Source organism: Parambassis ranga, chromosome 2 (assembly GCF_900634625.1).
Source record: "Parambassis ranga chromosome 2, fParRan2.1, whole genome shotgun sequence".
Taxonomy (NCBI): domain Eukaryota; kingdom Metazoa; phylum Chordata; class Actinopteri; family Ambassidae; genus Parambassis; species Parambassis ranga.
In genome coordinates, this window is record NC_041023.1 from 42,608,514 (window position 1) to 42,729,510 (window position 120,997).

Genomic DNA, 120,997 nt, shown 5'->3' on the forward strand with positions numbered 1-120,997 from the left:
TTGGTTAAACTTTCTCTAACTTGCAGCTTGATCAGAGACAAACGTGTATGTATTTCTGTATAACATCCTTTGGTGCATATCAATACTATTCATTATTCTATATTTACATATTTATATAGTTTACCCTGATGTAACTGCAGAGATGTAATCTTGTAAACACTAAAACGAGATACCGGTTTCTTCCTCTCGTCATTGAAATTACAGGCTGGACAAACTCGACAGACCTGTGTACGTACAGACCGCTTGGCGCCATGACGTGCAGCACGTGACAAGGAAAATAAAAATGAAAAAAAAAGTGCAACCCTCTGCTCTGACGTCTCCCAGCGAAATAAAAGGTGAAATAAAAGAATATAATACTGCTGCCTCTACGCTCCAAAACTTATTAGTAAGTCCAATCATCATCATCATCATCCTCACTGTAACCTCTTTTTTCTGTCCATGCTGTGCATGTGTGTGTGTGTGTGTGTGTGTGAGAGAGAGAGAGAGAGAGATGTCTGAGAGTTAGATGAGCAGATCAACAGCACTCACGTGTTTGTGCATCCACTTTGAAAGTACGACCAGCGGGTGATTAGCATAGCTTAGCATAAAGACTAGAAGTGAAGGGAACTCGTAGCCGCTTTTTTGTGGCTTTGCTGACATATTACAGTGTGCATGACGATTTGTACACAAAGACCAGCGCTGATACAACGCCTGTCAGCTTCCCTGGTAGTGACATTTTGATGCACTTTTTTAAGCTGGACTTGTCACCAGGGCAACAGGAAAAACTGAGGGGAAGCTTGTTGCAGATGGGGGATGTTTGTGGTCAGAATTGTGAATAGCATCAGGACAAAAACAACAATGTTCTCACTGCTGGTGTCCAGTCTTTATGCTTCATGCTGTGAGTGTTAATGATCCTGTGATCTCACTCTCATACGGCGGTGTTTGCTCCTCCCTCTACTGCTATCTTCATCCCTCTTCATCCCTGTCTCTCTTCCTGCCTTTCTGAGATTAAACTGCGTGTTCACATGGAAATTGCTTATGTCAGCTCCTTGTGTTTGTGCGTGCATGTGTGAGTGTGCGAGTGTGTAATAGCTACACTGCCAGGTCATCTGGTCGAGCTCGGACGCCACTCTTGCTGGCCCGACTTGGCTTCCGGATGTCTGTAGCAGCTGGAGGCCGATGCATCTCCGCCCTGGTTACCACGGTGAAGTCATCACGTGGGACCGTACAAGGTGCTCTTTCCTCCTCTGCTGCCATCTCCTCCGGTATGAGGGGGGAAAGAGGGGTATTGCGAGGGAGTGTGGGGAACGAGGAGTGCTCATACTCATATGGCAGGGGCGGGTTCGTCTCCTCCTGAGGATAGGAGGAGGTGGAGCTGGGGGGAGAAGGAAGAGGAGGAGGATAGGAGGAGGAGGAGTTCAGATTGTGGAGCTCCAGCGCCATGTTGCTCCAGTTCTGCTCCATCGCCGCCAGATGTCCGTGACTTCCAACGCTCATTTTCTCACTGTTGCCGTAAAAAGAAACGGGCAGGGCCTCCAGCAGGAAGTCGTCTGGTTGGAGCGCTGCGCCGTCCATCTTGAGTCCTGAAGGCAACGGGGCGGTGGCCATGTTAGGGTTTAAGGAGATTACCGTGGGGGTGGACTCATTTGGCGTGTAGACTCCTCCCTCTGCTGCTCCGCCCCCCACCATACTCATGCTGGCATAAGCTGGAATACAGCCACGCACTGATGGAGACGTCTGCTCGGGGATGGTCTCTGCGTCTCCTCCGGGCTCTTCAGCGCTGAGCAGCAGTGAATCGCTGTCAGGTACAAACTCATTAGTGACGCCATGTTTGACCTTCTTCCAGCCCAGGTGGTAGATCTCTAGCAGGTTGAGGACCAGAGAAACACAGGCGACCACCAGCATGAAGATGATGAAGATGGTCTTCTCAGTTGGCCTGGGAATGCATCGAATATTCGATATTTAATCAGAAAATGAAACAAATCACACCACGAGAATGATCAATTACCTCCTACATAACTTGTTCACCTTAGTATGAATAATAGTGTAACCAACCTGAACAGCCTAATATTGCTAATCAGCCTCACAAACGCCTGGACTAATATGAACAGAGAACCTAATGTGATTTTGTGTCTCTGACCTGGAGATGAAGCAGTCCACCGTGTTGGGGCAGGGCCAGCGGGCACATTTATAGAGCGGCCTCAGGTGGAAACCATACAGGAAGTACTGTCCCAGGATGAAGCCCACCTCAAACAGCGTCTTGAAGATGATGTTGAAGATGTAGGTCCTCAGTAACGCCCCCCGGATCCTGATCTTCCCGTGCTCATCCCGGATCGGGGGCTTCTCCTTTTTCCCTCCTCCTCCTCCTCCTCCATCACCAACTCCGTTGTGATAGAGAGGATCGTGGTCCTCCTGGTGCCGCCCGGCTTTCCTGAGTTCTTCCTCCCTCTCCCTCCTCTTCTCCTCCATGCGGACTATGTGAAGCACATGGCCCAGGTAGATGAGGGTGGGCGTGGAGACGAAGATGATCTGCAGCACCCAGAAGCGAATGTGGGAGATGGGGAAGGCCTCATCGTAGCAAACATTCTCACAGCCGGGCTGCTGTGTGTTACAGGTGAAGTCTGACTGCTCGTCGCCCCAAACTTCTTCGGCGGCCGCGCCCAGCACCAATATGCGGAAGATGAAGAGGACAGTCAGCCAAACCTGGAGAGGAGGAAGAGGAGGAGGATTAGGAGGCAGAGAGGAGACAGAGACACATATCTGATGTGGGAGGAGAGTCGATCACCTTTCCGATTACAGTGGAGTGTTCTTGAGCATTCTCCAGCAGACGCCCTAGAAAGCTCCAGTCGCCCATGCTTCACTCAATGTTCTAACCTTGAGACACAAGTTTGTGGTGAAAGACACACAAAGTGATGGAGGACACACACACAGAGGAGCAGAGGAATAAACTTACTAAAGTATTGTTGTGTTGTCAGTGACAAATCCAGAACAAAACATATATCTGGAAAAAAACACAATGGTTCCCGTGAGCTCACAACTCACACACAGCCAGTGCAGGTAGGATGTTTAAAGTGTCTTTGCAGGTGGGCTCACACTGACTCCATGATGTGACATCACATTTTTCGGTGAACAATTTCATGTCATCTGTGTGTCTGCACTGAAATTTGTGTGTGTGTGTGTGTCTGCGTGTGTCGCCGTGCTGGTTGGATAGTGGACAATAGCCGGGCCATCTGTGGGAAGTGAATGAGTGGATAACAGGTTGTGCCTGTCGAATGCTGGACTCATCACATCCCAGGAATGCTGAGGGGGGCAAATGTTTGCCTGGGATTCACTGATATGAACACACACAGACACTCACACACACACTCACAGTTAGTGTGGTATTCACCCATGTTGTACATCATACATCATATGACCAGAATAAGGTGTGAGGCGTGCACTTTTATAAGATTTACGTTGATTAAAAGCAAAGAAACGGGCTGGAAAAATAGCTTCTTATATGCTGCATTTCAAAAGACATCTGTCAGAAATCCCACCGAGCAAATCACCAAGTGACTGTCAGCGCTGATCTAACAGCAGCGTGTGTAAATGTACATGATGTGTTGACGTGATGAAATACCATCTGTCACAGTGGACAATGGAGAAGCTGCCAGATGGACATTGTCCTGGCCGGTGTGTGCTTTTGATGGATCAGAGGTCTTTGTGCTAAAACAGCCCAAACAGTTAACTCTTGGCCTGCTGTTTGCACCCTGAAATAAAACCATAATAAATGAGAATAATAAAAAAAAAGGTATGGTGACAGTCTGAACACAGGCTGCATGCGAAGCAGTGATGGAGTTCTACTCCACAGATGAGTTGTAACTTTGCACAGAGCTACAACATGTGTGTAATCACAGCAAAAGGATGCACATGCTGGGATACAGAGCACTAATTAGCCCAGCAATAATCAATCCTAATCTGGAATAAGCAAGATTCTTTCACTGTGATAACAAAATAAAACATGAATACTGCATGAAAGCAGGATTTGCAGAACACACCTCTAACTAAACAGTCCGGATTTAGTTGTAACTTCACCAATTTAGCTCTGACATCGAATCTAAATCTGACTTTAAACACAGCAGGACACTGTTTAAAGCATTTGATATCTGATATCTGATGACACCAGCTAAAGTTCGGATTAAAGATTTAAGTTGTGTTCGTGGCTTTCTGTCTTCTGCCTGGGAAGTGAACGCAGCACCAGAGGTGCTGCAGATAATCCAGCAGGTGGAAGGATGATAATCCCTCCTCTTCCCTCCCACCTCATCCACCCTCACCATCACTCACTGCCTCCACCTGCTTACCGCTCTCCTCTGGAACGCGTCTCCCTCCCGGCGGCGCGCTTCTTCTTCTCCCTTCTTCCCGTCTTCTTTTTTCTTTTTCCACTCCCACTGATGGGCTTCGAGGCAGAGGTGAGATTGGGTGGGGGGGGCAGGGGGAGGGGGAGGGAGGGAGGGGGAGAGAGAAAGAGAGAGAGCGAGAGAGACAGAGAGAGGGAGACAGTTAAAGAGAGAAAGAGAGAGAGATGAGAGCTTAGTCTAGTGTAGAAAAAGACCGTGTGGAACCTGTCCCGCGAAGGCGAAGCGCAGCGGCTGCGTCCCGCATGGCCAAGGCCATCCGCCACTGTCACACACACACACACACTGCTGTTCCCCGTGCATGGGGCACACGAGGGGGGTGATGGGGGGGTGGAGGTGAGGGTGGGGGGGTACAGGTGCCTGTGTGAGTGCGCCATTCCAGAGACCTAGAAATAAATAATGAAAGAATTAGGTTTGTAAAAAAACAAACATTTTTGAAGGAAAAACATTTAATTAAAAATGTGTAACAGTCATCTCAGATAATGAATTAGCTGTACAATTATTAAAGAGTCCAAACTTATTTAATGGCTTAAATAATTCATGTTTATAGATAATAGCTGCAAGTTAAATGTTTTTTGTTGTTTTCTGTCCCAGTGAGGGACAGGGGGAGCGTGGTTGCAGTTCCTGCTGCTCACCAGCAGAGGTCAGCAGAGAGTTTATTTGGCAATATTTTTGTTTGATTAGTTTTTCAACACAAGTATATTATCAGGATTATAAAATGAATCTTTAAGACAAGCAGAGAAATTCAGAAGACACTTTATTTGTGGTGGTAAGTGCATTCATATTAAAAAAAAAAAAAGCTGTTGACATCCTCTCCACCCAGTTCAGCAGTCAGGGTATCACAGAAAATGTCCACAGTTTGTACAGTATTTACACATGTGCTCATCATGCATGTGCTTTAAAGCTGATAAGAGTAATTACACCTAAAGAGACTCACCTCTGATTGGCCACACAGCATGTTGTGATGCTGTTAATGTCTGCACAGATTTAGACAGAGAGACGTTTACCTGCTGCTGACAAGCCTGAAAGCATATTTCTATCTAAAAGTCCTGCACTGCAGCTTTAAGTCTTCGTCCTCAGGTTTCCTCAGGTTAAGACAACTGACTTGTGGTTTGTCTTATCCCGCATTTTCTCCCTGCTGGACCTCCTCTCCTTCTGACCACAAATACTCCTGGAAAAACAACGTTCATGTAATCACACGTTCACCTCCCGTTTATGAAGCACGCATGTCATTATTACCTGACTGATTAATGCCTCTACCTAGTGATAGCCTTGGCAACAAGATATGCCAGCTCGGCCATGTTAAGGACCATGCAGATAGAAGAGGCCGTGGCCATGAAGACAGTGAAGATGGTCTTCTCTGTGGGCCGCGAGATGAAGCAGTCCACCAGGTTAGGACACGGCCACTGGTCACACTGAACCAGCCGCGGCATCTGGAAGCCGTCGTACACCGTGTACAGGGCGTACCTGTGTGGAAGAGGTGAAAACACGTGTTGTGTGGACACACCAACTAAAGCAGCATCTGAATCACCGGGCTTACATGAACCCTCCTTCAAACAGCAGCCTGAACAGCAGGCTGCAGGCATACGTCCACCAGAGGGCGCCAGCTATGGGGAGTTTGCGCTTCTTCAGGGTGTCCAACTCTTCCTCTTGGCTCTTGTTGCTGAGGAAACTCACTCTGCCTGAAGTCTGTCATCAAAACACATGACAAATAAGATGACACATGACATAGAAAAACATGCGCTGACGTCATTTAAACACACACACACCTGCAGGAGCCTCTTCTTGTCCCTGTGGTTACAATAGGCTACATACATGGCGACTAACAGTGTTGGTGTGGAGACGAAGACGAGCTGAAGACACCAGAGACGGATGTGAGAGATGGGAAAGAATTGATCGTAGCAGACGTTCTCACAGCCGGGCTAAAAAAAAAAAAAAAAAAAAAGTCCATTCTGCTCCAATAAGGTCAAAGGTCAAGAGAAGTGTTTCATATTTCTGCCTCCAAAATGGAGCCAAACTTTCACCTGTACTGAATCTGAGGTCAACGTGTGTAAACAGCAGTAATCAGTGGGACGGGCCTACCTGCAGCGTGTTACAGGTGAAGTCGGACTGCTCGTCCCCCCAGACACTCTCTGCGGCCACAACCAGCACCATGACCCGGAAAATAAACAGCACAGAGAGCCAGACTTTCCCCAGGCTGGTGGAGTGACGGTTCGCCCCGACCAGCTGAGCATACAGAGCAGGCCAAGACACCCTGCAGAGAACAGAGAGAAACACTCAAAAAGACACTCAGATCCTTTAACCGGAGGAAAGTTCTTCTCTTTACATTGTCAGCTTTGTCCGCTCCTTTCAGCTGCACATCTGACGGCAACACGGATTTCAGACATTTGGAGGGAAGTCAGCGGCAGGAGATGAAAGCAGAAACAAAAGAAGAGTCTGAAAGAGGAAGGGGATGAAAAGGAATGAAAGTGAGAGGAGGAGGAGAGAAGGCCCAGCGCCAGCATTCATATGAACTGATGAACCTCTCTGCCCACCGTGGACTCCACTGAACCGAGCCCACTCTAAAAGCACACTGAACTCACTGTACAAACCCACACTGAGCAGCCACACTCATTCATTCGTGGGTATTTTCAATGATTTACTGCAGAAACAAATAAAAAAATAAAAGAACATTAAAAAAGTTTTCTCACCTTGCATCCTGGCTGTCAGTGTGTTTGCTAGAAAATATCCCACATGGTCCTTCAAAGAATAAAAAAACAAAATCACATGTATAACGTTTTTAAAGATTTAAAATAAAATGAATCTCGGACACTGCAGAAAACCTGCAGCTTTCAAAGATGCTCCTTTAAGTTGGGAGATAGATGTGATCACTTCCTGTGAGGAGCTTTCAAAATAAAACCAGGAAGTCAAACAGAAAGAACAAAGTTGCATTGTCAAACAAGTGTGTGTATGAGTGTGTGTGTGTGTGTGGCTGTAACCAGACACAGGTAGAGCCAGAGTGACTTTTTTTTTTTAGTTCTCAAACATCAGCTGGCAGCAGTCAGCCTGCAGGACAGGGCGGCTCTGTGTGCTGCTAATGACTGTGACCAAGCAGCTCTCCCCTCTGTTTATCCAAGTGTGGGAGCGAAACCAAACTGAGCACGCTCACAAAACCGAAGACTTTTGAGGAAGCAGTGGGAGGATAGAAACCCTTGTGTAAAGATTTGCAGACAAAGTGAAAGGTTGTGATTGAGTTTTAACAGCTGTGCATAACATGACTTTACAAAATGAGCCACAATGAGATTGCAAGAAAACATCCAGGAGAGACAGGGGGGGGCGTCTGTGATTCTAATGGAGTCATTAGGGAAATAACAGTGACACTTACTGCTGATCCATATCAATGAATGGGTATCAGTGTCAGGGCCTGACTCAAAGGGCCACTGTTTGATCTCTCTCTTCAGTCAGGACAGAGCCTGGTGGATTGTGCTTCCAGTCTGATGACAAAGTGAATGAGTGGGGAGACACAGAGAGAGAGGCAGAGGTAAAATAGAGCTGATTGTTAGGGTGGCTCCTGATCAGCCAGCCAGCAGCAGAACACAGAGGGTCACTGTCAGATACTGTACAAACACACACATACAGTACAAACACTCACATATATGTCACAGTAGAGAAAACTACACACACTCACCCACACACAATGTAATGAGCAGCATGTGACTGGATGGCAGATTTCAGTTCTGTAGGTGGATTTGGCGGACTGGGCTTCAGAACTGTGTGATGCTGTTGTGTTTTTGTATTTACTGATTTGCCATTTTTAAAATCAGGTTAAAGTGTGTTTCAGACAAACCTGCAAATAAGAAACATTCAGAGGATATTATAGCGACGAATCCTGACTTTGTCCAGAAGATGGCAGTAGCACCATTAAAACCAAAGAAGAAGAAAAAGACACCGGAAGCGGAAACACTCTCAGTTCCGGTCTCGCTTGTTGCTGCAGATACGGTTAAATAATCAAGTAAGGGACTGTAGTTACCGTCTTACTATCTTACCATCGTTACTAGGAAATAAAAATGGCCCTTGAGTCGCGGGTCACACAGGAGGAAATTAAGAAGGAGCCAGAGAAGCCGATCGATCGGGAAAAGGTACGTTCAGAGCCCGCTTTAGCTTGTAAGAGCTCCAAACTAGCATGGTTCTGCTAGCCCCCGATGCTATCCGAAAAATGCAGAGTGGCTAATTTTTTGAATTTAGGCCAACTAATTAAAAATGAAAAATAACTAATAACATAGTTAAAAACATACACGATATTCGTGTATGTTTATTTATGAAGGAGTGTTAAAAGGAATTAGCAAAGACGACGAGCTAGTGCTAGCATGCTAGCTAATTCATCAATTCAGTTTCACCCAACCTACGAAAATGTTTTGTTGTTGTTATTACTCACCTGGAACTTAAGTAGGCCCCGAACTAACCGCTTGAAATACCAAGTATTATGTTGATATACTTCACAATGCTAACGTGTTGTGAGTTTCTGGTCCATTTCGAAGTCCTAACGTGTGTGTCCGTTAGGTGCATAAACACATTTACAAATTAAAGACGTTTTCGATGTATTTTACTTATCTTGCGCAGCTCCGTTGTACACCGTGGTCTGTCTGCTCCCAATATGTTCAACGGTCAATTCGTGGCTTCTTCCAGTGTTGTTTCTTAATATAGATTAAGTTTGTGTGAAACGGTAATGGCGAAGGTCCATTACGTTTGTGTCCGTTACAATGATGTACTCGAATTCTTACTATTAATCAACACCATCAATTTAGTGTTAAATTAATGTAAAAAGCATCTACTTTATCTTTTCACGTTGGAAACTAACGCGTAATTAGTCGTCGCGGCCACTAGATGGCAGTGGATGAGGTAAAGTGTGACGCGGTATCGCGTGTCATCTGATCACAATTTTCAAAATAAAACAAGTGTATGATGTGGTCTCTGTTCTGGATCAGGTTGTGTTGTGTGGAAATCCATGTTGATCATTTAAACATTTAATGTAAAACAGTAAATTGAATCATAGTATTTGTTTTGTTTCAGACCTGCCCTCTTCTGCTGCGAGTATTCACCACCAACAGCGGCCGACACCACAGAATAGATGAGTTTTCTCGAGGAAATGTTCCCTCCAGTGAACTGCAAATATACACATGGTACCATCATCATCAGCTTTGCTTTTCAGTAGTGTTTTAGGCATTAAATGACTGTGTTGCTCATGCTTTGATATTCTGTGTTTCAGGATGGATGCTACTTTGAAGGAACTAACCAGCTTGGTGAAGGAGGTGTATCCAGAGGCCAGGAAAAAGGGGACACATTTCCACTTTGCCATTGTCTACCCGGATCCTAGAGGAAAAATGTACAAGTAGGTATCCTTACAAGAGGAGAACACGATGGTTTGGTGCACTCTGCATCCTTAATAATTCCTTTTCTCCTGCTTTCTTCAGGTTGAAGGATATTGGCAGCACTGTGTCCGGCCGAAAGGGTGCAGACGATTCTATGACGCTGCAGTCTCAGCGCTTCCAGATTGGAGATTATCTGGATATTGCCATCACACCACCCAACAGAGCTCCACCTCTCAGCGCCCGCATGAGGCCATTCTAAACACACTTACACACATTAACCCATATGTGTAAAGCTGTTCTTTTTTGTTTTATTTGTCATCATCTTGGGTGGTTTTGCCTCATTTTATAAAACATGTGTAATAAACTTGTTTTTTTTTCCAAAGATGTCTCTGCCTCTTTCTGTCTTCGGTGTAACAAAAATGCATTTACATTGTCAATGTTTAAAAGTATTAACAAGGATTGCAACTTAAGCTGTAAACCACTGACAGCAGGACGTCAAATTTGACGGGTCTAATAACGCTGCCATCGAGGAGACTTTTATTTTGATAGGTACAGGAGGAAGTTGTAAGCCGACTGTTTGCGCACGCGTAGTGCCACATACTGACAGCTAGCAATAGAAACAGGCAAGGTAGCAGCCTGTTAGCACAAAAAACTGCAGGGATTCCCACAGAAAACTCGATAAAATGTTCCGGAGAAAACTGAGCGCTTTGGATTATCACAACCCCGAGGCATTCGACTGCTCAGGTGAGGAAAGAAAACCCACGCAAGAGCTCATTATCGGGGAAGTTTAAAGTAACGTGGAACCGGCTAACGTGCACGCAGTGTCCTGTCACTGGACTGCAGACTCTGCTAATGAAAGCGGAGTTTTTAAACTGTTTGTGGTTGAGACACATTGATACTTGTTGAAACATCAACTAACATATTTTACAGCTTTCCGATTTATCACTCTTTCATTCGGCATATCTGGAGTTAATACTGATTCAATGAATTTCCAACAAAGTACGTAATGTTAGACTTCATAGCATTGAAATTTACAGTTTAGTGGTCTATATATAAAAAACTAAATAAAAGCGTATTTTGAGCTTTGGGGTTCTTTGCTGGACGTTAAAGATCAGTTTACCAGAGTCACGGCTAAGAATGAATCTACTTCTCAGCCCTAATGCTAAAATAAACAGTGGACGCGCTGTATTATGGATCCAGTGATTCAGCAGATGTTTTCAGGCGTAGCTGACATGTTATTCTGCAGCTCCTTATCTCATGTCTACACCCGAGGCTGGTATTTATGTGTGCAGCAGCTGAAGTGTGTCCTTTCCCTTTCTGCCCAGATGACACACAGTTCAGGAACTGCATTGTGTGGCTGGAGGACCAGAAAATCCGGCATTATAAGATAGAGGACAGAGGAAACCTGAGGAACATCCCCAGTTCGGACTGGCCCAAAGCCTACCAGAAGGTCAGACTGATGCACAGCCTTAGATTTAAATACAAGAAACAGTGTTGTTGTTATTGCTGATGAGCGAGCTGTGTGTGAGCTTCCTTTACCTTTGTGCTCTGCAGTACCTGCAGGATGTGAATTGTCCATTTGGAGTTCAGGACAGGCCGGAGGCCGTGGACTGGTTACTGGGCCTAGCTGTGCGATACGAATATGGAGACAATGGTAAGACATGATGTGGTTGTGTTATTTGGGATGATGATGATGATGACAGAATAACCATGGCAACAGCACCAAGCTTATGAGTGTGTTGTGCAGGTATGTAGCAGCTGAAGTATTGATAATGACCACTAGATGGGGGTATAATGCAACATTGAAAGTGTGTGTGTGTGTGTTTCACCTCAGTGGAGAAGTACAAGAACTGTCAGCCGCTGGCCGCCTCCAGTAACAGTGACAGAGCTGCTGACCCCCTCATCAACCTTGACAGTGAGTCAGAATGTTTCCTCTTTTATTTGAGGATCATTTTCTGACAGCCACTCTCCCTGCTGCAGGTAATTCTCCAGACTTCAAAGCAGGAGTTACAGCTCTGGCCAACATTCTCAAGATACAACGACATGATGACTACCTAGTCATGCTGAAGGTGAGCTCCGCTGGCCTCAGAGCAGACACTATAAAAGCCACTTGTTCTGATTCTGAAGGATGTGCTAATTATCCTGTCTGTGACCTGCCAGGCCATCCGTATTCTGATCCAAGAAAGACTTTCCCCAGAAGCCATTGCTAAAGCCAACCAGAACAGTGAGGTAAGCTGAGGCAGAAATGTGCTTCTGATGTAGTTATTGATAATGCCTCTTGGCTAGGCTTCAGTCTGAGTTGTGTATATTTTCATTTTTCCTCCAGGGTGTTCCAGTAGCTTTAGACAAGCACATCTTGGGTTTCGACACTGGAGGTGAGTGACATCAAGTACAGAAAGGGCATCTTAGTGTTAGTTTGGATTCTGTGACACAGGGGCACTTATGTAATCAGAAATCTCCATCCATGAGTGAACACCTGTGTTCAATAAGACTTCACCATCTGCAGCAAAGTTTAAATGTAAATTTTTGCCCTCCCCTCAGATGCGACTCTGAACGAAGCAGCACAGATCCTACGCCTGCTGCACATCGAGGAGCTGAGGGAGCTGCAGACCAAGATCAACGAGGCAATCGTGGCCGTTCAGGCCATCATAGCCGACCCCAAGACGGACCACAGGCTGGGCAAGGTCGGCAGATGAGAGGGAGGAAGTGACGGCCAAAACCAGGAGTTTTTAATTTTCCGAGTTCTTTTCTGTTGTTTGAATGGACACAAATGAGTTTTTTTTTTCTGTTGTTGCATGAGACCGGGTTGCCTGACCCATTCTTCATGTGCAGAGAAGTCGATAAAAGACTCTCAATGATGAATTTCTTCAGAGACTGAGGTTGATAATCTCCTGAAAATATTCAGACTGAAGGTGTTTTTTTTTTTCTGTTGTTTCCGGAGACATCAGTGTTTATTTTGACGTGGTTTCTTTCGATGCTGTGCAGTAAAATGTAGAAATACAGCTCGACTCTTGGACTCCTGTGCTTTTTGTACATTTGGCAGTGAACCTCCAAAAAAATCTGTCAAGTACCAAATCACATTTTATTGTTATAAATATCACATCTTATAAAAAAGATTTGAAAAGTAGTAGCAGTAAAAATATAAACGGTAATGTTTCATCGTGTGTGAAATACAGATTAGTAGTGCAGAGAAGGATGTTCAGGACTGGAGCTGCTGTTATCTGAGCTTGGCACACACATGACCTGGAGGGAAATCTGATCAGAGTAATCTGATTACAGTGACAGTCTCACAGGTTTACAAGTATTCCTGTAAACATTGACACAGCTGCATATTAAATTTGAATTAAGCGTCAAAGCAAAGAAACAATGACATTAGCTTTGCATGAATGAAAGAAGGGGAAACCGATGACAACTAGCCATGTTAGCTAGCAAAAATAGTAGCAGATTAACCTGTCAAGAAGTTAACTGTGCACTTTAAGAGTTGCTGTTATCAAAAGACACAGTTGCACTAAGTAAATGCTGTCAATAATGGACTTACTTACTTACTGATGAGCATTTCTCAGCCTAAATTGGCGCCAAGTTGCAAAGAAGCTGCAGCTGTTGCAGTGGAAACGAAGGCCACATTATGCAACGTCCATTTTTCACAAAGTCTTAAAAAAATATCGACTAGCATTGACTTGGTAGGTTAACCAGTTAAATATTGCTACTAACTGAGGTTTTACATGCCAGCTTGCCCATATGCTTCTAAGCTAACTCTTTAAATTGAACATACAGATGAAGCAAACAAATGTTGATGTTTGCGGCTGATCAATGATCTTTGGCTTTAAAGAACAGGACTCCTACACTCGCACACATTTCATAAACTGATTTCATTGGCCTGTAGATTTAATCAATAGAAAAAAAAACCACAATTCACAAAATACAAAAATACAGTAGAAAAAACAAAAACTAAAAATGAGGTATAAAACAAATTTACAAAACTTTGGGTTATATCTTTAAGGTGAGATAATGGGGAAGGGGATGGGTGGAGGTGTACATTTTGCTCTGATGTCTAATCTGGCCCACAGTCATCTGGCTCCCTTCTGAGTGTCCTTCCTTGTTGAGGGAGGGTGAGGGTCGGCCCTCTGTCCAGTAATCACATCAGAACTTTAGCACCAAAGGACGCTGCTGCGGCTGCCCGGTCGCGTCGTTAGTGGCTCCCTGTGAAACAAAACAAACTGCTTTATCACTTTGACACATCGGTGTCCTTTCTTGAAAGCTTCCAGGTGGAAATGAGATGCTAAAAGTTTGGTTTTTGCCTTCCTGTGTGAATCCAAATGAAAGCTTTCAGTGTAATGACAGAACAAACAGAGCTGCACTTCTGTGTGTGTTCATGTATTCAACAATAACAGCCTTTAAGCCTCTTACAAGCAGCTCACAAACCCTTAACAAGTGCGTTTTAGAGCTGTCATCAGGCTCAGAATTACACCACACAGGCCTCACGAGGTGACGGCGGCGGCCGTGACAGTGACCGCTCTAAGACGCACAAAATGAACCGTGCGCACAGATGTGTGCAGCTTCTACAACGACATCTGCCAAGGTACCACTTTAGGGATTATCCTGTGTTTGAAGGACTACTTTGTACTTTGAAGATGTTTTAACGCGAGGCTTTGAAAGGACTGGAAGACATCTGCAGACATCAACACATCAAACATGATGCACGCAAAACACAGGTAGATGGTCGCACACAGCTGTGTAATCATTGTTCTTTGGTCTTGTGTGCGCACACGGGGTGCAAGTAGAGGGTCATTGACAGCTGTGTAATCATTGTTCCTGTCTTCTCCGTGGGTGTATCTGAAGTCACACACACACACACACATATAGGTGTAGAGAAGATGGTGTAAGCCAGCTGTGTGATGACTGCTTTGTGGGTGTGGGGTGATGAAACACAAGCTGCTTTTACATCATCCGAGGAAATCTGGTTTATGAACCTTTTACTTTGTCCGTTGATGTTGCCAAAACATGGCTGACCTACTCACACAAATGTCCCTGAATGCAGCATTAGGATTGTTATATTGCACCTAAACGCATCACAGGGTTGTTTTTCTGTGTGACATCTGGGTGACTGATGTGACGACAACAAATAATGACCTCGGGGTCTAACACCTTTAAGTCAGAGGGAGTGTGTGTGTGTGTGTGTGTGAGTTGTACTGAAATGTTTAAACAGTATGTGTGTCACACACATATCTCACCTGGTAGACAGTGGGTGGATGCTATGGCGATGCCGTACAAGTGAGAGCGCTGGTCTGGCAGGTATTCATCAGTGATCTGACTGCTGTCTTTGCTCACAGTTATCACTCCGTCCCTATGAGGCAGAGCACAGGGGAATCAGAGCAGCTCATTGGTCAGTTATTAAAACAGACAAAAGTAAACGATGTGTGAAGATGGCTACCTCCTCCAGTCAGTGTAGTAGAAGTGGTTCCTGTAGTAGACCATGCTGAATGGGTAGTTGAGGGTGGGGTGGATCACTCTGCGACCTGAGCCGTCTGGTGACACACACTCTAAACGCTTTGTGCCTGAAGAAAAAAAAATTATTGTTTGGAAGCTAAATACAAAGCATTCGCCTGAGAAAACATTGAGCTAAGCTAACAGCTAAGGTACCTGATGTCCAATCCTAGTATAAACATATGTGTTACAATTATGTTGTGTTTAGTCTAAGAGGCAAAATTCAGGGGGAAAGAAAGACACACTGTTTTGACAATTCAGCCTCCTCCAAGACTGATGAGGAGTTCCCAGAGATGATGGAGGAGCTCAGAGGTCACAGAGAAATCATGTTACCTGCATCAGCCCAGCAGATTTGTCCAGAGGAAGAGTCGTACGTCAATGCATTTGGCAATCCGATACCATCAGACACCACCACTCTGCGGTTCTGACCATCCACAGACGAACTCTCGATTTTAGGAGCCTCTCGGTTCCAATCTGACCAGTACAGAGTGCTGCAGGGAGACACACACACAGGACAGGCGTGATGCTGGTGACCACTTCACAGCACATCATGTCTGCAGTTCGACTTGTTTTGGTGCTAAGTGCTTGGATCTGGCTAACATAATGAGACAAGAAGGAAACCACACACACAATGGCACATAAAGGTTTAAGAGCATAGGTCTCAGGGGACCATCTGTCTCATGCTGATGAGGTCATGGTCAGGTTTCTCTGAGCAACAAGCAACCTTTGACCTCTGGTTTTGTCACATCTGGACTCACATAACTTCATATCTCCAGTGTTTTTGTGTTTTGGTGATGATTGATATTTTTATTGTTTCCAACTTTTAACTAGAAACTGTGTGTGGATACTATGTGTGTATGTGTGCGCTGCGCATGACGTCACACTGCTTTTCATCTGTAGATGATGGTGTACATGTGGGCAGTCCACTGGGAACTACAGGTAATACACACCACATGAGCAATCAGCTTACACACACACACACACACGCTATGTGCTTATGAATTTGACGATGGTATGAAGGTATGGAGCAGCAGATGTTCCAGACATTCATACATGTGAACATGCTTTTATAAAATTTCAGTGTGTGTGTGCGCGTGTGTGCACATTTAGAAGTTTGGTGTGTCTGGCCCACTGTGTGTGGTTGCACATTTGTGTGTGTGTGTGTCTAAGAGGAACATGTGCAGGCTCAGAAATCACAGAGCACATGCTTAATCACATGTGTATGCGTCTGAAGCCATAATTACCTTTAGGACTTTTGGCTCTCTGTCAGCACACACACACACACACACACACACACACATTTGGCCTTGAGTTAGAAAATAAACTGTCAAAGTAATAATGTGAAACAAACATTTGAAGTTTTATGATTTGAGCTATTGTGATATTTGATCACATGTATCAACCACATTAACACACACACACACACACACAGAACTGTTGATTGTGTGATTGGCTGTGGTGATGAAAAGCAGATGTTATTCCTGGAGAGCTGACCAGTGAAGGCCTCATGCTGTCATTGTGTGTGTGCAGGATTAATAGCATAAGTGCCGTTTTCTTGGCTCTGTTTGCTGCAACACCCACAGAGAAAAGTACTAAAAATCACCTCTATGACAGAGTTATCAAACATGCGTTACTAAAGGGACACTCCACCCTAAAAACCCAGATCCCATCAATTTTCCTGCAATTGCCGTTTCACACTGATGAAGTCATGTTTGGGTCACAGTCTGGAGTCCAGAAAGCAGACTCAACAAGTTTTCTTGCTGTGCTTTAGAAGCACAATTTGCACTGTACTAATGAATGCAGAGCCTGTTGTGTTTAATTTCATGGCCGTGGTAATGGACTGAAAACCATCTGTGCCCTTCTCTGATATAAAATCACTTTGGATCCAGCGAGCGCTCATTCTTTCACAGTGGAGCACCTCCAGGATGTTACACTCAATCGTGAAGACAGTGTGTGGGCGCTTGTTTGTTTCTTGCTCAGGGGAGAGATTTGTACATGTTTGCAAATCCAGTGTAAAATGTTTCAGAAGTGTTTTTTTTTTTTGTCCGGGTCTTACCCAGTGGAAGAGACCACTATGATGGCCCGGGGGTTCACCAGGTCTGTGTCAAACAGGGTCCGTCTCCCGCTGCCATCTAGGTTGGCGGTTTCTATCAGATCCTGGTTTGAGTCGACCCAGAACATTTGCCTGCGTTTGGCGTCCACTGCCAAACCCTCCGGACTGACCAGGTCTGCAGGGAGCAGAGAGGTCATTACAACATCACGCGGTGATTTGTTATAGACACAACAGACAGCTAAACTTACTTGTGTTAATGAGTAACTCGGGCTCAGCTCCAGGGGACATCGATGCTCTGTTGATTGTCCTTGCAGACAAATCTGTCCAATAGACGTGGTTTTCTTTGCAGTCATAGGCGATACCAACGACTATCGAACCCTGGATCAGCACATAGAGCACACAAATTATCACTGACACAAAACTGACATCAGAACTCCTGCTGACAAGAACTCGAGTACAAAAATGTTGAAGAAATGCTGCCTGGTGCAGTTCACCTAATGGCCACAGGTGTCACCGTTAACCAGGAGTTTCTGAATAAAGTTGAAGAAAGTTCAAGACCAGATCTTTTCTAAAATGTAGCTGTGGACATATTCTTCTGGTAACAGCAAGATGAAGACAAAATGGCGTTGTAGCACCTTTTTCTTTATGATTAGAATTAAATAGGGGTAAAAATGTGTCTTACGTGTAGTGTCAGGAGTGTTTTGGAACGGGATCCTTCCAGTCTGGTCCCGTTGAGAGGCAGCGCTCCTATTTTCTGCCCCTGAGCGTACAGTAGTATGATGTCAGAGTTTGTGGGAGGCGTCACGTCTGGGCGCGGCAGTGGACGTATGGTGGGGGGAGCCACTGTACCGATGCCTGCGTCGAGATTTGACAAATGTAAACAAAAAAGTTTCACCAACAGTAACAAAAAAAAAAAAAGTAGAAGAATACTTACAAGCAGGTTTGACCACATCATTGGACCGGGTCCCAGGAACCTCCCGTCCATCCTGGTCCACACACCAACAATAAGTGGTCTCACCGTAACACTGGACTGGACTGAAAGAGCACAAGAGTTAGAAGATTTCTGGAACACTTTGTTGAGAAACTTCAGCTTTCGTGTGAGTACCTGAAGTGTCCGTCTGGTTCACACTGAGGCACGTATTGCTGAGGTTCTGGTTTGCCGCCGTAGTGCTCGATCAAACTGGCCCTCCATCGCTCGCACACACTCTCAGGGCGATGAGTAGGCAGCACCGGGACTGTGAAGGGGACGCAGATATTTTTAATCACTCGTGTGTTTTCTACGATATCCTCAGGATGTTTTCTGGCTGGGTTTATACTGCAGTTGATGGGTGGAGTGTTTGATTAATGGTGCAGCGTTTAAAGAGGCACACACGTTTGTCAAAACTGTTTACTGTGTAAAATCCCTTTAATAACTCACTTTATAAAGAGAGCTTTAAAACTAAATCTGAAACCACTTTAGGCTGCTGCTAATGTTTACACTGGCTGCTCTCTGTGTAAATGTCTAATGTGAGGCCCTACAGTTTTTGGACTAAGAAGAAAATTAGAATAATATATTGAGAAGAGCAGCTCCCCAGTCAGACCAACAAAACAGTTCAGCAGTTTTTCCAGCAGCAGTTTTATGAATCACTCACTTCTATTTATTGATCAACCACATGAACAAGACAGATTTACACATAAATACAGAGTAAAAGTGGGACACTTATGAGAGTCTAATGTGGGTGTGAATGAGGGGAGCTAAATACAACAAAGTGTGCAAATATGTGTGTCTGTGCAGCATGTGTATGGGTGGGTGTAACGCCATGTTGCTGCTCTGCTGGTCAGGCAGCCTGCCTTGTTTTGGTTTGGTTGTTAGGCAACCGTCAGCAGCTGAAAGTGCCACAAAGTGACCACTTCAGATGTCATAAATGGAATATATAGTACGGCCTGTGCATGTGCTGTTCATGCGTTGAAGGGCAAGATAGGAGTGTTACAGAGCGGTGCCTTAAAGGGACATACGCTTTTTTTGTTGTGATACGGTGCAACATCTCACCTGGTCTGTTACAGTCCACGCGAGGAGATCCAGGTCCAGTCCTGGTTCCCGTTCTCTCCTGTCCACTCCTGTCCACACACCAACATTGTCCAGTGGAGCCATGACACTAAGACAAAAATCAAAGTTGATTTAGGTAACAGAGAGCTGATCATAGTGATATAAATCAAAGTAAATGACAGATACCTGCTGAGAGGAGTACTGTCCTTCAGCATCACACTGAGGCACGTAAGCTCCGACTATGGGGTATCCCTCTGGGCTGGTGGTCTGAACACTGTCTCTGTGGTGCTCACAGTGAGTTTTAGGACGTTGAGGTTCATCTTGGGGAAGATCAAGAAATGTATTTCAGTAATTAGGAAACATACAGCTGGAGCTGAGTTATTAAAGGAAACAAAAACCAGCAGCTGACTTACCTGGTTTGTCACAGTCCACAGAAGGAGTTCCAGGTCCAGTCCTGGTTCCTGCTCTCTCCTGTCCAGTCCTGTCCACACACCAACAGTGTCCAGTGGATCCATGACACTGAAAATCATAGCAATGAATTACTATTAAAAAAAGGGCAAAGAACAACACAACAGCATGTTTGTGTGTAAATGACAGATAAATACCTGCTGAGAGGAGTACTGTCCTTCAGCATCACACTGAGGCACATAAGCCCCGACTATGGGGTATCCCTCTGGGCTGGTGGTCTGAACACTGTCTCTGTGGTGCTCACAGTGAGTTTTAGGACGCTGAGGTTCATCTGGAAAACAGTTACAAGTTGACATGAGGATTTAATAAATGTTTCACAAACCCCCGGCTAGGCTTCAGCACACCCAGAACACTGCAGCATATCTGACTCTCACCTGGTCTGTCACAGTCCACAGGTGAAGTCCCAGGTGGAGTCCTGGTTCCTGGTCTCTCCTGCCCGGTTCTGTCCACACACCAACAGTGACCAGTGGAGCCGTGACACTAGAATATTCAGATTAAATGCATTAACAGCTGGATAACAATGCGCAGAATATCTACATTTACCACAGTGCTACCTGTTGAGATGCGTACTGTCCGTTTGCATCACACTGAGGCACAAACACTCCTTCTATGGTGTATCCCTCTGGAGTGGTGGTCTGAATGCTGTCTCTGTGCTGCTCGCAGTGAGTTTTTGGATGCCCTGGTTCCTCTGTGGATTCAAATACAAACATATGAGTAAACAGACAGAAAGCTAACTGGACCTGGCAGCAAGGATTTCTGACAAGACAGATGTACTGAGTTCTCACCTGGTCTATCACAATCTCTGGGTGGTGTTCCAGGTGGAGTCCTGGTTCCTGGTCTCTCCTGCCCGGTTCTGTCCACACACCAACAGTGACCAGTGGAGCCGTGACACTAGAATATTCAGATTAAATGCATTAACCCACCATGGACCGCCACCTTACTGTGGTGGAGGGGTTTGAGTGCCCAGATGATCCTAGGAGCTATGTTGTCGGGGGCTTAATGTCCCCAGCAGGGTCTCCCAAGGCAAACAGGTCCTGGGTGATGGGCCAGACTAAGAGCGGTCCAAAAACCCCCTTATGAAGCAAAGAAAATCAAGGACCGTGACGTCGCCCGGTATGGCGCAGCCGGGGCCCCACCCTGGAGCCAGGCCCGGGGTTGGGGCTCGAATGCGAGTGCCTGGTGGCCGGGCCTTTCCCCACGGGGCCCGGCCGGGCTTAGCCCGAAGGAGCGACGTGGGGCCGACCTCCCATGGGCCCACCACCGGTGGGAGGAATTGGGTGGCAGTCGAAGGCGGGGGCCTCGGCGACCTGATCACTGGACACAGAAACTGGCTCTGGGGACATGGAATGTCACCTCGCTGGGGGGGAAGGAGCCTGAGCTTGTGCGGGAGGCCGAGCGGTACCGACTAGATATAGTCGGGCTCGCCTCCACGCACAGCTCGGGTTCTGGAACCCAACTCCTTGAGAGGGGTTGGACTCTCTTCTATTCTGGAGTTGCCCATGGTGAGAGGCGGCGGGCTGGTGTGGGCTTGCTTATAGCCCCACAGCTTAGCTGCCATGTGTTGGAGTTTTCCCCAGTATGTGAGAGGGTCGCCTCCCTGCGCCTTCGGGTTGGGGAGAGGTCTCTCACTGTGGTTTCGGCGTATGCGCCGAACAGCAGTGTAGAGTACTTGACCTTCTTACAGTCTCTGGGAGGGGTGCTGGATGGCACCCCAACCGGGGACTCTGTCATCTTGCTGGGAGACTTCAACGCCCACGTGGGCAGTGACAGTAACACCTGGAGAGGCGTGATTGGGAGGAACGGCCTCCCCGATCTGAACCCGAGTGGTGTTTTGTTATTGGACTTCTGTGCTGGGCATGGTTTGTCCATAACGAACACCATGTTCGAGCACAAGGTTGTCCATCGGTGCACCTGGCACCAGGACACCCTAGGCCGGAGGTCAATGATCGATTTTGTAATTGTGTCAGCTGACCTTCGACCTTGTGTTTTGGACACTCGGGTGAAGAGAGGGGCTGAGCTGTCAACTGGGGCCGAAATGAGTTTCCTTCGAAGGGTGGCTGGGCGCTCCCTTAGAGATAGGGTGAGAAGCTCAGTCACCCGAGAGGAGCTCGGAGTAGAGCCGCTGCTCCTCCACATCGAGAGGAGCCAGCTGAGGTGGCTCGGGCATCTGGTTCGGATGCCTCCTGGACGCCTCCCTGGGGAGGTGTTCCGGGCATGTCGCACTGGGAGGAGGCCCCGGGGAAGACCCAGGACGCGGTGGAGAGACTATGTCTCTCGGCTGGCCTGGGAACGCCTCGGGATTCCCCCAGAGGAGCTGGAGGAAGTGTCTGGTGAGAGGGAAGTCTGGGTGTCCCTGCTTTGACTGCTGCCCCCGCGACCCGGCCCCGGATAAGCGGTGGAAGATGGATGGATGGATGCATTAACAGCTGGATAACAATGCACAGAATATCTACATTTACCACAGTGCTACCTGTTGAGATGCGTACTGTCCGTTTGCATCACACTGAGGCACAAACACTCCTTCTATGGTGTATCCCTCTGGAGTGGTGGTCTGAATGCTGTCTCTGTGCTGCTCACAGTGAGTTTTTGGATGCCCTGGTTCCTCTGTGGATTCAAATACAAACATATTAGTAAACAGACAGAAAGCTAACTGGACCTGGCAGCAAGGATTTCTGACAAGACAGATGTACTGAGTTCTCACCTGGTCTATCACAATCTCTGGGTGGTGTTCCAGGTGGAGTCCTGGTTCCTGGCCTTTCCTGCCCGGTGCTGTCTACACACCAGCAATGTCCGCTGGAACTGTGGCACTGAAACAATCATGTAGATATCATGACAACCATTTTAATCAAATGACAATAATAAAAAGTGAAATAAGGTGGACAACAGATGCCAACCTGCAGCAGTATGTAATGTCCATTTTCATCACACTGAGGCACATAGGCTCCAACTACAGGGTGTCCCTCTGGGCTGGTGGTCTGAACGCTGTCTCTGCGGTGCTCACAGTGAGTTTTAGGACGCTGAGGTTCATCTAGGTAAGAAGCAACACAGTATATTAGGAAACACAAGTGCACCCCCTTCATGGTTGGTAGGAACAGCAGCCTCACCTGGTCTGTTACAGTCCACACGTGGTGTTCCAGGTAGAGTCCTGGTTCCTGGTCTTTCCTGTCCAGTCCTGTCCACACACCAACAATAGCCAATGGAGCCATGGCACTGAAATAACAAGTGGATGTTACTAAAAGTTACTTTATTTTTAGGATCTATTATTTGCTAATCACAGAATTCTGACCTGCTGAGTTGTGTACTGTCCTTCTGTGTCACACTGGGGCACAAACACTCCTGGTATGGGGTATCCCTCTGGACTAGTGGTCTGAACACTGTCTCTGTGCTGCTCGCAGTGAGTCTTAGGACGCTGTGGCTCATCTGAGGAAGAAAAAAAAACAATTTTCATCTGTTCTGTCGTCCTAAAACTGGTGATTTGAGTGAGAATAAAGCTGCAATGCTGCACGGAGTAATTCTGTTTAACAAGCTATCTACCATGCTGATCTGCAGTCAGATAGTTTTAAGAACTTTATTCCCTTTAATTATCTGCAACTTAACGTACAGCCTCTGGCGAGGGTTAGAAAACCTGTTTTTTCTATAATGAAAATGAGTTTAAGTTTGGTGTGCGGTTGGCAAGGGGCCATTATAATCCTTACAGTCATCTGAGAATATGCCAGGTATTAGTTCATTAACCTCCATTCAGCTGTTACAAATATAAAGCTATAATAAACTCTCCCTGTTTCCCGCCTCGCAGTGACATCACCTGTTCTTCCAGGCATTCCAAGGCTGTGACCTAATGACCCCAGTGGAGCACCACTTACAAGGTTAGACACACACATGCTGTCTGGCTGGCTTGTCAGTGAGGTGAGGAATTAGGGGTTCACAGGTCAATGTTTAACTAGAAAGCCTTGGAGAGCTTCCTGACATAATACACCTGCTGTCAGATAAAAAAAACAGTTTGAAGCACTTGTGGGAAGCTGCGTTTTCTTCCTTACCTGACTTGTCACAGTCTTTGGGTGGAGCACCAGGCAGGGTCCTGGTTCCTGGTCTCTCTTGTCCAGTGCTGTCCACACACCAACAATGTCCAGTGGAGCCGTGACACTAAAACATATTTTATTCCGTCAGATTTGTTTTTAATCAAGACTCTCTGTCAATTAGGTGATGACAAGGTGCTGACCTGCAGCAGTATGTACTGTCCATTAGCATCACACTGAGGCACATAGGCTCCAACTACAGGGTATCCCTCGGGGCTGGAGGTCTGAACGCTGTCTCTGTGGTGCTCACAGTGAGTTTTAGGATGCTGAGGTTCATCTGCAGACAAATTTGAGAGCATAAAATGTAACAAATCCTTTCACTAAAGACCACACTTTGTGTAAAGCGTTCATACTGGGTCTGCCACAGTCTGTGGGTGTTGTTCCAGGTGGAGTCCTGGTTCCCGCTCTCTCCTGGCCTCTGCTGTCCACGCACCAACAATGTCCAGTAGATCCGTGGCACTGCAGCGCATCATTAAAAAAATCAGTACAACAGTTAAACTCAGGCAGTGGTGCACTTCACCAACTTGTCAGTCAGGTCCCACCTGCAGCGCTCGATACTGTCCATCAGAGTCACACTGGGGAACGAAGGCTCCGAGACTTGGGCGCCCATCACGGTCCGCTCCACTCTGCAGACTGTCTCTGTGCTGCTCGCACTGGCTCTTTGGATGAACTGTGTGTCCTGTAGCAAGCAAATGTTTTATAATCAGCAGAAGCAAATCTTACTTTGTCACCATCATAACAATGTTGCTGACCTTCATGGTGCGAACAGTAGAAACCGTCACCATAGAAACCAGGCTGGCACTGACACTTGAAGGATCCGAGTTCATTGATGCATCTGGCATTAATGTGGCACGGAGAGGTGCTGCACTCGTCTACATCTGAGAAAACACATGCAGAAAGGTGGAAATCAGCAACTTCCAAGTGTCATATGAGTAGGAAGGAGGTGGGAGGGTTCATAAAAAGTTCACACAAATGGGTGAAAGGAGGACACACACTCTGGCTCCTCCACACATTCCAAGGAAAAAAAAAACAAATTGTGCCATTGCTCCATTTGTCTTACACCCCATCCCCCAGCCTGGCCCACCTTATCTCACCCTCTGGTTCTCACATTTGTCATCTATCCTCCCCTCTCTGTGTTTCTAGCTGTTGCAGCTGTGTGTTACTGTTGGAGAAGCAATGATGTGCCTGCTGGACTCTGACAAATAAGTTCCATGGAGGAATAATGGAGGACTATTTTCTCCAAAACAGTTCACTCTCAGTTCACTATGTTCAAAATATTTCAATTGTAACCCACCAACGCAGGAGCGCCCGTCGTAGTCAAACTCATATCCACTCTGGCACTGGCAGCGGTGGCTTCCCGGCAGGTTCACACACTGAGCATGATCACCACATGTGCTTAAACCCTCGTCGCACTCGTTTATGTCTGCAAGAAGAGAGAAAGTGAGTTTTTCTGTAAAGTCTGTAAACCAGGAATATCTTGTATAACAACACATGTGAAAAATCAACCTGTTATTATGTGTTATTATTGCTGCATGCTTGTTATGTTACTATACTACATACACCCAACACATGGGTTCTTGAGTGCAATGTGCATATGGACAAAGACCTGCTGCTGGGCTAATGACAGGCCACACACCTGCATAAAGTTGCTTTTAAGTAGAGAACTGCTCACAGAAAGAAACAGAAAAGGGAGAAGAAGAAGAAGAAGAAGGGCTGACAGTACAGATGATTCCATCCATCTAGCCTGTTCTTGACCCTTTTACACTGGATGGACAGATGATGAAACGCAGACACACTGCCTTGACCTGTCTTTACCTCTGTGTGAGTGTGTGAGGCACCATTACACTAAGCAAAGGCAGGACAGCACCATAAAGCACTCTGCAATGTTATAAACCCTGTTAACAAAACACCCTAAGCAGCGTATATGCATGTCCATAGATAGACAAAGGGTACCGTAACAGTTGCGACCGTCTCCTCTGTAACCAGTAGCACACTGGCACTGGAAGGCCTGGCCCTCCAGTGGGATACACTGGGCCGTCGTGTCACAGTCATGGTTTCCAGCGTAGCAGGGGTTCACCAGCTCAGGTCCTGAAGTCTCAACTACAGAGCACATGAGCGATGGAAAAGAAAGAGGGTTATATTTTAGTCACCCTGTCCCTGAACAATTGTCACATGACAAGAAAACTCAATTTAAACCGCTGCACAGACTCCAAATGTCCTGAATTGAGATTAATTAAGATCTGGATTGTTCACCAGTAAAAGTCGAATGATGATTAGAGCAATGATTACAGGACAGCTTAACCAAACACACATGTAAAATCTCCCCAGACAAATTCCCATAGGACAGTTTCCTCTTAGGAAGTGACTCCCCTCGTGTTCTCCACATTCAACATATGGACAAGTTTAGACACACATGTACATGAGAGAGAGAGAGGGGACGATGTACAGACAGAGGGATGAGTGAGCAGATGTGATTTTTTTCCTCTGAACAGAAAAGCAAACCTCAAACTAATTTGTCCAAAATTTAGAAATAAAAAACAACACAATAAACCCTGGGAATTTGTAAGAGAGGAATGAAAAAGATCTGCTCCACCACCCAACCGCGGGAATGCTGTCAAGTCTTATTCAGCTTTAATGCAGTTACATGGAAAGCATTATTATGGCATTTGTATCTTTAAACTTTGCATCATAATACAGTGATATCTGTTTTTAATGATGTTTTTTCTTTACAGTCAGGGGCATCACCATCCACCATGAACAACAACTAACACATAAACAAAATCAAACACAGCTTGGTTTCATCTCCTAAGGCCAGAGAGCAATTTTGGCTCATTATCAGAGAGAGGGGGAGAAAGAGGGAGAGAGAAGAGAGAGAGAGAGAGAGAGGGAGAGACTCCTTCAAAGTCTGAGTGTGGCTGGGAAGAAGGGGAGATGAGAGGGTGAGATACACATGGATCGGAGAAAAGACTGAGGGATAATTAGAGAGAGAGGGTGAGTGGGTGAGAGCACTACACAGCATCAAAGTGATGCCTGCAGTTTCCCACCTGTTGCTTTTTACAAAACTCCTCTACACACCCGCAGACATACACACAGGCACACACTGACACACGGGGAAGACGCTGAAGGTGCACTGGCTACTCAGAAAATTCCACCGTGAAGAAATGTATGATTATCTCTGTCATCGCTAACTTTTGCTGATGCACTGAAAAGGCCTGAAACGTGGGACAGTGTGGTGTTTAAGGCAATGAAAGCTGCAGAGACCGACCAGGCTGCAGGGGACTCGGAGTGTCCAGTCTGAGTAATATACCTGTGAGTCTGAAGCATCTGGTTAAAGCAGAATGTCAGTTCATATTCAAACATTTAAAACAAAAACTGATCACATGTTCCTAGAATTTCACTTTGGAGTCTGGCATATGTCAGGATGCATCTATATAAAGCAATGCAATGCGCTCTGGTACCATTGCATTGCATTTTAAGAGGTGTGGCACTCCTCTTTTGAGGGCAAATGAGCAAGCGCGCACCACAACTCATGTAATAAACCTCAGAAACTGACAGAATGAAGGTGGATTCAGAAACTGCATGGCTTTTTTTCTTGGCTGAAATTTTATTTAACACAGTTAAAGAATTTTCTAGGAGAGATATCAGAAAAAGTTTCAGTTTTGAGGCTGCAGATTCCTTTGTTGGTCTGTCAGTCATAAATTGTGAGGCTGAGAATAAAAATCATTTTAACAGTGAAATCTTACATTAACACAACAGCTGTTCACAATTACAAACCTAAGTCAATGTGTTGTTTCTGTCTCTTTTCTATCTAAGCTCTTCTGAAATCTCGAATTCTCATGACATCACTGGGCAGCTATTCTGCCCGGCAACCCCCCTCCCCACTAGAAAATCTGTCATTGGCTGGGATATTATTTCCCAGAAAAGTGTAAGACCCTTGAACACACACACCCTCTCTTTTATACACACACACACACCACTTAACCCGTGTTTACAAAACCCCTGATCCCTGAAAGCTCTTCCAGCTGTGCTCTTGGGGCATTATTGTGTGTGAGCATGTGTGAGATGTGTCATCACAACCTTTTTAATCAGCATGTTGATGTACAAACGACAGAAACTTGGTCTGGTTCCAACAGCTCTCTCTTTCTGTCTCGAACTGCGTCTTTTCCTCTTCATCTTTAGAGGTCTGCCTCTGTCACTGTCTGGTATTCATCAGACAGAGTGGGCCGCAGTGTGCTGATAGAAAAAGAACATGACACGTGTCCAGTGCCGTGTACTACCATTTCTCCCAGTGCTGCACTGACCATGGATTGTGCAGTCTGTGACTCTCAGGTTGATTCACTCGGGCACAGTAAAGACTGTAGAACCATAAAAACCTTAATAGTACCGGATATATCCAGACCGCCTGACCGTGCACACACATATTTTCTCTCCACACTGATTATATTTCAGCCTCCACTCACATGTCAGTGCTTCACCATAACAATCACCTGTATGAAAAACTTGTCAGCTGTGACGCACACTGCGGTTACAATCCTTCTAAAAGTGGTCGAGTGGGTCTGCAGCCTTTGGTCGACAATGAACCCAGAAACAGCACAGCTAATGCACACACTCTGACATTGTTTTCTATGGTTTCTAATTATCCTCAGCCAGCAGCATGCATGCTTAAATCTGAGCTCCATCCAACTCTGCGCTGCGGTTTCTGTGGCAATTACAAGGCGGTCTGGTTGCTGGCTGGAGCTCTGGGAGAGAAAACCTCTTGTTTTTCACACTGAAACCTGACAGGGACGGTCTGGGACAGATTCTGTTGCCAGTGCCATCACCTGAGGGATATTGTTGTGGTTTCTGCTGTCACCCTGCTTCAAAGATGACATTTTGTTGTTGTTTGTTTTATTTATTTTGTAGAACATGCAGAATTTCTCAAATTAGATCCACACTGTGGTAATAAGGACTTCTTTCAAGTCATACTGGGCGCTGCGTCCTCGACTGTTTTACCTTATGTTTCTGTCTGTTGTTCATGTTGTTAACAACCTCTTGGCTAAAACTAATTCTTGACAATCATAACCCTACTTTGCCTAGTGCCTACTTTTTAGTAATCGAACATTCCTGCACACTGATATCGACACAAAGGAATCACGATTCTTCTATAAAAAAAAAACATTAGCACCTTGCTGCTAACTTTAGGATAGTTGTCACTGCATTCACGTACATTATTTGAGCAAAGCCAAATATCTGTTAATGATGTTTGACTCACCTCCGACCGGGCTGATCTTGTTGGTGATGGCGTATCTCAGGATCCGCTCCTCCTTCACGTACATCACAAACACCCTCTCCATGGTGACCTGCAACGTCTCTGTGGCAGCAGCACGGTTGTCATGTCGACAGTCGCGGTAGGTGATGTTTTGCTTCAGCTGGAAGGAGAAGGACTCTGAGCCTCGTTCCGCTGAAACGACGGAATACTCCCTGACAGAGGTGGAGGTGACGACTGCAGGAAGACAGAGCAAACAGTTTAGAGCTAGCCAGATGGTACACAGCATCAGTCTGTGTGGCGCTTTGTGGTTATAATTACCAGAGGGGTAGTACTGGTACGTCTCCTTGAAGGGATCAATGGTAACTTCGGCTCCAGGTGGCAGGAAGGGCATGCTGCCGCTGATTACGGTATCCACGGTGAGGAGGTTGTGGTCGTCAAGTCCCCGGCCCGTCTGAGTGATTGACAAGCGCTGGCCGCCAGGGTAAAACAGCACATCTGCATGACGAGTGAACTCGGCACCTGGCAATACAATCAATTGATCAATATTCAATCTTTTGGTTGTCTATTACACAATCTTGCAGCAAAAAAAATAAAGAAATGTCTGTAATGGTTACACATACGCACACAGAAACACACACACGCAGCTGTTCCCTATTAGAGAGGGGAGGTGGAAGCCTGATATCACATCACATCCCTGGAGACAATACAGCTGGCTGGGAGAACGCAAACACACACACAGACACACAATGTCCTCACCATAAAGGAGTTCCTTCAACTTTCCAAGACGTGCTGTTGAGACATGCGGTGTTTACCTGTGATTTTGAAGCCTGCCTGGCTGTTGGGAAGCTCCAGAGCAAACAGCCACCCAAACAGCTCTCCTATTGGAGCCGCTGGCATCAGAGCCCAGCCCACCGGCTCAGGTACCTGCACAGAGTTTAAAAAAGTCAGGCCAATGACATCACAGGATGATCTAATATTTTCATTGGCACTGGGTCATGTTTCTACCTCGCTGATGGCAGTGTATGCTCTCCCATCTCCCACCACGATGTAAGCGTGAAGATCGATGCTGTTCAGCTCCACTGGAGTCGACCCCACCGTCACAGTGCCGCTCACCTTACCGCTGACGCGCTGCGGAGCACCTGGAGGACGAGCAGCAGTGAATTCACCTTCACCAATTTGTTCACTACGTTTGAATATATTAAAGTAATCCAAAGACAAACCATCAGGAAGGCAGTGGCGTCCATTTCCATAGAATCCAGGCCGGCAGTGACAGCAGAAGCCCGTGGCATAGTCGGAGCAAAATGCATTCTGGGAGCACTGCTGCTGGAATCTAGAAGAGAGAAAATGCATGTCTAATGCTGCTGGTATCTTCAATGTGTACCCTAGTACCCTAAATTACCCACAATGCAACTCTGGTCAGAGAGTGTGTACATACCGGGCACATGTTTCTTTATTCTCAGTGGTGTATCGAATCACTAAGAGAGAGTGAAGAAAACATTTTACGATTACATGATATATAAATACAAAAGGTTAATCCTAATGTATCCTCTTCAAGGCACACATATATGTGAAGGCACTACTTGGACAGAAACCAGCTGCTACACTCCTGCAGGCTCCCACACCCACTGAAGCACTTAAACACATCTTTCCATCTCTGGTAGGAGAGGAGGACAGAGAGAGATGTCTACAACTACAATTCTAAACAAAGAGGGGGGATTATTTGTTAAAAATTCCCCCATGACAGACAGGAAGTGAGGCACTCAGCTCTGTATTTATTTAGAAAATAAGTAGCTCTAAAATTAATCAGAGTGTGTGTGTGAAAGCAAAACTAAAGAAGTGACTCAAAACATCACATTGAACATAAATTCCATGTGAGTGCGTCACTCGCTCTCGCTACCTTCTCTGCTTCTGTCCCAAATGGCTGATTTGGGATCCAACTACAGCATTCTATCATCCTACAGGGGCACACACAGCATTGTGTTCTATGTTTAAAAAATGTTTTCCTAAAAGGAAGGAGGGAGATCTGGTTGATGGAGCACAAACACACTTGTTGACCAATTGCTGCTTCTTCTAATAAAATCCATGCTCCAAACTTTTTTCATTCAAACTTCTTTACCCTTATGTAACTTGGCAAGTTGACTGAGAACGCATTCTTATTTACGGCAAAATCCTGTGGGAGCAGTTGCAGGGGAGGGAATGCTGAACACACACACACCTGGGAGCTGCCCAGCACAACGGCAGTATTGTACTGCCAGCTGCTGAGCAGCTCTGCAGCAGAGTCTGAGGTAGAGTTACCCTTCTTGTTTCAATGACCATCCTTTCATCCTTCACAAGTTTATATATATATGTGTATTGTGCTGTTTGGCCTTTTATGTATCAAGACACGTCAGTCTTGAAATTATTACACACAGAACTACACATCATGGAATCACCACTGTGACTTCTCACCTTCTGTGTTAAAGTCAACATCGTCTTCATCCACGCTGACTACGTGACCTCCAGGGGACAGAGGCGGCTGGCTCCTCTGAGGGGGGTACACGTCCACCACCTCCAGGGGAAGCTACAGAGGGAGACACAAGAGAACTAAGCTGAGCCTAACTCACACCAGATACTGTAAACCAGACAGACATACTTTACATACTGTATACAACATGCAGCATCTGTCGTGTCCACAGAATTTACACAAATGCAATTTCACATGAACTACAACACTGTACTAGCTTTAATAGTGCAGTTTTAGTGTTACCTGTGGTGGCTGATTGCGCCCCTCTGGGACTGTCTGTGGAGGATAAGGGGGGGCGTACTGCCTCTCTGCTGCCTCTGAACCATACCGAGGCTCAGGGGGCAGCGGCACGTTTTCATTGCTGTACGACGTCTGACGATCAGAATCCTCTGCAGGAGCAGAAGGAGGTTCCGGCTGTTGGGAATCTGAGTGGTCGCCACCGGCTGCAGGGGGTGGCTGGAATTCAGGATCCCCGCCTGTCAGAGGGAAATCATCATCTTCTTCCTGTGTCTCGGGGTCAAAAGCACTGTCAGGGTACTCTCCAAACTCCACGTACTCAGGGGTGGTGGTGTCCTGGGAGAAGAAACCAGTGAGTACGGTAAGCTTTGTTTTCTGGAATATTTCACAAAAATATCTGCACACAAAATTACCAAAGAGAGGCTATGTCCTACAGTAAGCGGAGTAGCGAGGAGACCGCCAGTGGATGCAGGAACAATGTTGTCAAAAGAGTAACGGTTTCCAGTGTGGAAAAGCCAGACGCCAGGGATTCCAGTGTTACCAACCCTAGAACGGAAGAAAACAGTCACATCTAACCCTGCGAAAAGAAGATGTACTTGCTTTTTCACTTACTGGTAAAGATTTTTGACACTCTGTTCATTGGAGGTAACACTGTAGTATGGTCCTTCTGTGCGGGAGAAGATTAAATATGAAATTTCTCCTCTGCTGAATCCGACTCTGGCAGGAAGCTCTATCTCAACATTATATGACTCCTAGAAAAAGAAGAAACACATGAATGAAACAGTCATATTAAACTTCACCGCTGTACAAAAATCAAACTAGCTTACCTTGGGGCGCGTCCCAAAGAAGTTCAGACCGCCTTCAGGGTACAGGAAGAGAACGTAGGAGTCTGACTCATCATAACCGATCACTGCCTGGAATGTGTTGACCTGGAGGGACAAAAGACAGACAGTGTCAACCTAAAATAAATGCAGGTCAGCAATATTAAAAGACACCTCCTGTGTATTCCTCATGTTTAAACTTCATAGATCTCCTTACACCTCCTCTTCCACTCGTAGGATTTAGCCTTCTCACCCTCCCAACCTAAGTCCTACATACTCATGGTCATTTCTTTATCTGGGTTTAAATGAGGACGAATTAAATGCATTGTATGTGTACGTGTGGGAGGTTAGGCCCACTCTCCCAAGAACCACAGTTAAAAAAAAACACACATTTAGTGAATGAAGAGAAGACTGATGTTTTCTTTTGGGACACAATCTGATTATCTGTACACACACACACACACACACACACACACATCTCATCTTCTTCAGCCCTCAGCCCAGATGTTGACTTCCACAGCTGTCTTCCTGTGTGTCTGAACATCTTTCATGATATTACAACATGCAAACCAGACATCATTACAATATGAGCCACGGGCGCACGCAAACACAGATGTCCCTCCGCCTATATGCTAGTGAATGTATGTGTGTGTTCCTAATTGTTTACATCAACATCTTTAAACTATCTTGTTGTTTGTGGGCGGGGAGGACTTTGTAGCCTCCGGGCTCTTTCTAATTAGTGAGGAGGGGGCCTTGGTTTTTTTTTTTTTTTGTCTTCGGGGAAGGAGGAGATGGAGCTGGAGCAACAGGAGGCTTTTCCTTTGTCCTAATACCCCTGTTAAATATCTGTATTTCCCCCCTCCTTCTTCCTGGGAGGAGGAGGAGAATGGAGGGAGAAGATGAGAAGCAAAAGGCGGAGGGGATAGAGAGATGAAAGGATGTGGGGGTTGGCAGAGAGGCCATAGGTCTGGTGGGGAGACAAAAAAGAGGACATAAGTCTGTTAAGAAAATGTGAGTTTACGCGAAGGTATTTATTTATTTTTCCACATGACATATAGTGTGAATGCTGCTCAGTTATTTAGACTGAACTATATCAACAAATACCAGACAGATATTTATGTTATCTAAGGCATGAATCCAATCCTGAAACACTTTTGATCTGTTTACGTTATTTGTAATAATAACCTAATTTGCAATAAGGAAGTCTCAGGCTTAAGCTGCGCTAAACTAACGCCATAAATCATCTGATCCCACTCTCAACGTCACCACTGTCTGTGTGGTCATTTGCCGTGTGTGTTTCCGTCTGGCCTTGTGCATAAAGCAGTCCTGGTGCTCTTTACAGACTCACAGCTGGAAGACAACAATTTGCAGTCAACACACATCAAAGACAGTGCAGCTCTGTACCCCACCTCCACCTCACACAACACTCAGCCTCCCTACAGGCACTCTGTCACACTCTCTTTACACTGACCAGACACAGACATTAATTGTCTCAGGGACCAACAAATGTTTGTTTTCAGGGTCATCCTGACTGCTTTAAGGTTTAGGTGGTAAGAGCAGCCGTCTGCAGGGTCTGTCTGGTGCACAGCAAGGGGTCGTGGAGGCAGGGAATAACAATGAGATGAGATAAAAACTGTTTTTTTTTTGTTTGTTTTGTTTGTCCTCAGTCACTTAGCAATTAAAAGTGACACGAGTAAATATAAAGCTTGGTAAAGCAGACGCTTAGCTTAGCATACAGCTAACAACATGGTGTTTAGTGAGTATTTATAGCTGCATTAGGATGGAGATGTGACAGGATTGAATGCAGATTGTACCCTTTCCCACCAGATATTAGTAGGTGTAGTGTGATTTGCTTGACTCCTCAGACTGTTGTTGTGTGTCTGATCTTGTTTAGTCGTAATTTATTAGTAGACCAGTCCTCTAGATACAGTTTAGTCTACTCGGCCTCACAAAATTTAAACTGAAACATTTCCAACTGGTCTTGGCTTTGAATAAATGACTCAACACACCATCACCGACACTCTGAATCATGTTGCAGTTATCTAAAGCTGGAACCCACTCTGGTGAGTCCTGGAACATCCAGAGGAAAAGAGGTCAGGATGAATGTACTACACTTGTTTGTTGGTTGTTGGTGGGCCGCAGCACAGCTGCAAACGGGTAGAATGAGACAGACAGCAGCTGCAGTCCAGTTGCCAGCCTCACCAGAGTGCTACAAACGGAACTGCCTGCAGCGTGGGAACTGGCATACACACACACACACACACACACAGATACATGCACTCTTCAGCCCAGGCCTGTGGCCAGGAGCAGTCCAGTCAGTATTTCACTGTTGTCATATGAAAATCTTTCCTCCACTCTCTACAACTGTCCTGTTATGACTTCAGCCGAACTCAAAAGGATCCTTTGCTTGTCCAAAGCTGGAGGAAATTGTACAACTTGAGGGCTTATGAAACTTTTTTGATCAGCTCAAGAGCACATGGTGGGTAAAACCATAGCTGCTTTTCTTAGATCCTGAAACGTATCCAGACTGCATGACTGTATACTTGTAATTAGTTTCCCTTTTTTGCCCACTAATAAACAGAATCTGTCCCGTTGCACAGGCGGAGAGTACAATAACATGTTATGAAAGCTGAACTTCGGTTAGAGTCTGCTTTGAACCAGGATGAACATATTTTCAAGGGATGGCCTCTGTGTCACTGTAAGGGGGCCCCAGAAACAACAAATATCACTAATGGTAACAGCAGTTCCTATTGTGCTACACAGAGAAGAAAGACATGCAACACTTTCCCTTTTTCCACATGTACATTCAGAGTGAGAACAAGAGGTTTACTGTGTCCAAGCCAAATCCACTGCAGTTACTCTCAGGAAGTGAGCTGAAGAATGCTCATTGTGTCATTTTGTGACATTACTCATAAAGCCAGCTTAGCTCGGTGCAGTAACTTGGAAGCAGGTGTGAACAGCAAGCATAGCTCCATGTTTTGAAGACATTTAGTTTTCTGGAGCCACATAAAGTGTCTATATTTTGGATTCAAGCGTGCATTATAATCCATACCATAAATAAGCAAATAAACATTTTTGCAGTACTAAAACTAATAATTCATCAAATAAGAAGTGGAGCTATTTTTTTCTAGAATATATATCTACAATACTACACAATTTATAATTGACTGGCAACTATAATACTCACAAATCAAACTCCTACACTTGGCTTCTGATACAAACAAGTTATAACATGAGCTTTAGAGGTGCTGTGCTCCAGTTTATGCTAAGCTAAGATAACCATCTGCTGGTTTAATCTTCAGACTGGGATCTCTTCTTCACATTACAGGTATTTTTCTGAAAATGCTTTGTAAGATAAACTGCATGTCAGGTGTCCTCATGTGAGGCAAGATTAGCAATAAAAGCCAGACCCTTTAAAAAACATCAGCTCACTGAGAGCCGCTCTCCACCCAAATGAATCTGGTCATTAGCAAATTGAGCTACATGGTAGCTGTGATAATAGCATGTGTGTTTTAGGTTTAAAGTTCAGTAATTACCTTCCAATTATGATAATAGCATCTTTAACACTAATTTCATAGAAAACACAACCCTGTTTATTCAGAATGTGAACTCCACTCTCCTGTCTCCACATCTAACACCCGCCCTCAGACAACACACAGTCCGCTTCCTTCGGAGCTTGAAGCGAGGGAACTGGACTTGTAGAGTTTGCATGTTTTTGAGTGGATCTGTGTAAAACTCACATGACAAAAGCTCTAAATGTCTCAGTATTTACCTGTGTGTCTGCTGAAGCTCAGGTGTGTCTAATGACCGCAGGGGACCCCACCCCCTACCACCACCACCACCACCCTATTAACCCTAATACACATCCCCACAAACATTTCACACAATTTCACACACACATACCACTCTACCACCCCCCAACTCTCCCCACCCAGCACCTCTGGCTAATCTTCTTCAAAGAAAGATGCTATCAGTCCAAAGAGGGACCCACTGAGGCAAATCCCGGCCCAGACTCCGTTTAAATAACACAGCTTCAAGAGTTTCATCCACACATTTTGATTATTTGCCCATTTGGCAGCGCTGCAACTGAATCAGCCCGAGGTCAGTGTAACAGGCTTAATGCTGCATACTCCTACTGCTATTTCAGTGCAGCTTTTGATCAATCAGGAAAAAGATAAGTCTAAAACAAAGCAGATGTTAGAGGGAGATCCCCTTAGGTTTCTGTTCTTACATCTCCACGCCCTTCATCACAGATGCTCCAAACCAGGAGCAAAAAACAAACTTTGTTTGATCAATAACTTTAATAAACAACTATAAAACGATGGAGGGAAATCTGAGAGAATGATCGCTGCCTGGAAGACAAGGAGAGGAGTTTGTGTCTACCTGTGTGTGAACTGGAAGAGGGGATAACGAATCAGCGGGGGCACTTTGATGACCCTTAAAGATGACCCCTGACCCTTTAAAAAGGTTAAGAGGCAGCTTATGAGGGAAGGGGGGATTACAAATGGACCCCCACCCCAGGCTGATTACAAGTGATGCACAACCTACAGGAATTTGGGAGTGTGTGTCTCACGAGAACCAAAACACACTAAAGAGGGAGATGGGGGCTGTTTACACGGAAGAACACGGAGGCCTCGGTGCATCTTACCTTGTTTGAAGGACCAGAGATTCGAGTTTGTTCCTCATAGGCTGCGACGTTCTCCCATGTTGCCACTACAGCGTGTGTGGGTGTGAACTTTGCGTCTGGGAAACCACGGTGTACTTCCTGGGTGAGCAGATGAATGAATGAATAAATGAAGGGAGGGGAAAACAGGGAGAAAGGGAGGAGGGCAATGGATTTAACTAATGGATGAGAAAAGGAAGAATCCAAATCTGGGTAAATCAGGCACATTATTGGACAGCAGCTCATAATAATATAGCTGTAAATATAATCTACCTGGGCCACTCTGTTGAGCACGCTGGGAGTTTCGGTCACCCGGTAATAAATATGTCCTCGTCCTTCGCTGGTGTCTATGTCAGCCAGGAACGGAGCCACCACGGGGAAATCTGTGGGGAAGCCATCATCCACATATTGCTTTTCCATCGGCAAGTCCTGTGCCGATATGATGCCGTTGGTGGCCACCTAAAACAAAAGAGAGCAAGCTTTGGATCTTGAACCCAAGAACCCTCTTTATGAACCCAGTACACCTTCTTCTATGAACCACTGGAACCCCCTCACCACAAAATGAACCACTGCATTCCCCTCAACAACCACAGGACCCTGATTATGCTGGAGAAACCACATCCATTCTGCAGCATGATGGAGCATGATGCCTGGGTATACTCAGTATATTCTCAGTCATTCTTTGTGGTTTATATCAGGTCCAAAAGACCGTGGAGAGCATAAATACAAATAGGATTTTCAGAGAAGTGGTGGAGATGAGCATACTCCATCTCTTCATCTACAAAAAAAGTCATTGATTTGGAAAAATGCGTTCTCAAGGCTAACAATGAGAGGGACTATACAGCTTGTGATCAATGTATTTTGAATGGATTAAAGCCACATTTACTCTAGCAACTGAGACTGCTTTACAGCAGCCATGCAAGCATATGTTTATATTTGTACACACTTAAACAAGTTTATGCAAGTATAAATAAAAACATTCTGTTAAGTTCTAATAAACATAGTGAAGCAGAAACAGAGCTGGATATATTAATGATTCATAATAATCTGCATCTGCTAACTTTCTCCCCTCTACTGGAAGTGTTTGTGATGACGCACAGACCTTTTGAAATGTTACGCACACAAAATAATTCACAGAAGAAGGAGAAAAAAAACAACAAATGACCCTGAACCCAATGCCTGAAGTTTCCCATTCAAACACAAAGTCAGCGCTTCATTCATCTGCGAACATCACCTGTGAGTCCTGACCGCAGGAAAGTAGTGCGTGCAGACTGCGGTTATACTTACATACAGCTGGGAGAAGTGGGTGTCGTAGAAGTATAAGGGTTTGGGCAGGGACAGCACTTTGGACGTCTCATCGTCGCCCTCAGCCAGAATTAAATCTCCACTTAACGTGCCATAAGGAAACATGTCAGCCCTCTGGATGGCTGTTACCACACACACGCTGCAGCTCCAGCACAGCACACACACGGCCAACATCGCCCCTCGCTCCATGGCAGGGGCTGCGATACGAGAGGAAGCAGAGAGACGGACAGAGGTCCAGCTGGACTCAGACAGGGGAGCAGAAAGAAGGAGTACTCACTCCTCCTCACCACCGAGCCCCTGATACTCCAGCAGGGAAGGGAGGGCGGAGTTTAGGCGCGCTCTGATTGGTCGGAGGCGGGATGAGTGACAGCAGGCCAGTGCTAAAGGTAACATCTGGCTCAGATTAAGAGAGAAAAAGATAAATAGAACTTTTTTAATCCGGATGTAACTGTATCAGTTTCACAACGCTGAACAAGACACATGGTGTCACTTTGTTACTTACTAACTCACTCTGACACACACACAGACACACGTGAGAATAAATAATCGCAAAAAGTCAGTATTTTAAAATTATATTATATATATTTGTTTATATTGTAAATCAATTACTCAAATAACAGCAACGAAACGTAAGTAACCTTTTACGCCCTCTAGTGTCGGCTGCTGTAAAATGCAGCCTGTGTAAAAACTCCCAGGGCTCAAGACTCAGCAGTCCACCTCCACTTCAAAGAAAAAGGACACGCTTTAGACAGAGACGACAGGTGGTTTGAGAGGGGAGTCAAGGAAGCATCTATGTGAAGGTGGAAAAACCTTCCCCTAACAGAGGTGGTGTACTCAAACATCATCTTTCTGGGTTAACGAATACCATTAGGGTCAATGACCTGCACTTACCTGAGTGAACCTGCAGGTGGAGCCAAAAGGCAAGGCTGAGATCAGCTACCACACGTGATGACCACATCCTTAGAGGTTTTAAAACCCTCATGCTTATTGTGTAATGCTGAAACGGCCGTGTGAAACCTGATTACATGTTTACATTACAGATTCAATTTCACAAATCGGATCAGCCGATCTGACTGTGTTTTGGGGATTTTTCTATTCCAGTATATATTTACAGAAAGCTGACATCCGATATTCACCGAAAAAAAAATCAATGAACTCATCAATGATTCAGGCTGTCACCATTAGCAGTGGAGACACATTCTGTTGACAGCAGTGGTTGTGTGTGACAGAGAGTGAACACGAGAACAATATGTACAGCACCTGCACACACTTTGATGGATGCAAGCCTTCAACAAAAGAGTGTTTAAAGAACTGATCACTGCACGCAGATATTTTATATATAATTTAGTGGGTTCTATATTAAGACACAGTGTGAATGCCCTTTTATTAACCCATAAAGTGGATCAATATCAGAGGGGAAAAACAAAGGAAAGGAAAGGAGAGAAAAAGCATGTCAGTGGCAGTCAGGGCAGAGGACAAGGTAAAAGAGGCCCCTGCACTACAAGAGGAAACAAATATAGATCAAGGGTAAATGGAGGGAGCTGACAGAAAGAGACAAGAAGGAAATACAAAGTTCAAAAACAGCTTTGTGCAACAGGGGTGGGCGGATGGAGGACAGAGAAGTGGCGGCATAATGACAATATGTCATGATTAAGAACTCTTTAATGGGCCTCTGTAAAAGCACTAAAGTGCTCATTTCAGGGCTTTCAGCGTACATTACAGATCCTGTCTGGCATGTATCCTACTGTGAAATAATGTCATTTGGTAATAAATGTTTCATATCAACTTGAAGAGCAAAAATGGACAAGTACTAGTCACTTGGTTCATCCTGTACTGTCTCTTCGGGTCAAAGAGGATGGAGACGGGCCACTGAGACAAACATTCATCCCCATGGGAAATCTGAGCATCAGATCCAACAGAACAACAAGAGCTCTCCCTGAACCTGCAGCAGCCAAAACACAATCCTCGAAGGTTTCATGTACACACACTGCAGTGTTGCACGATTTCCTTTAAATGATCTCATTGCATACAGAAAGAGTACCTGTGCCTTGTTATTTTTGGAGACCTGGTGTCTGCACGTCATGTTTGAGAGTGAAGTATGGAGCTTAAAAAGCACTGGAGAGGCTTCTTTCACTCCCACAGCACGTGCTACACCATCCAAACCAGGGTGAGCTTTATCTTTCACTTTTTAAATGCCTCTCTTCAAAGCCACCAACACAAATTTCACCACATTTCAACACACAAAAGCAACACAATAAAACATACAAACTAACCAATAAAGGCTGCTGCAGACCAGTAACTGACTACACTCTGCTTCTGTGCCGGGAAATCCTCCCAAAACTGGAGGCGTCCTGACCACCATGCGTCATAAAAGCCCAGCGCACAGCAGCCAGACTTCCCTCTTAACCTGCAGACATGTGATGCATGATGACAGACTTGTAGTTTGTAGCTAAGACAGTGGGCGTCCACTTGCCGTGTGACGTCACCACACCGTTCCCTCCTCCTCTCGGGTCCATTCATGCCTGCCTCCCCACGGTGCCGCGCGCGCCTCGCCCTCTCCACGCCTCACCTTTAAAGCGCTGCGCAACGAGGGAAAAACTAAGATATCTGGGAATATATTTCTCTGCACCCCGGACACTGAACAGTGAAGAGAGAGGACAGTGAACGTCCACACACACACAGGAGGGAAGTTACCGCCGAAAACAGGTGAGAGCGTCATTATCTGGATGCGCTTTTGTGGCGCGGGTGTGACAGAAACAGTGTGTGTTCAGAAAGTTTGTAGAAAATCCCTAATAACGATGGACTAAATTTGATTTGTACACTTACATTCGGCACAAATTGTAGCCCGTTTATTGTTAAACTGAAACTTGGAATCGTGTTACCTAAATGTTGGCGCATTCTTTTACAGGGGAGCGCACAGGAAAAAAACACTATAGATCCTCACTGCGTACAAGTAAGTATTCGTCTGTCTACATTGTAATGGTAATCTCATATCGTGTGTCTGCAAACAACTTGAACGAGAACCACCCAGCAGCAGGACACATCTGTCAGCGCTGCATCCTGTGATTCTGGACTAACTTTTTTTTTGTTTATTTATGCCTGCTCATCAGGGACATCTGATGATCTGAACTCCAGCAGGCACCACTGGAGAGGACAGAGCAAGTGTGAGTGAGTCACCCTGTGAAAGTAAAGGCACACACAGAGAGAGAGAGAGAGAGAGAGAGAGAGACTCATACATGTGGATTAGATGTGTAATATTGTGTGTGGGAAAGTTTTCTCCTTTTGCTGTGTGGATTTTGTTTGGATGCAGTGAAGGGTTTGCAAACATTTAGACTGATGTGTCTAAATTAGAGAGCTGTGTCTGGTCAGCATTGTTGATCAAAACATCCTGAAAGTAACTGAGGATAGTAAACATCCTTCACTAATGACACGGCATCTTCTTGGGCCAAAGAGTGTGAGGTAAACAAATCAAAGCTAGCATGGAAGTTTTACATATAACCAATCCTTCTGTGTTTTGCAGTTTTAAATCTGGTGTCTGTTGCGACAGACATACTAGCTCTGAATGTTTTCCCTTCTTTTGGTTTAACAGGATGGCTGCAGACGATGACCTGATGACACAGTTTTGACCGGTTTTGAGGCAGACAAACGCATTGTCAATGGATACAGATAAAAATACATCCATGAACTCAGAAAATGATACCTGCCATCAGAGGCAGTTCATCGATCCCAACGAGAGCCCACTGATTAGCGCCATCATGTTTGCCGCAGGAATCCTTGGAAACGGAGCTGCCCTGGTGATCCTACAGATCCGGCGCCGAAGGCAACTGAGAAGCGGAGGCAAAGTTCGAAGTTCGATGTTTCACATCCTGATCACGTCGCTTGTGGTCACGGACCTGGCTGGGACCTGCCTTGTCAGCCCACTTGTGCAGCTGTCATATTCAAGCAACACAACCTTGGTTGGGATGTCGGGGGACTCAATAAGTGTGTGTTCATACTTTGGTCTGAGCATGACCTTCTTCAGCCTGGCCACCATGTCGCTGCTCTTCATCACAGCTCTAGAGAGATGCTTTGCTATTGGCTACCCTTACCTGTACAGCCGGCACATCACCAAGAAGTGTGCTTACATCACCATCCCGCTGGTGTTTTTGTTATGTACGTTGTTCTGTCTGGTCCCATTTGCAGGATTTGGTAAATATGTACAATACTGCCCCGGCACATGGTGCTTCATTGACATGAATCCGTCAGAAAAGGAGGACCGGGCGTACGCCATGCTGTATGCCACACTCATGCTGGTGCTGGTGCTGGTCATTGTGACATGCAACGGTTTTGTGGTGTACCAGCTGTTCAGGATGTACCAGCGGAGGGTGAGATACGGCTCCATGATGGCAAACTCGAGATCCGCGAACACCGATCGCAGGGTGATGTCCATGGCCGAGGAGGTGGAGCACCTGGTCCTGCTGGTGGTTATGACCATCATCTTCATCATCTGCACACTGCCCCTGGTGGTAAGATGACAGCAGATAACACACGCTTTAGCCTGGTTTAGTTTCAACATACTAGCATTAATACATCAAATTGCACAGAATTAGCAGTCAGATTATACTGATGCCTCTGCTCTGGCAGCATTACATACAGATGCTGCAATAACAGTGAGTGACAGGCATTTAAGTATACAAACTGAGACACAGCACATCTGATTGTGAGACCTGTAATGTAAGCTGAGATAACGCAGATGTTAACATGATAACATCAAAACAGATGTCAGAATGTCACAGGCGGTTGACTCCAGATATGTATCTGTGTGTTCACGTCTGTGTCTCTGTGCGCTGGTTGCATTTTGTGAAGACGCAGCTATTCATAAATAGTACAAAGGACTATGGGTTTCCTTGATGACTAAAAGTGATAAAAGGCTGTACATTTTGTAATCGGGTTTAAAGGAAAATTACCACTTCACAAATAACTCCTGTCATTGATAGATATGAATAAGGTATTTGTGTGGGGTTTTCCATTCCGCTAGAGAAGGAAAATACTGAGAGAAAAATGAATTTCAATTGAAAGTCCTCCTTACAAACACTATAACTGAGTGACCAGAGGAGATTCCAGGATTTGATCAGTAATGTCATCAGGATGCAATAAAGTCCATAATAAGAAATCAGGAGCATCTGGCTCTGTAACTGTAATTAACCATTTCACTTTCAATGACAACACAAATATAACATCTATGACTGATGGCAGCTGTGTTAGATGGACTTGATAATCATTTACAGAGGGGCACAAATGATGTCCCACTCACATCAGATTAGACGACGATGAGTTACTGATAAATAAAACAAAACAGACTGTAAATATGACCAATATTTACAAGCTGGACAAACCGTTTGGATTGTGACAACCTATGAGAAAGTCGATTCACGTAGTCGAGTCCGAGTGACCGTATAGTTTAAACCCACAAATGACTCATGGAATGATTAGCCATTATGCCATCTCAGTAAGACTCCTGGGCCATCTGCTTATGACCACATCGCTTCTGTAAGTGTCACTCTGGACTTCAAATAGGAAATCAATAACTTTGCCTGCACATTATTAGAATGCTCGTTGCAGAAAGTGGTAATGGGCCGTCTTTGTGGCTTTAAATGCAAAGTCACAACCTTCATGTCTGAAATGATGGCCAAACTCTGCACTAAACATAATTACATAATAACATCCAGAATATCACAGACAGAAGACATAAACACATTCTGAGCTGTGTATGCAGAAATATTAACACAACCTATTATTGTGTTGAGGAGGACATACTTTAGGTGCACTGTAGGCAGGTGAAGGACACAGAGATCAGCTTTCTTCACTGCCTCATCAGGAGGCTTAATAAATTTGATGACTTGGGTACAGTGAGGTCAAACAAGGACAAACATAAGGCAGGCAAAAGGAGGACTACACCTCATAATCCCAGTTTATCTTCTGATATCATATACAGCCGCAGTCACCAGACCTTTTAGCGCAGCAGACACACATGGCTGTCACTGTCATGTCTCCACTCCTGTCCTCATATTTCCACAGAATGGCCACACTAACCTATTTGAGACATTTCCATGTGTGGCCCTGCAGGAAGATGTAGGAAACCTTTTACCATATTTCACTCCACGCTCACAGTAAGCCATTATGGCCAGCCTCAAGTAGAATTCCTTTATCCATTTATGATCTACATCCTAAAGGATCACCAGTTGCTATATTAAACAATACATTGGAGAATATTAAACAATACATTTACAGGTTTCGATTTGCTTCCTGCTTGCAATCTTCCCTACTTCTATGTATTCAGACATGTGACTGCCTTCACTTCACTTAACTTAAATGGAAAAGGCCATTTAAGTGAAGGAGACTGGACAGGTTTAGTGATAGAATTACTACCTGGATGTCAACCCAGGACAATAAAATAACATGGGATAATGAATACATCGTCACCTCTGACTGAAGTGTTTGTTCTCTACACACAATAGTGAGGAGTTAAAAATGAAACTCAAACAGATGTTCACTCCTCGCACAGCCTCTTCACATTAACACTTTTATTACACTTCCTGAGCGGTTTTACAGTGTGAGTCAGATTTCAATACACACACATGATCTTTGGCCTGTCATGTCTTTGTCTCTCTCACACGTGGCAAAGCCTGTCATGGATTAAAATGTCACTGGGATTAGATTGCAGCATGTAAACAATATATGCAGATTTTGTTTTTTAAAATATTTTTTCCGAAAATTGAGGAAAACTGCTGGTCTGCAGTTGTGGATGGTGGAGTTGTGACCACCAAATTGTTGCAATTAGGCTAACTCAACCTCAGCAAATCCAACAAGAAAGTGTTCAGGAAAAAAACGCTACTGAAGGTGATGAGACATTTTAAGAAATGTGAGAGAAAAAAGGGGTGGGTGGAGGACAGGAAGTGAATAAGAGAAGCAGTGTCAGGGAATAGTCTGACTAAGGTCACATTTGACAGTTGTAAATGGATATTGTTCCCCTGTTGTTCCATAACAGCAGCCATTTTGTAAACCTGCAACTAGTCATGGCTTCCATGGATTGTATTAATATGCTGGTTCCCGACCTTGAGACCATCAGCCAGGGGAATTTACTGCTTCTCATTCCAGGCAATAACTGCAACAGCTAATTTCACACAACATTTTACAGCCACAGAGGAGCAACTAATCAGCTGCTCATTCTCGGCCTCAGGGGTGCAAATAAAAAAAACTCTTAAAAAGGTCAAAGACTTATTAATACAGCAGTTATTAATCAATCAAGATTAGCAGGAACACACATCTTAATGCGTGAGTGTGAGAACAGTGAAAACAGTTTAATGAGCTAATCAAAGGCAGAAATGGCATTTCTCAGGCTTGACTCAACTTGTATTGGTGCTTCGGGAGCAGGCTTGTGTGGTCTTGCAAAAGTGAAGTATCCCAGAGTGCATTTCATGCCAAACAGTGGTGATGATGCTTTGGTCAAACTCAAATTATTTCAAAATAATCTGAAAGATTTCAAAATGTTCTATTTAACAAAATTAAAATCTCAGCTGAATACCAGCATGGGAATCTCACTCTTTCAGCGTTCAACATACCACAAAACACATGATCCCAGTGATGTGGTTGCCTCATTAGCCCGCCTCCAAAGCAAACACAATAATGCTGACAGTAATTCAAGAATCCTTTTAGATTTAGGACATTCTCTATAAACATCCTGTTTGTGAATTACTAGGCTCAATCACAATGTCCACACTCACACATTAACAGCCTGTGATGGCTTCTGGCCATCCTGCTGTCTCACAGATGTTATGATCCGAGAACAAAGTATAAAGTGGGAGTCACACTATTAGCAAGTCCTATTATTCCTCTGTCACAGCTGCTATTAAAGTCCTTCAAGTGGGATTTATAACCAGGATGTTAGCTAGGAGGTACCTGTCACTGAGGTCATGGTTTATACTTTAATTTAATGCACAGTTTTTTTCTTACTCTTCCATATTTCAGATCCGAGTTTACATAAACTCCATAGAATCCAAATCGGAATCTCACTCCTTGGACCTGATTGCCCTCCGCTTCATCTCCATCAACTCCATCATTGACCCCTGGGTCTTCATCCTCCTCGCCCCCAGTGTGCTGCACTTTTTCTGGGCCTCGGCCTGCCGGACTCCCCTGGGAGCCTCCAGGGCTTCTGTGTGTAAGTCAGCACTGGGTAAAGAAAACTCTCCTCCTAACATGGAGCTGTGTCAGTCGATGCAGTACACAGAGCCTTTTCATTCTGTGGCGAATATATGACTGCAGCAGTGCTTTGTTATATTTATTGGACACAGATTGGAAAGTGTTCTCCAAGCGTGAGCTGTCGAAGTTTGTTAGGTAACGGTCCCAGCACTCCAACTGATAAGCACCTCTGAGCAGCTCTATCAGCTGGGCCTTTCCAAGTGACTCTGTATTTTTAGTTCGTGCATAGTGAATGCAAACCACCTTCCAAAGAGCTCTGTTTTTAGAAACTCAAGGGTTTGGTGTTTAGTCTTCAAAATGAGGGCACAGATGACAACAAAGAGGATCCTTAAATATTTACATGGAGTCTAGACATGCTTTGAGAATTTCACATATCATCATGAGAACATCAGCTTAGAACCACTGAGCTTCTTAACCCCCTGACTTTAACCTCTGGTCTGCTTTGGTAACCTCTCTCCTGCAACCAGATTCCTGTTGGAGAGGTCAAATTCACTCAGGGAAACTCACGTCATTTCACTTACATGTACAATTACAGTATGCACTACACAGGATATAATATATATAACAGAATCTACAGGAAGGTCTTTATGAGATTACATGAGATTTTGACTTGAAAACTACTACTTCATCCTGGCTATACTCGTAATACTGTGATGGGCTTAAAAAAAAAAGGATGTTACTTTTTAAAGAGTCTAAAATAACACACAGATAAATATTATTTATAAAGCTGGATGTTAATTTACTTCTAAACATCCTGGAATAGCATGGCACCATTATAGTGTACAATACAAACAACACGCTTAAGAAATACTTTTATAAAGTGCTACAAAGCCTGTGCAGATAAAACAGACATGCATGTAACAAAACTGTAACCTGATGCGCTCAAGCTAAATGCTTGCTAACTCCTCAAACAATGCCATACTGCCTGAAAGCACCACAGTCTCTTTTATAAATCACTTTACATTGCTTAAAGATCCCCTGTTCCGACAGACTGCGTTGAAAATTCTTTGAAAAAAGTATGATAACACTGATTTTAAGTAATTTTAGGTGTCTTTAAATAGGCACTTCTAGCGCAGATAAAAAACAATTGCGACTCCTAGAAGCTCTACTGAACCAATAAACATCTGCATTGCAGTGATTAGCCACCCACCTCTGTAACTGACACCACTGCATAGCAATGATGTCAGTTACTAAAATCAACCGCCGACTGCTGGAAAAAGCAGGAGGTTGTCTCCACATGCTGGTAAAAAAAATGTTTAATGCAGTGGATTCTTGCTAGGTAAAATTACATTATGGGGAACTGTTACCATGACAGCACCTCTTCCTTTAAACTGAATTTCAACAGGGATCGAACGTCTGGCAACAAAATAAGCTACTACAAAACGTTTGCAGGCTCTTCCATTATAAACCTCTGGAAACAGCCTGGGTTACACAAAAGCCAGTTTAAATTGAAACAGTTCTCACGATAGAAAACGTGTGTGTGCAACTGTTGAACTTTTGTGTGTGACAGAGGAAAAGTGCTGGATGTTCACTGTTGTGGGAGCTGCAAGTTTATTGCCTCTATTGTTAGTTTTGAGCTCAGCATCAAAGTGTTTACGACAGTGACCTACAGCTTCCTGTCTATGCGATGTGTTTGTCTGTGTGTGCCCATGCGTTTTCCTGTATGTGTATGTGTGTGTGTTTGTGTGTGTGTGTATGCTTTGTGATGTGAGTGTGTGTTTGTCTGACAGCAAATGAAATGATGTCAAAGAAGAATGCTCCTACCTGTATATCTCTGTAACTGCTGAGTACTGTACATGACACTGAATGCACTGAGCACACAAGTATGTGTGTGTTTTATTGTGTAAATAAACATCTCATGTTTCTATCCAAACTTGCTTTGTAAATCTTTTCCTCCACATTCACACACAGCGTTGGTGGATAGATTTCAGGTGTGTAGTTGAAGTTAGTTTTCTCCATGTATATTAAGACAAGCTGCTATTTCAGAGGTTTAATCCTGGGCTTTTTGAACATGAGAGCTGACTTCTGACATTATGCAAATGTGTCTTTGTTGGTTACACTTTGATGGTTATAAAACTTGAGCCATAGAAGTTTCACCACCTCATCACCAAGATGAAGTAGGAGCTCTGTAGTCATTTGTGGAGATCTAAGGCATTGGCTTTCACAATGAGGATAGGTATCCTCTAAAATAAATGTTCAAGGTGTTCTAAAGTTAGATAGATACTTTATTGATCCCCGAGGGGAAATTCCGATTCACAGAAAAATACAAAGGGCTGATAGAAACCTCAGTCACATGGCACTATAACAACTCCCTAAAGCTCAGATTAGCAAAAACCAACCAGCTGTTGGTGAACTACTAAGAAAACAGGAGGCTCTCTGTCCTCATTCAGAGAATTACTGAAGAGAGTGGAAATCTATTAGACATGTGTCATAATTATCACAGCGTGAAGCTGAAGAAATTCTCTCTAGGCCATTATAAAATACTGTTATTAGCATCAACTAACTAATAGCATATCATTTGTAAAAATGATAAAGCACATGTGTAAATGGCTAAAATTACATTTGAACAAAAACATTCAGCAATTTTTAAACACAAGCTGAAACCACAGAGCTTTACAGCAGAGCTGTGGAAAAAGATGGACAGATGTTGCGCTCATGTTACGTCTCAGGTTCTGATATTGAAGCCTTTTGTCTTTTCTGATGTCTTTTCTGATGTCTACTTGTATTCATCTAGTGCCAGGATGCAAATAAACACAAATGTTGCTTCTAAAAACCTTTTCGCTACAACTTCTTACTAAACTCCAAATTGGTTCCTGCTACAATTACACATAATTCACTCTGTTTCCTGTTGCATTTCGGCAATTATTGTCCTACCGATAAATAATTAGCATCCAACAGACTGTCCAGACATCAGGAACACATCAGCCTAACTCAGTTTATTCCAGGTAATTGATTCGTTGATTAATTAACCATGTCTGGTTAATTGGATAACCTCCTGTCTTACACTGCGATTAGGTCAGTGGGAGGAAGGAAAGGGTGAGTGTGTGTGTTGAGTTTCTAGTTGAGAGATTCCAGATAGAGGCAATACAGTAACTGGGAATCTATTAAAATTCTTCATGTGTCAGCAGCAAAGTGGAAAAATGACAGTTCAGTTCAGATGAAATTTGATGCATGAGCTTTTCCATATCGGACAGTCACAAAGGCCATGCTCTCCAAGAGCTTAAAATCAAACTGATTTCTAGAAAAAACTATTTCCTCATTAGTCATACAGACATGCTGTTATGAGTCATTTGCGCCCCGACTTAAGCTGCCCACTCACAGACAAGTTGCAGACGCATTAAAAAAAACTTCCATGTATCAGTTCTCTTTATTTCTATAAAGTTCTATGTATATATATATTTCTATGAAGTTATGACTGTGAACAAGTTTCTGCAAGTAAAGAAATTAGATGATCCTTTCTAAACCTCAATACTTGTTAGCCCCTTTTTGTTAGTGTGACTTCAGAATTCCAATAGAAAACCAGCACTTCTCTCCTTCATCCTCACCATAATGAGGGAACATTCTTCTGCTAATAGCTTTTAAACGTGCTTCATTTGTCTGCTGGGTTTTTCTCATGGAAAGCACATGGCATCCCACCGTGAGCATGGTTTAAAAGCACAAAAGCTTGCAGATGTCTCTGCTTTATTAAAAAGAACAAATAATGCCAAAGTCAATAGCGTGATTGAGTTTCACCCCTCAACTCCTTTAAACATAAACAGGCTTGGCTGTAAGATATTAATCAAGTGAAAAGAATCCAAAATATTAGAACACATTCTGTGGAATTCTTATTCAATTCTGAACATCTATGTATTGAGGAATTGGGAAGAAATATCACAATCCACAGCTTGCAGGACTCAGGGCTCAGGAAGGTGATGGATGATACTGAAGCCCCAGGGTAAACTGTTTTCATATGCCTCGGAATTGAAGCCCTGGAGCTGGAAGCAATCAGTGACTTGCTGAAGGACACTTGAGTCTTTAACTTAGGGTCATCATGCTGCTTTGGTATCAGCAGGAATGCTGTTATTCCTTTGTTTTCACAGAGTGTTTATTCCCACTGGAGGAGAGTAAACAGAGGTTAGCTGCTTTGCTAGTAGATATTACATGTACTGCCATAAGAAAATACAATTCTGTTTTCCAGTTTAACACGCCAGAGAAGTGCCTCCTGCTGCAATTTCTCCCTCCATTATCTGAAACCATTGAGGTAGAAACAAAGATCAGATGAAGGTAGAGAAGTGAGCCAGGTTCTCCGGATTGACCTGGAACTCTGCAAAATATTGCAGGCTGGTGACCCACTGCTACAGACTCTTAATGTCCTTACTTAATGGTGCCTTCAGCATTCCTTGTTTTCCACAGTCTGTTTTGGCTTCTTTCACACTTCTGTCAGCAAGCAAAGATTTAAAATCATATGTGGCCTGAAAAAAATGACACCACAAACACTGAGAGTAGTTTAGGTGCAGCCTGTTTCATCCATCCAGTGTGTTATAAAACTCCAGGGTTTGTCTTAGAATAATGTTTTTATCCTCCCACTCTGTCCATAAATGTCCCTGCTCATTATCATTTTTGCACTCTCCCTCTTAGGAAATAACTGCAGAAAACTTTGCTCAGAAGCTGAGATAATTGAGTCACTTGCGACCAGCAGTCAAATGACAAACAATGTGACTTTTCATCTGGTTGGCTGCTCTGTTTACATAAAGTAGAGAGGAGATGACAAGAGCAATAAAGTGGGAAGTAAAATAAACACAGCCTGGCACAAAAACAGAACAGTTTGCAGAAGGTGTTGTTTGCCATGATACAATAAAAATCAACAAAGTAATACTGAACATGTCTGAGTTCCGTCTGTATCCAGCCATGATTGCACTGTTTCCACAGAGGCACAGGAATTTATACTGCAGTGACAAATTCCCAGAAACCTGTTACTGCTAAGCAGACCGTTGACAGACGTCTCTCTTCTTCTTCTTCTTCTTCATCTCCTTTGCCCCTCTTAGTATGAAACCACTTCCTCTGTAAACCACAACGGCTCCTCTCTTCACTGTCACTGTCACTCACTAAACAAAATTCGTGGCTCATTTTACAGGAATACTGACGAGGAAAGACGGATAAACAAGCGGTGAGGTGAGGGGTACAGAAGAGACTGGGAAAGGATACAGAGGGATTTTCCCTTTGGTCAGAGAAAACTGAGGGAGGATTGCTTAACTCATGAATGTCCATGATTACACACACAGCACTGACAAACAGTCTCCAAGAACCTAGTAAATATAGAAATGCACAGACTTTCACCACGAAACATGTGTGTGAAACCTCGTCCCTCTTCGAACACAAAGCCAAGATGAAAACGTTACAACTCTGAACATTTTTTTTAAACGATAATGGGGAAATGGCAGACACAAGGAATTTCAATCAAGTGTCACATGTTTGAAACAAACTGGAGCCATGTCTTAGTCAGTGTACAGTTGCGGGAGAGGGAAAACTTCTCAGTAAAAGATAGTAGAGGGGGATTTAAGGGTGCCCCCGACAATAAAGCTAGATGAAATCCCGAACTTCTGATACAGTAACACTGATTAGTTTGACAGGTTACATGGCAGGTATTTATATTTCTAATGCTAATAACAGCATTATATTATTAGTTATAAAAATGCTACGGTGTGACGAGGAGAAACAACAACTTTGAAACAGTAACTGTGTTGACTCTTAACTCTCTTAATTGCTGCTGTGATGGCTGTGAATGCACTACATGAATTCCTCACCTTCTCTGTATCTGTTGCAGGTCTGAACACATTTAGTTTCACTCTCGTGTTGACGCAACTCTCCTCCCCTGCCCTAACCTGCTCTGCTTCACCAGCTGAAAAATGCCAAATGGCTTTTGTGTTTGTATCTAGCTTCATTATTTCTCTTCTATTCTAACGCTGCAGCTAACTCAAGTCATACGTTTTCTTTGAACTGAACCTGGTGACATTTCCTCCATTTGTGAGGCCAACTTCAAGGGTGAAGACAAACCATTTCCTGAATCTTTAAAATACTAGCTGTGATCGGAGTCATCAGTTTGTTGCAAAATAGCTGTTATGTTAGGAGCCATCTCAGGTAGGTGTGTCCTAAGCCCCAGTTTCTTTCTATAAGGAAGTGAATTACGACATTCCTTTTCCTCATTTGTCACATTCTCTTGTCTATAAACCAGCAATCCTTAAAGATCCTCCAGCAGGCCATGTGGCTTATTATAAATAGTCATTTGGAGCACAACCTTGCGGTCATGGGTGGAATCTTGTGTAAGGAAGTGTGTTGATATTGTCTGTTGAGCCCTGTCTGGACCTGTTTCTCTGACAGTTAAATCCTCTTATCAGTGTTCTGAAATAAATTCCAGGATCAATCTGGGGCTGATGGTTTTGTGCATAGGCTTGGTGGTTGTTAATGATTACAGACCAAACCAAACCACCAACATAATAAAGGCTGCATGACGCCACAAAAGATGGGACAAGATTTCGCTTTCATACAGGATTTTTTCCATGTATTCTGGTCTATATACTGGAATGATGTTTTAAACCACAAAGGGCTGGGGATTTTCATCACAGACAATCTCCCTGATAGCATGAACACAATTCGCTCAGTATTCCCACGCTCCGTTCATCCTGTCTGAATAAAAAAAAACACATCTTTAGACTTTACTCAGAACAGCAGACTGTTTTCAAGGTGATGTCCTAGTGTGTGACAAAAAAAATGTGGCGCGTGTTAATGTAGTTCTGTAATGTCTTGCAAAGATGTGTTTGTGCTTTAAATGATAAATTCCACAGTGAAGTGCATTTTTAAGACAAACTTCACTTCATCCAGAGCAAAAAAAAAATTTAAAAATCATATTTACAAGGGCAACCTTGATCTTATTGTTGGCCATTTGCTGAAGTGCACCTTGCCATATTACTGTAGTGAGACAATGGATCAATAAACTGAAGGTTGATGAGCCCTTCAAGGGTTCAGTCTGAAGTGAATAACCACTGTATTTCTTCTTGTGACCTCAGCCAGACCTCAGAATTAAAATGTTAAACTTAAAAGGAAATGAGCGCACTGACACAAAAGACAGTTTAAAAATGGAAGTGCTCAAGCAATATACATCTAAATAAAAAATTTTATATTTAACACCCCTCATAAATGTTGACATATCTCTACTAGTCGCTGTTTATCCACTCCCCTTAGTTTTCCTTGTCTCCATGTCTAACTTCCTTTCCTTTGCCTCTTTCTCCTTCCTACCCCTTGACGTCCATAAATATTGATGGAACTCTCCTTATCTCTCCTCCACTGCCATGCCTATACTCCCATGTGCATCCTGGATTATTGCCGTAACCACACTGCTATTAGCAGGCACAGTCTGTGGATGGGGAGATATTGACGTCTCTGTCGTTGCTGCAGCAACCCATGCAGACATGTTGACCATGTTGGGGCACATGAGTCTTATCACTTACAAACAACAAGGCATTTATCTGATTTGTGTAAATTTGCCAAAGCCTTACAGCACCTGCAGATTGAGGGATTAACATGTTGGCAGCACTCACGCTGAAGTGGTCACTACTTGATTAATAAATAAAGCAGGGACAGACGCTGCTGTAGGCTGTCATAAAAGATCAAAACATCTCAAAGGGGTGATTGAAAGTGTACAGCAAACAACCACACTGTGAAAAGAGCAGAATGTGAAAGAGGAAGTAAAACCACAGCCTTTATTTCAAAAACATTGTGGCTGTCAAAGACCACGCAGATCACAGATGAAGTGTTTTTTCATGGGGTCTGACCCAATTTTCTGCTGTGTGAAAAGGAGGAATTACACCTTTTACTAGGTAGCATCAGCAGAGAAACACTTCAGTGCTCCTGATCCAAATGATGGTGTTACACAGGTTGTTCTTACTCTAATGATGCTATTTGTTTTCACAGAAGAATGTGTGTTACACACTTAAATAAAGCCTCAAAATGTTCCTAGATCATCCTTGACTAGAACAGAGACATGAACTGATCACTTATACCTCCAGTCATCATTCATAATGCTGCACTGCACATAGAGGTGACCCAAGCCACCACACAGAGTTTGAGGTTGCCATCACTACAGTGATTGTTTGTTACAGATTCTAAATTGCATTTGGACCAATCAACACATATATTGATTTGCTGACTCCACCACAATCAGTCTCTGTCTCAGCTGATTTTTTTTCTGTACTTCAGGGGGATGGAGGTGACAACAGACTAATGATATATGAGATATTTATATGTCAATGGGAGTTCAGCTCAATGAAATGACTTTCCCTGAGGGGAGGTCAGGAGATCAGGCAGCTGGAAAGAAACTAGAAAATATTTTGTCAGATGTGTTTTGGATGACATGTGGCACAAATTGACTGATTGAGCAGGTTTCCAATCAAATTCCAAACAATTTTTAACCTCCAGAAGAAATTAAAAGAAGCATGAGACGGCTGCAAACCAGTAAAACCACAAACAACGTTAATAAATTTAGAAAACATTATGGAAATTAAAATATGAGAGTGCACTTTTCACACAATCCTTTCACACATTTTGGGATGATTTAGACAAAATTATGAGCTATTCTGATGTCAAGAAATGTTAATCACAGCAAAAAAAATAGAAAAAATAGAAAATAGAAACGAATTTGAATGATACGGTATCTGTTGCCGATTCAAGGTTCTGTCACACAACACCTTCACGTAGAAACAAAGTGCTATATCAATAGACCATCTAAGTGTATGAGGTTGAACAGAAATGTTCAACCTCATACACTGAAGCCTTCACTGAAGCCTAAAGCCTTAAACACACAGGGATGGCACACACACACACACACACACACTTTCTAATCAAGAACATAAAGGCTGTAGGACATTCCTGAGGAACAGAGACAGAGGAGGATGTTTACCAGGTTGTACATGTGGAGACAGAGAGGCACATAGAGGAGGATGTTTTCTTTGCAGTAGGTTCATATATGAAGGGGAGTGTAAATCAGATGGCCTAAACACATACATACATGCACTGCGCACCCTGTAATGGCCCCTTTGTCACTAGAAGCATTCTAACAATAGTCCACTGATCCAACTAAAGCTAAAACCCCTATTTTATTCTATTTTATTCTATTTAACTCTTGCTCTGACTGCCGGTGTTGTTGCTGCTGGTACCCAAATTTCCCTGAGGGACCTTCCCAAAGGGATTAATAAAGTATATTCTATTCTATTCTATTCTATTCTATTCTATTCTATTCTATTCTATTCTATTCTATCCTTAATGGCAGCAGAGTTGAGTAAAAGGATGGCTAGGGAGTCCTGTAGATCATTGCAATCATAGAACATGATATATAGAAACAAGCCTTCATTAATAAATCAAATTCGATCACCTAAAAAAAATTCCCTCCCTCACTATGGTTTGGTTATGGGTCAAGTTGCCATTCTCTATTAGAATAGATATAATATATTATATTCTCAGTCGAGCATTCATGCTATTGTATGGATGTGTGTTATTACAACATCTTGTGACACACTTCTGTGTCCATCTTAGAAATTGTGGATGAATCTGTGCAGTGAACTAGCCTCTGGCCGAGCTACCAGGACACCCTGTACTTTCTCCTTCTGTCTGCAGAGTCTCAGAGGACTCGAGGAATGCTGACCTTTGCTCCTCCTCATTCTACATCGTCTCTTCTCCACTTTCCAATTAGTTTCAAATAAAAACATGTGCCTTTTAATCCTTGCTGAGTTTAGGAAGCTCCGAGTAAGAGAGATCTTAATCTGTCACTGTCTTTTTGCTGTTATTGTAGTTAAGGGGTATTAATAAATACCTCAAAATTATCCTGCTAATAAAATAAAACAGCTGCCACATCCCATCAACTTGTTTTTATCTGGGGCCGTCAGTTTTAGGGCTGCTGGTTGATGATGTGCCCTGATAGAACTAAAAGAAAATACTGCACACAGACTGCTGAATATTCCTTTCTGAGACAGTGAAGAAAAAAATCCTCAAGCATCCTGTGTTTGGCTGCGCACAGTTTAGTTTCCAGCCAGACTTCTATCTCCTACTCTGTGTTGCTGTCACACATTGCCTTTGTCTGTTCCTTCAAAATCTGTACACACACACACACACAGCAGAGCGTTTGTTAACCATTCCAATGGGTGCTAACAGATATTTGATTGTACTTCTGCCAGGGACTAGATGTGGGAAAGCTTCTTTGTCATGTGATAAGTTAACACCGAGTATTGTCTCCTTTTCAGGGATTCAAAAAGTTTGGGCTATGATGCATCCTGGGACTTCGATGTGTGACACCGCTGAATAAATCAACCTAGCATTGACATGAGCCAGAATGAAAAGCATCATCTCCAGGAAAACTGAGAGTGGATCTATCCTAAGCTGTGTTACTGTCTTCAGTACTCTCTTTCTTGCTACACTGATACAGAAACACCAAATTTCCTGACATCTACTCCTCTGTGGTGGCTATTGTGTTTCTCTTCCCAGAACTGTGTAACAAACCCAATAAAAGCTTCTTAAAAGGCCTATACTCTCTCACTATATCTCCTACTTATGGTGCAAATGAGGTTGTACAATTACCACATTCATTTTGCAATTATGTTTTAGTTTTATTAAGATCTACATTGTTTCACAACAAATCTACTTGATTTCTGAGTCTTCTGGGTCTGTAATGCATTGTTGCATTAGCACCAAGAAGCTGAGAAAGAGCTTAAGATAATGCTGTCTGATATGAAGCGGCTGTCAAAGATCACTGGGACACTTGGAAAGAAGACAGCCGTGTTCCCTCTGTAGCACCTGTGTTGGAAAAGGCTTATCAAAAAGGTACATCGCCTTAACAGGTGTGGCAAAATTTACAGAGTGATGACAGTGTGTACTCAGAAGTCTAACCAGAAAAGACAACACCTGGACATTATCTTTCTCACGGGAGAAACTGTTTGCATGAGTACTTCACAACTGAGAAAAGATAATGGGTGGATGGATACTTTATTGATCCTGAGGGAAATTCAATATCTGTCAGTGAAATGAAGTATCAAAAGAAAATCTAACATTGACTTTGCACTGTTTTCTTGCGTCTAATTATTAGACGGGTAACAAATGACTCAGTTGTCTAAAGACATGATATTAATATTTATCTGACATGGGAGACTTTTCCCATTTTGACTCATCAGGGTCCCCATGCCCCTCATGGTTCACTATCTTGTTTTCCTTTTTCCCTGATGGCACACAGACAGGAAATGGCGTGGAGTGGTTCCAATGGTAACACAACAAATACAAGAAATGACCTCCAGAGCTGATACAATTATTAAACATATTAATAATAAGAATGTACCGAGCTGATTCATTAGTCATAATGGCTTGCAGACTTCCTGATGACCACAATGATGACTGATTTTCCCATGAGAGGGAAAGTAACTTTGATTAGAATAAAGTCTGTGCATTATGAGCTCATTGCAGATAGCTCATGCTTGTAATTTAGTTAGTTTATGGTATACTAAATATATTGGACAATGCACAAGAAAACATGGAGGAAGGGAGGAGAACCTGGTGACTAGCACAAAATTCTGTAGATATTCTGACATGTCACAGTCACAGCATTTATGCACCTTGTGCTGCCATTCGAGGTTATAAGAGTACTGTAAAATCTGTACAGGTGTAGACTAGTTTGATATTCATCTAGCTTACTGTGCAGTCCTTTCTTAAAATCTCTCTGACCAGATCCAAAAACAACATTAACTGATTTGATTTTCTTCTCTGCGTCATCTCTGGCAGGACTCAGATTACCAGACAAAGCTGCCAACAGCAGTGTTGGCACTAAGACATTCATCACTATTGCTGCCGTAAATCGAGATCAGATTGTCGTTTTAGCTCAGACCTTTGGAAAAAAAACACCTTTAAATCTAGTAACATTTTGTTAGACAGACAGGCTAACTGAGGCAGCAAATTCAGGATTTAATCCTGTTCTAATCTCTGGAAAAACCCAAACATACACTCTATGGTGAAATCATCTGCAGATGATGTGTAAACATACACCGAACTACATCATCTTTGACTTTTTGTGCCTTTGCTCAGCTCAAAACAACTTTGATGCTAATAGATTTGAGCAGCTCAGAATAAACTGAACACAGACTTGATGAAGTCACACTCCAAAATAGGAATCAGTTACTCTATGACAGTTATTTTGACTGCAACTGCAAAGAATTCTTTAAAAAGTGAAATGAAGTCAAAATTGGTAGAGGTTCGCACTTGGTTTGTCCATAGACTATTGTAGAAACATGGTGGAACCAGCGGCAAAACTTGGCGATCGACCCTAGTTATGAAGGGTTCTTTTTCAGCTAATAAAAAGTACACAAACTGTCGGACCAATACAGTGAAGCTAGGAATATGTGGGCAAAATTAATAACAAAACATCTCTAGTGCATGCTTCATAATATAAATGCTAATAAAGTAAGCAAAATAAGCATTTAGCTGACAAAACTAGCTTTAGCCAATAGCAGCTAGCAAGCTACAAACCGACAGAAATGAGTGTGTTTTTGTGTGTGTACGTGGTATTTGACTCACGCTATTTGACCCCCATTAAAAATCATTTAAAAAATCGTAACATATTGTTAATACTGGTTTTACATTCCGAGCATAACGGGCTTCGTACCTGAGACATGTCAGTATATTTTAACAGTGGCGTATTTTTATTTTTTATTGTTACGTCAGTCAACAGATGTAATACCGTACGTGACCACATACACTAAATAGCGTTTAATGCAATGACAGTCAAGAGGGGCGCTGTTTCACAGTTTTTTTTTTTTTAAATATGAAAATGAGTAATTGAAGTAAACACATAAAAAAATAAAAGCTATGATAGGCAGACAGAGGATCCTTTGCTTTGTCTAAGACACTAAATTATCCAAACAAGTCAAGGTCACAGAAACCACATTTCAGACCATTTCACACCACGAAGAATGTGAGGGTCGCACACATTCTTCACACAGGTGGCTCAAATGCAGCTTAATTAACGAAGTAATATGTCAGCCTAAGCACAGGAACTGTCAACGGCCCAGAGAAAACACACACCAAATCATATTAAAGGTAAAATTTATAATATAAAAAAGATTGCGCAGATCAATCAGTTGTGTCAACCTGTCATAGTTCAGAGTGAGCATTAAAATTATTTTCTGGGTTGTGATCTTTTGTCTCCTCCACCACCAAATGTTCTTCAACAGCAACCTCCTCCTCCTCCTCGTCTTCTTCTTCTTCTTCAGAAATGTGCTTCTTGATGGAGTCCTGCATGTCCATGAGTTTCAGGAAGTCGTAGAACTCGACAGCAGGAGGCCAGCTATCCTCGCCCAGCATCCCTGCAGAGACAGATCAACACAAAGATCTCTGATTTTACTCACTTTGCATGCCTATTTCTAAATGTAAATCTTTAAAAGCAGAAGCCAGTGAAAGGCTTCACTGTTTCTTCCAGCAGAAAACACCTTGTATGAAAACACTCTGTCAGGAAGTAAAAACTGGGACCTTAAAGGCCCCCTCTGCATGTGTAAAATGGTTGCTGTCTCCAGTGTCTGTGCAGGGAATGAAAGGAATATTCTGGATGATATTTACGATGACAGTCCAGTACTTCAGATAGACAGAGACGTGTCACATCGAGACCGGCATCTTATCTCAGCTGTCATCAGTGTTCAGAGACTTACTGGCACCAGAGAGCTGAGGTGTATAGACAGTCTCTCGCATTCCTCACAAACTCAACTCTGCTGCTAAATTAACATTCACTGCAAATTTCCCCTTGTGCAACAATGAAAAAAAAAGTCAAAATTGAATGCTGCCAGCTGACTAAGAGTGTGCTGACTGCAGTGATCCAGGTGGAAATGTAAACCATGCTGGGTGATGGAAAGTCAATACCTGATCACAGCAGGCAGAGGGTCACAGCTGCAGTTAAAAATGGTCAGACAGGATGACCTCTTAATTGCGGACACACATACAGCTCCATAAATCCAGACCATCCAGGTTGTTACATCCTCACACAAGCTGCCTGTGACCATTAAAACATGATGCAGATATACAACTGCAATAACAGATGTTCAAGTGTGATCAGCTCGTGTGCTAAAAGAGCCTTAATGCTGCAAGTAAAACCAGGAGGTGAGCAGAGGTTAACCATTCACTCTGCTTCAGAGGTGCGAGGTTCATAATAAATGGTAACATTAGGACTGCACAGACAGGCTTTAGCCAACAGTGTCCCTCATGTGGATGTCCACACAAACATTGAGTCTTTTTTTAACCGTCCTTCTCACCTGCTGGTGTCTCTGCCCCGTCCTCCACCTTCTGCAGCCACTGCAGCACAGAAGAGGCCACTACAGGGCTGTTGGTGGGGTACTGGTAGATTTCACTTCCAGAGGGCAAATGTGTGAGGACCAGTGCAGGAAGGGGGGGCATGGAGCCCAGATATGACCCCAGGACGGACATACCGGCCGGAGTGTGACCACTGAAACACACACACAGACATAATGAGAACAACAAGGGTGGTGCTGTTTGATAACACTGGTTACTGCACTTACAGGTGGATCCAGCAGGCCAGATATTGCTCCATCCTCCGCCCTCCCCGCTCTACCACCACCCTCATCTCCTCCACCAATGCCTGGTTCTGCCTCCGCCCGATGTCGTCCTCTTCTTCTCCCACAAAGAGGATAAGGAGGGCTTTACCCAGTGAGATGAAGGACGGCAGGTTTTCCACAGTCAGCTCCGGCTACAGGGGACAAAAAAGTGCAAATGAATGCAATTATCTCAAATTACAAGCACAAAGGCGAGGTTCTGCTAATTATGTGGGATTACACGTCAGTGATTTTTGCTGTTTAGCACAGCTGCTACATGTAGCCATAAAAACTGCTTCAGCAAAGGCAGCAAATATTTCACTGAGGGAAGCAAAATGTAAAGAAAACCACTGTAGCAAAGAGAAGCTAAACCTCCCATAAGTAAATGCAGCATAAAAGAAGTGTTAAAATAAAACACTTCAAAGTATTCTTTTGCCTTGTTATAATGGCTTGATGTGCACCAGGATAGATTATCATGAGGAGAACAGCGGCGTCACATGATGTTAATTATCACTAACTGGATTTCTGGTCATCAGTGAACCGTGTGAACCAATGATGAAATTCAGCTCTTCACATTCCCTGTGCCAGAAGATAGTCTGGATCAGTGGCAGCAGAGTAAAAGATTGTTTACTCAGTCATATGTAAACACTGATGTGATGCATTACTCAAATAAATTGAGACAACCGCATCCAATCAGCAGGGTTCATATGTGGATCCGCATATGAAGCTTGTTAAGTGTGACATACTCTTAACAGTTCCATCCTGTTCTTATGCAAGTTCCAGGAAGTCCTACACACTAATTGTTTACAGCTATTTCATTTTATGAGATTTACAGATTACTGTGATTTTGGAATTTTGGCTGTCAGTCATGAGTCCCAGTTGCATAAGTGTACAACAACTTACTGTGTATATATATCTTAATGGAAACTTAACTGCATCATCTGCACAGTGTGAGTTACCATAGGGTGGAGCAGCACAGCGTTGATGTGTGTGAGCAACTCTTCAGCAGTGGAGGGCACAGGCAGGGTGGAGGGAAGAGTGTGTGTCCTCCAAGATGGAAACACTAACACAGCAGGAAGGTCCACAGTCAGGTCTGAAGCCCTGCGCAGCAAACAGAACCCACACATCTCACACAGAGCAATAAACGTGTCTTTCCAATACCAGACTGTGACATCTCACAATTCCACTAAACGATGTTGACAATCCTACGATCCAATGAGCATTGTTCGTCATACAGAAGCACAAACTCTGAGAAGCAATCACGGATGACCTTGAGGCAGCCACAGTCATTAGTGAAAATAGAGATGGTACCATTTCTCTGCCAGCACATCTGTCAGCAGTCCAGTCAGCACTTCTCCTCTCAGGGACTCTGCTGCTTCAGTAAACACCTGCAAACCTGCAGAGAAAAGTACAACCTTAATTCCAGAGATGTGTAAAATCTAGACAGCTCAACAATGCACTGAGTTCCCACCTGTTTGTTTGTGTGTCTCAAACACTCCCAGCACTCTGTCAGGCACCTCCTGAAGGAATGATGTCACTTCCTCCTGCGTGGACAGTAGCACAGGAGAAGCTGTGCGACTCCTGGTTATCAAAAAGACATAAGTATCTAGATTAAACACATTTAGAAGATGGCACACACTGAATGAAAGGAAAATGATGCAGTGCATTAATTGTTGTTTCTGGAGACTAGAAAGCCTCACCACTCTGGAATGAATGGAGCTTTAAAGTCTCCAAAATAAAGCCAGTACATTAAATGTGAAATAAATGCTTGGATCAAAAACCTCCTCTAATGTGATTAGGGGATGGAAGGTTTGCTTGTAGAAAATCTCTTGACAGAAAACATGACCATGCATCAGTACAGGCAATATCTCCAATGTTTCCTGCAAATCTTTTACAAAATGTCCCTTCAGATGGATGGAGTCTGTTGTTGCTGTTTTACGTAAAACAGCAAGGATAGAATTCCTCTTCTGTTTGAGCAGCAGCACAATGTTTCTTTCAATATAAACATCTGTTAACTTGTTTTAAACAGCTAAATTTGTGAGTTTACATGAGGCCAAGCTCATACTTGAACAGAAGGTTTGTTGTGAACATGAAGTGGTTCCTAGGAACAAAAAAACAACTATACATCACGATAATATCAGACTGATGCAAACAACATAAGAGGAAATGACACATAGAGATGACAAGTGGAAAAAAACTCACATCATAATAAAGTGATATAGCTCCTCACTAGACAGCATGCCTCTGTAGTGCTTGGCTGCCTCCTGACGACGGACAAGCAAAACAGTAGGGAAGGCTGTGATTGGCTGAAACTGGACAGTGCCGCCTGGCTGAGAGGCACATAGGTCAGTCCATTCTCCACAGTCAACTACACTCATCTGAACGTCGTCCACTTCATGATCTGAGGAGATTTATTCAATTATTATTTTAATAATTCTGTGTCATATATTTGCCCCACTGCTGTTTACCTGCCAGTCTTTCTGCAACTTCAATGAAGGATCTGAGGAAAGCCATTGAAACAGCATCCCCTGGTGGTCAAAAGCAGAAACTGCAACTGATTTCATCTACAACTTCAATTCACAATATTTTGTACAGCAGGGGTGTTAGTGTCTTACATTTGAGGTAGAAGAGTGCCACTGTCAGGCTGCTCTCTGCTACTGCAACATGGAAGTTCTCAGAGGTTAGTTGTGTGACCGAGTCCATGTCAAGCAGGTTGCCCCGGTTCTCAAAGACCGATGCCGCAATTTCGTCATCCAGCTTCCCTGGAGAGAAACAGAACCACAAATATTTATTTCTTAGGTTTGATTACAGCCTTTTGCTTTTCCTCTTGTGTTTCTCACCAAAATCTGAATCATCCTCCTCATCTTCCAGCCCCTCATCTTCCCCTTCATCCTCCTCCTCTTTCTCCTGATGCGTGAAGAGCTCCAACACCTCATCGAGGCTGTGTAAGGTCAAATACTTCACTTCAGAGCTCTGAGAGTGGATGCACAAACACACGCCGGCATAAGAATAACAACTAATCTTTGTATGTGTGTGTGTGTGTGTGTGAGCGAGAGAGAGAGAGAGAGAGAGAGAGAGAGAGAGAGAGAGAGACCATCATACCTTCTCAGGCAGCCTGTAAGCAGCATTATATTCATCTGGGGTTTTCACAGCAGGACTCCTGTTAACACACAAAACACAGGCAATCAGTGATGGCAGATGTGAACTCTCAACAATCAGACCTGTGCTCATGCATCTTCCTGTCATAGTCACACACCTGTGTACAAGCAGCAGCAGGGCGAGGCCACGCAGCCTCCATGCCAAAGTGGTGGCTGTGCCCAGGTCCAGGTGCTTGGTTGCAGGGGAAGAGAAGAGGAAGACCTGGGGGGTCTGCTGGTATGGGAACTGAGGGGGCTGGATGGAGGAGGGGTCGTTGTACACCTCAGACTGTCAGGAGAGAGAAAGAAAAGTTAAACACAAGGTTCGATCATATTTATTTTCTTTACATATTGGTCATCCTGTTTACCACTAGAGGAGCCTCCATGAGCTGCAGGAAGGAGTGGAGGCTAAGGGTGGACAGAGGTTTCCTCATGCGGGTAAAAGGGCAGCGCTCAGAGGTCATGAAGCCACTGTGAACTCTGCAGTGGAGGAACCACACGCTGGACGAGTGAGACGATTCATTTACACTGAAAAAGACAAGAGGACCATGATTATCGACCATTTTAGTGTTAATAAAATAATAACTTCATCCATCAGAGAACAAGAGGAAGAACTTACCCTAGGTGCTTCAACACTGGGCCTCCTGTGATGAGGATGAACTGATATTTGGATCCATACACATACGCTGTCTCCATCATTGATCTGTGCTCTTGAGTAATACAATCAGCAGAGTCCATGTGATAAATTGCTGAGTCAATAAATTGAGTCAATCAGCCAGTCGATGCCTTCTATCACTCCTTCTTTCTCCGTCTGTCTTTTCTTCTTACCTTGTGTTCCCAGACTGCGCACATAACCCAGCACCATATCTTTCTTCCTTCTGGCTGCCTTTTCCATGGCCAGCAGGTCAGCATCTGTGTGCACGTACTTGACCTCATCTCGCAGGATGGCGCTTAAAAGGAAAGGAAGACAAAAAAAATGAAGTTCAAGCCTCACACAGGCAAAAATAACTGAGAAGAGGTGTTGCTTACTTACAACAGGACTTCAGAGACGATCGAGTTGACGTCAAAGACAGTGTCCAAGTCAAAATTCAAGAACTCCTTGCCACCTCTGTCCCAGATGGACACAGCCACAGTTAGACATAAAGATTTACACAGTACAGCTGCAACTTACAATTTATACCTGAACAAGAAAGCTGTGTGCAGCGCCCTTTCATCTGTGCAGTATGTGTGAACCAGCTCTTTATTACAGTTGACCTAAAAAGACAAATTACCTAGTAAACACCTGTAGGTTTAAGAGCATTAATGAGAGAGGGAAGGATAGTTACCTTTCCAACAAGTACACTGTAATCCTGCAGTGTTTCAGCAGACTTCTCCAACTCCACCAAGAACAGAGAGATGGTTGGAGAGACTGGAAACAGAGTAATGAAGCATAAAATAATTTATTCCCAGATACTATGATTAGAGGCCGTTATTAGTCATAACATCACTGGGTCAGTCACCCACCTTGTTGCTCAAAATAGATGAACATCAACTTCCCAGAGTGGAGTTTTTCATAGAAATCTGCAGCTGTGTATTGGATTAGATTTGACATATTGACCTTTTCTGAGCATCCTCCGGCCCTCACACACAGCAGCAAAATAGCCACACAAATCCACATCATGGGGAGCACACCTTGGCCTGTGCTCTGGAAGAAATGTGGAAATATCACTAAGCTAACAACTATTACTTGTATGAGAAGAATAAACAGCAGAAATAGTAGAGAGGCTTAATAGTCGCTCTCAAGTCTCATTTACCTGAGAAAGCTGAGATGGACATTTAACTTTTGCCTTTCCAGGTGCGAAACACCTTAGACATCACTGCTGCATCAGGCGTGATGCATTGTTACGTTGATTAAAGGTCAAATATTATCCCAGAAGAGTAAAGAATCCAAAAAATGTCGGCATTCGTTTTAAACATTAAGTGATGCTACTTCGTTAGCTAGCTTTTGAGGCTAGCTGTTCATCCCTAGCTAATGCTAACAACTGAAGTAGTAGAATATGCATATCGGTTAATGCCCATGGCTTATAGAGGGCACAGATTAAAAAAAAAGTTTGTATGGTTATTTTGGCAAAGTAATTTTCAGAGTTGTGTCTTGCAGAAATGATACGCCAGCTTCACGAAACGCTGTTAAACTAGCGAAGTTACTGAAGCACTTCCGGTTACCGTTTTACAATACAATCCCTAAATATTATTGTTATTTACATTCCAAGCTGCTTTAGAAGATCGAGTTGTGCTCTGCTCGATGAACAAATAATGCTCCACTCATTTATTTTGTCTATATATGTTGCTGTTCCGTGTTTTCACTTTATTATACCCTTATTTTGAAAGTTAGTGCTCACTAACTTGACGCACGTTTCCGCAAGTTGTTTTGATGCCCTCTTTCTCTGAGGGACGCCCACGTGCTTCCTACAACCAATGGAATCAGGGAACGCATTCGACTTGAACAAAATAACCAATCAGAGAAGCACAGGGGGCGGGCGCCTCCGTAGCTGACATCATCGTAAACCAATGGACAGCGGAAGTCTTGGAGGTTGGGTGGCGCGAGTAACCAGTTACACTGAGTCGCGGGGAAGTGGGCGTGGTCTTTTTTGTTGACTTGGGAGAATTAGCACGGAAACTGGCTGGAATCTGTGGCTCTACAGTCAGCTGTTTTCCACGGAATGAGCTGCATTTGAGCCAAGATGGCGACATGCGAAGCGATGGTTTTCTTTTTTAGTTGAGAGAAGGGGGCGGATCTAAAACTGCATCACAGCTGATCTGGAGGTTTTTCCCCTCTCAAGTTGTTTTTTGCAGAGACCAGCTTTGCAGAGAATCACAGGGGGGGACCTCTGTCTCTCTCTTGTGATCTGTTTTTTGTTCAACATTTTTTTTTTAAACCAGATCCGTTTTTTCTTTGGCTTTAACCCCATCGCAGATTCACAATGCCACTTCTTTTCAGAATAAACTTGCTTTTATTGCATTTTTTCACTCGCCTTTTTGTCATCCAGGGCAAATTTAGCCCTGGTCTGACCCAGTTTTAGTGTGTTTTCCTTTCACAGCATCCCATGTGTTAGAACAAGTCGCCAGTGGAGATGTTTTCGGCAGGAGAGGAGGCTGATTCCCGTTTGTTTACCTCGCTGAAGGAGCCCTCCGGAGCTGCAATCTCCCCAACACTGGAGCTCAGTCTAACTACCATCTACACCGTCCTCTACTCCTTCCTGTTTGTCTTCGTCTACCTGCAGCTATGGCTCATTTTGCACTACGGACACAAGCGTTTCAGCTACCAGAGTGTGTTCCTATTCCTGTGTTTGCTGTGGGCAGCGCTGCGGACCACCCTCTTCTCTTTCTACTTTAAAAATGTCGTGCAGGCCAACCAGCTGCAGCCTTTGGCCTACTGGCTGCTCTACTGCTGCCCCGTCTGCCTGCAGTTCTTCACACTGTGTCTGCTCAACCTCTACTTCACACAGGTAAGCCTTTGTGTGTGTGTGTGTGTGAGAAGGAGGATGTGCAGTGTTAGTGTGACCTGATTTCATCAGCTGACTCTGCATTTCACATCCTAGCTTCCATATACTGATATTGAGGATTTTGTATATTAAATTATACAAACCACCCACCAGTTATCTTTTTAAATTCATTCTTGAGGCTTGAGGTGTGTTTATCTGGAAGTAGCACATACACTACTGTTGTGGCCCCTATTTGTGAGGTTAGTGCACTGTAACCTCAACGTGGAGCCCAAATCTAGCACTTCTGAGTCCCTTGTTTGGATTAGAGCCCTGTCCAGACTGTACCCCACCTCTTGCTCCAGCCCAGCCTACACAGGATAAAATAAGTTAAGAAGATGGATGATAGTTGGAATTGCAAACACATACCACTGCCACCTGCTCAATTAGAGAGCTATTATCGTGTTGGCGGTCCTCTCGCATAGGTGCAGACCTGCATGCTAGCTGGCCTTGGCTGTAGACTGTGTTCAAGTGCAAGTTTTTGGCCCTGGTGTGCACCATTTGTTTGGGCCTTTAAAGGACCCTGGTGACTTGCTGTTTTGGGAAGAGACAAGCTACATTGCTTTGAAATCTCTGCAAACAAACTTGAGGTCTCTTCACCAAGTGGCCTGCTCTCAAGCTAATGTGTGTAAAAGATAGAGGGGCGTCACAGTTGGTCACCACAGTTGTTCAACACCTGCCAGCTCCAAATGTCAAAGACCTGTTTGTTCAGCAGCACCTACACACACTTCAGCTGGTAACACAGCATAGAGGTGTGTCTCATTTACACCCTCAAAGCAGCGGTGTCAGCTAATCTGTGACCAGTTGTACATGTATGGTAGCACTGACGGTATGTCTGTATGTGCTGAAGCTGTCATTACAGGTTTAGGACATGTGCTGGGAAAACCATGTGATGTGGAACATTTCCTGTTTGTGGTGTCATGTCTGGCCTGTTCACATCTGAGTAATATATCAGTCATATTTTCTTCCACAGCTCAAATGGAAAGCTCTCAATAAACATCCTGTTCTTCTTTTAAAACAATGTTTTTTAAATCAGAGTCAAATTGTATCAGCCTGCAGTTTTAATATCATCACCCATAGTCAGACAAGAGTGAAAATGAAGTGGTGTGATCCTAAAAGACAAGATCAAGCCACTGCATGCATGTGTGGAAATAGTTGGTTTTGTGATGAGTCAGGCATGACCCGTGATTTACTTCTTCTTATTACACTAGTAAGGATCAGGGTAAAAGCTAACAAATCACTGTGTGTGCTAAAACAAATGTTGGTTTATAATTTTGAATATGCAAACATAAGGAGCACATAAAGTATACAGTCCAGCGTGAGAGCTCTGTCGGCAAGTTACAAATTACCTCCCTGTGGCCTACATTCTTACACAAAGGGCTGAGTGAGTGTGTGTTGACAGCACCGATCGCCGTTTGTGGGCATTTATAACAGCATTTAAAAATGAATACTTTTTAACAGTGTAGTAAACGTGTGCATGCTCAGCTACATTTGTGGTAAACATCTTTGGAGTGAACTGATAGAAAGAGGCCAGTGTCCCGGCGTCCGTACACTTGAGCTGGACTTGTGTACAGTTTGATGTTTTTTATTTTAAAGGTCGTCACTGATAACACGTCGGTAAACAGGAGATAATAGGCAGGATTCAGATCGTTTTCATGCCACGCGATGCAGTCGGGTTGTGGAGTGTAGCTGTAATGTTATGGCTGTGATTTGTGTCAGAGCACATTCGGAATACACAGAAACGGATTTAAAAAGCACACAAGTGTCCAGGCGAAATGACTTTTGCTGTTTTCAGAACAAACAGCATATGGAGCTCATATATATCTGCACATAAAACTTCCTGTGAAAGGGTTCAGTCATCAGTCAGCTCCTGTTTACTTCTATTGGACTAATAAAGTCATTTGAAGTACTCAGCAGCAGTTCATCTCATCCTTCCTTCTTCATATGCTACATATTTTTCAGTCTGCTTTGTTTACTTCAGTGACACACAGGAATCTCTCGCACTCTGTCAACTTCACACTCGCCTACTAAAGAAACCCACAGGCCCCCCTCCTTCTTTCTCATATTTTGCATTCTCTGTATTTTCCTCAGGTGATGTTTAAAGCTAAAGCCAAGTATTCACCAGAGCTCACCAAATACAAGTAAGTCAAGTTGTAACCTTCAGTGGATTTTATTGTATATATTAGATTTTTTTATGAATAAATTGTCTGTATTGCCTCCTCCTTTTGCTTGCAGGGTTCCTCTGCGTTTGTTCTTCCTGTGTCTCAGTATATTTTTCCTGGTGGTGAATTTAACGTGTGCCTTGTTAGTGCAAGGAGCTCTGGAGCGCTCTGAATCACCGAGGTAAACACCAATAAAAAAAAAAAAAAAACCGCCTATCCTTACATAATGAAGTGATAAAATAGAACAACATTTAAATGGTGTGTTTTCAGTGAGGGGGGGATCAGGCACGCGGTCCTGGCCCGGGTCCTCATCAACGACAGCCTGTTTGTTCTGTGTGCCATTTCATTGGCCGTCTGCATATTCAAGATCGCCAAGATGTCGTCTGCCAACGTTTATCTCGAGTCCAAGGTAGAAAACATGCACATTTAAGCATTTAAATGTATGTCTCCAAATTCAATCCAGAGCCGATAATCTGTCATTTTGGTCAAACACACGCTAGCTGTGTTCCAGCTCTGCCCTTGAATTACAGCTTGTAATAAGCCCAATATCTCTTCCTCCAGGGTACATCAGTGTGTCAGGCGACAGCCATCGGAGCCGTGGTGATTCTGCTCTACACATCCAGAGCCTGCTACAACCTGGTGGTGGTGGCCCTGTCACCACAGGACAGACCCAGTCCCTTTAATTATGGCTGGTACAGCGTTTCTGATCAGGTAAAATTTAGTAAAACTCAGAGAGTGTGTGTAGACAATCCATTTTAGGAGATTTGGAAAAGAAATGCTGAGTGGGGTAAAGGGCTTTGTTTGGCTATAAATAACCACAAGTGTGTGTGTGTTTGTATGTGTCCTCCTGACCTATATCTAGGCCTTGAGACAGACAGCCCATTTCAAAGGGTATAAGTGTGTGTGTGTGTGTGTTTGTGTGAACACAAACAAAGATCTGATATGGACATAATCTGAAATGATTCCTGTAATCTGACTATAGGCCAGCTGTCAGCATAAGAACTAGGCACCTTACATGTGTGTATGTTTTGTTAACAGGCAGACGTGCAGGAGATCAGCGGTGAAGCCTACATTGTGTTTGGGATCATTCTGTTCTTCTGGGAGCTGCTGCCCACCAGTTTAGTTGTGGTTTTCTTCAGAGTCCAGAGGCCCAACCAAAACCTGGTAAACTTCTCACACACAACCTGTTGTGAATTTTCTTTGTTGCTGTTTTTTTCATCAGTTTTTCTTTTTCTCCACCTCTCCACAGACTCCAGGCGGCATGATCAACAGCCGCAGCTTTAGCTCCAGAGCTTACTTCTTTGACAACCCGAGGCGCTACGACAGTGATGACGACCTGTCTAGGAGCATTAACAGCAGGGCTGATCGGGCCAGGTGGGCAAACACACACACACACACCTCAGTTTTCCCACTTACTTCCACCTCTTTAATACCGCCTTGTCTTCTCTCTCAGCCTCCTCTCCACCACACCTCAGCTGGCAACGTCCAGCTGGTACGGCTCCATCCAGCGTAATGGGACTTTGGCGGCAGGGCTGGCGTCTGCCCAGGAGCCACCATCTTCCACGGCCCCCCTTCTCTTCGCCTATGGGAACATCCAGAACCACAGTCACCACCATCACAACTATTATTCCACCCCACAGAACACCAACTACCATCACCATCTTCACAGTAACTACTACTCCACCCCACAGAACTATTACTGTGGATCGCAGACGTATTTCTGTACACCACAGAATTAAGCATCGCAAAGCTTAGCATCTGTGTTTCTTCTGACCATTTAGCCTTTTCAAAGGAACTTATGAGCAACTGAAGAGGCCAACTTGGAGACATGTGGTGATGCAAGTAACCAGAAGGAGGACACAAACATGGACAAGTTTCAGCCTAAGAACTGAAAAAAGCTGGCATCATTGGTGATAATCATTCCCATCATCCCATAGGAGCTAGCAATATCAGCTAACATGGCTAAACTGTCAAACTGTTGCGTGTTTTAATGGAAAGTAATAATAAAAATAATAATAATTAAAGTTAAAATTGCCAAAAAAACTGATACAGCCTGCTAGCTTGTTACTCTCTCCTACAACACATGACAGAAATTAGCCATTTGCTAATTTGCCACAGCTAGCTAGCTATCTAACGCTAACAGTTAGCTAAACCTAGAAAACAAAATCAAACCACGCAAAGCCAAAATTACATGGCGGCGGTGAATATATTGCTGTTATTTTTTGTAACTGTGATTGTATATTTTGGTTCCACACAAACAGAGCAAGCTAGGCTAAATGCTCTTTAACATGTTGTACAGTTTGACATGTAAAATAAGCTTACAGTTCTCATAAACCGGTACGTTCATTTCAGTGTCGTATTATGAATAAAAACTGCTTACCGCCCAGAAATACAGGTGACATTTAAATGTAGCTGCCGCTTCGTAAATTCAGAAAAAAAATCGCGCTATTTACATCAAACTACGGAAGTCTGGAGCGTCCAAAAATGTCACACTGCAACTGCAAACACTGTCAGGTGGTGGAATGTTGGGTTTTAAACATATCATAGCTTTATTGTACCATGCCCAGGGCGGAAAGATGTCTGTGACCAAAACCTCTCCATGTAATCTGATCCTGTGTGAGCTGTGAGGCAACGATTTGCACTTAGAAAAAGTCAAAAAAAAAATACTGAATGTAGGTTTGTTCCTTTCCTATCTTCCTCGGTAATCGTCTATATTTTACTTTATCCTTGGAGAAAGGAAACATCAGCGTGCCATCATGTGTTGTCATAGTTTCATTCCATTAGGAACATATTTTTGCACAGAAAATAGTTGATTGATTGAATTGTTTGAGGCTAATCAAGTTCTAATCTATGTGTGTGATGGTAGATGTTTGTTTTTATACATTATTTTACATGAATTATTACTGTCTAACGGATTTTATATTTTTTTTTCCATCTGCCAGCCTGTAAGCAATACTTCAATTTAAAGATAATTTGTTTGTTTATCTGTGCTACAAGCTGCCCAAACTCCACCTGTAAATGACCATGCTGTCGACATGGTGTAAGGTTGTCGCTGTGCACGTTTCCTTTGCAGGGTGGTAGTTTTTGTGGAATATGTTACTTTACCAAAAGGCAGTAATATTTGTTTTATGTTTGTTTTATTGTGGCCATACTGAATGTACCCTGTCAGATCACTAATGATGTATGCAAGAAAAAGCACTACCCTGTTTAAATAAAGGCCTACTGCACTGTTTCCAAGTCAAGCCCCGACCGCTATGTAGATCAAACTGAAACTAAACACACACAATGTCCCTCTTTGTGTGTGCTACTGTGGGTCTGACTGGTTCTGATTCTTCCCACCAGCAGGTCATGTGTCTGAATTTACAGGTTAACAAGGTTAGGAGGATGAGACTGCAGCTGGCTGGCTCATTTCTCTGAGACACACACATGGATCATGATGGCAGCAGGAAATCTTATGTCATTTATTTTTGCAAAAAAAAAAAAAATATTTAGACAATCTCAAAGAGCAGGAGCCACACAATACTGACAGATTTCCATGTTTGTGCTGAGTCTTTTCCATTATTTTGCAAATGAAGACAATAGATGTTTTAGCAATGTGCAAATTCCACAGTCTAAATCCTGAACATTAAAAACACATAAAACCTTTCCAGTGTTTCCTTGATTAAAAAACATATATATATATATTCTGGAAGCAGACATGATCTGTGTCAGGCTGGTGTTTGAGTGTCTTCCTGCTGCTCCTCTTTTATAAATTTAAACCCAGCATTTCAAAGTAAAAGCTTGAAAAAGAAATCCTCATTATTAAAAATATTTTAAGGCAGCTCAGCCATTAGGCCACACACACACATGCATATTCATCGGTGCATCTGTGCACACACATGAATATGTGAAAAGAATTATAAAGAGACAGCATAAAAGAAGTGAAGGTACATGGATTAAAAGATGGCAGGTTCCTTAAACTCCAGAGTTCATTTTCAAATTATGGTCCCATTTAGAGAAAAAACAGCGGCCAAGTCCACTTATTTTAAAACAGTCTGTCCGGAAAACATCCTGCACTGAGACTCCAGGATGAATTCCATCTTTCATGTAGTCTTGATTAAATTTTTTTTTCCTTTTTTCAAACATCGGCGAGTGCGCTGACATTTAAAGTCCGTCGTCATCACTGCTGTCCAGAGATGTAAACCTTGTAGATCTCTGAGGCAGGAGTTTGTGCTTCTGTCAGGAATCCTCTCCCACTTCCTGGTTGATCACATGCTGGTATCCCCGGGTGGCAGTTGGCTCCTTTTGCCAACAAATAATGCCGAGGAGTAGGGCAATGAGGAGGAGGAGCACTAAGCCAGAGATGGCCAGACTGAAGACGACCACTGTAAAAAAAACAGGAAAAGAAACAGGTGTAAGAGCAGCACAAACTATCATCTTCATTCAGAGAGTGTTCACAGCTCACCTGTGTCACTTCCTTCTGAGGGCAGCTTACACTCTTTGTCCCTGTCCTCTGACACAGAGAGCTTTGTTATGCTTACAAAGTCCTCTAGGGGGCAGTCAAGGGAGCAGCCTGGCAGCTGCACAGGGTACGGCGCTTTGCTGCTGTCGTTCCGGTAAAACATTGACACTGAGGCAGACCTGGGTGGACACAAAGACAAGTAAAGGTCTCATTCATTCCTGACAGCCCCGCACATCTCACAGAGTCTGCATCTGTGTGTGTAATTTACCCGTTGTCTTCTCTGTACAGCTCAAACATGTGACAGGACGCGTACGGCGGCTGCATCCCATTGAACACATTCAAGCTTGCTTGCAGAGCCACCACCGTGGTGTCATGCTGCAGACAGCAGATTCAAAGAGTCATCACAGCTAGCAGCCACTTAGCATAGCTTAGCACAATGACTGGAAATATTAGTTTACCGCTGAGAGCATCATCAGTTTGAGCTGCTGTTTTGGGTTAGGGACGGCCATCTTGGAAAGGTTCTTCACTATTTCACCCAGCAGGATACCTGACAGACAAAAATCCACTTTTATTTCCTCATTTAAGATATTGGACAACAGGTGTGCAACAGAGAATGGAAAGAGGAAGAGAGGCATTAAACGTACCTCCCTGCAGGCGGCTCTTCTCCTGTTGTTTATAGACTCCAAATATGACCTGTGGACATTTGGCATGATTGTTCTTTATTAATGTCACAGTCTTAAAAGTAAATATCAACGTTTTCAGGCTGATTTTACCCTAATTCCAAAGTCTTTGAGCACTCTAAGCCTCTCCATGACGTCAGGAGTCACCCAGTCTGGAGCCGTCATGTTGTGACGGGACTGCACACACATGACAGAACACATGATACACACACACTTATTTGAAACGATGACTTGACACATTTTCTCCTTTAGTCAGCAGATTGTCTTATCTTCACACATTGTTGCTTAACAACTAAACACAGGATGATTTTGGGGGGGGGGGGGGGGGGGGGGGGGGTTCTAGTTTTTATGTGTGTGTTCTCACCTCACAGAAGAGTGTGTCGTACACGCTCCACACTGACTCCACATTGGTCTTGTTCAGTCCTGTTTTAGCCCTCACCAGATCAATGATGTCCTTATATGTTGATGTGACGTTAAGAAACTCCTCTGTGTGTTCAGTTTCATTCATCAGCTGTTTGTATCGAGGACAGTCTCCCAGAGGATATGACAGGAGCTAAAAAAAAAAACAGACAAAGTTCCAACCATCCATCTGTTTAAGGAGACCTGAACAGTCCCTGTAAATACAAACCCTCTCTTCACTTAGTGGTACAGTGTGGACGGGTATCGGCTGCCATTTGAGCTCAGGGTTAAACACCTGCTGACCACTGGGCGGGTAGAGGCCTGCATGACAGCAAGATAAAGATAATTAAAGATGGAAGATTTATGGGTAAAAGTAGGAAGCTGAGAGGCAGTGTTCAGACCTGCGAGGTTAGCCTCAGCACTCATCAGGGTGCGATCGTAGTCTGTGCTGCGCACTGAGATCTAAAAGAAAGACAGCAATACCCGTTAATGATACTAAGAAGCTGCAGCTCAGAGAAAAGACCTCTCATCATCATCTAAGAATTGCAGCACCAGTGTGTGACACCTATGTGGCCAGAGGCCCCTTCTCCGCTCTCTGTGAGGTGTCATGTGACCTTACCTCATGGCGGTCGTAGGATTCTTTGAGAAATGTTTTATAGCGATTCCTCAGAAACTGACCCAGCTCAAAGTGCTGCCTCATCCCCACCTACAGAACACAAGAATGTTAAGAGTCAAGCCAAACAAACACACTGGCTTCCAGCCACAATTAAACCTGTACCTGCGACAGCTGTCCAAAGCCCTGCGGCCAGTCTTTCTCTTGGTAGGGGTCGGTGGGATAGGCTCTGACTGGTGATCTGTCACCATGGCGAAACAGCTGGAGGGGAGAAAAGATGTTGTGTGATGCAAACTCCAACATGAAAAATCCAGCAAGTCTTTTATGTATGCTAATGTCAATAAATATAGAAACATCCTTCAAAAGGAGCCTCTCTGGTTAACACCTAAAGCCATTAAGACAAACAGGTTTAACACCACACAAGTGCTCATGAATGTAATAGAAGCTGTGGTCTTAAATATAGACCTGATTAAGTGAAACTGGTCCAGGCCTTAAGTTATACAGACAAGTTTCAAAACAACTGTAAAAAAAAAGTGTGGAAACTTTATTTAAAGGTGGATTATCCTGGAGCTAATCTTATCTGCCCCAAGATCCATTTGTGGCTCTGCAGCAGGTAACAGTTTCTAAGAATGAGTGCAATAATTAGAACAGGTCACTAAAATCATTGTCGACCCTCTTCTCTGGGTCATATTTGGGGTCACACTGTGACATGCAAGACTCTCTCTGTCAGCACTTTAACACAATAAAAGCATGACTAGTCTCAAAGCTGTTTGAATTCTCACATCCCTGTCAGAATCTCTGAGACACTGACAAAAACAGAACAAAGATCACCTGACCAGCCTGGAGCCAGCAGTGCTATTTTCACTTTTTTTTTTTTGCATACCTCAGCAGAGACAATGCAAACTTCTAGCACATGATTCCTTCTATAGTTGGATAAGCAGATAGAAACTCTATCCTCTTGCTGCAACACTAACAGCTGGCTTTGCATGACCACAATTATTATCATCAACACACAGCCTCGGAGATCAGACAAACCCGGACACAACACAACTAATATGAATCATTCAAATGCACTTTGGTGCGTGTGTGTGTGTGTGGTCACCCGACAGGTTCAGTGAGTCTGAATTCAATACATACCAGTGTCTGAAGACAATATACTATTTGATAATAACACTTCAAAGTTTAATTCCGTTAATACATCATTAATTATGGTTTAGCCTGCCAAGAGTCTAACGCAATACCCTGCAAGCTAGCAGTGCTAAAATACTCTTGTTTAAAGAAATACAGACTCCGAACTGTATTATTAGTTTGCCGAATTTACTACAAGACTACAACTGTTTGTGCTAGACTTTATTCGTACGCAGACAACGATCAACTTTTACAGCTAAACTAAGAAAAAAACAAAACATCCCCCATTTTTAATGCATCTCCGCAAGCGTCTGTGTGTTGAACAGTAGCGCAGCGGACAGCTGCTGAGTTTAAACACCGCTTTATTAGATATTTTCAATACTCACCACAGTCACATAAACTAGTTTTCTCTCTGCTGCAGCGTTTCCACACACGCAGACTACCGTAAGAAGAAAAAGCACCGAAGAGGACTCCATGTTTCCGTCTGCTCAGCTAACCTGTGTTTGCACAGAGCCGACCGTCAGTTTCCTAGATGTCCTGTGTCACGCCGCCCATATTTACTCCAGACCGGAAATGAAAGTATAAAATGGCGCTGATAATTTTGAGAAAACTGCCACAAAAAGGGCGATACGTATTGACCAATGTATGTTCTATATTCTTTTCTTGTTTGACTGTGTATTAATATTTAACACAAATTTTCCTTTTTTGTTGGTGAAAGAGACATATGATGTTTAGAGCGTATTTTATTTTGAAACAGGCGGAAATTGGAAAAACGGAAGTGACCAATCCGTGTCCGTGTTGACAACAGCCGCGGTGCAAAATCAAATAAAATTTAATTAAAATAAAATATGTGCATTTATTGGCTGGAGTCTTGTGTGTGTTTTTCTTTGGGTTTGAGCTTTTGTATTTAATATATATTTTTATAAAACATTGACATTTATATTAATTAAAGTTATATAATTAAATGTTTTAATTTTAAAGCTGCACATGTGGAAGGTGTGAAAAGCCTTCCTGTGTCTCACAGTGGGAAACACAGGAATTTAAAATCACATAAAACATTTCCATCTTGCATCAGGGTGGTGTTTGAGTGTCTTTCTGCTGTTCCTCTTTAATTCAGCTATAGAAGAGACTTCACCGTAAAACGTTGGAATGCAAATTTATTTACCAATAATTGACAATAGAGTAGTAAGTAGCAAGAAAGTTTTTGTACTGACTCAGACTGTGTGAATGTGTGACAGAAGCTGTGCAGATCCTGGCAGAGTGCTCTGCAGGAAGGCGTCTGGCCGCACATATGAATATTCATTAGTGCATCTGTATATACATACATGAAAATGCAGCATTTGATAGAAGAGACAGCATAAAAGAAGTGAAGGTACATGGATTAAAAGATGACAGGGTCCTTAAACCCCCAAATTATGGTCTCATTTAGAGAAAAAACAGCGACCACGTCCACTTTAAAACAGTGTGTCCTGGAAACAACCAGACTCCAGGCTGAATTCCATCTTTGTCATTTTTTTTTTCCAAATGTGGGCGAGTGCTGTGATGTTTAAAATGTGTTGTCATTGCTGCTGTCCAGAGAAACCTTGTAGATCTCTGAGGCAGGATTTTGTGCTTCGGTCAGAAATCCTCTCCCATTTCCTGGTTGACCTGCTGGTGTCCTTGGCCGGTCTTTCGCTTATACTGCCAACAAATAATGCAGCAAAGGATGATGATGAGGAGGACGGATAAAATGTGGAGGTAGACAACTGTTCTCCAAGTTGCCAGACTGATGATGATGTCTGAAAACAGGAAAAGAAACAGGTGTAAGAGCAGCACTATCATCTTCATTCAGAGAGTGTTCACAGCTCACCTGTGTCACTTCCTTCTGAGGGCAGCTTACACTCTTTGTCCCTGTCCTCTGACACAGAGAGCTTTGTTATGCTTACAAAGTCCTCTAGGGGGCAGTCAAGGGAGCAGCCTGGCAGCTGCACAGGGTACGGCGCTTTGCTGGTGTCGTTCCGGAAAAACATGGACACTGAGGCAGACCTGGGTGGACACAAAGACAAGTAAAGGTCTCATTCATTACTGACAGCCCAGCACATCTCACAGAGTCTGCCTCTGTGTGTGTAATTTACCCGTTGTCTTCTCTGTACAGCTCAAACATGTGACAGGACGCGTACGGCGGCTGCATCCCATTGAACACATTCAAGCTTGCTTGCAGAGCCACCACCGTGGTGTCATGCTGCAGACAGCAGATTCAAAGAGTCATCACAGCTAGCAGCCACTTAGCATAGCTTAGCACAATGACTGGAAATATTAGTTTACCCCTGAGAGCATCATCAGTTTGAGCTGCTGTTTTGGGTTAGGGACGGCCATCTTGGAAAGATTCTTCACTATTTCACCCAGCAGGATACCTGACAGACAAAAATCCACTTTTATTTCCTCATTCTAATATAAGAATTAACCAGTCTGACATGATATAGGACAACAGGTGTGCAACAGAGATTGAGGAAGAGGAAGAGAGGCATTAAACGTACCTCCCTGCAGGCGGTCCTTCTCCTGTTTGTTATCCAGTCCAAATAATACCTGCAGACATTTGGCATTATGGTTCTGTATTAATGTAAGAGACCGAAAATGTAAAAATCAACTTCTGCAGGTTCATTTTACCTGCATTCCAAAGTCACTGAGAAAACTGAGCTTCTCCATGACGTCAGGAGTCACCCAGTCTGGAGCCGTCATGTTGTGACGGGCCTGTACACACATGATAGAACACATGACACACACACACATGAAATGATTAGCTAACACATTTTCTCTTTTAGTCAGCAGATCGCCTTTTTGCCTTAAGACACTTATATCACTTATATGACTTGAAAATCTGTCCTAAAATTGGGACAGTTGTGTTCACTAGACAGATGTGTTCATGCAGCCAAAAAAAGATGTGAAATGTGTGTTTATAGTCGCACAGTGGTGTTCTGCATAATGTGTTCCTCACCAACTAAACACAGGACTGGTCTTGAAATAAAGAAAAATGTGCTCTTATATTAAAATGATCCTACTTCAATGGGCTTTTATTTTAGTATGTCTCTCAGTCTATCCTGATGTTGTAGTTCTATCAAAACATTCCTGGTTTTTACGTCTGTGTTCTCACCTCACAGAAGAGTGTGTCGTACACGCTCCACACTGTCTTCACGCTGGTGTTGTTCAGTCCTGTTTTAGCCCCCACATGTGCCATGAAGTCCTTATATGTTAATTCAACATTAATAAATTCCTCTGAGTGCATAGTTTCATTCAGCAGCTGGTTGTAGCGCGGACAGTCTTTTAGAGGATACAACAGGAGCTAAACAACAGAGACAAAGTTCCAACATCAAACATGTTTGAGGAGACCTGAACAGTCCCTGTAAATACAAACCCTCTCTTGACTTAGTGGCACAGTGTGGACGGGTATCGGCTGCCACCTGAGGTCAGGGTTAAACTGCTCTTTCTTACTGGGCGGGTAGAGGCCTGCATGATGGCAACAGGAAGAACATTAAAAGGTGGAGGACTTATAGGTTAAAGTAGGAAGCTGGGAGGCGGCGTTCAGACCTGCGAGGTTAGCCTGAGCACTCATCAGGGTGCGGTCGTAGTCTGTGCTGCGCACTAAGATCTGAAAGCCCAACAGATTATTAAGAAGAAAAGACCTCTCATCATTATTTAAGAATTCCAGCACCAATGTGTGGGATCCAGGTGTAACACCTGTGGCCAGAAGCCCCTTCTCTCACACATTAATATGAATCATGGTCTGTCTCTGTAAGGTGTCATGTGACCTTACCTCATGGCGGTCGTAGGATTCACTGAGAAATGTTTTATAGCGATTCCTCAGAAACTGACCCAGCTCAAAGTGCTGCCGCATCCCCACCTTTAAAACACAAGAATGGTTTCAAAATTCAAACAATTACATTAAGGTTTCCAGCTTCAATTAAACCTGTACCTGTGACAGCTGTCCGAAGCCCTGCGGCCAGTCTTTCTCTTGGTAGGGGTCGGTGGGATGGACTTTGACTGGTGATCTGTCACCATGGCGAAACACCTGGAGAGGAGAAGAGATGTTGTGTGATGCAAACTCCAACATGAAAAATCCAGCAGGAGGTCTTTTATATATGCTTAATGTCAACAAATCCACCTAAAGCCATCAAGACAAACCGGTTTGTAACCACACATCAACTTCCGCCTGTATCACATTAAAAACCCGTGTGTGTGTGTGTGTGTGTGTCTGTGATAAGGTTAGAACGCGCGCGTTCTAACCTTATCACAGATTAACAAACAACAACAAAGTACAGTCGAGTAAACCGCTTTATCAAATATTATTAATACTCACCGCGGTCACATAAACTAGTTTTCTCTCTGCTGCAGCGTGTCCACACACGCAGACTACCGTAAGAAGAAAAAGCACCGAATAGGACTCCATGGTTCCGACCGTCGGTGTCTTCGAGATCTCCCAAAGTTAAGTAACCAGACACGGATCCTTGTTTTTTTCTGACAAAGGGGCGTTTTCGCTGCTGTGCCATGTGCGTAAATGCGCACAACTTCTCTCGTCACTCGTCTTTGGGTAGCCCTACACATCATCTGCAGTAAGATTAGGATTAATTCCCTGCTTTAAAGTCGCGCTTAACACTCAGTTTCATTTGTAGGTACAAAGTGGGGTCTCAGCATATTGGTGTGGACTTGACAAGAGCCTGAGTACAGGACTGTGGCGGACAGCTTTGTCACGTGGTGTGAGCATCTGAAAAGTGGACCTGAGGAGGACCAAGACACTCCTCTTTCAATCTGTGGGCCCAGTGTGGAAACTGTGGAGAGTTATAAATACCTGGGAGTGTTTTTGGACAATAAACTTGACTGGACTAAAAACACTGAAGCCCTCTACAAGAAGGGCCAGAGTCTCTTTTCTGTAGGACCATGCTGAGGATGTTTTATGATCTGTACAACTCCTCTCTCTGAGATCAGACAATCTGATCTAACATCTTGTCTTATTATTTATATCCATATTGGATTATTTTACTACAGCTATATTTTTGACTTATTTGATGTAATTATTATTTTACCTTACCTTGTTTCATATTTCTAACCTGTTGTTATTTCTAATCATGCATGGCGCACCTGGAATGTAAACACATTCTGATTCTTTTTTTTTAAAAAAGAAATCCATTCCGCAAGTTTCCTGCTGACTTGCAGCTCCTCCGCTCGGCCACTAGATGTCAGTGTTGTTCTGGCTGCGTTCCATTGTTGCATGCCATTCATTACGTCCTACATACAGTAACGTAACAGTTGTGAAGCCAAACATTTGGGTGTGTATTTTCTTACTTTGTGGAGTAAACATTTTCACAATTATATAGTAGAATTTATGATATATTGCTGCTCTATACACATGAACAAAGCATTTTTTATGTCAATAAAAACGTAAAACCTGAACAAGTGTATTTAAGTAATGAGCTCCGAGATCTTTCATCCATATCTGCCACAGCTACACAGGGCACTGGGTCAGACTTCCAACAATCATGGAGGTGTTAAAGCTGCATGTGTGGAAGGTCTGAAAAGGCTTCCTGTGTCTCACAGTGGGCAACACAGAGGGGGGAATCTTTGATTTTAAGCTGACCCCCTTTGCATCCCCCTCTGTGTGTTTTTACCCAGTGAAAAGCAGCTTTGTTGTGTGAGGATCTGGCAACAAGAGGCAGCTACGCTGGAAAAGTTCATACTGCTGCTGCTGGTCCTCAGGAGGGCTGGGAGGCCATTCTTTAGTCATCACCATTACTGTGTTATTTTGTATTTTGTATTTAAAGTTGAACCTGACTGGCAAATGTAAAAAGAGGACATGCACACGTGACTACAAACTTAAGTTTAACAACCTTCATCCTCCGAGGAAGAGGATAGACACACAAAGGCCTCCTGGAGGTTGGACCACAAAGAATCCTAAAATATCTCCTCCTGCAGAGGACATTTTTACTTTACTGCTATTAAAATCTGGTTGCAGAAATGTTGTTTTTGTGTGTACCACAGAGCTGTGGGACAGAAACCAGTCTGTGTCCTGACCTGCTAACACAACATACAGCAGCAAAACAACAACTTTCAGCAGTCAGCACTATTGTTGTCAAGTTCTTGTACATCTTTGCCTGTTAAATGTCAACACTAAGCTCTTTGTTCTTGTTGTTTTTGCCCCTGGCTGTTTGTATCTGCTCCATGTCACTAAGTCCTGGTGTAGGTGTTTATGTTTTTGCTCATATTTCAGATTATAGGTGGCGGCTAATGCTGAAAACACATGCTACTGTCGGGCTTACCCAACAACAAATTAACAGTTGGTGCAAAAACAGAAAAGTAGGCAATGGCCAAATGTCAGCGGGATCACACACACACACACACACACATGCATCAACAATAACAATAATGAACAATAGTGATTAGAGAAGGCTGGGATTAGCCTTAATCTGCAATATATGTGTGTGTTTGAGGGGGCAGATATGCTCATTAAGAAGCCCTCCTGTAATCTATCCCACACTGACACCTCAGAGATGGAGGTGTAATCTGCTTGTTGTCAGATTATAACAAAAACTCTAGTGTGTGTGTGGTTGTAAGGGGGGGGGGGTCTGCTTATGACAAATGATCAGGAAGATCACAGGCAGAATTACTGACATAATTGCCGAGATGATCTGATGAACAGATGTCTGCGAGCTTCCTCCTGTCATCTGACAGGCCCCTCACAGTCCAGTGCTTCCTCACCAGGCTTCTGTTTGTCCCTGATTGTGATCTGAACAGGAAAAGACAGCTTGTTGTTTCGCCCGAATCACGTGTGGCAGAGTTAACCCACAGCAGCCAGAGGATGGCAGCATTCCTGCAGCTCTGAGGCCTTGCTCTGACGCATTTCACTGTTTTTCATTCAGAGGGAACATTTTGTAAATATGCAGCAAAGTGCAGCATAAGCATAACACAGCATCAAATCTCTGAAGACTGAAAACATGGCCGCCTCTCCTCCTCCTCCTCCTCTTCATCTGTTTCACATAGAAAACAACACTTTTCCAGGAGATGATGACCATGATTGTTACCAAATGTAGACACAGCCGGTGTGGAGAAATGAGGCTGAGGTGCTGAAAGAGGAAAGTTTGCAGAGGAATACCCACAGGTTTAAAAATAGGCCACAACACTCCTTATATAACAAGTGGGACATCAGGGCTGTTTACAGTGCTGCTGCCTGACAAATGAATGCTGACAATCCAGCATTATGTTGCACATTTCAAATCCCCTCAACTGGCCTGTCAATCACTATCATATATGTGTATACATATATATAGCCTATACATATATATATATATATATATATACATAGGCTATATAAAGAAGTGTGTATTTTAGGCTGAGGCGTCATCCACACAGAAATCCTATCAGCGTGTTTATGCTTTCGGTTCCAGCTGATAAACAGAAGGAGTCATCATGTTCTTCAATGGGTTCGTGATATTTTCTGTTTCTGTATGAGAGCTGCTGGAAAGCGGGGGGCGGGGTTTGCCTGGCTTGAATGGTTGAATGAGCCAATCAGAAGCGCCGTGGTGTCCTGACGGACAGGCACGGCCCCTGCAGGACGCGCCGCCCCGCTATGACTCCGTGTTTTATTCTGTTTTTAGAGCGGCAGCAGCGTCACATGTTGTTTTTCTCCGGGATCAGATCAGCCTCTGCTCCCACCGCACTGTTGCTCTCACGGCGGCGCACAGCGGACGCTGCTTTTTTTTGCTATGGATTAAATAAAACACGGCTTTAACTTATTCTTTTTTTGTTTTGCTGCGAGTAAAAAAAAAGGGGATTTCACGGATTTGGAATAAACTAGAAGTGGAGAGAAATGGCAAGTCCTCCAGCGACGGGGGGACACCTGTTATCTAATGGAACGAACGGTGTGAAGAAGTGGGGATACCTGCGGAAGCAGAAGCACGGACACAGGCGCTTCTTCGTTCTCCGGGAGCCGACCGAGCGCTGCGCTGCCCGCCTGGAATATTACGAAAGCGAGAAGAAATGGAGGAACAAGTCCGCTGCGAAACGGGTCATAACTTTGGACTCCTGTCTGTGCGTAAACAAACGCGCCGATGCCAAACACAAGCATCTCATCGCCCTCTACACCAAGGACGAGTACTTCGCCGTGGCTGCGGACAACGAGCAGGAGCAGGAGAGCTGGTACTGCGTTTTGACTGATTTAATAGCCGAGGGGAAAGTCTACGACAGCCCCGCGTCCACCTCCTCTTTGGTGGGCTTTGAGGAGGCCAGCTACGGCCCCATCTCTCCTGCAGCAGCTGCGTATAAGGAGGTATGGCAGGTCAACCTGAAGGCCAAAGGCTTGGGTCAGACCAAGAATCTTACCGGGGTGTACAGGCTGTGTTTATCCAGCCGCACCATCAGCTTTGTCAAATTGAACTGTGACACAGCTGCTGTCAGCTTACAGCTCATGAACATCAGGAGATGTGGCCACTCAGACAGCTTTTTCTTCATAGAGGTGGGCCGGTCGGCGGTCACAGGGCCCGGAGAGTTCTGGATGCAGGCAGAGGACTCAGTGGTGGCGCAGAACATCCACGAGACCATCCTGGAGGCCATGAAGGCCATGAAGGAGCTGTCTGAGTTCAGGCCCAGGAGCAAAAGCCAGTCGGCCAGCACCAACCCCATCTCTGTGCCCACACGACGCAACCTTAACAACCTTCCGCCCAGCCAGACCGGCCTGGTGAGGAGATCCAGAACAGACAGCATGGCTGCCATATCTCCAGGGAGGAAGTTCACATCCTGTCGAATAAGAACGTCCAGTGAGGGGGACGGCAGTGTGACGCGGCCCGTGTCCATGTCCATATCTGTGAGCGGCAGCCCCACCAGTCCCAACACTGGGAATCACCTCAGCAGGTCCCACACCCTCAGCAGCGGGCGTACCTGCAGGATGCTGGAGTCCACCTCCAATCTCCACCACAGCCGCTCCATGCCAGTTTCCAACTCGCCTCCCGCTGTCTCCAGCCCCATCAGCATGTCTCCTAGAGGGAGGGTGAGTGTATCCACTCCTGACAAAGCCAGGCGGCCTTTCAGTTGCAGCGCCTCCATCTCAGGCTCCCTCAGTGAAACCGGCTTCATGCTGTGCGACGACTACAGCTCCAGCCCAGGTGAAGCAAAGTTCCTCCCCCTGACACGCAGCGACACGCCAGACTCTCTGTCCAGCACGCCTCCATCCCGGGACACCAGCGACCCTGGTGGTTACATGATCATGGAGGGCAGCAGGTCTGGCAGCGGCTGTGAGGGTCTGTCATTGGACAAGGCTTACAGGAAGCGAACGCACTCCCTCACCACGCCACGTCAGCAGCGCGTGGTGGCGCCGCTGTCATCGGCCTCCCTGGATGATTACACGCTCATGAGGATGGCCCACGGACAGAACTCGCACTCTGCCTCACCCAAAGTTTGCTACCCTGAGGACTACGGAGACATCGAGATCGGATCATCTAGGAGCTCCAGCAGTAACCTTGGTGACGATGGCTACATGCCCATGACCCCAGGTGTGGCAGCTCAGTCTGGAAAGACAGACAACTACATGCCCATGAGCCCCATGTGTGTCTCGGCACCAAAGCAGATTGTGAACCCTCGGGTGCACCCTCAGGCAGCTGCCAGCGGCGGCTACAAAACCAACTCCCCCTGCAGCAGCTCTCTGGAGGACAATGGCTACATGAGGATGTGGTGTGGTTCCAAATCCTCCATAGAGAGCCCAGACAGACATGGCGAATACATGAACATGTCACCTGGAAACCCCCCTCCACTCCACACCCCACCTGATTACTACATGGGCATGCTGCCTGCTGAACCTGCATCGGTTAGGTCGGCCTACCAGACCGGCTCCCTCACGCTGCCTGCTAAACTCCAGGCCTCCAAGAATGAAGACAGCAGCCAGTACGTGTTGATGAGCCCTCAGAGTCTGAGGCAGAGGGCGGCCGAGTCAGACTATTATTCAGTGATGCAGCCCAGCACGGCTCAGACCTCCCCGATGAGCCCCTCAGTGCCCTCCCCTGTCAGACATGGCCGCACAGAGAGCCTGCCTTACAGAGGGCGGCTGGGCAGGCCCAACAGGCTTTCTCTGGACACCCTGAGGACCCTGCCCAGCATGAATGAACATCCCCTGCCCGGAGAGCCCAGGAGTCCGGGGGAGTACATCAACATCGACTTCAGTGACACCAGATTCTCCCCACCTTCCATTGTGTCCACAGAAAGCCAGTCTTCATCACTGGGCTGCAATGGCAGTGGTCCAGGCAGGTTGTCTCTGACAGACTACATAAACCTGGAGCTGGGGTCACGCTCACCCAAAGAGGTAGACACTCCCGCTGAGCGGTTGGACACTGTGCCAGAGTTATCTATGTGCGCCTGCTCAGAGAAAGATCGAGTGTATCACATGGGTGGTAAGAATCGCTCGCAAGGCCTTGATGATGAGTTGAAGAATGACTACACTGAGATGACCTTCGGGATGACCAGCTCACCTCCACAGCTGGTTCCTCAGAGCACAGCGAGGTACGGGTCTCTGTGTGTTTGTCATTTGTGTTTTTTTTTCTGAAGTTTAAAAAACATCAATTCACTCTCCTGTTTTCTTTTCTGCAGCCAGAGCAGCAGGGACAGGAGGGTCTCACTGGAGGACCAGGGTGTCCCAGAGCGCATCGGGGTCTTCTTGCTTGGCACCACCTCATCCCCCACAGTTGACCCAGACTGCTCCGCCAAAGTGATCCGGGCCAATCCACAGGGACGTCGGCGCCACAGCTCGGAAACCTTCTCCTCCACGGCCACCGTGACCCCGGTCTTCCCCTCCTTCGCCCGCGGCGACGCTGTAAAGAGGCACAGCTCGGTGGAAAACATCTCATCCCGGAGCAGCGATGGCTCAGATGAGGAGTATGGCAGCCCGGTGAGCCGGCAGAGCACGGCCGCCTACCCCAACGGACTGAACTATATTGCCTTGAACCTGCTGGAAAACAGAGACATGGAGAAGTGCAAGGACCTGGTTAGCTTCAAACCAACCAGCAGCTGCAAAGGGGGTGTCAATGGATTACACAGCACGCCATATGTCTGTTTGGGATTCAAGGAGGCTGCAACCACTGCCAAAGGTGGGTGAGGATCATGTCTTCTAACTGAAACAAATGGTGCTTTCAGGTGCACTTCTTCCTTCATATGTAAATATTTGGTGCTGATGTGGCCTTCAGGTGCTCATGGTTGCTATTTGAACAGCAGAGCAGCACGTTGTAACTCTTAACATTTGCTTCAAAGCTATTTGAGTTCTTGATATATAGCGATTGCGGTATTTCCCACAGCATGTGAATGCAACACGAGGCTGCTATGAAACGTGACCAGGCGGAGAGCTGTGAAGTAAACAAGCACCGTGACAGAGCAGGACGCTGCCTCTCTGCCGCAAGTATTCCAGCACTAATAAATCCAATAAAATAGGGAGTGTTTACAGCAAAGATGGCTGCACTAAATAGCTTTTGGTTGGAGCCACAGGGATGTGTGTGTGTGTCAGCCGAGGGCATTTCCGGCTGTTGTTTTTCAGTTGGGTAGGCATTAGGATGTGTTGCACATCAATGTGACCTCTATAGACCCCTCAGTCCCACCATCCCGTCATCAATACGCTGTCCCAGAATATCCAACAGAGCAGACAGCGTAAACAGAACAGTGTTGACTTTAAAGTTTGTCCCCACGTCGTTGCTCACATGTGTTTGTGAGCGCGTACATGGTAGCCGGGGGTGGGGTTGGGGCTGGGGGGGTTGTACCCCAAAATGTGAGGCCCAGCACAAGTGGATATGTGTTTGTGTCCTTGTTGGCAGCAAGGGTGAAAACAACAGAGTAGGCGAGTTGCTATGCGGCCATCAGGTAACTGGATGTCACGGTCCACATTCCTGGCAGAGCTGGTTTGAAAAGTTGCTGTGAGAGGGGCCTGTTTTTGTCCTGACTCCAGGCCGTTTGAATAGAAAGTGGCTTTTATTTCACCAGCAGGCCCCTGTGTACAGAGATAAGTTTCAGAAGTGCCACAGCGATCTGATGAAGTGCAAATATTTTTATGGTGCTAATAAAGCTGGTAATCGACAAGAGGAGAAGGAGGGGAAAGTCAGAAACACATACATGTGGACTGCAGCACGTACGCATGCAGAGCAGTGGGTTGTTTTTTTTCCAGTGGTGTAGCCTGCATCCATGAACACTTGGCAGAGATGTGCACAGAGAGAGAGAGAGAGAGAGAGAGGAGGCTGTTTTGTTTTCCAGTGCTGCTTGCCTGGCTGTTTGTGGGAGAGTGAGTGAATGTGCGCAGAATGGGGCAGGATGGCACGTGCACTTCACTGCCTTTCTGCCTCATTAGGCTGTTCACTTAGCAGAAGTAAGCCAAGCAGAGAGGGGGAGGGAAAAAAAGAGGGGGAGGAGGAGGACAGGATTTTTAAAGCAACAAACAAACTCATTGGTGAGACCTAGGTGCATTCTGGGAGAGCAGGATGGCAGTCCCGATTGCTTGTTTACCAAACAGTTCCACTGAGAGTGAAAAGGGTCAACGTGTGCTGCCAGAGTTTTTGGTGCCGGGCCCGGTAGCAGAGGGCTTTGATTCTGTGTTGACCCAAAAGTTTGTAGGATTTGGCTCCAGCCAAACACCTCGGCTGATCAGTCAACTGTGGCTGGAACGGCCCCCGCTGCAGGGCAGCGTCTGGTGAGGAAGATGTGGTTGTTTGTCAGGATCAAAGTGCCACGGCTCCTCTGTGGAATTTAGCGTTTGGCCCCCAGAACCATGTGACAGCCCCCTCAGTGAGAAACGTGACTGTGCTGCCTCTAGTCAACAAAACCCTACGGTCATAACTTTTGACAGCTGGATATCCTTCTTTTTTAACTGAGATGCCCAGCGACGGGGTCAGGAGTTTGTTTACCTCTTGTTTTGTCAGAGCTCAGGCCCATGTGACTGGGCGGTGGTGTTTACCTCTGCTGGCCGGCCCCGGCTAGCCGCAGCTCAGCCAGGTGGATGTTCTGTACCAGACCCAGATTAGCCAAGTCAGCCGTCTCTTGTTTCCACCTCGTCGTCTGATTAATACCTTTGTGTGACGGCAACAAACACTGCAGCCTCCTCTCACCCGAGGACATCATTCACAGAGGAAAATAAGGGGCCCAAAGACCAGAGAAGCCCCGCTGTGATACTGCCAGTCCCTGCCTGAGTGCGAGTGGCAGATGGCTGCTCGCTGATTTTGTGTGTGTGTGTGTGTGTGTGTGTTTGGGGGTTAAACACCTGCCACACTTCCCCGTCTTCACATGCAAACACTCTTCTTTTGCACACAAGTAAACATATACATGCTGCTATAGGCACATCTACCTACTCACTATCGCTTTGCTAATGACAGCCCACCATCTGCCGCAACCATCAGCTGCAGAGAGCACGACCACGAGCAGTGCCTGTGTGTGTGTGTGTGTGTGTGTGTAATTTGTCAGCCAGATTAGAGACATTCGCGTCCATCTACTCAAATCCCACTTCCTCCTAACGTCATTTAGTCAGTCGTAATGTGAGTGATGTCATCGGGAAAGGCTGTTTGTTACACACATTTCTGCTGAGAGGAAGGCAAGCGAAAGAGGTCTGGCGGCAGCAGCCATGCATTCATAACGTGCTCTGAGCATGCTCAGTAGACCTCTCAAGTGATTCAGAATTATGGGATAAGACAGCATGAATAGTTGTGGTGCATGCAGAAAATCTGCAGCCATTTGTGGAATTACTCATAAAGGTGACACCTGATTGTACCCATCAGCCTGATTGTCCGATCCCTGACGCACACACATAGACACACACACACACACACACATCAGCTTCTAAATAGGTTATTTACATCAAAGATGCATCTTGCTAACAGAGCAGAAGCAGGAAATCCAGAGATGCCATGTTACATTATATGCATACAACACGTAACACAACATGCTCTTGTGTCAGAGTTTCCAGGCTGTGTGTGTGTGTCATGGCTCAGGGAGGAGGAGGGGGGCTAAAGTAGGCCGGGATGTTCCAGACAGAAGCGCTAGCTGCTAGATAACTGCGTGGCCAGCGTTCCCCACATTTAGCCAGCCACGGCTCCAGATGAGATTACAGCCTCTGCAGGCGAGATTAGACGGCTGAGTGGGGTGGGGTGGGGTGGGGGGGGGTCAGATCAGCGTGAGCCAGCGGCTGCTCCACGGACAGCAGCTGGGGCAATACGTAACACAAGGTGTGGGCTTCAGTCTGTCCAAATGTGAGAAGTGTGGGGCTAAAATCAGCAGTAATATGGCGTCCTTGTGTAATTTCTGATTCTCTGTAAAAAGGAGTCGTTGCAGAGAGGCTGAGTGACAGCTCCAAAAATGGCAGCTTTTCAGGAACTGGTAAAAACAGCTCTGCTTTCAGCCCGACCGCTGCACATTTTTGAGGTCACCCGACTGGCTTTTTTTGAAGCGTTTTCAGCCGCCTAGGCTGCAGATGTGGTAGAGAGGACGCTGCCACCCTGATCTCGGCTTCCATAAAAACCACACATATGGTTATCAGCATGTGTCGCAACGCACTGCTGCTCTCTGCTCCCTGTGCGACAGGAGACCCCAACCCCCATCCCTCTACATCCCAGATTATGTAATTATGACCGCTGCACAGTAGCGCCAACTCCCTACTCCACACACACACACACACACACACACACATAATTCTTTAAATCACAATGTGTAACATCATAAAGTCAGCACAAAATGTTCTTGATATTTAAGCGGGTGTTTCTGCCTGTTTATTGTGACATAAATAACTGATCTGAGTGAATGGGTTCATGGTGTACAGGAGCAGAGTAACACTCTGTTCTCCGTCACCTCAGCTGTCTCAAAGGTCTGCTTAATTGGCACCAGTGCTGCATGATGTAGCATAATAATTTCTGAGTGTCTTTCAAGGAGCTCTCGGACTTGCATTTTAAATGTGTAATCATCTAAACAAACTTTTCTTTGTCTCCTCCAGACTGAAGGACCCCCCCCCCCCCCCGTCCTCTGATTTGGCGTCTTGACTGACCTGCTGCTGACAATAACACATCCGCTCGGCCCTTCTAGAAGAGACACCGTCGTCTGGACCCTCAGCATCACAAACACACACACACAGAAACAAAACAGGTCATCTATGCATGTCATGAATTTTGCTGAAGGCAGGACAGGTGTGTGTGTTTTGGTGTGTCTCATGTTCTCTGCACTTTCAGAGGCCATTTCTCCTGTGACCCAGTTTTTTTTTTGGCACAAGCACAGAAGCAAAGATAGTCAGATAATAACACAACTCTAATGGTACTCAGATACTTAAGGGCAGTTTTCTGGCTGCCTGCACGTTTGGTTGTGTGTGTGCGCGAGTGTGTGTTTCTCGACCAACTGGTATGCCCGTGAACAACAATACCTGCAATGAAAGTGGCCCAAAGAGGGAGGATACCAAGGTACACTGAGTATACATATATATATATATATATATAAATATATTTAGATGAGATATTTAATTTATTTTTGGATGATGAATGTCTGATAAGACCTACCCGATGCCTTAATGTCTATACTGTCCTTATGTTTTCTATGAAAGAAGAGAGAAATATTCTATTATTGTATGTCTGTTTGGACCTACACCTCTTAATTGTGAAAGTAAAATGCCTAGTTTACCATTCAGATCTATTATTTCAGAGATTTACAGTGCAGTGGGGCTGCTTCAGATCTGATTTATTGTATTGATATTAAAGTATTTTCTTAATTACTAATTTCTTATTCATTCTAACCTAGTTTATTTTTGTCCAAACAAAAAGAAATATATTTGTAAATGTCTTGAAGACGTCTGCATGTCTTTGTAGCTCCGCTCTGACCCCACAGCAGCAGGTCTCTGAATGCACTGTACCTCCCACAGTTCCTCAGTCACTTGAGCCTGAAAAAAAAAAAAAAAAAACCTCACACACTCCTACCTTCAAACCTACGGCCTGCAGGCCGCCCTGCTGTGATATCATTTGACTGTACAACTGTCTAGTCCAGGTGATGGAGGGGGGCGGAGCCAATGAGGAAAACAGTTGAGGTTGAGGAGGCACAGATGATTCGGGTTTGTGGCCAGCCAGGTTCATTTGACTGTAATGAAGCAACAATGTTATCAAAGTGAGCCTGTGTGTGACATTTAGGGGAGCTTCTTGTTAGTATTAGGCTCCTAAATGGCCGCCGAGCCTCCTTTGTTTCATCTGTGCCGCCTCCAGCTGGCTCACAGCCCTGTTTGTGTACAGAAGATTGTAAAAAAAAAAACAAAGTAACAACAACTGTTTTCTGAATGTATCTCTAGGCTGGAAATAATATTGGAGATTGTACCATGTGACCAGGTGGTATCTATTTATCTTGAATGTGTATATTGTGTACATAAACACAGAGTTTAAAGGAAATCTATTGGATAAACATAGAATAGTTTTGACCTTTGTTGCAATGATTCCTGTGTAAAGACTTTGGCTACAGATTTTTAACAGGTTCAAACGGGGCTTTTTTGCTTTGAGGATGTACAGTGTATCGTATGCTTTCCCACCCCTCACAGTGACTATATGAAAATAAAAATACTCTTTGTCTATTTTATTATAGAGATCTCTTTGCCTTGTTGACACACTTTACCTAATGGCATATGCAATAGTGACATGATGATAAAATCTAGTTTACAACTGTGGAACCAAATGTAACATTGATCTTTGTGCTGAGCGGGAGCTGCCTCAGCTCCACGTGTACGTTCTTCTCTTTCTGCCAAGTGTTTGATTATTGTTATGTTTCTCTTTCATCGCTGGGAACTTTGTGCTTTTCTCCCCATTCTTCTCTGACTACTCTGTACCCATTGATCTTGGATTGACTCAGTTCGAATGTGTCGTCTTCCATTGTACATAGTTTAATATACTGTTTATTGTGATGCTCACAGAGGTGATTATAATGATTTATAAATTCTGGTAGTAGAGTATTGCTTTTGTCTGTATTAATTATGGATAGGAACCTACAGAAATAAATGAATTTATTTAAAGAGGTACAACTTTGTCTGCACTTTTTTCCCATATGTTTGTAAAACCTGATGAAAAATATTTTCTATTCTCCTTAAATAATGATAAAAATTCAGATTTTGTTTAGGTTTTTAGCAAAAAACCCATTAATAAATTCTTCATAGTGGGCCTGTGTAACATTTTACTGTTACTCTCACAGTTTGCAGACAGCTACAGGTCATATAAACATAGCAGAAAACTTATATTAAATTAAATAGAAAAATATGCACCATAGTGTTGTTTTGTTGGCAAAAATCCTTGTAATGACCACAAACCAAACAAAACTACAAATCCCATCATGCCTTTCTCCTCCTCTCTTGCCCACAGTGCTATCAGGACTTTGGCAGCGAGTCAAATCGCTTCCTGAGCACGTGTCGGCAGCGCAGGAGGACATCCTACCTCTGTGGAGCTCAGACTTTCTCCCTCTGCCTGTTAAGTGTTTTTATTTCAGCAGGAAGCTCATACTGAGCCAATGACTTCCTGCCAAGCCACGCGTCTCCACAAAGGGCCACGAGGTCAGGGGGTTCACACTGTGGAGTAAACAGCACACACTTTACCTGCTTCTGTCTCACACACTCATACTCAGATATCTGGCATGTGTTTCATGATCATGACTAAAAACAGGAATTTTCTGTTTTCACATGCTAGAATTGATTGTGTGTGTGTGTTAAATATGCAGCTGGAGCTACAGCCAATTAGCTCATAGCTTTAAGTACTCACTCAGCTGCTCCACCTAAAACTGTCCATCATCATTTAAACCCACATTTAGAAATGCTGTTTGCATTTTTTATGATGGCACATTTTACTTTTAAACTTAGCGTTGCTAGCATGATAAATGTCTTGCACACACACACACAGACACACACACCTCTATCTGGTGCGTATTAATTGGGAGTGTGACAGTGTCATCAGGGCTCTGCTCTGCTGCCAGGCAGAAACCAGCCTTACATAAGACCCCACCGCCGAGCCACCAGCAGGAACACAGTGTTCCCCCGCCCGTCTCTGCACCCACTGTCTGTCTGAAAATGGAAAAAACACCTTTCCTTTTTTTTCCTGAACAAAATCAGCCGGAGTCTGTTAGTGTTTGGGTTCCTTCGCAGAAATAAGGACAGCTCGCTGAATAAAGTGTGTCAGGGACAAGAAATTCTCAAGTCTGCGCAACAACATTCCTAAAATACAGTTTACAGGATGCTGCTTTGAAGTGTGTGTGTGTGTGTGTGTGTATGGTCTATTCATGGCTGTCCTCAATTATTCCCCCAAATTTAGACTCACATTCACCATCACATGCTCATACACAGACACACACATCATGGCCGTTGTAAATGTGTGTGTTCTCTTTGTTGTCATCATGTGATCTTGAGGCGACAACCTTTGAAGATTTCCTGTTCAGAGTGACACGTCATGCACGGCCGACTGAAGGCGCCACATAAAAGTGGGTCACACACATGTTAACAAAGTGAGCAGCAGAAAGTGGATTTGTTAATTTGATTACATTCAGACACGTGCAAACATTCTGCAAACATGCACATGTGACGCTGATTTTTTTATTTTGGTGTCACACTGAGAAGACCTGAGTGCACATAATGGACGTCTTGTTGGTGCATTAATCTGCAGAAACTGGACATGATCATGAGCGGACCCGATGGCGCTGTACATTAGAACAGCATGTGTGGTATGTGGATCACAGGCCAGTGAGCGGCTCTTATAGAGCCGCTCCCCTGGGCCTTCATGCCAGCTTGCTGCCGTGCTGGCCCCATTATTTCTCCCTGAATCAGCCTAAGGAGGGTTTCACTGCACTCCACCGTGCAGCAGCAGCAGCAGCAGCAGCAACAGGAGGGCGGAGCTGTGACCCACTTACAGTGGGCAGCACTGGCTTGTCACAGAGGAAACGATGGAGGCACAGAGCGTGCTGATCCTGCATGTAAACCTAACATACTGACATATATTTAAGGAATAGTACACTCAATCGAACACTGCCAGGCCCTCTGCTCCTCTTTATACATGAGTGAGTGATCTCACTGCAGAACATGCTTATTTCTGCTGTGAAGGTGGACATGTTGACTCACTTTTGGAGTCAACTTCAAGTGGCCATTGGTGGAACTGCAGATTTATGTAGTCGGCGTAGATCCTAACACACACAGGTCCTGTTAGACATAAAAATATCCGTCTCATCAGCTGGTTTGGAAAGTATTCCACATTTTTCCGCTGTGTGCATGTGAGTTTGTCTGTGTGGGACGTCTCTGTGTCTCCACGTGTTTGGACAGCATGTGGGCCCTGCCCACTGTTTTTTACCACGCTGACAGCGGAGTGTAGGACTCCACATGCCGTCTTATCAGCCAACGCTCACTTGTAAACATGTTTTTGCATGTGGGAATTCTCGGGGAACACACTGCTGTTAGAGAGCCAAAGATAAGTCAGCGTTCTCTGATAAGCAGGCAGCATTAGATGTCTTATTTTGGGCTCAGAGTGACCTGGCTTGCTTGCAGGCTGGTTTTCTCCCATGCTCCCCTGCTGCAAAACATGACTTCATGCTGCAAACTTCTTTGAGGGGTAAAAACAGGCAGGTCTGTGGAAAGAGAGTTCAAACTCAGGGGCCTGAGCCAAAATATAGTAAGCAAACGTGACCTTTATCTGCTAAGCTAACATGCTAACATTCATTTGACTCCACAGCACCTCATAGATGAATTATGTTAGCAACACAAAGAGCCACTAGCTTTGGTCAAACAAGACATAACTTTGCAATATTTCATGATAATGTGATGTTTTGGTGGCTGGTGTAACCTTAAAGTTTGAACTTCATGTTGTTTCACCTGCTAAGGAGTCTTGTTCTGTCCACGCCCGCAAACACTCTCGCACATTTTGTGCTTTAAGGTCTGATTTTCAAACATTCCTCTCAGTGTCACCCAGAGGGCTCCGCTCATTTGAATGCTGTTCCTTCAGATGAGGAAAAACTAAATCTTCTGACTGATGCATGAGTCACTGCGGGCCTCAGGCTGAACAGGGGAACACCTGCTTTGTGTGACCATTAAATCTCTTTCAAGCAATTCACTTTAAAACTGTGTTACAGCCCAACCCTGCCTCAGAGCAGGAGGTGACTGAGGTCTCACGTCTGCATGTAGAGTTGTTGTTTTCCAGCTTCCCTGTAGTTTGCTGTAGTACCAAGCAGGCGTTGATAGGCGTTCCTATGACGCAAAAAAAAGACTACCAGCCAACACACTGGAATAAAAATGGATTCACTGAAGTCAGTAGTACATCACTGGAATCCGTCACTGCCAAAAAGGTCAGTGAGCCTGTTAGTTTTATGTCATTTAATCCCTTATTTATCATGTAAAGCAGACGTCTTCCTGTAATTACACAAATCTCTTTAAATTCGCAGAAACACAAACAGCAAAAACACAAAATCCACCACACACAGTTTGACCTCCAACATTTAATCCACACACAGGCCCTGCATGACATTGGAGCTTTAAGCACGCCATTCTCAAACTGCACGACACGCAACTCAAGATTAGGAGTTATGGTGCCTTTGATACACACATACTAACATGCACATACATCCTGTCAGCTTATCTGTGTTCCATCTGTCTTTCTGCCCTTTACTGGCCAACAGCAAACAAAATTAAAGACACACGGAGGCTGTAAAGTCTTTTTTTTTAAAGCACTTTTAATGCACTTTCTTGCATTATTACTGCAGATACAGATTGCGCAGCTCTGACTCAGGAAACTGTGTGTTCTGTGGCAGGTTGATGAAGGTGGGGAGTTTTATTTCCACTGGACGGGGAGCTCTGCAGCTCTTCAGTCGTATCTTGGTCTCAAATCTTGTTTGAGCCCCGATAAATTCCTCTAATCTCATCTGTGAGAATCTATTAGTGATGCTGTGAAGCAGCGCCGCGGCGGCCTCTAAGCCAATTCTTTAGGTTAAACAGCTACAAAATGTCAGCGTGCATTAAAGCCTGCTGTAAATATGGACGTCTGCATCAGTGTATGTAATCAGCTTGTTGACTTGTAATGTAGCCTGTCTCTCTGTGTCTCTCAGACGATGGTTTTCTTCAAAAATGGCACTTAGGAAGCTTAATCAGCTCCTCAGGATCCCATCTTGGAGTGCGTACGGCTTGTCGTCTAATGCGAGTGTCGTGTTGTGAAGTTCACAAGTTCAAAAGGTGCTGTCATCCTGCTGCAGAGACACTTTGTGCACCTATAGAACAGGGGCACTGAGGCCTTAAACCACCTGCACAGAGGGATGCTGTTGTGGAGCCTGACCTCAGGCCTGGTGCTTGTTTACCTGCTGAGTGGAATGTGGAGTTATATAAGTCTTAATCTGTCAGAAAGTACATGTCCCCTTGTTACCTGGGCCACAGGACAATACACACACACACACACACACAATATCACCGCTGACACACTCACAGACAAACAGCTTGGGTATATCTAAACTATGATCAAATAATAAGCCTGTGTACACACTGCTAAGCTCTACACACACACACACACGTGTGTGTCTTATGACCAATAACCAGTCACACAACAGTGTGTGGAAACACACACCTCAGTGTGTCGCCCTCGTCTATGGAAATTTCCCTTCATGTTTGCTAAAAATGCTCCACTGACGTGTTTCCGCTGCATGTTTGTGTGCTATTGATGTGCAGACAGGGTCAATATTTCTTTCCACACACACACACACACACACACACTGGTTATCAACAGGCTCATAAAGTAAAAATAGACACACAAGCAGATATTTATTTTGTGAAGGAAGGACCCGCATCACACACGTCCTGGAGGTGAAGCAGCATTCCTGCACAGCGCAGCTCCTTTGCTACATGAACCCCGTCTGTTGGGGACCAATCCTATTAGCAGGAATGGGTTAGTGCCTATAGGAATCTTAGTCAGCAGCACAGCACCCACCCAGACGGGGTCACAATGGGGACATGTTTGCGTGCACGGCAGCCAAGTAAATCAGTTGTCAAACATGCCAGCCACGAGGCTAAAGCTTACAGGACAGGACAGAGTTGGACGGAGACACACATTCAAAGGGGCTTAATGGAGGGTGGCGGCACGCAAAGATTCAGGACAGGGCCTTGCATCAACTGTGTGTCCCCACAACAAGCCAGTGAAGCAAGAAAATACTTTGTATTAATAGTCAGTGTGCTGTAAACAAAATGTGACCTTTCATTACTTACACACCTGCAGGCAGGCCAGAGTTCAGACTCTGACTGGATACATATTTACTCCAGAATAAAGTAGGGCTGTGACGCACACTTTAGGCTCTGCAGGGATGGATGTCAGGGTCACAGACCTGTGCTGACCCCCTTCAGAAAGCAGTAAACATGCAGGCAGCTCAGTGTCACACACAGACAGGCTGCGAGCAAACGTTTGTTTACAAATGAGCAGATTGTAGTTGCTCATTGGATTACGGTCACTGCCAAGAGTCTCAGATAGCATCTCACACACTGAGGGCCAGAGTCCCTGCAGCATGAAGACAGTGAAAAACAAAGAGCAATAAACCACAGTGTGATTTATTGATAACAGCAGTGTATGCATCAATAAGCACATGATGGAACAATCGATGGACATGGTCTCATTTTTAACAATACTTAGGATCCAACTCCAGGCACCGTTCCCTGGTCTGACCCCCGTCTTTTAAACAATAAGATTGTTGGTGTGGCCGTTATGTAAGCAGCTGTTTGTGCGCTGTATCAGCGTGTGATGATAACAGAGAGTGAAGGTGAAGGATGTGAGCGGCTATCAGTCACTGAGTTCACACAAACAATCACAGCACTGACAATACCTCACGCTATATGAAAACAAACCCCATCATATTACAGTGTGGATTATAACCCTGAACGTCTGCTGCTGGAGGAGCTGTCTCATGCTTTAAACCAAACTTAGGCCACCACCAGGTTGCCATGGCGACCTCCACTGCTGTTATGCTGCTGCATGATGTAGCAGAGCCCAGGTCAGCTGCCTGTCCAGTCAGGGTTTTTACTGTAAGTCATTGCATAACAACACAAACACAGAGAGAGAGAGAGAGAGAGACAGAATGCTACGACACACAGGTAAAAAAGAAAGCAGGGAGCTGAAAAACAGCCCAGCACAATATTGAGTGTTCTGTAATTCAGCTGAACAGGATCTCCCTGTCCTCATCTTTCCCAACATTTGTGTAAGATTATGTAGTGAGGAGTTCAATCGTGCCTTCAGGCGGCACATCAAAAGCAGCTTTGGCAAGTGTCTAAGTTTTTTTTTATCACACTGTTTATAAAACAAGGAAGACACATCTGTGTGTGTGTGTGTGTGTGTGTGTGGGTACATACAGTACTGAAAACACAAAACTCATACGCCCTGTGATGTAGATCAGGTTCAGCCTTTAGGCTGCTTTCTGCAGCTGGTGAGCTCCACACAGTGAAGACACAACACAGAAAGCAGTTCTTAATACCAAATACCAGCAATGTAAGAGTTAAAAACACCTGATCCTGCATTTCAATGCAGAAATTCTAGGAGAAACCAAAAGATACTCTTAAACCAAAAGATGACACACTATAGGCTGTGCTGGCGGCATCAAGTCCAACGCATTTTTAATAAATCGGTAATTTTTCCTGGCAGACTCTCCTCCTGACAGGGATCAAACTCAGCGGACTGCTTCTGAAGAAGTCCCTCTGTTTCTGATTTCCGCCTTCTGTGTTAGCTTTTGTGTAAAGTTCATATTAGTTTGTGCCTGGCTTCATTACAGTCAGTGTAAATAATCAATGAGAACCCTTTTGGCAGGAACATTTCTTGATGTGTCAGCCTTCAGCAGGGAACAGGACGTGTTTACGGCTGTCTGTGCAGCTCACTCTGAAGCAGGAGGCTGATGCACCACTGCTTAATCATCGGCCATGTCGACAGGAGGGAGTTTAGCTATATTACTCTGCCTAATTCTCTCTCTTTCCCTCTCTGCCTGTATGCCAAAATCTCACTCAGTTTTACACCAGCTCACTATAAACACTCTCTCCTCCTCCTCCTCCCTTCCCCTGTCAGGCCCGGTGCGAGCTGATGCATGCCACGGAAGCAGTGACGTCAGTTGTTTACTGTCTTGTAGGTTGCCTCTGGTTGCAGTGCAGCGGCATGTCCAGCAGGGCTTATGTAACTCTCCTGCCTGCCTGCTGCATGACAGCATGACAGCATGACAGGCGTTTACTGAAGGGTGTGTGTGTGTGTTCAGGGGTCTGCACAGGTGCAGGTGCATGCACATACTGTACCACAGACACACACACACACAGCCAATTTTGCTCTCTGCTCAGTGTGTGTGGAGTTAAAACACGGGGGGTTTACTACTGGAGCCCATAGTAGCTTCAAATCAGCCTCCTCCCTCCCCACACATATCCCAGGGTCCTCCTCTGCAGCAGCAGCAGCAGCATCAGGGATGTAAACAACCCTGGCTGGCTGTGACTCAGGCCTCAGATCCTCGTGCACGGACACATGTCGCCCCCTTTTGGCTGCAGGAAGCAGGAAACAACACCAAATTTGGGCTGCTGATGTAGCAAAAGGGGAGAGCCTGGGTCTATTTTACAGTTTCAGCTGAAAAATGAAATATAATGGACTGAAGCAATGAAAGTCTTACATAACAATTATAATTAGACAACCGCGTTATTATTGCCAGTAAATATACACATTCTTATCTTTTACTACCAGCTTACAACTGACTTACTCGCAGGCTTCAGGCCCAGGATGGTAAACAACCTCTTCAGCACTGCAGCGTCTCTGCCTCCCTCTGCTGGTGAATACGGAAATAACAACGATTTATGTTTTTACTCTGACACCAATGGGCGCATGTCACTAATTAAAAAGTGTATATACAGCAACAAAACAGTAAGTATAAAGCACAATGTATGTTGATAAAATAAATTACACTCACAATAACATATTACAGATTATATACCGAATATAATGAGATAAAAGCGCGACGTAAAAAAATCAACATAGTGTGGGAACGAAGGTTTCCGCTCTTGTTTCTGGGGGAACATTTTACCCGCCGTTCACTACATAGAATTTGAGGAAGTGTGGGAGTGTCAACATGTAACTAACAGAGGGACAAGTTTGTCCATTTTATGCCTTTTATTGACTGGATTTTACAGGATTGTTTAAACACGGTAACAAATAAATCTTTTATTTATATTAGATAATCGCTGAATGAGTTGTTTCTGTCTTTCAGACGGAGTTTAAGTTAGAGATATTGTAGCGGTGTTTGCTAACTGTTAATTTATTATTAACGATGTGTCTTTTGTGCACAGAATTTAAGACTAAGCTGTCATTGTAGGTAAATGACGTAACATATATGGAGAGACATGTCCAGGCAAGCACCCGATGTCCTATGACCCAATGGCAGATGCTTTTATTTTGAAAAAAGAGTTAACTCTTTAAATACGTATGGTTTATATAGCTAGACATTTTAGACTTAATGAACAATATTGTGAACCAAATACCACATTTTTCAGACAGTTCGTCCTACAAGTTAGATTAAACTAAATGAGACATGTTGAAGTTGACCTGTAATTTGGATAAATCACTATATTTTCCGTTCTGATTTTGTCTAAATGTAACATTTGTTCTGTGAATTTTAACCCCAAAAAAGTGTAAACTGTTGATTTCTGTCTTGTGGATTCAGATTTTATCATGGAGGGAACTTCCAAAAGCAATGCTGCAGGTCAGCCTTCCGTTGCTTCTCAGGTTCCTTTCCTGCACTTGTGTTCTACTTTGGAGAAAATCCAGAAGTCTAAGCTACGTCCAGAAAAATCCAAGATCCTGGGAGATTTTATTGAGTCATGGCGCAAATTTCATTCTGCCCTCCACAAAGACGAGCCCAAAACCACAGACTCCTTCTATCCCGCCATGCGCCTCATCGTTCCACCTTTTGAGAGGGAGAGAATGGCGTATGGCATCAAAGAGAGCATGCTAGCTAAACTCTACATTGATGTGTTAGGCCTTCCAAAGAATGGCCCAGAGGCCAATAAGCTGCTAAACTACCGTGCTCCAACCACATCCCAGGGAGAAGCAGGAGACTTTGCTGGTATGGCGTACTTTGTGCTGAAGAAACGATGCAACGATCAGGGAAAACTCAGCATCAAAGAGGTCAATGACTTTCTGGACTCAGTGGCCATCAACAACGCCAGCAAGCAGAAGGATCTGGTAAAGAAGAGTCTGCTGCACCTCATCACCCAGAGCTGTGCGCTCGAACAGAAGTGGCTCATCAGGATGATTCTGAAGGACATGAAGCTTGGAATCAGCAAAGAGACAGTTCTCCAAGTTTTCCACCCGGACGCCGCTGAGCTCTACAATGTCAACACAGACTTAAACAAGGTGTGCCAACAGCTTCACAACCCAGCAGTGTCCCTCAGTGATGTCTCCATTGGTCTTTTCTCTGCTTTCAAGCCCATGCTGGCAGCTGTGGCGAACATCCGCAACGTGGAGAAACAGATGGGAAACAGCCCCTTTTACATCGAGACCAAACTGGACGGAGAGCGCATTCAGCTGCACAAAGATGGAGATGTGTATAAATACTTCAGCCGGAATGCTTTTGAATACACGCAGCAATTTGGAGGATCACCGCTGGAGGGGTCGCTGACACCACACATCCACAATGTCTTTAAAAGCCATGTTGTGAACTGTATCCTCGATGGCGAGATGATGGCGTACAACCCGACTGCAGAGACCTTCATGCAGAAAGGGAGCAAGTTTGACATCAAGAGGCTGATGGAGGACTCTGAGTTACAAACATGCTTCTGTGTGTTTGATGTGCTGTTAGTCAACGGACAGAAGTTTGGGAAGGAAACCCTGAAGAGACGCTATGAGACGCTTCAGACTGTGTTCACCCCGGTTAAAGGGAGGATTCATGTGGTGCCAAAAAAGGATGCCAGAACCATGCAGGATGTGGTGAGTGCTCTCAACGATGCTATCGACAACAGAGAGGAGGGCATCATGGTGAAGGATCCTTTATCCATCTACAAACCTGACAAGCGGGGGGAAGGCTGGCTGAAGATAAAGCCGGAATATGTGGATGGTCTGATGGACGAGCTCGACCTGCTAATTGTTGGCGGCTACTGGGGGAAAGGGAGGCGAGGTGGTATGATGTCACATTTCTTATGCGCTGTTGCTGAAGCTCCAAAGCCTGGTGAGAAGCCCTCAGTTTTCCACACACTCTGCCGCATCGGCTCTGGCTACACCATGAAAGAACTGTACGATCTTGGTTTAAAGCTCGCCAAACACTGGAAGGTCTACAGGAAGAATGACCCGCCGGCCTCCATCCTGTGTGGAACAGAGAAACCCGAAGTCTACATCGAGCCCTGTAACTCTGTCATCATTCAGGTTAAAGCTGCTGAGATAGTCAGCAGTGACATGTACAAAACCAACTGCACCCTTCGCTTTCCCAGGATTGAGAAGATCCGCGATGACAAGGAGTGGCATCAGTGCATGACGCTGGCCGAGCTGGATCAGTTCCGCAGCAAGGCGTCAGGTAAACTCGCCTCACGTCACCTTCGCATCGACAACGAAGAGCCACAGAAGAAGAAGCGCAAGCTTCCTGCTAAACCCAAGAAGGTGGTTGGGATCATCGACCACTTTAAGCCACAGGACCTCTCCGGGGTTGCCAAGGAGACGGATATGTTTGAGGATGTTGAGTTCTGCATCCTGAACGGCACGGAGGATAACCCCAAGTCAGAGCTGGAAAAGGGCGTTGCCAGGTAACGTGACATATTGCTGTGTAAGCAGAAATTAGCATCCTAACAGAAATGACTGACTGATGATGTAATTTTGATTTAAGGTGTGGAGGCATTGTGGTGCAGAATCCAGGACCGGACACCTACTGTGTGATTGCCGGCGTGGAGAACATGCGTGTGAAGAACCTGATTTCATCCAACAAGCACGATGTGGTGTGGGCCGCCTGGCTGTTGGAGTGCCTGGACCAGAAGAAAGTGGTTCCATGGCAACCGCGCCACATGATCCACATGTCGCCCTCCACCAGAGAGCACTTTGCAAAGGAGTACGACAGCTACGGCGACAGCTACTTTGTGGACACAGATGAGCAGCAGCTGCGGGAGGTGTTCGGCCGGATCGGCAGCACGGCTGCTGTGAACGTGGGGCAGGTGGAGGAGCGGTACGGTTGGGGCGACCTTCCCACCAGCATGTTCAGACCCTTTATGATTTACATGGACAGCTTTGCTGACATCAGCGACCCTGACAGCGCCCTGCCTGCCACATGTCTGTCCATCAGAGCGCTGGAGTTTCGCTACCACGGTGGGACAGTGGTGCAGAAACTGGAGGAGGGGGTTTCACATGTAATCATTGCTGAGGAGACGAGACTTCTGGATCTGAAGACTCTGCGGCGCTGCTTTAGGAAGAAGTTTAAGATTGTTAGAGACTCGTGGGTGACTGACTCCATCTCAGCAGGCCACCTGATGAATGACGTGGACTACTTGGTTTGATGGATGCAGGATTTAAGTTAAAATCCTCTTTTAGCTTTTTAGCATTTTAATTAATTCCCAATTCGATTAGTAGTTTAATAAAAGTAGGAAACTAAAAGCTTCTCGGGGTTTTCACACAGTGCTGTGGTTTAAGTGAGTGATTAAGGATTCTTTATATTAGTTTTAAATGAACGAGCTGCTGTAAAAGTGAGAAACTGATGATTAGTTTTTCAATTCTCAAAGTTAAGACTGACTTTTTATTCTTTGCTTCTCAGTTATCGAAACTTCATTTAAAATAAATAAATAAATAAAAAAGATTTTAATGTATGACTGCAATCAATATCAATATGCGCTGGACTGGAGGGCTTTATTGAGGAAAAACTAAAACATTAAACGGGCAGAAAATCCTTCAGTAATACTAAAGCCTACATGTCCCATAATGCAGCTGTATACTTAAAGTGTACTGTGTACTTGTAAAGAACAAAAAGAGAACACGTCTCCCTCTGACTGTTTGCTGTGGTCTTCGCCACACCTCTGCAGCGTGTGCTTCAGCTGGATGTGGGACGCCGCGGGGGGTCCGTTAAAACCGGTTCAGCTCAAGGCCCCATGACAAAGATGTTGCCGTGTTTTCCTATCTTCAAAAATGTCAGCGGTGTGTCTGGGGACTCATTGTTATGTTCTAACCTTCATTACCATGGTCTCTGGGGTGCAGGTAGACGCCTGTGGGCTTTGTTAGGTGTAAATGCCGCATGAATACATTTTCAAAGTGGAAGTGATGAGGTACCTGTCCTCACCATACACTGTGAGTGGTGCGTTTTACTTTTTGTCAGAGTGTTGTTAAACAAATTCATTAAAACTCCAGATTTGAGTGAAAAGCAGCAGTGTGAGGGAATAATGATCCTCATTACTGGTTAAATATGATGAGGCTCACTGAGCACTCTGTAACCCGTCGCCCACTCTGGACTATTTCCAGGTGATGCAGACTGAGCATATGAGTGACAGGTTTTAATTAGAGGTCCTCAACTAGTGCTTATTCCTGCCTGGCATCGCTGGTAGTCCTGAAGAGCTCAACTGCTGCTCCTCTGAACGGAGTGCTGGAGCAGATTATCAGTTCTGAGGATCTGCAGATGACAACAACAGACTAGCATTGCAGAAACAACATTTCCTAATGGGATAAATGTTTAATTGGCTATTGGAAGGCTGGTAGTGGCCGAGCACGCTGGACACAAGCAGAAACAAATGGTTTGGAAGCAGTAGTTGGACAACCAGCGGCTGCTGCGTGCACTCAGCTGAAATAAATGAGCTCCTGAGGAAACAAACACTGGGCTGCAGGGGAGGTTTGTCTGCAGCAATTAGCACACAGGGACTCAGTGAAGATATCCTGTTAAAAACAATAGCCACGGCTCAGAAATAAATATACACTGCTTAGACTACAGAACAGGGAGTGTTCTGATTAAAACAAGTGAGTTTTTCTGTAATAAAGATGTTTTTTAATGACACTGTCTTATTTTCCTTTAAATTAAATTAGGATTTAAATGCCATGTCTGTGACTAAATATTAACAGCTTCATATAGCAATCAGTACAGATGTCAAGTAATTTTGTTGATCATGATAAGAGTTGGATTATCGTCTATTGATAGGTTAAACTGTGTTGGTATGATTGTCCTATAAATAGGATGTGGGCTTTCTTTTGATGAGAGCGTCTTGCTAGATGCTAAAACCAGGTGAGTGCCAACCTGTGTGTTGTCAAGTCAACCATCTTATAGTCTAATCTGCTGGTGGAACAATACAAAATAAAACAGCTCTTACACTGATTCTTCTGTTTATTATCTGTTAAAACACCTGCCTAGTTTTTATGTTTCCCTTCATTCATGTTCTTGTGAATCTACGCAGTCAGAAGTGTGTTTATTTTTAATTAAATGAACTTGAGTGCAAACACAAACTTTAATTTTGAAGTGAAAATTCCAGCATCTCTGTTAAAACGTTGGCTCAGCCTCTCTGACTTGACGCGCCCTTCCACCGAGGGATGCGGTGACTGCGGTGCGCGCGCATAACGTCAGAGGCGGAGACGTTTTGTCGAGCTCGCGAGATTACGTACCACTAAACCGGAAGGTATGTGATAGGACGTACAAAAATAAACATCCAACAACAAAACAACAAGGTCGTGGTGTGTGCTATTCTGGTACACTGATATAAAAAAAATATGTTCGTTCAGATTTGTAGGAAATAATCATGTAAATACATCTGTAAGCTAATAGCTAGTTTGCTATTGAACGTCTAAATACATGTACAATGCTAATCAAATGCTAAAGAAGCACAATTCCCTTTTACATTCCTGCTTAAGTGTAATGTTATTTTAATAAATATATAAAATAATCTTTGCTTAAACTACGAAGAATCAGTAATAATGAGATATAAACAAACACGAAACCAGGTCTCCTGCTTTATTTTGAAAGTGTGAACCGGAAATACCGCCGGTTACAGTCGTTGTCTTGACGCAGCTTCCTGCAAACACACACCGTCTCTCGGCGAACATGGCGGCAACTTGACAACGGCAGCGAGATGAAGACGGCGAGGGCTTGAAAAAGAAAAGAGGTCTGTTACAGGCTGAAGGCCTATCCGCCGACACAAAGGCAGACAGCTTCGCCATGTTGGAAGGGGATAGCGCCCTTGTCCCTGCACGACCGAGGCCGGCGAAAACGTAAACGCGTCGGTGAGTGTTTCTAAAAACGGAGTCGAGGCTACGCAGAGGAGCGGAGCGGCGCGGCGGCGAGCTCAGGGCGGACGGCAGGACAGCGGCTTCACCGGTCAGCCATGGAGGATGCGGCCCGTGGTCGCCAGCGTCTGATTTCCCATCCGGTCCACGCTCATTTTAATGGGAATTACCGCTGATCGCAAAGGCAAGCCGGGACAACCCACCACCCGACACCCGAGGGGAGGAAAACGCGAAGCGGACCCGACGTCAATGACTGTTGCGGCAGAGGAGCCCCCACGGTGGAGTCGGCCGGTTCCCAAAATATGACCAGGGGTGCTGGGACGTGTTGGCAGCAAGAAGATGACGACGGCTTCCAAATCTGGCTAGAGCCCCCCCGCGACAACCAAAAGCCATTCACCGACTCAGAGAGGGCGCAGAGATGGCGACTGTCCTTGGCATCCCTCTTGTTCTTAACCATCCTCCTCTCTGATCACCTGTGGTTCTGCGCCGAGGCCAAACTGACCCGGACCCGGGACAAGTTCGCATCCTCCCACCTCCTCTCACCCCAGAACCACTCAGCACACAGCAGCCTCAGAGGAAACCCAGATGCTATTTTTATAGGAAACTCTACCAAACATTTGTGGCGGCTTGAAACTTGCCACCAGGATAGTTTATCTAAAGACCTCTTTACTTTCGCAGATGCCGAACATTTGTGCAGGGGCCTTTCCGACAAAGAGGGTACGCGGCCTGTAAATATGAGCGATTTGTACCTTTCCTTTTGTAACTCCTACTCTCTGCTGGATTTGTTCTACGGGTCGACAAGTCCGGACAATTTGAACTGCAGCCTCGACGTGCTCAGCGATGGCGACAAGACCAGGTGCATCCTGTGCGTCCAGGCGTACCAGCGATACGACCAGCACGCCCAGGAGAAATACGAGGAATTTGAGCTCCTGACTCAGAAATATGAGCCGGGGGCTTATTCAGTGAGGACGTGCATGGAGCAGTGCAAGGTAGGCTGCAGGGGGGAGGGAAGAGGTGGAGGGGGTTGAGGGTGGAGGGTTGGAGGGGGGGGTTTGATGTGGTGGCCATCTGTTGATTTAGGCCCGGATAGATGCCAGTTTTGGTCCTCCTCCTCCTCCTGTCGCCATGGAGACGGATGACAGATTCAAGGAGACTCCCGGCTCCGGGCCTCATGTTCATTCATCTCCTCATTGTGTTTAGGCCCCATGCTAATGTGCAGATGGAGGCCCTGCTAGTGTGTTCTCCCTCCATCTCCTCCTTCTCTGTTCTTTGACATTGAAGGCCGCCTCAGCTCATAATCCGCCATCGATAACTCAGATAAGGCGGCCAGAATTGCCCCAGTGTTTTACAGCCCTGCCTTTATAACATTTTAATGAGCAGGAAGGAGGCTGATGGCTTATGCAAACAACTCTGGGAGCCCTGCGCGCGTCCCGTGTGCTGTCGCAGTCCACCAGGTGTTCATCATGGCCGCCCCACTCCATATCGAGAGCGTTTCATTAAAGTCAAGAGGTGGTTTCCCTGCCTAATGTGCCGGAAGTCTTTTTCCGCTTCAGCTTGTGTTTGCTTATTACCAGACCTGCACGTAGGCCTCGGTCTGACTAGGCCCGGGCTCGCTGTTTGATTTCCACCCACTGTTTACCGACTCATGACAGAGCACGGCGGGTCAGGGGGGAGAGGCGTTCAGCACCGCGGACAGCTCCGCGCTGCGCCCACAGGGAGCTGTCCGCGGTGCTGAATGGCGCTCCCAGGCTCCATTCACAAGCCCTGGCCAATCCCAGATGGCCTCCATTCACCCAACCAGTGGCAGTGAGACACAAGCACAGGCGTCAAAAACGTCAATCTAATCAGGCCATCTGCCTGCTTATACAAACGGATTTGCACAAGTTATAAACCTGTAAGGTGCCTTGATCAGCCTTCAGCTTATTTCACATGGTTGTATGTACAGACAGCACACAGCTGTAACACTTAACACAATCACTGTAGCCATTTTTTTTTTTACAAAAACATGTTAAACATTTGCTGTGTTTCTTGATTGTCTTTGTGTTTTGGACTCATTTTGACTTTTTTTGCAAACACACCACCTGGTCTCACAGTGGAGGGACTCTGCTGACATCTTCTCTTTTCCTTTGTGTTTAATCCACTGCTGCTCCAAGGCCTATTCTCCACCTCACCTTTTGGCATTTTGGAGGGAAAACAGTCATTCAGTCAAGCTGCTAATTTCTTTAACAATGACCCCTCTCTTCCTAATTACAGGTTTCCTGTAGCTCTGTATATGTTACAGAGAACAGCATGACTAACACAATGTCAAGCTTTTGTTGAGTTAATGGCTACCTGCAGCAGCACAAGTGGTTGCTCACACATATGTATATGTAATGTCTGTAAATACACTAAGAATACAGAGCGTGCTGAGCCAAGGAAGTGAAAATATGAACCACACACAGTGTGTCGTTTCGGGTTAACAGTGGAGGTGTTTGCCACGGGACCCTCTCTGACATTTGCAGTGATGATATTTGACATGGAGAGTCGCGTTTGTTGTGCACCCGCAACGTCTCCGGTGGTCCGCAGGTGGTGCTTTGATTCCCGTAGCCTGAGGTGAAACATCACACAGCGGACACGGCCAGTGTTCCGTTCCTCACAATGGGATCCTCCATCATCTGGCTCTGTGAAAACCCACCATTCATGTTGACAGCTTCCCAACATTCAAAACGGGGCTGACACTAACGCTGACTGTGAGAGCAGCAGGTTTTTTTTTATCCCCACTGTGAACCAAAATGTCTGACCCACTTGTAGTTTCACAGGAAACAATGGGGCTTCTCAGAAAGCAGGACAACAAAAGCCAGGACTCACAGAACCCTACAAAACTTTACTATCAGAGGCCAATAAACTGTAATGTTCAATGCAAACAAAGCAATTAGGTGCATAGACTCATCTTCTTCCCATTTTAAAGAAGCTGGTAAATACATGGACCTGTGTGTGACCCTTCTGAGTTGTTTGTACCTACATGTGGCATGGATAGCTCACAAGGAGAGAGACCTCTCTGTTTAGAGGCTGGATGGAGGTGAAAAAGAGTGTGTTAGGACAGAAAATAAGTGTAACTCTCGGCATATGATGGGACAAGTCAAGGTCGTAGCATCGGGAGGTCTTTACTGTGATGTTTACTTTAATAGCCAAAAACGTTACAACAACTCAGTCAGCTGCACCCAAAAAATGTTAAAGATTTTATTCAATTAAATTGATCACCCCCACCTTCACTTCATGATCACCACACAGAAGCCTCAGCAGTGTACAGGAATAATGACTTGACAGCGCAGGTGTCTACACCCTCGTTCCTCTCTGGTAATTTTACTCATTTGTGATTTTGAAAGAGCTCTCAGCACCTGCGTGGCTAAGTCATCACATCATCTGTGCAGCTCAACAACTCTCATCTACTCCCTTCACTTTTTCACCCTGTATGTATCACTAATTTGACATAAAAATCCGTCTCCTTCCACCACCAGCACCACCCTTTAAGTTCACTTGAAAGTCTAATCCTAGCCAGTGTTGTTTGCGAATGGAAAGGAGGACAGCATTCACAGCATCCTCCCTCTTTAGATCCTTGTCAACTGCACACATCTGCATTGATCTGAGCTCTTATTTAAGCCTGAGGGACGGGTGGCAGCGATACCAAGAGGTTGATCCCTATTGATTTGTGCTTCATGTTAACTCCTCCTTCATTTGATAGCAGGCAGCTCCTCCGACCCAAATAGGGCAGCAGGCGGCTGAGCACATTGAAGACGTCATGTTACTATATGAAGGTGTTAGCATCACTGTCCATACCTTTGCTATGGACAGCAGTGCACATGTGTAACAACAAAGATGGAGAATTCTAAACACGGGTGGAGCTCTGTGAAGTGACTTCAGCTTTCTGACATTTCCTCGTGTCAGCCTCATGTTTAGTCTGCTAACATGTTAGCCGCATACCTTTAAAAGGATGTTTGTGTCGTGGGCCATTTTGTGAATCAGTTTAGAAGCAGGAAGGAGACTGAAATGTACCAGCATGCACCAGTGTGGTGGTGTAATTTCTGATTGGATGTATTCTTTGTGTTGCAGCGATTCTGTGTGTGTGATTATGAGGGCTCATGCAGATGAAGTGGCTCACATACGGGTGCTGCTGCAGTTTTGATTTGCTCTCTCGCTCATCCCTCAGTACCTCTTACTTGACAACAGATACATTCCCAAATCTGTCCCTTCTGTTACGTCCCATGCTTTATCTTAGCTGTGCTTTTGTTATTATTAGCCCGAGTGTCTCTGGCAGACTGTTGCACTGCATTGCATTGTCTGCCGGTCTAGGTTGCATGAGAGCAGATCGGCTCGTGTGTGATTTCCGCCTTCCTATAGCGGTTGTGAATGCTGACCTTGGAGAGGGTTTTGTCCCTTCAAGATGCCTGGCCCACTCCACGACAGCCCCTTTTATGAATGGGCAGGTCCCTGAGCAGAATGCTAATGAGGGAGAGAGAGGCTAGCTGCTGCTGCTGCAGTGCACGGCAGCGCTTCCATATTGTTTTAACTGTGAAGTGCTGTCCGGGGAGCAGATCAAATCTCAGGGCTGGAGGAGGGGAGAGGGAACCGGGCCAGGCAGAAGGGGTCACCGTGGGTTACCCAATTAATAGGCCTCATTTAACCTCTGTGGCATTTCAATTATAGATGACACATGCAGTCATTTCTCTGTCATACTGTAAAGTTGTCAATCAAGGTTAATAGTAATCAGAGCAAGATTGTGGTGGAGGCTTTTTTTATTTCTGCTTTAACTCACAGTTGCTGCAACACCGGCTAGGTAATGAGCCATTAGATTTTTACACAGCCCCAGTTTGTTTTAGGGGTCACAGAGGTAACTATGGGCTTCTTTAAAGCGTAATTACCCAGCCATGTTTGGAAAAACCCGGAAGATCATGTGTGTGTACTGAAGACTGCAGACCTCACTTCTGTGCAGCTACAGGATCCTGTATTTCTTAATGATATACTGTCCCAAAGAGAACAGTGACAGATGCATCATAATGACACAGTGTTCCAGAAGTTCTCCCTGGAGAAGAGCTGCATTTTGTTTCCAAGCTGTTTCCTGTTTAGGCACTAATGAAACAACCAAAATGTAATTATAGTAAAAACCTTCATTAGTTTGGCTTCTTAATTGTGAGGAAATGAAGATGTTTCCAGCAATGTGAAACACATGAAGGCTCACACCAATGCATTTTGGTCCTGTATCTGTATGGATCACACACCCATGTGGCCTATATCACAGTGTTTAACTAATGCAGAGAATGGTGCAGGGTGGGGGTGTTTGTGTCCTTGCTCGCAGTCTGTCTGTAGCAGGTGGTGTCAGATATGAAAACTGATGACTGTGCGCTGCCTTCAGATGATCACATCTAAATTCCCACCACTTGCCACTAATGGGGTTATCTTACTTTCCCTTCCTTTCCCAGTGAGGTACCTGCTGTCTGCATGTGCTCCTGGTCTGCATGTGTATACAGTACAGCATAGCGGACTGGGTAAAAGGTTACCTTTGAGTCGCTGCTAAGCTGCGAGTGACCCATTAGGATGATTGAGGATGATGTTAAATGAATTGTCAGCCGCTGGACGTGAGGTCCAACCTTCTACACTTACACTTACTTCCAAAAACATGATGTATGCTGCTGTCTAATACAGTAAGCTGTTTTAAAGTGTGACAGAGAGAGCGTGTAAAACATATCTGCAATTTTGTGTTTGAGAAAACAAGCTGCTGTGGCGATGTTACATCACTTTCCTTTTCTTCTCTGAAATGTGACCAATATAACCAGCAACAGAGACGACTGAGGGAGACACAGGATGATAATAAATGATAACAGACCTCCATGTTGACGACCCCCCCCCCCCAAATCATCTAACTTGTCCTCTGATTTTTTCACATAGAGTAATTGAGCGATCCATTGAGTGATCTGAGATTCATTTAGCATGAGTTGGGGGAAACTATTATCAAAACCACCTGCTGCACCCACAGTCCCTCCTCCAAATGATAACCTCATCTAATCCAACGATTGCCCAACTGAGTTGAGAGCTGCTTTGCTGCAGTTTGAGGAGCTGTGTCGCTTTTTTCGCTGACACCCTCTCTGCACAGCTCTTCAGCTGCTCTGTGGGAACAATGGCTGTTAAATGGGGATGCTGGCTTTATCTCATTTCTGATAGATGCTCTCTCACTCTCAACAGCAACCATGATATGTCCCAGAGATATTAGTGAATATATTTCACACAGTGGTTGAGTTCTCAAGGCCGCGATGTTGACTGCAGAGATGGCAGTGGGGGGGGTGGTGGTGTATCAGTGCAGGAGCTGGTGTCAGGCTCCTGGTGTGGGCGGAGTGTGAGGCCTCTTGCCTGTTTAACTCCATTTTAGTATAGTTCAGAACGGTGCTAACTAGAACAGTATTTTGAAGCTAGGAGTAACATGGATTAACATACTTTATCTAGCAAAAGTAGCAAGATTTCCTGTAGTCTGAGTTGGACTTTGTGCACTTGTGCTAATGAGAATATATTAGTGAACATTAGCATGCTGCATCCTGACTGTAAGGAGGACTGTGCCTTTAGCTCAGCACCACACAGTGCCTTGGTACAGTCTTTGTATAAAGTTGTGGTAATAGCTGTTAGCAAATGTTATTACTGCCAATGATTGTTATTTACAGTATTTGCCTTGAAAAGTGATCATAATTCACCACGTTGTTTCATCCCAGCCTGTAGGAAGCAGTGTGTGCTGACTGTGTACGGTTCTGTTTGCTGTATCAGGAGCCCCAGTCCAGCTTGTTTGGGTTCCTGTGTGTTAAAGCAACAGGGTCCCCACTCAGCATGTGTGGTGGTTTAGTCAATATTATGACCCGGGCTTTAGGTCGAGACTCCTGCAGTCAGCAGGCCTCAAATCAATAGAGAAAGCAGAGACACGCTGACCTATTCAGCAGCCTCAAAGCACCACACAGTGGCTTGGTGCAGTCTTTTCTAATAAAGTTGTAGTAAGAGCAGTTAGCAGAAAGCATTCCTGTGGCAAAATTCAGAGTTGCTAGCGCACCTTTAAACATAGAGGTTTTGTTGTCATATTGACCAGCTGCTGACGTTATTAAGGTGACTGTTCAAACTGACAGTGGTACATAAGGATGACATAAGGATGACAACCACAAATCTATAATAATAATAGATAAATCTATATGCTGATTGTTTGCCCTCTCAGGCTGGCCATTCCTCTCGCTCCCTCTCTCTAATTACTGCAAGCACTCGGCTGGTAATGATTGTCATTTACTGTGTTTATCTTGAAATTTCCTGTGGGAATTGTTAAAAGTAGTAGCGGTGTGAAAGGACGGCTTAATCTACTAAAGAAACAAGAACAAAAAAAAACAAAAAAAATTAGGTTTATGGTTAACCTAAAAATTAGGTTTCTGTCCACAGCAGATCACAGAATCTTTACATCTGCTGAATGCCAACCGTTAGCAGATGCATTGCTGCGCCTGCATGCTAAACCAGGCTGAAAACAAATCCCACCATGCACATTCACAACCATGTTTTTCTCAGAAATAATCTATAAAACACGGTTCAGGGAAATGGATGCCATATTTGACTCCATATCCAGACAGATGGATCCAATCGCATGGAGGAGCTGACACAGAAGGCTGGGATAAAGAAAACTCTCACAGATCATGTCAGTCAAACCCTATCCTCTGACGTCCCATAATGCCTTTGTGCTCTGCAGGGCGTTTCCTGTTAAAAGGTTCAAGGTTTCTGGAAGACCTGTCAATACGATTGATGGATCATTAAATAACGCCTCTGTTGGCTGTTTACATCTTCTTTCAGCATTCACACTGTCACAACACCTGTCCTGAGCTCAGCCCCTCGGTCACCCTGTTTATTTCCCAGAGAGCACTCATCGCTGCAAACATGAACACTGAACACTGAAATTGCAAACCATCTAATTTGAAGGGACTGTCATTTTCCAGAAGCACACATGCAGCGCCTGGATACGTTACATCACTGGGGAATGGGATGTAATCAGCACGGACATCAGTGCTTGAAGACAGACAGTCACACGTTTTGGCCCGTCCTGCTGGATTATCAGAGGGTTGTGACCTCTGAGTGCATAAAAGCGCTGTCAGCAGTCATTTTGTCAGGACTGATTGTGTTGCTTTTATCTCGTGTGTGTGATGTTGATTTCTTTGACTTTAAAACAAAGTGACACTTAGCCCAGATATTTTGCACACTCAGAACATTACAGTGCTAAAAAAGAAGAAGAAACATGTCTGAAAATAGTGCAGGTAGTGTGAGAGTTGCTTCCTGTTCCACCGCAGCAGTGATTTGTGTGAGTGGTAATGATCTGTGTCATTCAGCTTCTAACTGGGATCTCACTCTGCAGCTGACTCATGTGCTTTTTATAGCCGTCTCTCTGTCATTCCACTTTATAGCCGCCGTGTGTGAGTGTGCGACAATGCCGTCCTGCTGGGAAGAAAACGGAGTGTTGATACTTCACAGCATGTTGAGTTAAAGTTTTTACATACCCGCCAGCTGAAGCCATCATGAGTACAGTTCGTTTGGCGTTTGATTCGTGAGGTGGGGCTCAGGAGCTCACTCCTGTTTGCACAAATCAGCGTTTTATTGCTTCTGTTTAATAAATACACACCTCTAAAAACATCAGGAGCTCCCTGCACAAAATGAGACCTTTTAGGACCTCAGGGACAAATAGTCTATTTCTTTACATCTATTTGCGGCTGCCTACATATGTTTGACAAAATTAGCTTAGCACAAAGAAAAGAAACTCAACAAAACAGCCAGCCTTGTCCCAAATTGTAACTTAATAATAAATAATGTTACTATCCAACACTGTAAATACCTAAATGCTTAGGGATAATATCTTGTATTAGTATATTTAAGCCATTATAAGTTTACAGTGTAGCACACCCAGCTGTGCTACAGTTGTTTAAATGACAGCCTGTGTGCCACAGTGGCTGTGATATTCATGCTGATGCCGTAAGTGAATATCGAGCTAACACTTATACGTGTCTCTGTGGCTCAGTGGTTCCTCCCGCCTGCAGACACACTCTCCCACAGCCTTCTCTGTGGTGGATGACAGGCGTGTGAATGGGAGTGGTGAGGGAAAGCCCTCCACTCGGCTTCACCCGAGTGGAGGATGTGCTGGTTTGCATGTCAAATTTGCAGGAGCTGTCAACGGACGGCTGCTTCCTGTGAGCAGCGGCTGGATGCTGGTGGAATGACCAAGTCTGACCTGTTTTAACAACAAAGAAGTCCCAGTGTGTGTGTGTGTGTGTGTGTGTGTGTGTTTTCCATCTGAGCTGAGCTGTGGATCCCCCTTAAGCCAGGCAGGGATACATTCTTTGTAGTATCAAACGAGGGTCATCTCATTACATCACAAATGCGACTTCTCTTTCTCTGCAGAAGCTAAGTAACCAGAGCTCAGCCACCACAGCTCCCTAGCTGCTGCTTCCACATCACAACACTGTGACCACACACACACACACACACACACACACACACACACAAACACACACACACACACACACACACTCCCTGTGGAGACACACTTGCTCCACTGTTTGATTTGAGTGTTTTTCGCCCTCAGATTGATTGATGCTACATGACAGCCCCCCACCCACAAACCCCCGAAGGCCCTGGATGCACTTTTTTTCTCCCAACCTTCCAATTATGTTGTGAATGTGCCGAACAGAAACACCGACTCACCTGAGGTTACAGGAGTCGAAGTTCACTGCAGGGTTCCCACTCTTTCCGAAAAGATTGTGACTAAGGACCTCCTGTTTATGAAACATGCAGTTTAGCACTTTAAAGTGAGCTGAAGTTAATATTACCCATGTTTTTTTTACTAGCATTAGCTGTGAATACAATAACCCTGCAGATTCTGTTATGTGTGTATTTAGATGTAAAGGCCAACTATTGGCTTTTTTGAGCTTGTTGATGCAGACATTCAGATTTTATCTGATCTTTAAACATGACTTTGGGATTCTTTTAGCAAAGGCTACAAAATGTGATCCAAAAATATCCAGAATTTCCAGCAAACCCCACTTTTGGGATTGCTAAAGGTTAGCTTAGCCTTGTAGTTTACAATCAAATGCTGGTGTTTTAACATGCTTGTGTAGCACAATGGGAATATGTATGTTACAGAAAATGAGAAGTATGACTTCTGTCTGTGTTAGCACTTAATGTTTGTGATGTTATTTTTACTCTTCCAAAGATCTGAAGATGTGTTACTGCCATCATTTTACATAGAGGTGTGTGTGTGTAAACGGCCGGGCTGGAGCTGAAATCAGCTTCAGGGATGAAAGAGGAAGCTTTTGCCAGCTGGGTGTCTGCGTCTCTGGCCTTCAGTACATTGTTTGAAGCAGACTGAGCTGCATGGCGACGGAGGCTTTTTGAGTGCCAGGTTCCCATTCACACTGATCACACATTAGACTGATCAAATCAGACTCCAGGCCTGCTTCCTGACTAACTCAATTTGCTCTTGTACGCTTCCCTTTTCACGCTGAGCACACGCACGCACACACACACACACACACACACACACCTGGATGCACATGTGCACACAAACAGAAATCCGTCAGAGTGGGGCAGTACCCATTGAGCTCTAATGAAAAGCAGAAAAAGCCGTTACCTTGGCAACTGCCAGCACACATCTTCAGGAGGACCCAGATTTCCTGTCTCACTGCGAGTGTATTGTTTTGGTTCTCTTTTGATAGCCGCGGCATCCCTAGACGGATTATCTCACTGCTGCTAGAATTTATGCAAAATCATCGTAAATTACGCAGCAGACATTCGCACAGACAAGAGGCCGCCACACTGAAACGACTCTCATCCACAGATTTAACACCTCACACTCCTAAAAGGCAAACATAATCATTGATCTGATTTTATCGTGGCCTTGAGCCTGTCGCTGCTCCGCACATTCAGCTGCTAAGCCCTCCTATGGCACAAACACAAGAGTTGTAGTTGTAGTGGTTTGAGTACGCAAACATGAGGTCATACGTGTCTGGAGCACACACTTGATTTTACAAAGCAGGCTGTTTTCCTGGTTATCATTCTCATCACCATAATCAGATTATTATAATTATTATAATTGCCCATGCAGCGTTTGTTATCTTTGTATGTTGGCATAAACAGGAAACAAATCAGACCCCCACACTCACCTCTGAGCCACATGCTCCTGTGTGTGTGTTAGGATGCTACACATGCTACGCGCTAAAATGAATGTAAAACCTACAGTATGCCTCCTGGTTTCACTATGTCTGACGTCTAAATAAAAACACTTCTGACGATCACAAAAGGTGCTAAATATCTGGCTTTCTTAATTATATACCTACATGGTGATTATGAAATAGGCTTTGCTGCACCAATCAGAGCACACTCTTCCCCTTAAAATCTGCCCATTGATTTGCTTGTGTTAAACATTTCCTCACCCTCCCTTCCTGTAATTACCTGACTGGTGCTTAGTTTGTTTTGTGTTTGATTCATGGTGTGGAAGTGACTGTTGTACCTCATTGCTTGAATGTGTCAGGCAGTCAAATCACTCTCTCCTAGAGCCTTTCATCACTTAATAGTGGCACATTTGCTCCATTATTTACCAGACGGAGCATTTCTTTGGCTTCTGCAAGACAGTAATTGACCTGCAGGTACAGCAGACACAGTGGGCTGATGGAAGGTATGCAGCAAAGCAAATTGCTGGTGTTGACAATAGCATAACCTTGTGTAGGTCGTACATAATGAGGCATCACTGCACACATGACTAGCTGCTGGTAAATAACCCAGAAAAGCTTATCTATTAAAGCATTTAGTCTAGTTCCCATAAGGAGCTCAGTGGTCACCATTTTGGTTGCTGTATGATGATGATGATGTTTGATGATGAATTTCTCACCTCACAGGTGCCCCAATTCAAACATAAACAAAAAACATGGCTGACCAGGCTATTGCCAGAAGAACCCGTAACATGTATACACAATACTAAAGCACTGTATACAGTGCAATGCACATGGTAGAAATGAGCAGCTACACTAGACTGTGGTGAAAAGTTGTTCTTTTGCCTTTGATTGAATAAAAGCTGCTAAATATTAGCCAGCTAGCATAGCCACAGTATTGTGTCTGTCTGTGCTCCCTGCTGTCTAAACGTGAAGACGTAGGTAAGAATAGATCCAGACTTTGATTTGCCCTTGGTTCATTTTGTTTTGCAAAGCTTTCCAAGCCTCAGGCTTTGGCTATTGCATGTCACCATCTGTCTCCTTATGCACATAAGTCTGCAAATTTTGTATTA

The 120,997-nt window shown here is 44.6% G+C and overlaps 13 protein-coding genes across 26 annotated transcripts in view; 7 read left to right on the forward strand and 6 right to left on the reverse strand.

The window, feature by feature from the left end:
• Window positions 1-794: 794 nt before the first annotated feature.
• Window positions 795-2,885, reverse strand: LOC114452250 (gap junction alpha-3 protein-like). Its single transcript, XM_028431461.1, has 3 exons — window positions 2,765-2,885; window positions 2,120-2,682; window positions 795-1,915 (listed from the first exon to the last, which is right to left on the reverse strand). The coding sequence occupies exons 1-3, from the start codon at window positions 2,831-2,833 to the stop codon at window positions 1,072-1,074; spliced, it is 1,476 nt and encodes a 491-aa protein (XP_028287262.1). The 5' UTR covers window positions 2,834-2,885; the 3' UTR covers window positions 795-1,071.
• Window positions 2,886-5,459: 2,574 nt separating this feature from the next.
• On the reverse strand, window positions 5,460-9,016 carry LOC114427115 (gap junction beta-2 protein-like). Its single transcript, XM_028394915.1, has 8 exons — window positions 8,960-9,016; window positions 7,064-7,112; window positions 6,700-6,809; window positions 6,456-6,627; window positions 6,143-6,295; window positions 5,914-6,062; window positions 5,634-5,840; window positions 5,460-5,544 (listed from the first exon to the last, which is right to left on the reverse strand). Coding segments are annotated over exons 3-8 (768 nt in total). The 5' UTR covers window positions 6,702-6,809; window positions 7,064-7,112; window positions 8,960-9,016.
• On the forward strand, window positions 8,299-10,103 carry sap18 (Sin3A-associated protein). Its single transcript, XM_028394927.1, has 4 exons — window positions 8,299-8,491; window positions 9,423-9,532; window positions 9,619-9,741; window positions 9,824-10,103. Exons 1-4 carry the CDS (start codon window positions 8,420-8,422, stop codon window positions 9,978-9,980), a joined length of 462 nt encoding a protein of 153 aa, XP_028250728.1. The 5' UTR covers window positions 8,299-8,419; the 3' UTR covers window positions 9,981-10,103.
• A 200-nt stretch (window positions 10,104-10,303) lies between these two features.
• On the forward strand, window positions 10,304-12,729 carry rtraf (RNA transcription, translation and transport factor). The gene is made up of 8 exons (XM_028422118.1): window positions 10,304-10,465; window positions 11,047-11,171; window positions 11,276-11,375; window positions 11,556-11,636; window positions 11,702-11,790; window positions 11,882-11,950; window positions 12,048-12,096; window positions 12,263-12,729. The coding sequence occupies exons 1-8, from the start codon at window positions 10,405-10,407 to the stop codon at window positions 12,415-12,417; spliced, it is 729 nt and encodes a 242-aa protein (XP_028277919.1). The 5' UTR covers window positions 10,304-10,404; the 3' UTR covers window positions 12,418-12,729.
• A 55-nt stretch (window positions 12,730-12,784) lies between these two features.
• Window positions 12,785-38,849, reverse strand: nid2a (nidogen 2a (osteonidogen)). 7 transcript variants are annotated; one of them, XM_028422047.1, is made up of 42 exons: window positions 38,585-38,849; window positions 37,571-37,756; window positions 37,283-37,399; window positions 32,641-32,742; window positions 32,426-32,565; window positions 32,248-32,359; window positions 31,820-32,149; window positions 31,522-31,633; window positions 30,509-30,548; window positions 30,294-30,403; window positions 30,079-30,212; window positions 29,886-29,997; window positions 29,392-29,592; window positions 29,077-29,307; window positions 25,779-25,925; window positions 25,120-25,248; window positions 24,578-24,703; window positions 24,368-24,504; window positions 24,179-24,284; window positions 23,969-24,102; window positions 23,787-23,892; window positions 23,039-23,172; window positions 22,857-22,962; window positions 22,647-22,780; window positions 22,454-22,559; window positions 22,223-22,356; window positions 20,538-20,643; window positions 20,307-20,440; window positions 20,127-20,232; window positions 19,890-20,023; window positions 19,698-19,803; window positions 19,471-19,604; window positions 19,288-19,393; window positions 18,364-18,493; window positions 18,193-18,293; window positions 17,941-18,113; window positions 17,507-17,636; window positions 17,262-17,433; window positions 15,539-15,696; window positions 15,153-15,276; window positions 14,953-15,065; window positions 12,785-13,921 (listed from the first exon to the last, which is right to left on the reverse strand). In XM_028422047.1, the coding sequence occupies exons 1-42, from the start codon at window positions 38,789-38,791 to the stop codon at window positions 13,911-13,913; spliced, it is 5,571 nt and encodes a 1,856-aa protein (XP_028277848.1). In that variant the 5' UTR covers window positions 38,792-38,849; the 3' UTR covers window positions 12,785-13,910. The 7 variants fall into 7 exon arrangements, with proteins under 7 accessions (XP_028277848.1, XP_028277840.1, XP_028277855.1 ...); XM_028422039.1 differs by having other exon boundaries at window positions 32,227-32,359; XM_028422054.1 differs by lacking the exons at window positions 20,538-20,643; window positions 22,223-22,356 and having other exon boundaries at window positions 32,227-32,359.
• Window positions 38,850-41,136: 2,287 nt separating this feature from the next.
• ptger2a (prostaglandin E receptor 2a (subtype EP2)) lies at window positions 41,137-48,713 on the forward strand. 3 transcript variants are annotated; one of them, XM_028422102.1, is made up of 5 exons: window positions 41,137-41,308; window positions 41,511-41,555; window positions 41,713-41,770; window positions 42,192-43,107; window positions 46,610-48,713. In XM_028422102.1, exons 4-5 carry the CDS (start codon window positions 42,259-42,261, stop codon window positions 46,895-46,897), a joined length of 1,137 nt encoding a protein of 378 aa, XP_028277903.1. In that variant the 5' UTR covers window positions 41,137-41,308; window positions 41,511-41,555; window positions 41,713-41,770; window positions 42,192-42,258; the 3' UTR covers window positions 46,898-48,713. The 3 variants fall into 3 exon arrangements, with proteins under 3 accessions (XP_028277903.1, XP_028277895.1, XP_028277910.1); XM_028422094.1 differs by having other exon boundaries at window positions 41,713-41,766; XM_028422109.1 differs by lacking the exons at window positions 41,137-41,308; window positions 41,511-41,555; window positions 41,713-41,770 and adding an exon at window positions 41,804-42,061.
• A 10,725-nt stretch (window positions 48,714-59,438) lies between these two features.
• Window positions 59,439-66,747, reverse strand: txndc16 (thioredoxin domain containing 16). 3 transcript variants are annotated; one of them, XM_028400922.1, is made up of 21 exons: window positions 66,374-66,747; window positions 66,084-66,264; window positions 65,906-65,988; window positions 65,761-65,834; window positions 65,614-65,688; window positions 65,409-65,530; window positions 65,200-65,290; window positions 64,949-65,108; window positions 64,700-64,869; window positions 64,546-64,603; window positions 64,284-64,416; window positions 64,059-64,205; window positions 63,912-63,971; window positions 63,646-63,844; window positions 62,915-63,024; window positions 62,755-62,839; window positions 62,403-62,544; window positions 61,411-61,598; window positions 61,147-61,337; window positions 60,083-60,210; window positions 59,439-60,049 (listed from the first exon to the last, which is right to left on the reverse strand). In XM_028400922.1, exons 2-21 carry the CDS (start codon window positions 66,238-66,240, stop codon window positions 59,999-60,001), a joined length of 2,424 nt encoding a protein of 807 aa, XP_028256723.1. In that variant the 5' UTR covers window positions 66,241-66,264; window positions 66,374-66,747; the 3' UTR covers window positions 59,439-59,998. The 3 variants fall into 3 exon arrangements, with proteins under 3 accessions (XP_028256723.1, XP_028256722.1, XP_028256721.1); XM_028400920.1 differs by having other exon boundaries at window positions 59,999-60,210; XM_028400921.1 differs by lacking the exon at window positions 66,374-66,747 and having other exon boundaries at window positions 59,439-60,210; window positions 66,084-66,240.
• A 526-nt stretch (window positions 66,748-67,273) lies between these two features.
• Window positions 67,274-73,502, forward strand: gpr137c (G protein-coupled receptor 137c). Its single transcript, XM_028424840.1, has 8 exons — window positions 67,274-68,065; window positions 70,190-70,239; window positions 70,334-70,441; window positions 70,531-70,669; window positions 70,822-70,971; window positions 71,299-71,424; window positions 71,510-71,634; window positions 71,714-73,502. The coding sequence occupies exons 1-8, from the start codon at window positions 67,691-67,693 to the stop codon at window positions 71,997-71,999; spliced, it is 1,359 nt and encodes a 452-aa protein (XP_028280641.1). The 5' UTR covers window positions 67,274-67,690; the 3' UTR covers window positions 72,000-73,502.
• A 189-nt stretch (window positions 73,503-73,691) lies between these two features.
• Window positions 73,692-78,058, reverse strand: LOC114448126 (lysosomal acid phosphatase-like). Its single transcript, XM_028424874.1, has 12 exons — window positions 77,908-78,058; window positions 76,559-76,654; window positions 76,400-76,486; window positions 76,182-76,242; window positions 76,010-76,101; window positions 75,746-75,934; window positions 75,475-75,558; window positions 75,346-75,394; window positions 75,160-75,248; window positions 74,970-75,076; window positions 74,705-74,880; window positions 73,692-74,624 (listed from the first exon to the last, which is right to left on the reverse strand). Exons 1-12 carry the CDS (start codon window positions 77,995-77,997, stop codon window positions 74,479-74,481), a joined length of 1,266 nt encoding a protein of 421 aa, XP_028280675.1. The 5' UTR covers window positions 77,998-78,058; the 3' UTR covers window positions 73,692-74,478.
• Window positions 78,059-78,658: 600 nt separating this feature from the next.
• Window positions 78,659-82,222, reverse strand: LOC114448115 (lysosomal acid phosphatase-like). 2 transcript variants are annotated; one of them, XM_028424852.1, is made up of 12 exons: window positions 81,855-82,222; window positions 81,471-81,566; window positions 81,312-81,398; window positions 81,086-81,146; window positions 80,913-81,004; window positions 80,652-80,840; window positions 80,168-80,251; window positions 80,038-80,110; window positions 79,826-79,914; window positions 79,636-79,742; window positions 79,371-79,546; window positions 78,659-79,299 (listed from the first exon to the last, which is right to left on the reverse strand). In XM_028424852.1, exons 1-12 carry the CDS (start codon window positions 81,942-81,944, stop codon window positions 79,139-79,141), a joined length of 1,305 nt encoding a protein of 434 aa, XP_028280653.1. In that variant the 5' UTR covers window positions 81,945-82,222; the 3' UTR covers window positions 78,659-79,138. The 2 variants fall into 2 exon arrangements, with proteins under 2 accessions (XP_028280653.1, XP_028280662.1); XM_028424861.1 differs by having other exon boundaries at window positions 80,038-80,086; window positions 81,855-82,220.
• Window positions 82,223-85,151: 2,929 nt separating this feature from the next.
• LOC114448225 (insulin receptor substrate 2-like) lies at window positions 85,152-94,093 on the forward strand. Of its 3 annotated transcripts, none has more exons than XR_003671894.1 (4): window positions 85,152-88,033; window positions 88,121-88,617; window positions 88,822-88,922; window positions 92,484-94,093. XR_003671894.1 is itself a non-coding variant. In XM_028425053.1 (3 exons), exons 1-3 carry the CDS (start codon window positions 85,356-85,358, stop codon window positions 92,486-92,488), a joined length of 3,180 nt encoding a protein of 1,059 aa, XP_028280854.1. In that variant the 5' UTR covers window positions 85,152-85,355; the 3' UTR covers window positions 92,489-94,093. The 3 variants fall into 3 exon arrangements, 1 of the variants encoding a protein (XP_028280854.1); XR_003671893.1 differs by having other exon boundaries at window positions 88,822-88,918; XM_028425053.1 differs by lacking the exon at window positions 88,822-88,922.
• An 8,467-nt stretch (window positions 94,094-102,560) lies between these two features.
• lig4 (ligase IV, DNA, ATP-dependent) lies at window positions 102,561-107,410 on the forward strand. Its single transcript, XM_028400554.1, has 3 exons — window positions 102,561-102,665; window positions 103,181-105,251; window positions 105,332-107,410. The coding sequence occupies exons 2-3, from the start codon at window positions 103,189-103,191 to the stop codon at window positions 105,990-105,992; spliced, it is 2,724 nt and encodes a 907-aa protein (XP_028256355.1). The 5' UTR covers window positions 102,561-102,665; window positions 103,181-103,188; the 3' UTR covers window positions 105,993-107,410.
• A 1,088-nt stretch (window positions 107,411-108,498) lies between these two features.
• nalf1a (NALCN channel auxiliary factor 1a) overlaps window positions 108,499-120,997 on the forward strand; it is a 16,582-nt gene continuing 4,083 nt past the window's right edge. The window contains exon 1 of the mRNA XM_028398176.1: window positions 108,499-109,676. Coding sequence (XP_028253977.1) covers window positions 108,990-109,676 — 687 coding nt within the window. The 5' untranslated portion in view covers window positions 108,499-108,989. The remainder of the gene's footprint in view (window positions 109,677-120,997) is intronic.

What these genes read in the sequence shown, in the direction of transcription:
- lig4 (XM_028400554.1), top strand. Translation starts at nt 103,189, where the DNA reads ATGGAGGGAACTTCCAAAAGCAATGCTGCAGGTCAGCCTTCCGTTGCT. An exon ending in CTGGAAAAGGGCGTTGCCAG is followed by an intron (nt 105,252 to 105,331) that starts GTAACGTGACAT and finishes TTTTGATTTAAG; the next exon opens with GTGTGGAGGCATTGTGGTGC.
- LOC114427115 (XM_028394915.1), bottom strand. An exon ending in CTGTTTGAAGGAGGGTTCAT is followed by an intron (nt 5,841 to 5,913) that starts GTAAGCCCGGTG and finishes TCTTCCACACAG; the next exon opens with GTACGCCCTGTACACGGTGT. An exon ending in GTTGCCAAGGCTATCACTAG is followed by an intron (nt 5,545 to 5,633) that starts GTAGAGGCATTA and finishes TTGTTTTTCCAG; the next exon opens with GAGTATTTGTGGTCAGAAGG.
- rtraf (XM_028422118.1), top strand. Translation starts at nt 10,405, where the DNA reads ATGTTCCGGAGAAAACTGAGCGCTTTGGATTATCACAACCCCGAGGCA. An exon ending in ACTACCTAGTCATGCTGAAG is followed by an intron (nt 11,791 to 11,881) that starts GTGAGCTCCGCT and finishes GTGACCTGCCAG; the next exon opens with GCCATCCGTATTCTGATCCA. An exon ending in CTTGGGTTTCGACACTGGAG is followed by an intron (nt 12,097 to 12,262) that starts GTGAGTGACATC and finishes CCCTCCCCTCAG; the next exon opens with ATGCGACTCTGAACGAAGCA.
- txndc16 (XM_028400921.1), bottom strand. Translation starts at nt 66,240, where the DNA reads ATGATGTGGATTTGTGTGGCTATTTTGCTGCTGTGTGTGAGGGCCGGA. An exon ending in GGAGGATGATTCAGATTTTG is followed by an intron (nt 64,206 to 64,283) that starts GTGAGAAACACA and finishes GTTTCTCTCCAG; the next exon opens with GGAAGCTGGATGACGAAATT. An exon ending in AGTTGCAGAAAGACTGGCAG is followed by an intron (nt 63,845 to 63,911) that starts GTAAACAGCAGT and finishes AAATCTCCTCAG; the next exon opens with ATCATGAAGTGGACGACGTT.
- LOC114448115 (XM_028424852.1), bottom strand. Translation starts at nt 81,944, where the DNA reads ATGGAGTCCTATTCGGTGCTTTTTCTTCTTACGGTAGTCTGCGTGTGT. An exon ending in AACTAGTTTATGTGACCGCG is followed by an intron (nt 81,567 to 81,854) that starts GTGAGTATTAAT and finishes TCTCCTCTCCAG; the next exon opens with GTGTTTCGCCATGGTGACAG. An exon ending in CTGTACAGAGAAGACAACGG is followed by an intron (nt 79,547 to 79,635) that starts GTAAATTACACA and finishes GTGTCCACCCAG; the next exon opens with GTCTGCCTCAGTGTCCATGT.
- LOC114448126 (XM_028424874.1), bottom strand. Translation starts at nt 77,997, where the DNA reads ATGGAGTCCTCTTCGGTGCTTTTTCTTCTTACGGTAGTCTGCGTGTGT. An exon ending in TGCTGAGGCTAACCTCGCAG is followed by an intron (nt 76,102 to 76,181) that starts GTCTGAACACTG and finishes GCTGTCATGCAG; the next exon opens with GCCTCTACCCGCCCAGTGGT. An exon ending in AACTGATGATGCTCTCAGCG is followed by an intron (nt 75,077 to 75,159) that starts GTAAACTAATAT and finishes TGCTGTCTGCAG; the next exon opens with CATGACACCACGGTGGTGGC.
- LOC114448225 (XM_028425053.1), top strand. Translation starts at nt 85,356, where the DNA reads ATGGCAAGTCCTCCAGCGACGGGGGGACACCTGTTATCTAATGGAACG. An exon ending in GTTCCTCAGAGCACAGCGAG is followed by an intron (nt 88,034 to 88,120) that starts GTACGGGTCTCT and finishes TCTTTTCTGCAG; the next exon opens with CCAGAGCAGCAGGGACAGGA.
- nid2a (XM_028422039.1), bottom strand. Translation starts at nt 38,791, where the DNA reads ATGGAGCGAGGGGCGATGTTGGCCGTGTGTGTGCTGTGCTGGAGCTGC. An exon ending in GACAGTACACAACTCAGCAG is followed by an intron (nt 22,963 to 23,038) that starts GTCAGAATTCTG and finishes TTGTTATTTCAG; the next exon opens with TGCCATGGCTCCATTGGCTA. An exon ending in TACTACACTGACTGGAGGAG is followed by an intron (nt 15,066 to 15,152) that starts GTAGCCATCTTC and finishes TCTGCCTCATAG; the next exon opens with GGACGGAGTGATAACTGTGA.
- gpr137c (XM_028424840.1), top strand. Translation starts at nt 67,691, where the DNA reads ATGTTTTCGGCAGGAGAGGAGGCTGATTCCCGTTTGTTTACCTCGCTG. An exon ending in CCAGAGCTCACCAAATACAA is followed by an intron (nt 70,240 to 70,333) that starts GTAAGTCAAGTT and finishes TTTTGCTTGCAG; the next exon opens with GGTTCCTCTGCGTTTGTTCT. An exon ending in AGCAGGGCTGATCGGGCCAG is followed by an intron (nt 71,635 to 71,713) that starts GTGGGCAAACAC and finishes CTTCTCTCTCAG; the next exon opens with CCTCCTCTCCACCACACCTC.
- ptger2a (XM_028422102.1), top strand. Translation starts at nt 42,259, where the DNA reads ATGGATACAGATAAAAATACATCCATGAACTCAGAAAATGATACCTGC. An exon ending in TCTGCACACTGCCCCTGGTG is followed by an intron (nt 43,108 to 46,609) that starts GTAAGATGACAG and finishes TCCATATTTCAG; the next exon opens with ATCCGAGTTTACATAAACTC.
- sap18 (XM_028394927.1), top strand. Translation starts at nt 8,420, where the DNA reads ATGGCCCTTGAGTCGCGGGTCACACAGGAGGAAATTAAGAAGGAGCCA. An exon ending in AGCCGATCGATCGGGAAAAG is followed by an intron (nt 8,492 to 9,422) that starts GTACGTTCAGAG and finishes GTTTTGTTTCAG; the next exon opens with ACCTGCCCTCTTCTGCTGCG. An exon ending in GAACTGCAAATATACACATG is followed by an intron (nt 9,533 to 9,618) that starts GTACCATCATCA and finishes TCTGTGTTTCAG; the next exon opens with GATGGATGCTACTTTGAAGG.
- LOC114452250 (XM_028431461.1), bottom strand. Translation starts at nt 2,833, where the DNA reads ATGGGCGACTGGAGCTTTCTAGGGCGTCTGCTGGAGAATGCTCAAGAA. An exon ending in ACTCCACTGTAATCGGAAAG is followed by an intron (nt 2,683 to 2,764) that starts GTGATCGACTCT and finishes CCTCCTCTCCAG; the next exon opens with GTTTGGCTGACTGTCCTCTT. An exon ending in GTGGACTGCTTCATCTCCAG is followed by an intron (nt 1,916 to 2,119) that starts GTCAGAGACACA and finishes ATGCATTCCCAG; the next exon opens with GCCAACTGAGAAGACCATCT.